The sequence below is a fragment of the Panthera pardus genome, unplaced genomic scaffold, assembly GCF_024362965.1.
Source record: "Panthera pardus isolate Hobbes unplaced genomic scaffold, ASM2436296v1 HiC_scaffold_17, whole genome shotgun sequence".
NCBI lineage: Eukaryota > Metazoa > Chordata > Mammalia > Carnivora > Felidae > Panthera > Panthera pardus.
In genome coordinates, this window is record NW_026526732.1 from 17,365,898 (window position 1) to 17,489,307 (window position 123,410).

At 38.1% G+C, this 123,410-nt stretch overlaps 1 protein-coding gene, 1 long non-coding RNA gene and 1 pseudogene across 4 annotated transcripts; 2 read left to right on the forward strand and 1 right to left on the reverse strand.

Moving 5' to 3' along the window:
- Positions 1-1,895: 1,895 nt before the first annotated feature.
- Positions 1,896-92,758, reverse strand: TAB2 (TGF-beta activated kinase 1 (MAP3K7) binding protein 2). 3 transcript variants are annotated; one of them, XM_019425018.2, is made up of 8 exons: positions 92,376-92,758; positions 64,496-64,644; positions 48,888-49,078; positions 37,360-38,860; positions 16,352-16,512; positions 16,042-16,135; positions 14,642-14,722; positions 1,896-3,860 (listed from the first exon to the last, which is right to left on the reverse strand). In XM_019425018.2, exons 3-8 carry the CDS (start codon positions 48,987-48,989, stop codon positions 3,718-3,720), a joined length of 2,082 nt encoding a protein of 693 aa, XP_019280563.1. In that variant the 5' UTR covers positions 48,990-49,078; positions 64,496-64,644; positions 92,376-92,758; the 3' UTR covers positions 1,896-3,717. The 3 variants fall into 3 exon arrangements, with proteins under 3 accessions (XP_019280563.1, XP_019280565.1, XP_053760371.1); XM_019425020.2 differs by lacking the exon at positions 64,496-64,644; XM_053904396.1 differs by lacking the exons at positions 48,888-49,078; positions 64,496-64,644.
- LOC128777763 (60S ribosomal protein L30-like) lies at positions 53,272-53,649 on the forward strand (annotated as a pseudogene).
- On the forward strand, positions 64,618-65,013 carry LOC109252495 (uncharacterized). The gene is made up of 2 exons (XR_008422852.1): positions 64,618-64,705; positions 64,870-65,013. It is a non-coding gene; the product is annotated as an uncharacterized LOC109252495 (long non-coding RNA).
- Positions 92,759-123,410: the final 30,652 nt, after the last annotated feature.

Here is a 123,410-nt window from a genome sequence, read left to right on the forward strand (position 1 = left end):
TATTACAGCAAGCATTTCTGTATGATTAACTACATTCTCTTAAACAAAACAAAAAAACAAACCCAGTCTATTGCACACTGAGGGTTGGAAAATCCTCCTTTAACAAATATAAAGCTACAAAATTGTGTTTTCTTTAGAAGTCTTTTCTCTCAGTTGCTTTACTTCAGATGGAAGCAATAAAAACTAAAATGCAGCCTCAAACCATTTCATCTTCAAGTAATATGGATATAATAATTGTAGCTTCTAAGAACTGGAGTCAAAAATATGTTTGTCACAGAGAAATAGAAGTATTTTGTAATATCATAAGGGAAGTTATGCTAACACCCAGCATGAAGGTATTACATCTGGAACGGCCTTCAGTGCCACTACAGATTTAACATCATTTTCTAAGGCAATACAGCCAACTTCAATCACTCAGGGACTGAATATGATAGCTTACACCATTCACTTCTTAAACCCATCACTGCTCACTGGACTGTCCCGTCAACATTTAACTGGGATAGAGGTATGATGAAATGTCAGGGAAGTCTGCGGTTTAAAAATGCTTTAAAATACGTTTAAAGTTAATAACTAACATAGTTTTGACTACCTATGGATATGATTCTCTGCACAATTTCAATTCTCCAATATAAAGTCAATATTAGACTGCAGATTCATCTAGATTGGTCACTTAAAAAAGTAAACGGGGGGGTGCCTGGGTGGCTCAGTCGGTTGAGCGTCTGACTTCAGCTCAGGTCACGATCTCACGGTTCGTGGGTTTGAGCCCCGCGTCGGGCTCTGTGCTGACAGCTCGGAGCCTGGAGCCTGCTTCTGATTCTGTGTCTCCTTCTCTCTCTCTGCCCCTCCCCTGCTTGCGCTGTCTCTCTGTCTCTCAAAAATAAATAAATGTAAAAAAAAAAAAAAATTTTTTTTAAAGTAAATGTAAATTTTAAAAGAAAAATTAATGTTCATACTTTTCACAAAAACCTGCAATATGACATGCATCTTTGCATAATGTATTAGTTATAAGAGCATATACTGGCCACTATTCTGTTAATATAAGCTTTTCTGAGAAATCCAGGCTCCCCGAACTAATTGCCCACCTCACCTTTAAATAAGAGAACGTCAACACCCAAGGATAACAGTGATGAGAAACAGAAGTCCATCTTTCCATCTGAGGTTCTTAGTGTCCGTAATTCTATTTTAGTGCAGTAATTCTTGAAGGTGGTTTCCAGACCACCAGCAAGTCCAGGCCTCATATTCCTTGGCAAAGGGTATTTCTGTCTCACTAGGTTTAAAACACCAATCGAGGCAAGGCAGGGCTTTCTACGGTTACGACATAAAGAGGTCAGCAGACGCTACTTTCTTTTTTTCATACTCAGAAAAACCAAGTTATATTTTTCGGAAAGTCTTAATATAGAGATTCTCTTCAAGAGAAGCACCACTGGGATCCCCAGCACCTACACATTATGGGATAAAGTAGATACTAAGTGACTCCTCCAGCCTAATGGCCCAAGATATCACGCTTCCAATGAGGTAAACGGTAAAAACCCAAAAAGAAATGAAAGGAAAAGCAGTAACTACGAAAAAGAAGCAGTATTACATTGTTTTTGGCTCAGTTGAAACAGGGTCGCTTTCTTTCATTAGTTAAGAAGCCTGAGGAAATGGCGAAAAATCATCCAAGAAATGCAGTTGAATGCCATCTGTCACGAGAAGACTCTAGGGAATGAGTTCTCTCTGATGTCAATTAACTATCAAATGTTCGGCTGGGGTAGAAACTGTCTTCTGTCCCACAAACTTTAAAAACAAGTCACAAAAATCCACATTAGAATATAAGTTTTTTAATTTTTATAAATAACTTATCTGTTACAAAGATAGTTTACCCAGCTAAATCACAAAACCATCAACTCAAGATATCCAAATTACGTTTTATTAATAAAACAAGTAAAAACTGATTTATCAATCTTCACATAGAACTGCAGATGAAGCTGAAAAACAAGGCCTAGTTTTAAAACAAAACGTATCAAATGTAAGGGCTTTGGGTCTATGGGCTAATTAACTAGGATTGTCCTATTTCTTCCCATATACAAGATGCAAAGCCCGGAAGTCGAGGCTCTGACATTCATACAGATCACCTGTAATAATCCTGCCTATTTAAAAAATATCCATTTGCAGACATTTACAATGGGTGACAGTCAACATTATCTCCTACCTTTTTGCTACATTTCAGCACTTCCCTTAGCCCCGTTCTAAGCACTGATAGATAATTTCATAATTCTGCTCTTAAATGCATACTGTTATTTCTTTTTCTTGATTTCATTTAGTTATATACATTCCCGATCATCTGAATATTTATTTTCCTTATAAAAATAGATCATCAAAATAAAGAGATGCTTGAGGTTGCTTCAGTGTTCAAGTTTGCTTGTTTTTCTTTTTTCCAGCTTTCCTTCAGTTGTCCTAAATATGACTAGCCTCGTTTTATAAATACGCATGATACTGCCACCAAGTCAGGTTTAGAAACGGACTGCCCCAACAGTAAAGCATTGAAACTTCTCCCCACACCAGGGCTGTAGGTACGGCCGCTGTTGCTGGTTTTGCAAACTGTACTTTCCCGATCGTAATCTCCCGTGAGAGTTCTGTGGGACACCAGGCAGGTGGAGCAAGCTCAACCTTGTTGCTCTGTCAGTGGGTTAAAAATACCTTTTGTTTTAAGCTTCCCTGTGGGAGATCAAACACCGTTGTGCCGCCCACTGCCGAAGTCAGTACAGATAGTGTGACTTATCGACGTAAGTCTTGGAATATTTCCTGCAATTCACTGGGCAGCATCTGAATGTCTTCACAGAACATCGGCACTCATGAGGGCAAAGTACAGAGTGAGTAGAGGAAGGTTATTTTGTGCACAGCTTCATTTCGTTAATGCTTTTTTTTTTATTTTAAGGCATTGCTTCTCTCAGGTAAGGCTTAAAAAGGGACATGATCGTGCTTAATCACTAAAAGGAAAAAAGAAAATTAGTTAACAAAAGACTATTACACTATACATATAGAAATATAAGAAAATAATAAAGAAGAAAAGAAATCACTTAAAGCAGACTCGAGAGATCTGTACAGTAGGAAAAGCTTTGGGATATTTCACTGCATGTTTGTACAGACAATGCATGCTGCTTTCCTTTTCATCTTTAGAGCCCAGATGCTGGCTTCACAGAGTGGAGACGTTTTCAGGGAAGACAAAGACAAGGCCAAGAGTACCACAGATTCATGAAGTTCTTCCCCCATCCATTGGCACCATGCGGCAGCAAACAGTTTTTAAATAGTTAAACCTTGTTCCTTTTCTTCATGTTTGTAGTGTTTCACCGAAAGCTTTAAAAAAAAAAGCCATCGTTCTATTCCTTCCTCCTGTCAAAATTCAGTAGTGACATGAGGGGGAAAAGGTACTGGGAACACCTAGGCATTAATAGATTGAGAATTATCCATAACGGGCTACTGGTAACACTGTACATGGTTAGGCAGCGGGCAACCAAGTCTTTCAGCAGATTACCTTTCATGTGATGAATTTCAACTGCCCATGACATTAGACTGAGGTATTATTAGCTCTGTGGGCTGACATTTACCATTAGCACAACACCATCCTGTCACACCTTCAATTTGACAAAATCCTATGTAGCAGTGAAACTTTTCCCCTGATGACAGACTAGTTTCTTGAACTTCAGATGTGGTTTTAGAGATATAGGGCCTTTTGGCTCAGAAATGCCTTGGCATCTCACACTGTTCACAGCGGATTAAGGCTGGATGGTTCAAAAAAGTACAGGCAGTACAATTCCACTGAGCCCCCTCATCATCTTCTGTGTCTTGAGTCTTTGGTGTTTTGATGGTGGACCTTTGATCTATAAGGAAGCAAAAGAATGATTTTAGAAGCAAAAAGCACGAAGTCATCAATTACGGGCAACTTTAGACACCTGTGACTGCACAGCAGGAAAGCAGCCTGTCAAGCAAATGAAGCCTCGACCTGAAACTGACACAAAGCTCCGTTCTCTCCAACCTCTAGGGAGCCGGGTGCTCTGTGCCGGGGAGCCAACATGGACATGACGGGGTCACCCCGCTATGTCCTTCAGGGGAAAAGAGCATCTTTTCTCCAATTTATAGCAGGAGAAAACCGCAATCAACTCACAGGGGACCCAACAGCAAATTCCCATGTCACCTTAAGACTGGGAAAAGGTATCCATCGTACTGCAATACTGACAAAGTTTATATCTCATTAATGCTAGAGTTTCATTCCCCACTGAAGTGGTATTTTTATTTCTGTTTTCTTCCAGGAATGGACGTTTTTGGTAAACGTCCTCTATCTGCTAAGAATGTAAGCCTTGACCAACACAAATAAAAATAAAAAGATGAGCTAATTTCTCAAATCCTCACTATGGATCAACAATAGACTTGGAGAAGCAAATTGAGTATGAACATTTTACCATCCTTTATCTCTCAGTTCATTTTAAAATCCTACTTATTATGGAACAGTAGAAAGAACATGAGGTGAAGTTCTGTTCCTGGGTCTGCTACTCATTCATGACTTTGTTCTGTGATCTCAGATAAACCACATACCCTCCAGGTCTGATCTTTCTCATAAACTAAAGCCACTGCAGCTCTAAGAGGCCGATGTTCTAGACTGTTTGAAAGGATTAAGGTATCTTAAATATCAAGAATAATTATATTCCTCCAAGGCTGTATCTAAGATGAAATTACAGTTATGAAACTACTCTTGTGGGAATCCCATTAGAAATGTTAGGAGAGAGTTCCTGCAAATTATTCAGGGAGATTTAAGGTAAAAGGAGCGCGTGTTGCTTGCTGGGACTCTCCTGCTGAGGTTTACAATGTAAAGATTCAAACTATGTTAAAATGCTGTCTATTAATTTGCAAATTCCACCTACTCTACTGAGTTGGTAACTAAATGATAGCTTTTCAGATAACCTAAAATCCACACTGCGGTATCTAGTAGATAAAATATAGGAAGTCAAGTTTTTATAACAAACTTAAAATAATTAAGTGACGTTTGGTATTCTGTCCCCCTTTGGCAGCATCTTTTTTACTGATTAGTCTGAAAGAATACTTACTTTATTGCAAAACTGTCGACTTTCAGGCATTGGTAGCAATTTTTAGGCATCATGACAATTTTTGCCATATGCATGAGCAACCTGAAAGTGTTATTTATACAGTAATTTTCTTTAAGTTAAAAATATCTAATTAAGGGTTTTGTAAATGAAAATATTTGAAAAATCAAGGGTCTGAAAATACTAGTTAATGTTTCCTACCCACATTAAAATAAATAGTTAAGATTTATTTTGACATTTTACCATTTAAAATGATTTCACATTTCATACTTGGGAAACACTTTTATTGAATAATTGTTTTAATCTCGGGCTCCATCCTACTTATTAGAATTTTGGTCTCACTTAGGTGTTAGAAAACATTCCTACCTGGCACATTTAAAAAACTTTGTCTATCCTTTTTGTTTAACTACAAAAGTTTTTAGGAAGGGGTACTATTTGTATTAACATTTCAATCTATTATTAAACACCAGCATTATCTTCATTATTTAGATATCTAAGGCAATCAATAGGGGACCTACAAATTAAAAAAAATTTTTTTTAAGCTTTATTTATTTATCTTGAGAGAGACAGAGACAGTAAGGGGTGCGAGTGGGAAAGGGGCAGAGAGAGAGAATCCCAAGCAGGCTCTGCACTGCCTGCTCAGAGCCTGATGGGGGCTCGAACTCACAAAACTGTGAGATCATGACTTGGGCTGAAACCAAAAGTTGAATGCCTAGCCGACTGTGCTACCCAGGCGCCCCTAGGGACCCACATTTTTTTTTTTTTTTAATGAAAAATCTCCAATGGTTTCCTTATATCTGCATAATCTCATTTGGTACTTAAACTTACCAATCTTTTTATTAGAGGTATTTGGAAACCAGAATTTAAAAGGAGGAAGTTGGATTGCAAAGGATGGCTTGTGATTTCCATACTAATTTTAGCCGTTAAAAAAAAAACAAAGATGCAGTGTAAAGCAGAACTATAAAATCATTTCTAACTAAATAAACCTCTATAAATGAAACTAATAAATAATTCTCTATTTTAGCCCTAAGGGAAGAATGTCTGATTCTGTATTTCCCCAAAATAGCATGCAAATTTTTATCTTTTGTGAACAAGCTAGTAAGGTTTTTTCTTCTTTCTTTTTTTGGAAATAATAATATGCCATATTTCATCATTTGACATGTTATGAATGTTTTAAATTGAAATGTTGGCATACAGTGTTCTAGTAGTTTCAGGTATACAACAATTCTATACATTACACAATGCTCATCATGACGTAGTTACCATCTGTCACCGCACAAAGTTACTACAATATTGTTGACTATTCCCTATGCTGTACTTTTCGTCTGTGACTTACTTATTTTATAACTGGAAGTTTGTGCCACTTAATCTCCTTTACCTATTTTGCCCATCTCCCTCCACCCCAGAGGCCATTAGTTTGTTCTCTGTATTTATTAGTCTGCATCTGTTTTGTTGTTGTTGTTGTTGTTGTTTTGGACTCCACATATAAATGAAATCATATGGTATTTGTCTTTCTCTGATTTATTCACTTAGCATAATACTCTCTAGGTCCATCATGTTGCCATGAATAAGATTTCATTCTTCTTTATGGCTGAATAATACTCCATTGTGCACATGTGCACACGCACACACACACCCCACATCTTCTTTATCCATTCATCTATCAATGGACACTTAGGCTACTTCCATATTTTGCTTATTGTAAATAATGCTGCAATAAACATAGGGATGCATGTATCTTTTCAAGTTCATGTTTTCATTTTCTTTGGGTAAATACCCAGCAGTGGAATTACTGGACTATATGGTATTTCTAGTTTTTGAGGAACTTCCATACTGTTTTCCATGGTAGCTGTACCAATTTAAATTCCCACCAACAGTACACAAGGGTTCCCTTTTTTCCCACATCCCCATCAATACTTGTTATTTCTGGTCTTTTTCAAATTGAGTTTTTAATTTTTACTTCTTGTCTTTTTGATTATTAGCCACTCTGAATGGTGTTATTTCATTATAGTTTTGATTTGCATTTCCCTGACGATTAGTGATTTGTAGCATTTGGAAAAAGTCTACTCAGGTCCTCTGCCCGTTTTAAAATTGGATTATGTGTGGGGTTTTTTTGGTGTCCAGTTGTATGGTTCTTAATATTTTGGATATTATACAACCCAGTTGTATACAACCCAGTTGTATGGTTCTTAATATTTTGGATATTAAGCCCTTATCAGATATACTGCTTGCGAATATCTTCTCCCATTCAGTAGGTTACCTATTTATTTTGTTGGTGATTTCCTTGCTGTGCAAAAGCTTTTTAGTTTGATGTAGTCCCAATATTGCTTTTGTTTCCCTTGCCTGAGGAGTCACATCTAGAAAAATGTTGCTAAGGCCAATGTCCAAAAGATTATTGCCTGTGTTTTCTTTAAGGGATTTTATGGTTTCAGGTCTTACATTTAGGTCTATAATCCATTTAGGGTTTATTTTTAAGTGGTCCAGTTTCCTTTTTTTTTTTTTTTTTTTTTTTTTTCAGTTTCTTTCTTTAGACACATGTAGGTGTCTAATACTCTCAATACCATCTATTGAAGAGATTATTTTTTCTCCATTTATATTCTTGCCTCCTTTGTTGTAGATTAGTTGATGATATATGGGTGGGTATTTCTGGGCTTTCTATTCTGTTTCATTGATCTATGTGTCTATTTTTGTGCTGGTACCGTATCTTAAAATCTGGGATTCTGATACTTCCAGGTTTGGCCTTAAGATTTGTTTGGCTCTTTGGGATCTTTCAGGTTCCACACAAATTTTAGGATTATTTGTTCTAGTTTTATGAAAAATACTACTGGTATTTTGATAGGGACTGCACCGAATCTCAATGTAGACTGCTTTGGTAGTACAGACATTTTAACAATATTAAGTCTTCCAATTCACGAACATGATACATCTTTCCATTTGTTTCTGTTGTCTTCAATTTCTTTCATCAATGCCTTATAGTTTTCAGAGCATAGGTATTTTTTCCTTCTTGGTTAAATTTATTCCAAAGTATTTTACTTTTCTTTGATACAACTATAAATGGGATGGTTTTCTTAATTTCTCTTCTGCTACATTGTTGCTAGTATATAGAACTGCAATAGATTTCTGCATATTAATTTTGTATCCTACAACTTTACTGAATTCATTTATTAGTTCTAACAGTTTTGTTGGTGGCATCTTCAGGGTTTTCTATATATAGCATTATGTCATCTGCAAATAGAGACAGTTTTACTCCTTCCGTATCAATTTGGATGCCTTTTCTTTTTCTTTTCTGAATCTGCAGCTAGGATTTCCAGTACTATGCTGAATAAAAATGGCCAAAGTGGACATCTTTGTCTTGTTCCTGATCTTAGAGGAAAAGCTTTTAGCTTTTCACCAATGATTATAATGTTAGCTGCGGGTTTGTCATATGTGGCCTTTATTATGTTGAGGTATATTCCTTCCAAACCCACTTTTGTTTAAAGTTTTTTTTTTGATGTTTATTTATTTTAAGAGAGAGAGGAAAAGAGAATCTCAAGAAGGGTCTGTGCTCTCAGAGCAAAGCCTGACACAGGGCTCGATCTCATGAACCATGAGATCATGACCTGAGTTGAAATCAAGAGTCAAACGTTCAACTGACTGAGCCACCCAGGCACCCCTTGTTCAAAGGTTTTATCATGAACAGATACTGAATTCTGTCAAATGCCTTTTCGGCATTTATTATGGTGATTATATGGTTTTTATGCTTCACTTTGTTAATGTGGTATATCATGTTGATTGATTTGTAGATTTTAAACCATCCTTGCATCCCTGTAATAAATCTCACTTGATTGTGTTGATTGTGGTGAATGATCCTTTTAGTGTATTGTTGAAATTGAGTTTGCTAATATTTTGTTGAAGATTTTTGTATCTATGTTCATCTGGGATACTGGCCTGTAATTTTCTTTCTTTCTTTCTTTCTTTCTTTCTTTCTTTCTTTCTTTCTTTCTTTCTTTCTTCCTTCCTTCCTTCCTTCCTTCCTTCCTTCCTTCCTTCCTTCCCTCCCTCCCTCCCTCCCTTCCTTTCTCTCTTTCCTTTCTTTTTTTGTAGTGTTTTTAAAAGGTCTGGTTTTGTATCAGGATATAATGCTGGGCTTGTAGAATAAACTTGGAAGTTTTCCTTCCTCTTTTATTTTTTGGAATAGTTTGAGGAGGATAGGTACTACCTCTTCTTCAAACGTTTGGCAGAATTCACCTGTGAAGCCATTTGGTCCTGGACTTTTGTTTGTTGAGAGTTTTTTGATTCCGGATTCAATTTCGTTACTAAGTTATTGAAATGTTCAGATTTTCTGTTTCTTCCTGATTCAGTCCTGGAATAATGTTTGTTTCTAGGAATTTATCCATTTCTTCTAGGCTGTCGAAATGTTGGCATATAATTTCTCATAGTAATCTCTTATAATCTTTTGTATATCTGTGGGTGTTGGCTATTACTTTTCCTTTTTCATTTCTGATTTTGAGTCCTCTTTTTCCTGATGTGTCTGGTTAAAGATTTATCAATTTTGCTTATGTTTTCAAAAAACTAGATTTGGTTTCATTGATCTTTTCTATTGTTTTTCTTAGACTCTATTGTATTTCTACTCTTATCTTTATTATTTCCTTCTTTCTACTAATTTTGGTTTTGTTGTGTTTCTTCTAGTTCCTTTAGGTGTAAGGTTAGATAATCTGAGACTTTTCTTGTTTCTTGAGGTTATATTGCTATATTGCTATAAACTTCCCTCATAGAACTGCTTTTGCTGCATCTCAGAGATTTTGAAACTGTGTTGCCATTTTTATTTGTCTGCAAGTATTTTTTTACTTCCTCTGTGATTTCTTCATTGATGCATTGGTTGTTTAATATGTTGTTCAGCCTCCACATATTTGTTGTTTCCCCAATTTTTTCCCTGTAAATGACTTCTAGTTTTATAACATTGTGGTTGGAAACATGTTTCACATTTCAGTTTTGAGTTTACTGAGACTTGTTTTAAGGCATAATATGTGATCTATCCTGGAGAATGTCCCATGTGTACTTGAAAATATGTACTCTGCTACTTTTGGATGAAATTTTCTGTTAAGTCCATGTCATCTAATGGGTTGTTCATAAGCCAATGTTTCCTTATTTTCTGTCTGGAAGATCTATCCATTGATGTAAGTGGGGTTGTAAAGTTCCCTACTCTTATTGTATTACTATCAATTTCTCTTTATGTCTCTTAATATTTGTTTCATATATTTAGGTGCTCTATTGGTGGGTGCATAGTATTTATAATTGTAATATCCTTCTGTTGATCTTTTTATCATTACATAATACCCTTTTTTGTCTCATTAGAGTCTTCATTTTAAAGTTTACTTTGGGGCACCTGGGTGGCTCAGTCAGTTAAGCATCTGACTTTGGCTCAGGTCATTATCTTGTGGTCCGTGAATTCGAGCCCCGTGTTGGGCTCTGTGCTGACAGCTCAGAGCCTGGAGCCTGTTTCGGATTCTGTGTCTCCCTCTCTCTCTGCCACTCCCCAACTCACATTCTGTCTCTGTCTCTCTCTCTCTCTCAAAAATAAATAAACATTAAAAAAAATGTTTAAAAAAAGTCTACTTTGTGTGATATAAGTATTGTTACCCCAGTTTGTTTGTTTGCTTCTATTTGCAGAGTATCTTTTTCCATCCCTTTCAGTGTCTTTAGGTCTGAAGTGAGTCTCTTGTAGGGAGCATATACATGGGCCTTGTTATTTTATCCATCTAGTCACCCTATTTCTTTTGATTGGAGGATTTTGACCATTTACATTTAAAGTAATTACTGATAGGTATGTACTTATTGCCATTTTGTTGTTCTCTGGTTGTTTTTGTAGTTCTTCTCTGTTTCTTCTCTTGCTTTCTTCCCATGTGTTGATTACTTTCTTTAGTGTTGTGTTTGGATTCCTGTCTCTTTACTTTTTGTGTATTTATTATTGGTTTGTGGTTTGTGGTTAACATTAAGTTCATATGTAACATCCTAAGTATTTAGCAGTCTATATTAAGTCAATGATTGCTTAAGTTGAACATACTCTAAATGCACTACATTTTTACTCCCTCCTCTATGTTTTAAGTAGATATTATATTTTATCTTTTTATTTTGTGAATCCCTTAACTAATTTTCTTTAGATATAATTGATTTTATTTTTGTCTTTTAGCCTGCATACTAAGTTCTATAAGTGATTGATCAACTATCTTTGCCATAAGTTTGCTTTAACCTGGGAAATTTTTTCATTTCATTATTTTCTTATTTCTAGTTACAGTCTTTTCTTTTTTGCTTAAAGAAGTCCCTTTAACATTTCTTATGAGGTTGGATTAGTGGTGGTGAACTCTTAAGTTTTGTCTGGGAAACTCTACCTCTCTAATTCTAAATGATAATCTTGCTAAGTAGTATTCTTGGTTGTAGGTTTTTTCGTTTCAGCCCTTTGAATATATCATGCCACTCCCTTGTGGCTGCAAAGTTTCTGCTGAAAAATCAGCCGAGTCTTATGGAGTTTTTCCCCTATATACAATTAATTCCTGTTCTCTTACTGCTTTTAAGATTATCTATCTTTAATCTTTGACATTTTAATTGTGTGCCTTGGTGTGGACCTCTTTGGGTTTATTTTATTTGGGACTCCCTGTGCTTCCTGAATTGGAATGTCTGTTTCCATCCCCAGGTTAGGAAAGTTTTCAACTATTATTTCTTCAAATAAGTTTTCTGCTCCTTTCTCTCTCTCTTCTCCTTTTGGGATGCCCATAATATGAATGTTACTATTTTTTTAAATTATTTTTTTAATGTTTATTTTTGAGAGAGACAGAGAGAGAGAGAGAGAGAGAGAGACAAAGAGAGAACAAGAATGAGTAGGGGAGGGGCAGAGAGAGAGGGAGACACAGAGTCTGAAGCAGCTCCAGGCTATCAGCATAGTGCCTGATACAGGGCTTGAACTCACAAACCGTGAAATCGTGACCTGAGCTGAAGCTGGATGCTTAACTGAATGAACCACCCAGGTGCCCCTGAATGTTACTATTCTTGATGTCCCAGAAGTCTCTTAACCTATCCTCTTTTTTTAAAACATTCTTTTTTTTCTTTTGCTGTTTAGTTTGGGTGCTCTCCATTACCCTGACTCCAGATGGTCTATCCATTCTTCTGCATCCTCTAATCTGCTCATTCCTTCCAGTGTATTTTTCATTTCAGCAATTGCATTCTTTAACTCTGATTCTTTTTATATTTTATATCTCTTTGTCCAAGTTTTCGCTGAACTCATCCATTCTAATCTCAAGTTCAGTGAGCATCTTTATGGCTATTACTTTGAATTCTTTATCAAGTAGATTGTTTATTTCTGTTTCATTTAGTTCCTCTTCTGTAGTTCTGTCTTTGTTTGTTTGGAGCACATTCCTCCGTCTCATTTTGTTTGATTTTCTGTGTTTATTTCTATGAATTAGGCAAAAGAAAAAAAAGACCTTTTTCAGTCTTGAAGGAGTGGCCCTGTGTAGGAATGTCCCCACAAAGATGTGTGTGCCCGGCAGCTTTGGCTGGCCGGCTGGAGCCTGTAGCAGGTGTGAGCGGAGACCCAGGGTACTCCGTGCAGAGGTGCCCTGGTAGGACGGCTGGAACTGCAGTGGGTGCAGGCTGGGTGTCTACCAGTGCGCACTGCATCGGGGCCCTTTGGTGGGATGGCTGGAGCTCAGGTAGGCATAGGCGCATGAGGCCATTTTGGAAGGATGGCCAGAACTGGTGTGGGAAGAGGCCCGAGTCTTGCTGAGAGGGCAGGTTGGCTAGACTTTGCTCCCATTTGTGCTATCATAGTGGTGGGAGAAGGTAAACATGGTACTTGCTGGCACTTCTGACCCCAGAGAGTTGCAGCAGTTCCCTCACCGTTTGGTGGACACTCTAGGTTTGGTAAATGGGTTTTCCTCACTTATATTCCCGTTGCCCTTTAAACCACGTCTTTGTTTTATTTTTTGTTTTTCCTCTGGGGCCAGGTGGGCAAATCTGTGCGCGGGCTCCTCAGTGCTATCTCCCCCTACTGCAGTTTGTAGTGTAGGGAGTGGGGTTCCCATGGTTCCTGTGTCTCTATCTCTCTTTCCAATCTCTATGTGGTCCTTCTACCCTCTGTCGTGCAGAGCTGTTCAGTGAGCCCCCCAGTTCTTCTTCAGGTGGAACTGCTCCATACATATGTAGGTGTAGATTTGGTGTGTTTGTGGAAGAGGTAAGTTCAGAGTCTTCCTAGGACACCATCTCGGACCCCTTCCCTTGACATGTTGTAAATTTAAGGAAAGGCTTCCCATCCTTTGCTTTCACCGTTCCACGTTTCCTTACTTCTTATCACAAAAAACTTCAAGCATATCCAGTAGTGGAGAGAACGGTAAACTAAGCCCTCGTGTACTTATCCTGCTTCAACAACTGTCATGACTGATTCCATTTCACCTCCTTTCCAACTACCTTCCATCTACACTCCCTCCTACCCTCAATACATAAGTACTGGATTAAGTAGAAGTAAAACAGGAATCTTTTTATAAGAACAATTCTACTTTTTGAAAGAGAGTGAAAAGATTATATTAAAGCAACTTATTCAGAGTCTGAAATACCCACTTTGTTTATTTTAAGAAGCTAGGCTATGCCACTGTTTTCTTTACTCTATTTAATTAACATCCAAATAGCATGTAGTATTTTAACCACTGCTTACTGTGACAAATGCCCTAATCTCACTTTTGCTCCTCTGGAATAATAGTTCATTGCATTCCAGCTAACTATGTTTAGAAACGTTTAAATTAAAAAAAAAAAAATGATGGTACAGCTAGGCCCAATACAATTATATTTAAACAAAAATGACGGAGTGAACTCCACTGAGTGCTAATGTGAAAAGTCTTCTAACAAACCAAAGAGCTAGTAACATACCGATTCATTCTTGTTATCATCTCTCTTTTAATTCGTAGAGTAAAAAAATCCACACACCTACTTTGACATCTTAGTTTGGTGTGCATATGGTCTGATTATCAATGATGTAAAATGATAGTAGGTAAAAAAATTTTTTTTCACACCCAGCGTGGAGCCCAATGCAGGGCTTGAACTCACAACCCTGAGATCAAGACTGAGCTGAGATCAAGAGTCAGATGCTTAACCGACTCAGCGCCTAGGTGCCCCTTAGTTTTTAAAAATGATTCATTTGGAATTTAGAGTATTTTGATTATGCAGAATTATGCATCAACAGAATACTCATGAAAAGTAAACTTCCCTAAGGTGTCTTCCTCTTCATTTATCTAAAATTTTAAAGAGTTCAAATTTTTGCACCTGATGATTTCTTTTGCCAAGACTTGCTCTTTTAGAGGGGTATATAATGAATCCTAAGGACCTGCATATTACTTTTAAAGAGCTAAGTACATAACACTTTTGCATCCTTTCCCATCCCCAGCATATAAGTGAAAATAAGCAACTATCTTCCTGATGAATTCATCCATGAATGCCAATGTTTGAAGCACTTCTAGAGTGGAAGGTTGCTAAAAAACAAATTTTTCTAAAATCTTGTTTTTCAAGATGTAATGGTTTTCACACTTAATGGAGACACTAACCTTTGGGTTTTGGTGGCACAGGACCTACAAATCCAATATTGTCATAAAAGTTATGAATAGCGCTGGGATTAAAATGTGGTCCTGAAATATATAAAAAGTAAATATATCAATGTTTATAGCTCAAAAATATTTAATTTTATTTTTTCAAAAGCAAACATATTCTTTCTAAAAAAGATCACAGTATAAATAGAAGAAATGTCTTTCATTTATTTTGCACTTCTAATCTCAAATTACCTGTAAGGATGTCAAAAGAGCTGAGGAAGGTATAATACAGTACTCACAACAGAGGTCTGAGTGGTAAATGAGGGAAGAAGCCAAATTAAACCGTAAGACAGTGACAGATGTAGAACTAGACCACTATTCCATGTGACAAGTTAAAATAACTTAAAATGTAACAATTTAAAATATAATTTCAAACAATCAAACATGGTCTTAAGCAACTAAATAAATAGCTTGATCCCAAATAAGTATTAAAACCTTACACTAATGTAATATAATGGTTCAGATGTTAAATAAAAGGAACAGGTTCAAAAACTATAGTTGCTAGACCGGCACTAAATTCCTTTTTCTCTCTTTAAAGTTAAATATGGCATTTTCTATGAATGTCAAACATGACTTATTAACATTTTAAAAGGAAACACAACCACCATCTTTCAGTTTGATGGATTTTTGGCACACACTCAAGAGTAATTAAGGACTTCTTTTTTGTTGGCTTCCTTCCTTTTTTCTATCTTTTCCATTTCATACATTCTATTATTTCCCTAACTTCAGAATTAGGTTTAAGTTATAAAATTTCCTTTTAGCTGTCTATGGAACTGAATTACACTGTCAAGATTTTTTTTTACTACAATAAGCAATTATGGCTTATCACTAATAGCTCAAGCTTCATAATAAGTTGTTCTAAAAAAGTACAGGCCATACTTTTACTCTCTTTTATTAATTAAGACAGTGCCATTAGGGTGGGGATGCCTTTTAATTACGTTTTTTAAAAAAAGCATGATTCTTGAGAGGTAAAAGGAAAAACAGCAATAGGAAAGAGACATAGGCATACCTCTATTTTAATCTTAATAAATATTACAATAAATATTATAGATTCTACTAATACATAACAGTAATACTTTTGATAGCACAGCCAGACATACTAATTACTGTCTTCCCTTAACACAAGACTAAAGCGGGTTTGAATAATACAAATTTTATCAAATTACTCCTAAACCAAATACATAATTTCTTTTGGAGTCGGGGTGGGGAAGAAAAACACAATAGTTCTTTAGTACTATCTGGCTCCAAAGTCAAATCTGAGACAATAAGCCTACAACTGAGAAGTTTGTTTTCAGCCACAGGAAAAGAGTTGATAAATTAATACAATGAATTTCAGTTGAGTATGCACTGAACTTTACCTCGGGCTTGAAAAAGATCAATTTCTTTGGTTAAGCAGTCAATGTCAATCTGGAGTTGTCTATTACAACTTCTCAATTGCTGCATTTCTTCGAGCTGAAAAATAATTCCGTGTGAGAAGGATCTACATTGGATTCTCTTATCATTAGGTAAGAAAGCGTGGAGTTTGGCAAGGGAAGGTAAGGGCAAAGAAACAAGTATGAGTTAATAGGAGCATTTCTAGAAAACTAGACCAACTCTTTATACTTCTGACAGATTGCCTATTCTCATGTTCCCAAGCACAGAGGTCACAAGAATTACAGAAAGACTTACTGAAGGTATTTGGGATATGGAATTTGATCTTTTCAGGCGCCTTCGAGTTAGATTATTTTCCATTTCATTGACCTCAGATTTTAGTTTATCCAGCTTTTTCTTTTGAATCTCAAGTTCTCTTTGAAGTCGTTCCATTCTGGCCTTCTGGTGTACCAACAGAGCTGCAACACATATTAGCAAACATGAGGACCCACTCACTTCCGTCAATTAACCTTTAAGCAGCTTTGGGAAAACAAATAGTGTTTCTGCGACAATCAAGAGTATGCCAAGAATCCCAAAGATACACTAAAACAAAATATTTTGAGTTTGAACACTTAAAATTTAAAAAATTGTAACTTGAATATTATTTTAATTATTTAAGCAGACAAATGTTGCTACTCATTTAAAAATTAAAAAAAACCAGTTTGGCTAAACCCACTTTGTGGCTAAGGACAGCATTTATAGCCTACTACTTCTATAAAGGCTCTGGTCTAGTTAATTAACCTACTCACTGTTATTTAATTCGCGTCTGACCCTCTAAAAGATGAGATCTACTCCAAGAAGCCTGACATGTTTGGACTATGCATAAGGTATTCTAATGTGAACACTTTATGGACATTTTAGAAGAGAATGTGGGTTAAGCCAAATCCATTTTGATGAATGCCAACAAATAAGACAGACTGATTTCAATCCACATGAATATTAACATTAAAGTGTTAAATGCTAACATTAAATTGTTCAAATCACGAAGTAAAAATGATACCATTTAAAGAAATCACTTCTATTTTGTGAAAATATTTTCCTAAGGTTTTTAAAGAAAGAAAGTATGCAATCAATCTTGTAGCATGAATGATAAGCTGCTTGGGAAACCTTATTAAGCCAAAAAATTAGTGTGTGTTCTTGTGATCAATCCTTGGGCAATGTGGGCCTTGTTTTTTAGGATACTGGGCTAGAAGTGAAGACACCTTTATCTACTTCTATAAAAAGGCAATGTGGGATGATTCTACCACGAGAAAATGGGCAGATTTAGAAAAGTACAATTAACAATCTTTAAAAATGAAAAATAGTTATTAAAATGAAGAAGTCAAGTAGATTAAACAGGTTGGATTAATGCTAAACAGTCATCTTAAACTAAACTCAGATTTCTTTATTTTACTTAATTTTTTAAACCTCATTTTCTAAGAATCAAAAAAATAAGGAAAAGGCTATGGCACATTAAGACATATTCAGGCCAATCGAGTACTGTATTCTAGAACCAGAATTAGGGTGTGGAGTCTGGGAGGCTGTTAGGATCAAGGACTTCAAAATTAACTTTAAACAGTAGATCATTTTTCCCAACAAAATCTGACACTGTTATAATCCACAAATGCTTCCCTCTATAATTTTCCTTTCTTATTAATTGGAAGAAACAAATACTAGGGCATTATGTTTCAAGTTTTAAAAAGCATGGCTGATTCTGATAAACATGAAAACCCTGTTAACCTTTCTCCCATTTTAATATATATTCTGTAAATGCAGGGAGGTGTTCTTGGAGGTACACGTGTTCCTGGTTGAAAACCCGCTGTGTCTTTAGTACATCCCTACCTATCAAGCTTGTTCTGTCAGGCTTTTATCAATTTGACTTATTTATTTGAACTGCAGTTTTACCTCTCTATTTCCAAAAATATAAGAATTCTACGGTAGGGTTTATTTTCTTAAGAGGAGATGAGGATGTGGGCTGTTATTGAGGGAGACAGGAAGAGAAGAAAAGACGGAGGCAGGACTGCAGTACGAATGAAGGACAGAGCAAAGGAAAATGGGGAATAACATACTTTCTAAACTCTAACCACCTGCCAACAACATGTCTCACGGGGCATTAATTAGAAATTTGCTCAAATTAGTGATTATTTTACTTAAAAGTAGCATTTCTTAAATTTAATGATGGTTTCCTCCCTAATGACTAAATCCTTTAATATCCTCTGATGACCAAATGATGGTTGATATTTATGCTGAAATTCTAAAACAAGATACATATCTGCGATATTCTTCAGTATTCTTTATGAAGCAGGGATGAGTAGAGATTTCCTGAGAAATTGAAGCCCAAGTTAAAACACATCTGAGCGGTCAAAATTTATATCTTAAGGGCAGAGAGAGAGAACCTCAGGGTGAGAAATACTGACGACAAAGAGCCCCAGGCTGGTGATTTGCTGGGAGGGGCGGGCAGAGGCAAGTGCCAGCTGCCGTGACAAGCCACTTCCACCGCCAGGAAGCTAGTACCATGGGATCCGTGGAGGAAACATCCTTTCGATAAAGGGAAGCTTTCAAAAGACAAGTCTGACCAAACAAGAAAATGATCTCCCATGAGGATCCATGGCCTAGAAGGAGCCCCCCAAACTTAGAGATTATGTAATAGTCTGAAAGAAGCTATATAAAAGCCTAAGATGACTACAGTGATAACAGAGTACATAAAAATACAGCAAAAGATACTATGAATAAAAGAGACAGATTTGCAAAAGTACCATCAACAACCTCTGGAAATAAAAAGTAGCCACTGAAATGAAAAAGTCAAACAGATTAAACAGACTGTATACAGTCAAAGACACAGCTAGTGATCTGGAAGATAAGCCTAAGATCACTACCCAGAACACAGAGATAAAGTGACAGAAAACATGAAAGAGGGGTGAAAAAATCTCACATAAATCAAAAAAGGAGTTCCTGAAGGAGACAACGGATAGGAAGGGGCAAACTCTGAGGAGATGCTTGCTGAAAAAACTTCTAAAACTAAAGAAGAGAAATAACAGATGCTCAAAGATAATAGCATAACTTGATCATCTAGTTAAATTATCGGAGCATGGATGCATAAACATTTTCAGGTAAAGTTTGGGGGAATTCACCAACCACCGGCTGCTGCTGAAAGAACTACTAATAATGTGTTTTTTGATAAGAAGGAGATTAATACAAAAGGAAAGAATAGGTGAACAAATCTAAAGTTCTAACTCTAAAAAAAGGGGAAAGACCATGGCAGTGGGCAGGGTGGCATAAACTGCTTAAAACAAAGTAAAACTAAAACATTAAGAAATAACAAGAAATTGGAAATATGAAGCCCAGAGAAGCATTCTAAGGTCTTGAAAGTATTTAGGAAGAATACTCTAAAATGTTGACAAACCAAACCTACATGTCAGGGGCACCTGGCTGGCTCAGTCGGTAAAGCATGTGACTCTTGAACTCGGGGTTGTGAGCTCAAGCGCCAGGTTGGGCGTGGAGCCTACTTAAACACACACACACACACACACACACACACACACACACATTAAATGTGTAGGGATCACTATTAGAGAAAGCTAAATAGAACGTAGCTTCTAAATAAAAAGACTGAACAAAAGGAGAATGAAAATTTGATTAAACTTAGATGGCAGGAAAGGAGGAAAAAAGAGAAAGAAGTAGAAAAAAAAATATGACAAGAATAATCCCAGATATATCAGTAATCACAACTGCAATTTAATTAAATGTATTTGTTTAGATACAAGAGATCAGCACACTAAATTTTTAAAATTCAGCTATATACTGTTCATAAGAAGCACACAATATAATTCACTCACCCATTCTTTTATTGAGAGCCTACTTGTCAAATCAAAGAACAGGCAAAAATCCCTGCCCTTGCAGAGCTTACATTACAGAGGTAGGAGAGACTGGGGGGTGATGGTGGTGGTGGGGAGGGTGGTGATGGTGTGCAAGAACAAGGCTCTCAACGAGTGGCCAACAAACTACGGTCATTGGACAAGTATGGCTCACTGCCGGTTCTGTGAAAAAAGTTTTACTGGAATACAGCTATGCTCACTTGTTTACTTATTGTCTATGGCTGTTATTGTGTTACGACAGCAGAGCTAAATAGTGTGACAAACTGCATGGCTTGCAAAATCAGACATAGTTTACTATTTGGCCCTTTATCAGATCATGTGGAGACTTGCTGATCATATTATGAAGTCTGAGTACGTGGGGACCCATCATAGCACAGAAAGGTCGGAAGTAAAAGGACTAAAGTAAAATAAATATTTTGCACTTCGGGTACCACTCTAAGAGATGCAAAGTAAGAGCAGTCAATTGCTGGAGATATTTGAAGGCAGTGGGACACTAAAGATTAACAACAAAACCCAAACCCAGCTCCGGGCCTGACTGAATTCACTAAAGTCCTCACACTAATGACCTGAAAAAAAAAAAAAAAAAAAAAGAGCTGTTCTCATTTCCGGGTGCAAATACTACTTATCTCAGTCTCTTCTGTGTTTTTTTTTTTTTTTCCATACAATACTGGCATTCAACAAAAAATTATGAGACACACAGAAAGCAAGAGAAAAATCCAACTTCTCACCAAGAGATAAAGCAATCAATAGAACCATGCTAACAGATGATCAAGATGCTAGAACCACCTGACAGGGAATTTTAAAATAACTATGATTAATATGTTAAAAAAAAAATCTAGTTAAAAAGATGGATACCAAACAGGCAGGACCCAACAGATAATCTGACAAATGGAAATTACACACAAAAAAAAGAGTCAAATGCTGGCAATTAAATATGGTATCAGAGATAAAGAATTCCTTCAACAGACTTACCAGCATACTGGATACAGAAGAATCAGTTAACTTGGAAGACAGAAATTGCCCACACGAGAGGAAAAAAGTGGAAAAAAGAACAAATATCAAATAGTCTAATATACATGTAATCAGTTAAAGAGAAGAGAAAAACAAGGCAGAAGAAATATTTAAAGAGACAATGGGCGAATATCTTCCAAAATTAATGAAAGACAATCAATCATAGATCAAAGGAACCCAGAGATCTCCAAGCAGTAGTTAAACAAAAACCAAACACATCATAGTCAAACTGCTGAAAACCAGACACCATCTTGAAGGCCACTTGGAAGTTTTGAAGGTGACATAGCAGGCAAATATGTAAAACTGAAATAAAGCGAGTGTAGTAATATTCATTTCAGAAAAAGATGACTTTAGGGCAAAATATGAGACATAAAGAGGGTTCTTTACTTAGTGATAAAAGTGTGGAGGGGGAAGGTACCAACCGTCCAACTTTATTTCTGTTTCAATTTTATTTTCCAACCAATCCATCTCAGAACATACATTCTAGGACGGGGGCTAAGCACTCTTCCCAGTAATTCTCTGTATTAGTAATCCTTTCTACCAAAATAGGAAAGTATACCACAGAGCTGAGAAGGCCAATATTGGTAGCAGAGATCCTTTAACAAGGCAGAAATCTGGTTAAAAAAAATTGAGGACAAACAGAGGAGCCACAGTCACTGAAGCAGCCTCAGCTGCTGAAGGCTGTGGGCATATTTTGAAGTTAAGGAGTAAATTGTTCAGAATGTTTCTGCAATAGAAAAACGTTATTTACATCCCTGGGGATTCACAAAGAATGGAGTTTCTGCAATGGCTGAAGCTGGCTCGCCTCTGGGGAAAAATGGCAAGATACATTTATGATTACACCGAACCCCTAAAGTAAAATACTGTGAATCCATGACCTCAAATTCTGTTTGAGGGATTTCTTTCCAGTGAAGACAAAATCTTAGAACAGAGTTATAATTATATCATATTATATTACTTAGGAATGAAAAATGTAGTTTATAGACTCTTCAGGATCTCTTAAGTATGTCTGTTAATTATAAACAAGATAAAAAGTGCTCTGAAGATAGTAGGAAAGAGATATGACCCTCTACTTCTTAGCAATTACTTCTTCTAAGTGCCTGGATTTTTATGTGCCCAGCTCACTTTTCATTTGTGGCTTGGGAGTTTTAGATAGAAATCTCAGGAAGATGAATGACAAAATAGGGGTGTCAAGATGAATCGCTATGAAAATTCAGCTAAAGGTAATAAACTTTTTCTCTCGTTGTGGTCTGTCTGCAGTTTTAACCTTCACCATATAAACCATTACACAGTACATATCATTAAGAACCCTTATTAGACTCATAATGAAGAAAAGTCATTATAGTGTTTGTTTATAGACACTTTTGCTCTGATCAGGCTCCACGAAATGAAAAAAGGGTGAGTGTTAACTACAGAGCAAGAAACATGACAATTATACTTCTGGCGTCCAAAAGAAGGGAATTAGCTTAGAAAGAGAGTCAGGCAGGCTTACAAAATTGGGCTGCAGTCGTGGGTGAGGCTAGAAAATTTCACCTCTGTTACAAGAAATGGCTTTGAAAAGGGATTTGAGAAATCCCTGAGACTGGTTTTTGGGTTTTGTTTCTTTGTTTTGACATGTTAAGAAAGTGTTACAAACACAATCACATCAACCACACATAAGGATAATTTGGGCTCATGTGCTATCTAGTAATATGTATTTATACGGGAGGAAGGGTGATTTGTTACACAGACTTCCATGGGTAAGCTAAAGGAAAAATTCTCTCTCCATTCTTGTCATTCATTTAGATATAGACAAATATGGACTTAAAAAGCCAGGCTATGAAGAATCGACTGTTAGCCAGGACTTCCATTTAAAGATGACTAAACATTGTATTTATATAATTTTCCACCTCCTGAAACCCCAAGACAATGACAGAGGAATAAAACCATCAATCCAACAACAACAAACAAGGGGGAAAAGGCAATTAATGGACAAGAGATTTCAACAAATTTCTGGAAGGCTGAAAGTAGATGGAACAGCAGGCTAATGAAGGAGGGTGGGAAAAGCCACAATCTCGGACAAAGAAGCAGCTCATCTGCACTGCAGAGACCTACTGAGGCTCCAGACTGAAGACTGCAGGTGACAACAGGAGGCCGAAGTTAAGGAAATAAGGTTTTAATTGGATATCTGTTCATGCAACAGTCGGCCTTACCCTATCCTGTGGGACAGACAGTTGCATGTCTATTCTCAAGGCCACCCGACACGGATTTCTCAAGCTGGTCCCCATATACAAACAACGTTAGGCCGTGATGGTAGTGTTCTCTCCTAGTAGCTGGCTCCTCACTCATCACATAGCAAAGTCTCCCAAGTGACAAGTCCCTCGTTCTCACGTAGGTTTCCACTTAGTTTTCTCAGTCTTTCATTCTCAGATATAAATTGGGGTGCCTGGGTGGCTCAGTCAGTTAAGCGTCCGACTTTGGCTCAGGTCATGATCTCGCGGTCCATGAGGTCAAACCCTGTGTCCGGCTTTGTGCTGACAGCCAGAGCCTGGAGCCTATTTCAGATTCTGCGTCTCCCTCTGTCTCTGCCCCTCCCCTACTGGCGCTCTGTCTCTCTCTCTCTAAGAATAAATAAACATTAAGAAAAAAAATTTTAAATATGAACCAACAGCCATGGATCACCATACATTTCAGAAACGTCTGACATGTCAAAGATCTATATAAACAAAGAGAAAGACTAAACCCAGATTAAGCAGAGAGGATTTAGGAGCTAGACGAAAACTTAAATTCTAGTTAGCATCATTAAGAGATCTGAGACATTCATGCACCCATGCAACAATAGTCTGCTATGAAAAAGGAATTAGAGAAATAGCTCTTAGACATTAAGAACATCACTGCTGAAATGAAAACTTCATACGTGGGTTGGAACAAAAATTAAGGAAATCTCCTGAATTACATAATGGGAAAGATAAGGAGGTAGAATATCTGAGGACAGGGCTATGAGAAGTAGAAGGTTGGTATAGGATGTTGAATAGCTGAGTAAGAGAAGCTCTAGAAAGAGACAATGGAAAAACTGGGACTCAGGAGGGGATTTCCAGAACTGAAAGGAGAAATAAGCCTTTCAACAGGAGTTCACTGAATATGAAACAAGGATGATTAAAAAAAAAAACACCACACCTAGACATAACTGTGTCTATATACAGAATATGTATATTTACACATACAGAATATACAGGATATACAGAATATAATGTAACATATATAAATGTATAAAATTAAAATATATCCAATCATGTATGAGTAAAGACTGTGCTGTAGTTTCTTTAGCAGTATTTGCATCGTAACAGTATTTTGTTTAGCCAAAAACAGATTAATTAAATTTTTAGTATTCTGAAATCCAAGGTAATTTTAGTAGTAAAGGAGCTTAAGTATATATTTCTATACTACCTGTTCAAAGGGCATTAAATAAATTAATACCCTGAAGTGTGAAGTATGAAGAAGTGTGAAGGAAGGAACAAAGTTAAAGGAACTATTTCAAGAGCGTATATACTATTACTTTGTATTTATAAATCGGTATCCCATTAGAGAAGCAACTTTTTTTGTTAGATGAGCCCATTTCATTTCACACTAGGAAAAATTCAGCATTTTAGATTTTTCATTATCAAGTACGTCTCTCAACTAAACCTCAAGGTCCTTGAGGGTAAACACTGATTTTGTACCACCTGGTATCTAGTACTAAATGTTGACAATTGTAGGCACTTGATAAATATCTATTACATGTAAAATAGTGACAACAGTTGACTTTTAATGAATGGTGGAGTAAAATACTAATTTTACGCCCAAGAGACGGAAATACTGATAAAACAAAAACATGAAATTTATTTTAGAGTTCTCCCTGAATGTTTAGTTTTAGTATTTGTCACTTAACACAGCTGAATACATTTTGAAATCTGGCAAGACTTTTAAGTTGCTCACAATGCAGAAAGGTGGCGTTGTTTTATATGCTAGTTCTGCCTAGGAAATAACCTAAGTGATGTATTTAACACCTCAATTACACACTGACTTTGGTTTCGAAACCTACCTATCTACTTTTAGATATACACACAAAAAAGAGAAGGAATAACAGGTAGTGGAAAAAACATTCAGTACCTTTTAAATCCTCTTTCAGGCAAAATTACATTTTAACATAAAAAGGTAATTTAAGCATACAACTCCCTCTTGTGGTTGTTAAAGTAAGTATTAGTGAATTCAAATACTGGGGCCCTTAAACCAGTCCTACGGGCATTTTTTTAAAGCAGCAGTTTCAGAAAGCTTAGTCTTTACCCAGCTTTTTTCAACTTCCAGGAACGATGGACACAATTTCTTACTCAGCTTTATTGGTAATTAGAAAAACACACTTCAAGTTTCAGATGGTGTTAGCTTTACTAATTTTAGGTATTTTTTTAAATTTTTTTTTAACGTTTTATTTATTTTTGAGACAGGGAGCAGCAGAGCATGAACAGGGGAGGGTCAGAGAGAAGGAGACACAGAATCTAAAACAGGCTCCAGGCTCTGAGCTGTCATCACAGAGCCTGACGCGGGGCTCAAACTCACAGACCGAGAGATCATGACCTGAGCCAAAGTCGGCCGCTTAACTGACTGAGCCACCCAGGCACCCCATAATTTTAGGTATTTTTATAGTGTAAATAACATGTAATTTCTCCAAAAGTTAAAAAAAAAAAAAGAGATACTGTCTACCTACCATGTTTCAGGCACTGTACAAGCATTACAGAGAGAAAGGAGCAAGTTAGAAGAGATCCCATCCTTTGTGGCACTGACATTCAAAGCACGGCCAGATTTTTTTCTTCTTATGAAATGTGGGTATGAATTAGTAACGGAAGAAAGAACAGTAAAAATGGTTAACCATAAAACGAACCAAAAATTAATTTTGATTTGTTCTCCTCCCAAATGGGGGGTAAGAGAAAAAAGAAAATGCCTGACTTAAGCTTTTAAAATAACAGCATGGAACACAGCATACATTCTGAAAACTGCATTTCCATTGTGGGGGGGGGGGGGTGGGGTGGGAAGTAAGAGAAAATGAGGAAGAGAACAGATGCACTTGAGACCTAAGGTGAAGAGATACGGAATCAACACTGTTGTCCGGGAATGGTGATGACAGGGTTGACATTCAAGAAGGAAAAATTGTAATTCTAATTAAGGTATTCACAGTTTTTTTTTTTTTTTTTCAACTACCTCTCTTAAGCCCCACGTAGGTCTCGCATCTGCATAACTATTTTACAAATGGTAAAGCACTAGACAAATGTGCAGCTTTTGTATTATTAACAAATATCAAGTCTTTATAATTCTTACAGAAAATTCCTTTATCCTACAGTTTTTAAGGGTTTACCCATCTCCCCCCAAAAGTAGTTTAATTCTTCAGTCATCATTCTTACATCCTATTTCTTTAGACAAAAAGTTTGACTTGAAGTTGTGGGGAAATTATGCGATTTCTCAGGTGCCTACTCTTTTTAATTGGTGTCAATAAAAAAACTTGCTAAAAAAAAAAGAGGATGCAAAGTACATATTAAAAGAATACCTTTGCCACTGGAAAATGTACCAGGTATTTATGGATATAAAGATCTTTGGCTTATTAGAGAGAGAGAGAGAGAGAGAGAGAGAGAGAGGGAAATTTGCAACTGGAAATCTGATAGGTACTTACTTCTAATATCTTTTATATTTTTGTCTGTCATGACAATTTCACATGCCAAAGTCAGTTATGTGCCTAAGTCACTGTACCTAACAAAGTACAATGTCAGCTTCTAAAATAAATCAAAACTGTTCTAGACTGTAACTGTTGACAGCAGAGGTATTTGTTTTATATGCCAATGTATAATTACTGTCACTTATTTAGTGACGGAGTCACAAAAGATTGAGAGATGGCAATTACTCATTAAAATTAAGTTTCCTGATGTTTTCATCTACTTTTGCCATTTTAAAAAAAAAAAATTTTAACGTTTATTCATTTTTGAGAGACAGAGAGACACAGAGCATGAGCGGGGAAGGGGCAGAGAGAGAGGGAGACACAGAATTGGAAGCAGGCTCCAGGCTCCGAGCTGTCAGCACAGAGCCTGATGCGGGGCTCGAACTCACAGACCATGAGATCATGACCTGAGCCGAAGTCAGATGCTCAACCAACGGAGCCACCCAGGCGCCCCTACTTTTGCCATTTTTAAAGACAGTTTGAAATCAGATCTTTCAACAGTGCTGAAACTGGGCCTCTAATGTGGGCCACAGATGTAACAAAACTATAAGGAATGATGCCTAACTCCTATGATTAGGCTTCTGCTAGATAAACACTTTGTTGGCCTTTATTTGTGTGTACAAGTAAGATTCTACATATAATTTTACAGCATTAAGATAGAGACACTGTCTAAAACTTCTGTTATAGAGAAAAAGAAAACCAGGGCCTAGAGATACCAAAAGAGCCTCAAAGAAATACAACTGGATGAACCATTAAAGGAACTGGGGCATGTTTATAGCTTAGAAAAGTTTTGAAGGGTTGCCACAGGAAAGAGAAATGAGTCCAGTTCAATAGGGTTCCAAAGAATATCACTATAAAGAGAAGATATGTGCAAGATTTCTGGTCTTTTTTCAAAATCTTGGAATGGTGAAAGGCTTTCTAAATAAGACCTAAAACCCAGAAGCCAGAAAGAAAAAAAAAAAAAGATTGTTAGGTTTGAACATATAAAAGTAAGAAACTTTATAAAATAAAAAAATTTATTGACCAAGTTAAAACAACGTATTAGAAAAAAACAGTAGGTATCTTATAAAAACAGACAAGTTCACAAAATACAAACAGCTTAAAAAATTAACACACGAAAAGGTGCTCAACCTCACTCATATTCAAAGATGCAAATTTTAAAAAACCCGAGCAATAAATTTTTACCTACCAAACTGACAAAGATGTATTTTTTTTTTCAATCACCTATATCGTGATGATACTCATCACGAGGGAGGGAAGGAGAAAAAGAACATTCTTACAAATGTTGTCAAAAGTGTTCCCCGTTCACAAATATGAGATTATAAACTGGTAGCTAGACAGATTCTCAAAACTGGCAATATTTTCTGTGACAGTCATCGGTGTCCTTCACCAAATATTTCTGGCTCTCTGCCTTCCAGGTATATACAGTAGAATTATGCCTCCCCATTCTCCAGGAATTAGATGTGGTTACGGGTGGCTGTGAAACTTCCTTTAGCTAAAGAGTAACATGTGTCAGGGCAGAAGCTTAAGGAATCAGTGCTGATTTGCTGATTTTCCTTTGTTTTATCTGAACAATCATGGAAACGTGGAATGGCGCTTCCCTCCACCTGGGTCCTTAAGTGAGGATGATATAGAACAGAGCCCACCAGCTAATCTACTGTGGCAAGTGAGCTAGAAATAAACTTTGGTTGTTAAAGACACGGTTTGTTACTGACGTATAACCAACCCTAAATGATACATCTATCAAAATTAAAAATACACATATCCTTTGACACATCAGTTCCACTCCTGGTAATCTCTTCTGCCAACATACTTGGACATGGGCATAAATATGTATGCAGAGGATTTTTACTGCAGTGGTTTGTAAAAATAAGACCTTAATGTCTGTCTATCAAGAAAGGACTGGTTATGGATTATGGTACAAACTACTGTGCAGCCATTTTTTAACAAAGAGATCTATCTCCACCTGCTGTCATGGAATGCTCTCAAAGTGATAACGAAAAAAAATGACAAACACAAAACACGAGATACTATATTTCATTTGTATAAAAATATATCTATATACCTATATACCTTGATTTGCTACATTTCAGTTTCTAGAAGAATGCAAAATGAAATATTTGTGAATAGCTATCAGTTGCCTCTGGCGAGATGAACTTTTCACTACAAACCCTTTTGTTCTGATTGCATTTAAACAAAACAAAGCAAAACAAAACATCAAGTATATGTAGGAAAATACTCCAGTGCAATTTCTATTAGAATCCCAGCTGACTTCTTTGTAGAAATCGACAAGTTTATTCTAAAATTTATATAGAACAGCAAGAGACTGCAAATAGCCAAAATAATCTTGAAAAAGAACCAAGTAGAATTTACAGGTCTCAATTTCAAAACTTACTACAAAGTAACAATGATCAAGACAGTGTAGTACTGGCCTAAAGACAGACATATAGATCAATGAAAAAGAACTGAGAGTCCAGAAATAAACCATGTGTTTATGGTCAACTGATTTTCTATGAGGGTGCCAAGACCATTCAGCGAGGAAAGAAAAGCCTTTCCAACAAATGGTGCTGGGGCATCTGGATAAGCCCCAGGTGAAAGAATGAAATTGGACCCTTGCCTCATACTATTATACAGAAATTAAGTCAAAATACATCAAAGACCAAAATACAAGCACTAAAACTACAAAACTCTTAAAAGAAAACATAGGAGTAAATTCTCATGACCTTTGATTTGGCAACTGATTCTTAGATATGACACTAAAAGCAGGAGCAATGAACGGAGAAACAGATAAATTAGATTGCAGCTAAATTAAAAACTTTTGTGCTTCAAACAACACTGTCAAGAAAATGAAAAGATAGGGGGCCTGGCTGGCTCAGTTGGTAGAGCATGCAACTCTTGACTGTGGGAATCATGAGTTCAAGCCCCACATTGGGCATAGAGCTTACTTGAAATAAAAACTCACACAATGGGAAAACATAACTGCAAATCATCAGAGACTTATATTCAGAATACACAAAGAATTCATACAACTCAATAATAAAAAGGCAACCCAATTTAAAAAAGGCAAAGGCTATAAATAGGCATTTCTCCAAAGAAAATACACAAATGGCCAATAAACACATGTCGTAATCCTCAACATCATTAGCCGTCAGAGAAATGCAAATCAAAACCACAAAGAAATACAACTTCATAGCTACTAGGATAGCAAGATTCAAAGTCAAATGATGGCAACTATTGATGATGTGGAAAAATCAAAATACTCACATACAGTTGGTGGGAATGCAAAATGGTACAGCCACTTTGGAAAACAGCCTGGCAGTTCCCCAATCGTTAGCCACAGAATTAGTATAGGAATCAGGAATTCTACTCCCAGTATATATTCAAGACAAATAAAACCAAATGTCCATCAAAAAGGTGTACATGAATGTTTACAGCGGCATCATTCATAATAGTTAAAAGATGGAAACAACCTAAATGTCCATCAACTGATGAATGAACAAGCAAAAATGTGGTCTCCATCTATACAAAAGCACGTTGTTCAGCTGAAAAAAAAGAATGGAAGTAGTAACATATGCTGCAACATGGATGGATTCTACAACAGTATGCTAGGTGAAAAGAGCCAGTCATGAAAGACTCCATATTAGGTAATTCCATTTATTGTAAGAGTCCAGAATACATAAATTTAGAGCCAGAAAGTAGATTAGCGGTTGCTTAAGGCTGAGGGTAGGGGTGATGGGGCAGGCAGCTGATAGCTAAAGGGTGTGGAGTTTCTGAGGTGACAAAAATGTTTAGTATTGGTTATGGCTATGGTTGTACATATGACTCTGCCCAAAATCATTGGTTTGTACACCGTAAGTAAGTGAATTTCATGGGTGTAAACTCTATCTCAATAAAGCTACTAAAATGAATAAAAATGTTTAAAAAGTATATTAAAAGAATGAAAGAGATTTGTACAGGCTGAAATGCAATGATCTTAAGCAAAAACTGTGAAGCGTACCTCTCCAATGTTTATGTCCTACATACGGTAGGTTATGTATGTATTATAAAATCCCACATGTGTGTATTTATGTATGCCATATGTGTATAGTGCGTTCCCGTTACAAAAAGTGTGTGTGTGTACGTGTATGATTACAGAGAGAAGGGGGATCAAGACTGTTAGTGGAGGTTACCTCTGATAGTCAAGTGGTGGGAGGGCCGGGGGGGAGACACAGGCAGGTGTTGAAAGGAGACAGATTGTAATCCTATCTTCCTTTTTTGGGGGGGGGGGTTGAAATTTCTTTTATCATGTGCATATGTTACTGCATAATACTTTTTAAAGAGACCAGTTTAATACAAGAAATAACTTGCCAAAAGGCAGAACTGTGCAAAGTGGGATTTGCTACCTCGGGAGGCAGCTTCTCTCTCCTCAGGGATTGAAGTACGTACACAATGGGTTTACAATGACTAGGGATCGTGAGGACTAAGTGTTAACTGGGCAAGTGGGCTGGATGACCTCTGTACAATTGTACACAGTTGTACAATTCTAAATGACTTTTGAAGTCTCTTCCAATCCTGAGATTTCAAATTAAGAAAGGTAGTAAGTCTTGAGACTGGGAAGAACCTATGAGAAGTAGGGCAGATTAAAAACTAATTTAAATTTTATCTCCTCTTGAAAAGAATATTTAGCCCTCTCAATTTTTGTCATGATTAGCATATTTATTGAATATTGTTAAAAGAAAGTGTGATTTGGAGGGAAGCACTGGTTAAAAAAAAAGGACAAGGAATGAGACATACAAAGTCCAAGGAGCTAAATTTCATCTCGTAATTTTCCTTATTTGTTTTTGTATTTCAGGTTCAAAGTCAAGGCTACTGCTTAACAGTATGATAGGACCATAAATATAATTGGGAAAAAAGTAGTAGGGAATCATTAAAAATGTTTATAACCTTATATATGTAAATTTAAAAAAATGTTTACTTATTTTTGAGAGAGAGAGAGACAGACAGACAGAGAGTGAGTGGGGGAGGGGCAGAGAGAGGGGATCTGAAGCAGGCTCCAGGCTCTGAGCTGTGAGCACAGAGCCTGATGCAAGGCTCTTCAGAAATAAAAGAGAAGAAGACATCATTTTTGGCACCAGTGGTAATCTGGTAAGAGCCTCTGCCTGCTATAACAAAACATAGAAAGCAGGCCTTTCCTCCCATCCCCCACAATGTAAATTAGCTTGAATCAAAAAAATGTTTGTTCTTCACACCTAAAGAAGTTGCCAGTATTACTAAAAGCGTACATCTATGAATGCGAGAGGGCACCAGAAAGTCCCAGAATACAGCGAATGATAAAATATTTACTGGCACTTTTCAGAAGTTAGGTACAGTCAGGCAGTATGACTCAAGGGGGAAAACGTAGCTTGTGGCCACACAGTATCCTTACTACTGGCAAGCAATTTTTACTTTAACATTTGTTCTTAGCAGATAGAATAGGAGTCTTCTTTATATCCACAGACTTCAAAAGGGCATTTCTCTCTAGCCTGAATTTGTCTTTTCTATTGGGCATTCATTTGTGTCTCTGGTTCCTGTAGTACTTTGATAAGGACTCAAGTGTAATTTAATTCCTTTAGCAGTGGTGTTGGTAGACTTGGGTGATGAAATGAGCAGGACCTGGGAAAGTTTCATTAATTTATCCCTTTTTCTTCTCATTCGATAGCAGAGGGCTTATCAATCAATGTATCTTTTATAAACATAAATTCTCATTTTTGACATGTTTTATTGTAGTATTTTTAGATTTTAAATGTTAGATGAAATACAAATGAAAAAGAATGCATTTAGTGTACCAAATTTATTTATGTATGTTCCGTCCTCAACTTGAGAAAAATATTTTCCTACAACTCTGGTACTTGGCTCAACTTCTCTTTCTATTCTGAAATAGTCTGTTCCAGGAGCTTTAGAGAGATCAATTTCACTGCAGGAGGCAGAGACACTTCTTTTCTCTTTATTACCCATGCCACATAAATCAGAATTCAGGTCTTTTCTTAAAGATCACTATTATTCGGGTCACCGCATTAAGTACCATAGTGAGTGCTGTATAAACTGTAGAGCATCAAACACGTATAAGTTAACCTCACAAAAGATACATTTTCAGGAAAGAATAATCTTTTTTTTTTTTAACGTTTATTTTTGAGACAGAGAGAGACAGAGCATGAACGGGGGAGGGTCAGAGAGAGAGAGGGAGACACAGAATCTGAAACAGGCTCCAGGCTCTGAGCTGTCAGCACAGAGCCCGATGCGGGGCTCGAACTCACGGACCGCGAGATCATGACCTGAGCCGAAGTCGGCCGCTTAACCGACTGAGCCACCCAGGCGTCCCGAATAATCTTTTGATTTGAATAGAACCAAGTCAAAGAAACACGAGATCAAGAATTTTGTCACTGGATGATGCATAAATCTAGGTCAACAGCAGTTCCACACTAAACAGAAAGAAACAAGATGAAAGGGCTGCAGAACGGTACTCCCACCAGTCCGGTGTGCACGCACCAGGTAATACAAGGATACGCAGCCACACGAATGTTATGAAATTCCACGTGTATGTACATATGTGCAAAGCAAGCGAGTGCTGTTGTTTCAGCTGTCTGAAGGCTGTTAAGGTAGAGAAGTAATTTGAGCGGCGAATTCCGTGGAACCCTGCTATTTGTTATTTGGGTAGGCTCTGGGCTCTCAAACCAGGGCCTTCACTCATCAGCATTTTTTTTTTTTTCTTTAATGTTTAGGTGCCTTTAGAAGTCTAGTGCTCCCTATACTTCTTTCTCCAGGGGACTGCTTTATTTTTTCAAGTCGTTTTTCTAATTATATCTGTATATTGTGATTTCTTTCCCTATAGCTGCCTGTTTTTGTTTTACTTATTTTTATTGAGTGATCTTTTAGCTTCACGCTTCTTAAATTGGGGCACATGTCGCCCCCACTGGTGAACCAGGGGTTATGTGAAGCTACAAGACAAACTTGAAGCATCTCTCCAGAGGGTTTATTTTTAAAATGTGGAAAGAGGTTACAGTGCTGTGGTTTAAGAGTGTGGGCTCCACTGTCAATTTCCTAGGTTAGAATCTTGTCATTTGTCCTTTGGCAAGGTATTTACCCTGTCTGTTTCTAAGTATGTTAATCTGAAAACAGGAATAATACTAGTGTCTGCTTTATAGTTGGTTGTGGGAAATAAATGGGCATTCAGAAAAGTGCCTAGCACATAGTAAGCTTTCAGTAGGTATTTATTAGTTATTATGTACCTTACTGTTAGATTATTCATTTTCCCCTCTCTGAGCAAAAATAAGCAAGGATGGAAAGATGGGAAATGCTGGCATGGAGATTTAGACAGGGAGACCAGGGATAATTTCACTGAAAAGGTGACATCTGAGTAAAGATCCAAAGGGAATTAACTGGATTCTGGGAGAAGAGAATTTCAGACAGAGAACAGCAAGTACAAAGATCCTAAGGCATCCCTTCCATTGTTTAAGGAAGGCCATTGGCAAGAAGGCCAGTAGGGCTGGAAGTGGTAAGCAGAAGGAAAAGAGATGAGCGATGGGCAGTGGATCACATAAGGCTTCATAGCTTTTACTCTGAATGAAATAGCCATCATATGCAGAAGAGTGATATAATCTGACTTACGTTTTTTAACAGCATCTGTCTGGCTGCTGAGCTGAAAGAAGACCATAAGGAAGCAAGAGTGAAAGCAGGTCGGCTACTGCAATAATCCACTTGAGATGATGGTGGCTCAGACCAGAGTGATAATAATGGGGTGGTAAGAAGAGAGAATTCTTGATACGCCTTGAAGGTTAGAGTTGATAGATTTTCAGATTAGATGTGAAATATGAAAAAAAGAAGGTGTCAAGGGTGTTTCTGAAGTTTCTGGCCTAATTAAAAAAAAAAAAATTAAATTGCCATGAACTGAGATGGGAAAAGTGATTACAGGGAGAGTAAGCTGCAGGGAATATCAGAAGGTATTTCAGACACGGAAAACTTGAGACGGCCAGTAAACATTCAAATGGAGATGTTAAATAAGTAGTTAAATAAACTGGCTTGAAATTCGGGATTAAGTCTAGGTTATGAATTAGGCAATCATCAGCACATAGTATTTATAGAGTCATAAGGCTGAATGAATCACCTAAGGAATGGTACAGACAGAAAAGAGAAGGGGCCCAAGGATTAAGCTTTGAGGCATTGATCCCACTTCTTTGAGAAGTGGAAGGATGAAGAGATGAGAGATGAGGGAAGGAGGACGAGCAAAGAATAAAAAGGAAGGTGGAAATTTTATAGTATCCTAGAAGTCAAATGAATAAAATGTTTCACTGTGAAGAGGGTGTTTCACTGGTAAATGCGGCTGTACACACATCAAGGAAGATGAGGGCTGAAAGGAGACAGATAGGTTTTGTAACAATGCTGTCACTCATGACCTTAACAAGAGCTGACTATAGTGGAAAAAATCCTGACTAGAGTAGATTCCAAAGACAATGAGAAAAACTGGGAGATAGCAAGTTTAAGCAACACTTTATATTCACAATCCAGTTAAATGTGATCATCATGTCTATTTCAATTGAAAATTCCCTTTACCAAATCATCTTCATACAACAATTTATTCTCCATTTAAGAAATAGCAAACTATATGAATACAGGAAATCTGCTATTTTGATGGAAGGAGAGAAGGAGAAGGGAGGACTTTGGGAGAAGAGTAAGAATTAAATATCAGTGGAATAAATAGTGGTATATTAAAATTCATATACCACTGAAACCAAACAAAAATGGTTCCAGTTTGGGGCACCTGGGTGGCTCAGTCAGTTAAGCATCTGACTTTGGTTCAGGTCATGATCTCATGGTTCCTGAGTTCAAGTCCTGCATCGGGCTCTGTGCTGGCAGCTCAGAGCCTGGAGCCTGCTTTGGATTCTGTGTCTCCCTCTCTCTTTCTGCCCCTCCTCTGTCTCTCTCTGTCTCTCAAAAAGTAAACAATAAAAATAAATAAATAAATAAATAAATAAACTGGGTCCAATTTAGTCACAGATATATGGAAAACAAACAGAAGTTTTAGCACAATTTTTAGTGCAATTGGAATCACCCACAGACCTTTTAAAACACACATGTACACTAGGCTTCACCATTCAGAGATTCTAACTGAGCAAGTTTGGGTTAAGACCTGGGCATCTTAATTTGAAAGCTGCACAGGTGTTTATGGAATCTGAAAATACCACAGTCCAGCTTGAGTTGAAAATCGCAAGAATCTAATTGCTTGAAACATAAAATAAGCCAAAACAATCAGATCTTCTGAGAAACTCAGCAGTGAAATCATTATTTTTAGAAAATTTTTTAAGTTTATTTATTGAGAGAGAGAGAGAGAGAGAGAGAGACAGAGGGAGAGTATCCCAAACAGGCTCTGCACTGACAGTGCAGAGTCTGATTAGTGGTTTGAATTCACAAAACATGAGATCATGACCTGAGCTGAAATCAAGAGTCGCAAGCTTAACCAACTGAGCCACCCAGGTGCCCCTATTTTTAGGAATTTTTAAAAGGACAAGTGGTACTAGGGGTAGTAGGTGGCTGCGTGGGAGTGATGATATATATAGTACTTTCCTGCCTACAGTACTTGGAACAATTCACTGGGGACACAAAGATGGGTACGACATGTTGTTACTCTAAAGGACTCGCAGCCAATCTACAAATTTACATCAATAGTCAAGAAGACACTTACCCTCCACTTTCTTATCTGAATGAATTTAACAGTTTCCTACTGAAGATTACGTAACTTAAGGCACCAAATAAAATATGTATGACAGAAATTATCTCTACTTGAACTAATACAGATATCATTTAGTATTATGTCAATATCAACTAGTCTATTTCAGAAAAGGATAATCAAGAGAGACAGATTGAAAACTAATGTTTTTATTCACAATTCCAAATAAAAAGAAAGGATGGATGATTCATGGATGATTAAGGGTGACCGAAAGAGACAAATATCTAGAATAGAAATCAAATCTCTGAGTGAAATTATTCTAGGACTTGAAGAAGTTAGCTTTTGACATAAAATAAGACGAACAACGTCATATTAGAAAAATGAAAATGCCTTAAGAGTAAGTAGAGAATTCGCCTGGTTGAAGAAGGCAGATTTACTGTATGAATTCACTCATCTCTTACTAAGATGTGTGTTTGCAGAAATTTTAAAGGGCAGGTAAGCATTACCATGGAGAAGAGAATTACCTGAAAAGCAAACATTAAGAAAGTAAACAGACCAGGAGCGCCTGGGTGGCTCAATCAGTTAAGGATCCAACTCTTGATTTAGGTTCAGGTCATGATCTGGTGGTTTGTCAGTTCGAGTCCCGCGTCGGGCTCTACACTGACAGCGTGGAGCTTGCTCGGAATTCTCTCTCTGCCCTTCCCCCGTATGCACTCTCTCTCTCTCAAGTAAGAAAATAAGCATTAAAAAAAAAAAAAAAGTAAACAAAGAAGAGTGGATTGTTCTGAAGTTGTGATAACCCTATCAGTTAAACTGTAACTTACACAATGATAAAACTGAAATTCAAAGCTCATATGAATACTCTCAAAGGTTTTAAAAACAGTATGAGTTGGGGCAACACTTAAAAGATGCAGTAATAATGCTGACAGCCATGTCTACAGTGAAATCCAATATACACCAATAAGCCCACCATGGAAAGTGACCCCACCTTCCGTATTATTACCTTGAGTGTAGGCAGCATCATCAGATCCCATACTCAACTTCCGTGCTTCACTTATTCTATCCACATGTGCTAAAGTAGGGTCCGTGAGGTGCTGAATATTCTCTGTTTCTACATAATGATCAGGATGGTTTAGAAGGTTTGTAAGTTCAAAGGTAGGGGACACCACCCCTGGTGAAACTGCAGGGGGTTTATTAGGAGAAACTGTAATTTTGAAAGTATACTTTGTATTGGGTTGAGTGACCACCACTCGAGGAGAAGTTGCCGAGTTATTGCCTATTGCTCGGCTTTTGGGAGGGTGGTGGTGAATAAAGGCAGGACCCATGCTCACTTGCCCAGACATGTTCCTGGAGGCGGCAGATGCTCCGGAGTTTGTGGATATGAAGAGGGTGGGCTGATTCCTCATGATCTGTTCATCTCCTGGGGCGGCATTGGCCGAAATGTAGACCTTAGGTTGACTACGGGACATCATCTCGTCAGTATTTGGGGGACTGGCAGCTATGTAAACAGTGGGCTGATTTCTATTTAAGGTCTGGCTGTTGACCGAAGAGGAACTGCTGGAGGTTCGAGGTCCAGAGGAACGCAATTTTGAAGAGCTGTTTCTTTGTGGGGGTTCAAGTTTGATTTCGATCTGGTTTTTTCGAGGTCCTGTCGAAATGTTCTGAATGTTGTATTGGCTATGGGCAGAAGACTGGGAGCTCCCAGATGAATGAATGGTCGGTGGCTGTGGAGTAGTAGGTGAACTGATGGGCATGTAGACGTGAGAGGTCTGGTGGCCTTGCTGGTTTGGCTGCTGGGCTGAGGTATGTGACATAGGATTAGACGCAGGATAAGGAGTCCAGGGGCCAGGCTGTGAAGGCTGATAGACTTGTTGAGGGTTCATAGGATTAAACTGAGATACCCAGCCAGAATGCTGTTGTGTCTGTCGAGCTGTACCACCAGGAGTCGTAATATAAGGCCTAATATAGATAGAATTTCCCTGTGGACTGTTCAGTACAGGGGGAGGTACACCATGTATGTGCAAAGATGTAGGAGTGTTACGACCAGTCTGGATGTTTGGGGCTAACGTCACCATAATGGGATTAAATCTGGGAGTTTGCTGAGAAAGGCTAGATGTTCCTTTGCTGCCTAAGTGAAATCCAAGATGCGGTGCTGAATTTGAAGCACCCGATGCACTAGACATTCCAAAAACGTTAAAGCCTTGAGGAGCTTGAGCTGGTGCTGTCTGTGGCTCCTGCTGAAATAGCTCGTTATTGGCCGGACCACCTGGAAGTTGTCCATCACTAATGCTGTGCGTCAGAGTCCTGCTTCCGTTCACTCGATGTCCTTCTCTCCCATGGTGGTAAACATTCTGCGACTGCAAGTCCAAGTTGAGAGAAGTCATGTGATTGCGTAGGCCAGAAACTCCAGAGTCATCCGAGAAGTTCAAGTCTCCCTCACCATAAAGATACCTTGTACTCTCCTGAGAGAGAACTGCACAGCAGGCATCCAGGTTGTTATTATTCTATAAAACAAAAATAAAAACAGCTTGATGTTAACAACCAGAAGCTCATGCTCACATGCTCAACACTACTAAAATATTACGTGATTAACTAGCGACTAGTTAATACAATTCTAACAGATCTGTTGGAATCTTTAATTTGAGAAGAACTATTTTTGGTGCAAATGACGGAATTATAAAAATCCTCACTGCTAACATAATGGAAAAGCTCTGTAGCAATAGCTGACAGCAAACCAGGTCACGGTTCTGTTTTAGGAGCTGTTTTGTAAGTAAAATGGATTCATGCAAATACAGTAAAAGTATAACCTAATTAAAAACACGATTTGAATGTTGAACAAAACATTACCACTCGAGTATTATATATTAATTAGATGTCCTGCATTCAAATGCTGTATCAATTGTTTTAAACTAATGACCTTTTAAAAAAATCACGTATGGAGTGTTTAAATATAAAAAGTCCTAAAACTCACAACAAAGTCATCTCAATTCCTTACATGCTTCCTCTTAACCTGTGTAAAAAAAACCCCACACATATATAGGAAATGGAAGTTCCAGGGAGGCCCTAGAGTAATGGAGTTCGTATCTCTGCCTTTAGACAGTACCATACAAATCTACTCCATAGAAATGAAAACAAAAACAAAAAAGCAACCAGATTATTTCCAAAGAATCCTCAAGAGACTGACCAATCGTTACTCATAAATCATCCATAAAAATATTTACTGAACACCCAAATATGCACAGTAGTCTGAGCCTGTGGAAAAACTCAATGACCTATAAAACCAAACTTTCCCTAGAAGAGTTCTGGAACTCGATTAGGGAGACAAACCATGGATTTATGAAAAGGTAACATTATTAAAACAGGAGTATGTGCCAAGTGGTTTTGAAGTTCGACAGAGTTAGTACTGTAGGCTACTGTACAAAGAACTGTTATTAAGGGACATGTAGTCTGATGGGTTTCATATACAGTAGGATATGCGTTTATACACGACTTGGATAGGAACAAAGAATTCCAGGTGAAGGGAATGGCAGGAGTAAAGACAGATGTAAGTGTGATCAATAAAAGCATATTTTAAACAAGGTAATTTCAACAGACTTAGTTGGAGCTAAAGGTTTTATTGGAGATTTTAAGATTTTAAGAAAAAAAAGAGATTGAGATTAAATTAGGCATACCTCGTTTTACTGTGCTTCTGTGCTTTGCGGATACTGTTGTTCTTTTACAAATTCAAAGTCTGTGGCAAGCCTGCACTGAGCAAATGTATTGGCACTGTTTTTCCAACAGCATTTGGTCACTTAATGTCTCTGTGTCACATTTTGGTAACTGTTGCGATATTTCACACCTTTCCATACTATTATGTTTGTTATGGCAATCCGTGATCCAGTGATCTTTGATGTTACTATTATAATAGATTTGGGGTGCCACGAATTCTATGGATGTGCCACGACCCACATCCATAGAAGATGATGAACTTAACCGATAAATTTGTATGTTCCGACTACTCTCTCTCCCTATCCTTGGGCTTCCCTATTCCCTGTGACACAACGATACTGAAATTATGCTAATTAATAATCCTACGATGGCTTCTAAGTGTTCAAGTGAAAGGAAGAGCCACCCACATCTCTCACTTTAAATCAAAAGCTAGAACTGATTAAGCTTAGTGAGGAAGGCATGTTGAAAGCCGAGACAGGCCTCTTGTGCCAGAGAGCTAGGTTGTAAGTGCAAAGGAAAAGTTCTTGAAGGAAATTAAAAGTGCTAGCCCAGCGAACATACTAATGATAAGAAAACGAAATAGCCCTATTGCTGATATGAGAAGGCTGTAGTGGTCTGGATAGAAGATGGAACCAGCTTCACCATTCCTTTGAGCCAAAGCCGAATCCAGAGCAAGGCCCTAACCTCTCTTCAATTCTGTGAAGGCTGAGAGAGGTGAGGAAGATGAAGAAAAATCTAAAGCTGGAAGGGGTTGGTTTATGAAGTTTAAGAAAAAAGTCATCTCCATAACATCAAGTGCAAGGTGAAGCAGCAAGGGTTGATACAGAAGCTGCTGCAAGTTATACAGAAGATCTAGCTAAGACAATTAACAAAGGTGGATACATTAAACAGATTTTCAGTGTAGATGAAGCAGCCTTCTATTGGAAGGAGATGCCATCTAGGCCTTTCATAGCTATAGAGGAGAAGCCAATGCCCAGCTTCAAAGCTTCAAAAACCAGGCTGACTCTCTTGTTAGGAGGCTAACGCCTCCTAGTGACTTGAAGTTGAAGCCAATGCTCATATACTATTCCCCAAATCCTAGGGCCCTTAACAATTATGCTAAATCTGTTCTGTTTTTGCTCTAAAAAGGGAACAAAGCCTTGATGACAGCACATCTGGTTACAAAATGGTTTACTGAATATCTGGAGCCCATTGTTGAGACCTACAGCTCAGAAAAAGATTCCTTTCGAAATATTACTGCTGACAATGCACTTGGTCACCCAAGAGCTCTGACGGAGATGTACAATGAGATTTATGTTGTTTTCACGCCTGCTAACATAATACCCACTCTACAGCCCATGGCTTATGGAATCATTTTGAGCTTCAAGTCTCATTATTTAAGAAATATGTTTTGTAAGGCTATAGCTGCCACAGACAGTGATTCCTCTGATAGATCCGGGCAAAGTAAATTGAAAACTTTCTGGACACGATTCACCATTCTAGATGCCATTAAACACATTTGTAATTCATGGGGAGAGGTCAAAATACCAACATTAAGAGAAGTGAGGAAGAAGTGGATTCCAGCCCTCACTGACAACTTTGAGGTGGTTCAAGACTTCAGTGGACGAAGTCACTGCAGATGTAGTGGGGACAGCAAAAGAACTACAATAAGAAGCAGAGCCTGAAGAAGTGACTGAAATGGGTCATCTCATGCTAAAACTAACAGATGAGGAAAAAAAGTGGTCTTTTTGAGATGGCATTTACTGCTGCTGAAGATGCTGTGAAGATTGCTCAAATGACAATAAATGATGTGGAATATTATATAAACTTAGTTGAGAAACCAGTGGCAGGATGTGACGGACTCAATTTTGAAAGAAGTTCTACTGTGGGTAAAATGCTATCAAACAGCCTTGCGTGCGACAAAGCAATCGTTTGTGAAAGAGTCAGCTGATGTAGCAAACTTCATTGTTTTAAGAAACTGCCACAACCTTTAGCAACCACCTCCCCGATCAGTCAGCAGCCATCCACATCAAGGCAAGATCTTCCACCAGCGCAGAGACTGTGACTCACAGAAAGCTCAGATGATGGCTAGCCATTTTGGCAACAAAGTGTTTTTTAATTAAGGTATGCTCATTCTCTTTTTAGACATCATGCTACTGCATTAATAGACTACAGTATAAACATAATTTTTATATGGCACTGGGAACCCTCAAAATTCGCTTGACTGGCTCGGTTATGATATTTGCTTTATTGTGGTGGTCTGGAACTACACCCTTAATATTTCCAAGGTATGCCTATAATTGAGGGTTTTGAAAAATGAGTCACACTAAAGTTAGGACTGGATATAGGCAGTGGGGAGAGCCACTGGACGTGAATGAACAGAGAAGTGCAGACGCAGGGTATTTTGGGAGGGTGGTCTGTTGATACTTCGTATGAAAAGGAAACGGGCAACTTCCTGATAAGACCACCATTGGAAGACATGAAATAAGGACTGTTTGACAGTAGACACAAATTATGAAGGATTACAAATAAACAGTCAACACAATTTGTCTACAAGAGAGAAAGAGACTTCAGAGGGGTTGGAAGATTAGGAACCTGACAGAAAGAGGTCAGTTTTAGACACAAAAAAGGTAAGAAACCAAGTTAAAATGTTTACAGGTGGTTTGATAGGAGATAATACCTTATTAGAGAAAACTGAACCACAAAAGGCATCTTGAAGTCTTGTTAAGAAATGATAGTCCACAGTTTGAACAGGTAATGCAAAATACAGTGGGCAAGGCTTGACTTATTTCCTCCCTGAAAGCTCAAATCTCTTATGCTGTAAAAATTCTTTTACCCTACTCATAACTCTGAATTGATATACATCAGTTTTTCAACTAAAATTTAAAAAGACACCACAATCTTTATCAACCAATTACTCACTATAGTTAGACCTTACCTTTTGCCAAACCTAAATGGTGCTTTTTGCTTCAAGTTACCTTTATTGCTGTTCCTAGCAAATTCTCCCTACTAAACCAAAGCTCACAAAGACCCCATCTTCTCATCTCTTCTCTGCCAACATCCCCAAATCCAATCCCCACACTTCCTTTTTTAAAAGAGATACTCCTATTTACAAAGTCTTTTTCCTTAATTCTCTTGAGCTCTCAAAAATCCCTTCAATCCTTTATAAAATCTGATTATTTAATATGTTCTAATCCCAGCTATGTCATAACTCACATGCACTTAGGTTATTTACCCTCTACAGACATCACTTTCTTATCAGAAAAACACTGACAAGTAGTATACTTTGGGATTTTTATAAGGCCATAACAGGATAAAAGGAAATGTACCTTTTATCAAATGTATTAAAAATTAAAACATTAAAAACTAAAGAGTAAATACGATAAAGTCATCTATATCATCATCCATCTTTAACAGTATCAAAATTTTTTCACCCAATGTATATGCCCCAGCTACTCCCCTCACGACGCTAGATCAAGTCTCAGACATTATTTCGCTTTCATCTGTAAATACTTCAATACGTATCTTTTAAAAATAGGGACTTGGCCGCCTGGGTGGCTCACTTGTTTGAGTGTCTCTTGATTTAGACTCATGTCATGATCGCAGGGTCCTGGGATGCAGCCCTAATGCTTGGGATTCTCGCGCTCTTTCCCTCTGCCCCTCCCCCACATGTGCAGGCACACACACACTCAAATAAAATAAAATAAAATAAAATAAAATAAAATAAAATAAAATAAAATAAAATAAGATAGGGGCTTAACCATAATCACAAGGTCACTATCACACCTTAAAGTAATCAATACTTGATATCACTTAATATCTAAATAGTGTTGAAATCCTGCGTCATAAATGTCTTTTTAGTTAGCCTGAAGGAGGATCTAAGGAAGGTCCACATATTTAATTTGGCTGATATGCTTCTTAAATTTCTAATAATAATTAATCCTCCCCTCTTTAAAAAATTCTCTAGCCATTTGTTTGTTGAAAAACAATCATTTGTCCAGTAGAATTTGCCATCTATACTGGATGGGTGCACTCTGTGATGTCAATATCCCCTGTATTTCATCGTGAATGTAACTCTAAGTATAAGCAGGTTCATATACAAATTTTTGGCAAGACTCTATAGCGTCTGTTACTGCATCACAAAGGGGGCATAATAATGTCCGCTTGTCCCTTTATGACCTTCAAGCTGATTGGTAGATTCTGATATTATCAGCCTGATACAGGTAATGATTTCTAGCAGTTACTGATGATTGCTATTTAGAATCTTTATTTCATTAGGGGTTGCAAAATGCTGATATTTGGGATATCTCAACTGTAAGATTCCTTTTTTAAAAATTTTTAAAAAATATTTAGTTTTGAGAGAGAGAGAGAGAGAGAGAGAGAGAGAGGGCACAAGCAGGAGAGAGGCAGAGAGAGGCGGAGACAGAACGTGAAGCAGGCTGCACGCTCTGAGCTGTCAGTACAGAGTCCGACGGGAGGCTTGAACTCAAGAGATCATGACCTGAGCCAAAGTCAGATGCTTAACTGACTGAGCCACCCAGGTGCTCCTAAGATTCCTTCTTCATGTATTAGCTGCAATGCTTCCTCAAAGAACTTGCTGTCTTTGACTATTTGGCACTCTTTGCACAGAAGAAACAGAGTAAATGATTTCTTTCTCTCTACTGGTTTTTAGAATAATGAATTGATGTTCTAGCAACCTCTAAAAGTTACTAAGATTTATTTTCAGTATCATCACAAACTCCAGCATCTTTAATGTTTTGATGTTTATCGATTGTGGTCATTCTTATTTGATCTTTAGGCTGGTGGAAAGGACTTCAAGTTGGTCCATGTGTATACACGACATGAACCCAGTAGCCTTTCATAGCTTGTTTTGTCATATGACAAGATGTCCAAGATCATCTTGTACACTTCCTACCCTAGAGGAATCACCTATTTTCTCAAAGGCACCCTAGTTACTTTTAGTGGGACTCCATTTAAGTGTAACAAGAGGTGTGGGGTAAGATTCTAAAAGGTTGAAAACCATTGCTTTTTTGTATATATGCAAATCTGCATTCTCTTCAAAGCTACAAAAAGGTCTGACTCATTATTTCCAGTTCCTCTTTCATTTTTCCTCAAGCTTCTTACATAGACACAGAGATTACAGATAGTGTCAAAATATCCTCTGTGATCATCCTTCTCTAACTGATTCATTCACTCCTTCAACCAATTTACTGAACTTCCCTTAGGCAAACAGAAAGAAATACAATTACTGCTAAGGATCTCCTGGTCTGGTAGAGGAAATTAATGTGTTCACAAACCGAATACAGAATGATAGGTGTAGGGATAAGGACTATGGGCAGAGGTCACCTGAGAAGACTTCACCTAAGGATATGTATGGTACTTAATATTAAGTCTTACAAACACTAAATAAACACTACTTAATGCATTACTGTTAGAATAGCAAATTTTAAACTTATAGATTCAATTGTCATTTTAAGAGAACTGAAAAACTCAGTTAAAAAAAGGAAGTCAGGGTGTTAACGATGCAGTATTTTTACACCATTCTAATATTTAATTAACAAATATAAATTTTAAAGATATGAATTATACCTGCTGATAATATTGTCATCTTAGAGAATCCACAGCACAAGGAAATGATACAGGTAGTTCCAAACAGAGGAATCTGAACAGTCAATAAAGTCAAGAAAAGAACAGTAGATATTTCTGTCCTTAAGAAGCAAGATGTTTGGGGTGCCTGGGTGGTTCAGTCAGTTGAGTGTCTGACTTTGGCTCAGGTCATGATCTCGTGGTTCGTGGGTTCGAGCCCCGCATCGGTCTCTGTGCTGACAGCACAGAGCCTGGAGCCTGCCTCGGATTCTGTGTCTCCCTCTCTCTGTCCCTTCCCCACTTGTGCTCTGTCTCTCTCTCAAAAATAAGTATAAAAAAAAAAAAAGAAGAAGCAAGATGTTTAAGAGCATGTAAACATAGTGGCAGCATGGCATGATCCTTTGACGACTAATTTCTTCTATTTTCTTTACCGTGTTTTTTTCTATCGAGGAAAGTTCTGAACCAGTGTATTTATTACAGGGAGGTTCCCTCCAGAGGAAGGACAGAAGCCTACCCAATTGGGAAAGGGACAGCAGCTCCCAAAAGAAGAGGCTGTTATCAAATAAGAGGTGTTTAGAAGTACATTTAGAGGTAGCTAAATTTACTTTTACAGTTTAAAAATATCTCCCCAAATTTGGGAAGATGTGCACCCTAGCTGTGCTTTCAGAGGAGCTCTCCCCATCCCTTTCTTTTAACATTTCTTGTTCTAGCACATACAAATTACATTATTTGGATGCCCGGAATGATCATCAACTCAATTTAGAAGAATGTGATCTGTCACATGGGTAATTTGCAAGCAAAACCGATTTCATTTCAGTTATCATTAGGTGTTAGGAAGCTTGCCTTCGGGCAGTTTGCTTTGTGAAACCAGATTAACATGGTAAAAGTGTTACTACTGGGCCCCTAAAAGGAATTCAAAATCATTTATTTTCTATTTTTTGGTAAAGTTGAATACATGCTTACTGGCTACATTTTTAAAAAATTGGCAGTTCTTTCATATCAAGTCTTGTAACATTTTATTGAAGAAATTGTATTATTTTTCTATTTTTCAATGACTTATTGAACTCTTTCAGCATAGGGTTATTTTATTATCTCAGTATAGGGTTATTTTATTACAAAAATCCATTTGAAAAGTTAGAAAGAGGTACCTGGATTCTAGGGGGAAACACACCCCACTATCTCTGCTCCTCCCCATACTTTCTTTAACTTCTGACTCTACTCTTGGTACTTTTTTTTCCTTTTCCTTTTTTTCTTTTACGTATTATATCAATGAATGCGGACTACTGATTCATTCACCAAATATTTATTATAGGTCTTCTACTATTATTATTGTTATTAGTAATGGCTGCCAAAATTTATTAAGCACTTCCTATGATTCAGCTATCCTACCAGTGGTTTTACTTTCTTTATCATATTTTTTTTTTAATTTTTTTTTTTTTTAACGTTTATTTTTGAGACAGAGAGAGACAGAGCATGAACAGGGGAGGGGCAGAGAGAGAGGGAGACACAGAATCTGAAACAGGCTCCAGGCTCTGAGCTGTCAGCACAGAGCCTGACGCGGGGCTTGAACTCACGGACCGTGAGATCATGACCTGAGCCGAAGTCAGACGCTTAACCGACCGAGCCACCCAGGCTCCCTCTTTATCATATTTAATTCACTGTGAAGTTTTTTATTCCCATTGTACAGTTAGGAAAATGAGGGCCAGAGAGGTTAATTAAATTACTGTTAGTAACTGTCAAAACTTGAACTCAAATCTGTTTATCACCCCAAACATATGTTATTTTTTTATTATTTATTTAAAAAATCTATTATTTATTTACTTATTTATTTTCCCCCAATTTTACTAAGGTATGATTGATAAATGAAAACTGTATATATTAAGGTTGTACAATGTGATTTTTAAAAAGGTGTACAATGTTATGATTTAATATAGTTATACGTTGTGAAATGATTACCACAATCAAGTTAATCAACACATTCACCACTTCACATTGTCTCTGTCTCTGTGCATTTTTTTAGTGGTGGTGAGAACACTTGAGATCCACTCTTTTTGCAGATTTCAAGTATACAATACAGTATTATTAACTCAAAACATATGCTCTTAAACACTATATTATAGAAAGAGCGAGGCATGTTCAGAGAATTCCAATCAGCTGAGGACGTCTGCAGCATAGGGTGTGAGGAGGAAGGACTGGGCAAGAGACCAGGCTGCAGAAGAAGGCAGGATTCCAGATCACAGGCCTGGTATGCCCTCTTCGCAATATATGAACTTTATTCTGAAGGGTATGAAAAAACAATCATGAGGTTTTTAAGCAGGTAAAAACATGACAAAATCTGCACTTAGAAAGACACATTGGCAGAAGTAATAAGGAGGACTGGAGAGGCCAAAACTGGATTAGGCTACAGGCAGGTAGAGCAATTAAATGTACAGATAAAAGGTGACAGAGGAGTATGAACAAAATGTAGTCACTTTATCAAGCAGATATCGAGCCTGTAAAAATTTCATACAATTTCAAACTTTTAAATTAATTTATCGAGAAAGTATGTCTGAGCCCAAATTACTTTTTTATATCTCTATTTTTAACAAGCTTGGAAAAGCAGTTTTTGATGGAGAGATTTCCAGTTTAATCAAATGAGAAGGCACACCTATCACCAAATATTTAGAATTATGGATTTCTAAGATTGTACACGCAAGAATAATGCAAACATTTATTAGATGGTTAGTGACAACTGGAAAACCTACAGATTAAATTAAAAAATATTAAAAACAAACTTTTGTCTTTAAAATTGGAACCTGAGGCATTGTTGAAGTCAAATTCCTTCATTTTACAGACAAGCAAACTAAAGTATAAAGAAGGCATATTACTTGCCAAATACGCTTGGGGGGCTCATTTAGGATCAGAACCCAAGTTTCCTGACTCCTTATTTAATGATTTCCTGACTCTCATATGAAGATCTGGAATTTTTAAAAAGTGCAGGGGAAAAGTGAAGCGAGCTCAGAGTAAGTATGGACCACGTATCAGGGCTTTATACTGGGCTCTCATTTCGTCCTCACATCTACTTCACAAGGTAGGTACTACCTGTATTCCAAAGAGCCTAAACACCTTGTTAAAGGCCACACGGCTATCAGACACCAAAGTTCATTTCTTTTCATCAGAGCACACGAGTGCCAACAGGAAGATAAGAGTTTTCTTCTAATTAAAAAAAACAACAACCCAGGTTTGTATGAATGAATGCAGAAATCATTGCACACTGACCTGTAACATGCACCTGGATACAACAACTTCAGGTACTTCAGGGAATTTTTGTCGCAGGTCATGTAAAACCTGAAAATCAATTTGGTGGCTTCCTTGGGCCATTCGTATATTGCCTGATCAGGACTATTTGTACAGTAGGCAATTCTAGGCCTTAGTGGAAATAGTACTCATCTCTTCTGTCCAAGCATTTTCTGTGAAAGAAAGAAAAAAATTTTAATGAGAACTGATTAGAGAATGAATATTGTTGTGGATTTAAAATTTCAATACACAGGGCACGTGCTTTAGTTCCTAACATTTAATATAAGTTATCAAAATAGTATTTAGTCCTACAATGTTTTCCATGTAGTTATACTATCTTTTCAATTTATGACTCCTGATGTCAAACTTTTAGATTGTTTAATCCCTATTTGTATGCCTTATAATGGCTGTGCCAAAAGGCATTTAAGAAATTACTGTCAAGGATGTCTTCCCTCATTCTTCTAAACGGGGAAAATGAGTAACATTACTGACATTTTTCTTAATAATCAGAAGAGAATCTGAGGTGAGTTATCTTATTTACTCAAAATTTTTAAAGTTTGGAACCTGATAAAGTTTGGTTCTAAACCAAACTTTAAAAATGACTTTGCATGCTTTGTCTAATAATGAGCTATATAACCCAATACATTTTCTTAATTTCCAGATATACTTAATCCTTAAATGTGTAATGAATTCATTCTCAGGGGATCAGTGGCATTTTACTCCCTCTGTTTTAATAAAATCAGTATTTTGAAATATACTATTACTTGAGGCTCACCCCCAAAGGTCTGGATTTAATTGGTTGGGGAGTGGCCTGGGCATATGGACTTCTAACACTTCCCCAAGTAATTCTAAGGTGTGGCCAAAGTTGAGAACTACCTACCTTGTTTTTTTATTCTTAATGGAAACCACGTTTAATTCTGAAAGCCCTTTTGGCATATAAATAGTACGTAAGTATATTAAACCTAAATAACATGAAAATATTTAGATATAATGCTATTTGTGTGATCATGTCATTTTATGATAAATTTAACAATAAGACAATCTCTTTGAAACGGGTTTCTTATCTGTTGTATTTCTCATTTAACCTTGCTAACTAACATAAGCTTAAAAAATACAAACCTATAAACTCCATCAATATAGGAATTAGGTCTCTTTTGTTCCCTTCATGTAGCTAGCACCGTGTAAGCACTGTTCAGCATAACAGTAGATATTAAAATATTTTTTATTAAATTTAGTTATGGTAGAACTTCTGAGTCTTCCACAGAATATATAGACATCATGCATAGTAAAGCCTTTTAGCTTTTTATTATCATTTAATTAAATTCCTTAATTGTTTCGTCTCTGTGATTTCAGCTTAGTTATGTCACACAGGTAAAAATTACAATGGGTTATAGGAGAAAAGAGGAGTACTGAAAATTAGTAAATGGTATTTTAAAATAGCTTAAGGGGTGATAAATGAGCTACAACACTGCTCAACTTGAGCTAGCCTCCCTTGACCTCACTCCAGCCATCAGCTCATTTCTCTGCCCCTTCCCTCTTCTGGGCTAAAACTCCTGGAAAGGAAGGGTTGTTTGTACCTAAGTGTCTTCCCTTTCTCCCTCCTAATCTCTTTTAGCCTACACAATCAGGCTTTCGCAGTTTTTCTCCACTGAAACTATACTTCTCAAAGCTGCCGCAGGCCTTCAGGCTGTCAGACCTCTTGAGCAGTCCCCAGTCCTCAGCTAACCACAGCCGAGGACCCAGTCAACCAATCTCCTCCTTTGAACAAGTTCCTCACTTGGCTTCTGAGGTTTCTACTCTTCTGGTTTTTCTCCTACCTGCTGGCAGCTCCTTCTCAGTTTTGTCAGATCCTCTTCCTTTCCTGCACATCTAGATGTTGGTGGACAATGGAGTTCGATCTAGGGTTTCTTTTCAACTAAACCTACACTCCTCCGCAGTGTAATTTCATCCAAATTTACCGCTTTAAACAGAGGCATTTGTATCTCCAATGTCAAGGGAGCGCTCTCCCTTGAGTTCCACACTAATCTAGCCAATTACCTGCCTGACATCTCCTTCTGGACATCTAAAACTCACTTCAAACTTACTATGTCCAAAAGGAAACTCTTAATTTCCCCCCTTTCAAGCCAATCCTTTCGCAGTCTTTTTCATCTCAGTAAATGGTGCCATCATTCATCCAGTTGATCCTTCTTTCAGATCCCAGATCTAATCCATCATCAAGTCTTGTTGGCTGGATCTGTAAAATAATATTCTGAATCTGACCACTTTCTCCCACCTCTGTTACTGCTCTTGTCCAAGCCACCACTGTAATTCACACAGACTGCCACTGCAAAGGTCTCTTACTGTTTCGTCCCTTGCCTTCATTTTCTGTTCCCCCTCTGCCCCTCATTCTATCGAGGGATCTTTATGAAAAGAAAACCAGAGCAAAATCCCCTGCTCAGTCCTACAACACGAGGCCTGTGGCTAACTACCACCCCTCAGACTTCACCTTCTACCATTCTAGCCCCCTCGGTTCTGGTTAGTTCTCAAAAAAGCCACTCTTTCCTCCCTTATGGTTTTTGCACCACTGCTCCTTCTGCCTGGAACATTTTACCCTCAGATACTTGCATGGCCCCCTTTCTTAATTCATTAACATCTCTGCTGGAATGTCACTTCCTCAGAGACAGTAGCTTCCTTGCCCAATCTCTCAAGAATAAAGCCACAAGTCTCCTCCTCACATCCTCACACCCTACTTTTCTTCATAGCGTGTCAATACCTGATATGTATTTATTTATTTATTTTCCATCTATCTGCAAAATGGTAACTCCACAGGATCAAGAACTTTGAAATTCACTGCTATACCCACCTCAGGACCTAGGTCAAACATGCAACATTTGCTGCATGAAATGAAAGTTTTACTGTATGGTTTCTTCACATTACTTTGCTTCTAAAACACTTTTCAAATGATCTAGATTTGGAAATTTTTGCACAATTTGAGGGAGAGGCAAATAAATGAATTTTCAGTCTAATTCAGGACCACCTTTATTAGAAGAGGATGAATCATGAAAATAAATTTCAACTTATCCCATTATTAAAACATAAAGTTCCCAAATTCTTTGAAAAAATCTTATCACACTTGCTTTTCTAATAAAGACCATCAAGTACACAAACAACAAAATTTTTCATATGTACAACTGTATTTCAGGGATTTCATTTCCTGTAATGGCTGAATGGCTCCTACTAGATCATTTCTCTCATAAACACTATAAACACTAGACAGAGTATAAAAACAACTACATGAAAGCAGTAATAGAGATGGTGGGGAGGAGAAGGAGTCAGTACTTAGAAGGTTAACAGCATGGGGTGATTTTCCATTTTTTTTAGTGGCGTTTAGCCAGAGAGCAGGCCTCGGCTGGTTCGGGTGGCTAAAACCTAGACAGAAAACCTACAGCCGTACCAGCTTAATGAACCAAAGGGTAGACTCTGGCATACCCACAACAGCTGAAAACCTAGTAAGTAAATCACAGCAAGGAGAGAAGCACCAAATCCTATGTATAAATTCTGCACACATCTCTGATCCCCAAACTACACACATGTGAGATTCCAAGCAGCCCAGCCAAAGCTAAAATAACTGAGATTTCAGAGTTTGAAGCTGGGAGTTCAGCCAAGTTAACTGCCTCCTAAAGCAAGCAAGCAAGGAAGGAAACCAACCAAACATCAATACTCACTACTGAAGGCACACAATAGAATCCAGAGTCTCTACATGCCATTCATAAGAAACAGGAAAAACTGACCCATACTCAAGAGAAAGGGCAACCAAGGGAGACCAAGCCCAAGATGACCCAGGTGCTAGAAGTAGCACATAAGGATTTTAAAGCAGCTATTTTAACGATGCTTAAAGATGTAAGGACACACATGCTTGGATTTCAGCAAAAAACCACTCCCCTGAAACCCCAAAAAACCAAAAAGCCAGAAACTATATTCTTTTAAAAAAGAGAACCAAACATAACTTCAAAAAGTGAAAAATAAATGTCTGAGATAAATTCACTGGGTGGATTCCCCATATATCGGAAACGACAGAATAGTCGGTAAACTCGAAGACAAAGCAATAGAAATTATTCACACCCAAGGGATGGAGAATAAAAAAATGACTGAGGGTGGGGTGGGGTCAGGTAGGTGAGGGTAGGAAGAGAACCTAAGGGTAAATATCAAAAAGTCTAAGGTACTTGTAACTGGAGATCCAGAAGGATAAAGGAGAGAGAATGGGGTAGAAAAAACTATTTGAAGAGTAGTGGCTAAAGATTTCCCCAAGTTAGTTAAGACTTTGGTCACCTTCTCAGACATGTGTGGCTGCTATTGGTCAGGGGTCATCCCACACAGCAGGCAGAAGATGGTGGCTGCAACACCATCCAGAACATGATGGCCGGAGTCCATCAACTCTAGGCTCCAACTCCTCATGAAAAGTGGGAAGTCCTTGCTGGGGTTGGAGAAGACTCTAAAAATGACCAGACAAGGCAAGGCAAAACTAGCCAATTGGCCAACAGCTGCCCAGCCTTGAAGAAATCTGAAACAGTACTATGTCACATTGGCCAAAACTCGTGTCCGTCTCTGCAGTGGCAATACTACTGAATTGGGCACAGCATGTGGAAAATTCTGCACAGGATGCCCTGACCCAGGTGATTCTGATATCACTAGAAGCCTGTTAGAACAGACTGGTGAAAAGTATGCAGAAGTTGTCTTTAATAAAACTGGCCAGAGCTTGTTTTAAACAACAACAACAGCAGCAGCAGCAGCAGCAGCAGCAAAAAAGATCTTACTTAAGAATATCCAAGCCTAAACAGGTTAGGCTCAAAGCTTAAACAGGAAAAGCCAAGGAAGACCACGCACAGGTATAAGTGTCAAACTGCTAAAAATCAAAGACAAAGAAAATGTTGAAAGCAGCAAAAGAAATGACACAAAGGGGAACAATTCTAATAATGCTGACTTGTCATCAGAAACTGTGGACGCCAGAAAATAGTCAAATGACATAATTGAAGTGTTGAAAGAAAAAACGTCAACCCACTTTCTATATCCAGCAAAAGTAAACCTTAAGAACAAAGCAAGATAACTATTTTTAACGTAGCCTTTGGTGGTGAGTAAATAAATTTTACAACTAAGCACATTATTGAAACAAACCAATGTTAGATTCTGTATGAACTATAACGCAGCTAACTATGGGTATTTATGAGGCAACTGGATACACAGAATATTGAAAAACAGACAATCATTTAGTCTAATTAGCCACGACCCACACACTTAAGGAGTGCCTAGAACGTGCAGATACAAGTACTAGTTAATGCCCTTGCTCTCCAGGTCACAGAAATTCTTGGATTAGAGGCACATCAACACAGTTTGTAATTTAGGTAGCTATTCGAACTTGTGCACTATTTTACCTTCTGTCTGCTTCCTGCTGCCACCTCAGCCTAGCCTGTTGCTATCACATTGGTTTCGTCTCTTTCGCATTCAAAAAAGGATCAGGAAGGAGCACTGTGCATAAGGAAAAGTTGTAGAGAGCAGAGAGCAAGAAGAAGGTAGGCTCCAAGTCATGATGTGTCTTGCAGGTCATTAAAATTTGGGAGTTTTATCTTCTGAGTAATGGGAAGTCACTGAAGATTTAAGCTCAGAGGCAGGGAAGGGGACATGATGAAAAAATCATGTATGTATGAAGAATAGCTACAGAATGGAGAAAAGGGCAAAATATATGAGAAACTCAGTTTGAAAACTACTGTTGTAGTCTAGCTGGCAAATGTTAATAGCTTGTAACTACAGAAACAGCAATGGAGGCCGAGTAAAAGGAAAAACTGAAAGGATATTTAGGAAGGAAAAATGAATAGAACTTGTTGATGGATTAAATATTGGGGTGAAGAAGTAGGTGTCCACACTGCTTTCTGATCTGCTCAACTGGATGGTGGTCCCATCTACAAATGATAGAACAGGCCCAAGAAAACAAAGGGGTAGATTACGGGTTTGGTTTTGAACATGCTGAGTCTGGGGCACCTTTAAAACATCAAAATAGATGTATCACAGAGGGAGTAAGGCTATATGGGTCTAGGCTGTACACGAGTGCTACCTAAGTGGTATTAACTGTGCTGTATGTGTTTAAAGGGCTCTCTGGGCTGAGGGAGAGACTGGGAGGCCATAGAATCATGGCTACTTTCGAAGTTTAAGAACATAAAAAGGAATGAAATCTTGCCATTTGCAACAACATGGATGGTCTAGAGGGACAATACTAAGTGAAATAAGTCAGTTAGGGAAAGACAAACACCAAATGATTTCACTCATATGTTTCAATTAAGAAACAAAACGGGCAAAGAAAAAAGAAAGAAACCAAAAACCAGACTCTTAATTATAGAGACCAAACTGATGGTTGCCGGAGGGAAGGTGGGCGGAGGGACGAGTGAAATACGCTTATTGTGAGGAGGCCTAAGTAACGCGCAGAACTGCTGAGCCACTATATTGTACACCTGAAACTAATGTACCTGCATGTCAACGAAACTGGAATTAACATTTTTAAAAAAGAAGGTTAAAAAAGTATGAAGCAAAACAACCAAATCTGAGGCAGATTCTGGAGACAGTCAGTCATCTGTCTGGCTAGAAGAAAGGAGGGACAGTAGGATTAGGAAGAAGGAGTTTGGGGTGGGGGGTAGTTACAGGAGATGAGAAAGGCCTTGAGATATAAGAACACTAAAGTTTTAATATTATTATGTAAACTATCATTTATCTTTGCCCTATTCTTGCATGGTTGAATTTTACTGAAACACATTTAATTATAGTTCATGTTGAGTACCAGAAAGAAATGGAATGAAATACATAAAACTAAAATTTACTTCTCAATTGCATTAGGATTCTCTTTTAGCTTATAAGACAAGAAGGTAAGGAGGTCTTCCCATTCTAACATATATACCATCCTAAAATTTAGTTCTGGTTAATAACCTTAAGAGATGATAACTTTTTCTGTAAACAATGTAATCTTGAGTGGGAGAGGACCCCATGAAATTATCTGGCGAAAGTATACAATTTCAGAGGTTAGAGAAAAGCCTGTTGTCCAATAGACTCCTTGCTAGACTTCTCCTTTCACCTGTGTAATTTTACTTCTTAAAACTGACCCTTGACAACAAAATTCTTTACAAAAGTACTGTTATTCTCAAAGTGGAAAGACTACCTTGTTCACTGTTGTGTCCTAAATACTTAGAAAGTGTGTGCTAAGTAGTAGATGCTCAGTAAATATTTGCTGCAATAAATCTCTACATATCAGAAAATGCCTAGATTTATTTTTTTAAATAATTTTATTTATTAAGTAGGCTCCATGCCCAACGTGGGGCTTGAACTCACGACCCAAGATCAAGAGTTGCAGGCTCTACGGACTGAGCTAGCGTGCCAGAAAATGCTTGGATTTTGAAGACTAGTATAAAAAGTGGTCTCTATCTATCCAAACAAGCGTTTCCCTTACCCTCAGCTTTAAGTCGGTGCTGCTTAGTACTTATTTTGAAACTGCAAATTTGTTCCAATGCAATTGAAATAATAGGGAACAATTTGAGCGTTAGTTACCAGCTAGAAATACTAGTTGGATGCGGAAAACCACGCTCAAATGAAACAAGCTGCATGTGAATACACAAAACGTAACACACCTCAAACATCCGCCAGCCGCCTCAGCTGGCCGTATCAGCATGCGGCCCCACCTAGCCATATCTTGTGTTACAACTTTCCTTCTGATTTCAGAAAACCCTTCTTTGACCACTTCAGGATAACAAATTGCCACATCTATGCTCACTTCCATAAGCCAACTGCAGATCTTTTTCAAAGTACCATATTTGTTTGTACGTTATAGGAGTACACATTTCTTAGTCATTTAACATGGGTAAAACTATACTGTCATTTTTTTAAGGATCCTATCTTTTTTAAAATGTTCTCTGATAAAGTTTTTGAGTGTTGTATCTGGAACTCCACTTTTTCCATAAACCCTGTGGCTTTTCTTTTTCATGATTTGCATAGCATGGTGATTTTTAGAAACACAGATGTTAAATTTTAACAGAACTGTCTGAACTGCAAAGCCCCCCTGACCTTAACAACTGTGAACAGTAACTTCCCCAGGATGACTACTGGGAAGGCAGAATGTTTTAACTTATCTATTTGGTTGTCAAAATGATGTTAATAGTTTCTTATAACTGATTATAATTTGTGTCTTTTCTGTGGATTGGCTGACATTACCAGACTGTGCAGTGAGTTATTCTTAAAGAGTATCATAGAACGAAGCATTGATATACAGTTAGAATAGCTGGATGGTGCTACAATTTTTAAAATTAAAGTTAAAGCAAATTTTGAAACCTTTAGTCCCAATAAGATTTCAGAATTAAACCTTAAAAATAAAGAAATCTATTCCATGCCTAATCATACACACACTATTCTAAATACCTTTTACTTTACTCATGCATTATCTAAGTATCTCATCAAATGCCAGTTAGGTAACAGTTGATGCACTTCACATTTGATTAACCTCAAAAGAATTTACAAATGTCATTAATTAAACATAAAAACTTTCAAAAAAATTTTAACAGCAAATTATTGGAGTTATATTTCTTGGAGCATGATATGACAACTTTACTAAGGCAAAGCAAACTCCTTCCCCCTCCCCCACCCCCCCCCACCCCCCACCAATCTATAATATCAAGTTATTTTCCTAAGAGTTAAAAAATGCAAGAATTGTAGCCATGTAATCAAAATCTAAAATTCAAATACTATCACTGTTTAAGACTAAAAATAAGAATCATAATCCCTCTTTAGCATAAATTTTAGCATGAAAGAATTGTAATACTGAAACACTTTACATAGATAGCTAGTTATTTGCAAAAGTAACAGTAAACATACCAAATCAGTCATCTAAATGCTACATAAAGTTAGCTATCATGTTCAGCTTTTATGTTATTTAAAAGCTTGAAAGGAGCAAGGGACTGGTAGCAGAAAATGGATTTCTCAACTTCATAACGCTGCAATAATTTACTTTGTAAAAGAAAAAGTTAACACTAATGGCTGAAGTACATAATGATCTATACTTCCTTCTCTAAGCAAGAAAACTTCCCGACTTTTTCATTTACTACATTGCCTCAAGTCCATGAATGTTGGCCATTCCTTATGGATAAAAGTCTTACCAGTTTTAAGTTCTTCTAAAGGAATGTGCAAGTCAGCCACACTTGGCAATTTATGTACTGTGGTTTTGTGGTGAGTGCTACCATTTTCTAAGGATCAAGAAAAGTGCAATAAATCTAAGACAGAATGGTTATAATTCATCAAAACATATTATATAACTAACTACCTTGTGTGTATTTTCCAATTCATATCTCACTATTTTTTTCCAATACATTAGGGCTTTAAGATGGAGACAAAGTTATTTTTCAGTGCTCCCTTTTCCCTGTAATTTTTGGATAATCCATCCTGTGCATAAATATCTTGGAAAGAAAACATGATATAAATAAATGATATGACAAGAAGCTCCTATTATGGGTAAAAGGGAAAAAGAGAGGATAAAAGAAAATGAAAGCACTTGGAAGTACCAGTTTGCATCTTGTATCAACCATCAACATTTAGAACGAACCAATGAACTCAGTGGCATGTGAAAATTATAATAATCTGGTTAAAATATTAATCTAAAATGGCATCTTTATATGCAGATTAAGAGAAAGTTATGAGAAGTTTTATCAACTGATCCCTGTGCAGTTCTAATCACTTACTTGGCCCCACGCTTTCTTTTTGTTCATCTCATATAATTTTGCCCATCTTCCTTCTAATGTCATGGCCCTCAGCTGACTTCTCCCCAAAGTGGACTTCTGGCTGCCTGGTAGATGTATGCATGTGTGTGTGTTATAGCACAGGGCACAGGTCGATTATGTTCATGAGTTAGACACAGTGTAAATGGACAATTAGTCTTTTCTTCAATTTTAATTTTTTGCATGTTTATTTAATTTTGGGGGTAGAGAGAGAGAAGGAGAGAGAGAATGAGCAGGGGAGGGACAGAGAGAGAGGGAGACATAATCTGAAGCAGGCTCCAGGCTCTGAGCTGTCAGCACAGAGCCTGACATGGGGCTCGAACCCACCAACTGTGAGATCATGACCTGAGCCGAAGTCAGGGGGCTGAACCGACTGAGCCACCCAGGCTCCCCATTAGTGCTTTCGTAATAACTACTAAAATGTTTTACTATCTAACGAAAAGTTAAATTGGCAATTTGAAAATTATACACATACACTTGATTGGTAATACAACCGTGGTTAATAGAGACTGCTAAGCCTGCTAATGGAGAAAATATATACAAATCTATATGTAAAGACCAACATTTAAATAAAATATTTCATTACTAGATTATTCAGAACCTTAAAAGGAAATCACAGAGAATTCAAAAGAGCAAAGTTAAAATTGGAAAGGCAATATTAAATGAATCGTTTCTAAAATACAACACCATGCTGTAATTTTGTTTAGTATGTGCCAGTGTTTCAATCTAACACTGTGAAACTGTTGTATATAGTTGGCTATTTGTCTTGTTATAGTTATGGTGAATGGATTTTTTATTAGATGGTCAAGAATAATCTCAGAACTATACAGAAACTTTTATCAGCAAATTTATTATATACAAATCTATTTCACAAATCTCTAAATTAGACACCCTTAGAGAATATTCAATTTAATATTTTTAGTTGTATAACATAATCAAATAAAGAAACAGAAATCACATCCTACAAACACCTATTCATAAATCTGCAGCAAAGTCTTTCCTAACTAAGTAGGAAATCTGAACTGTAAAAATATATTAAAGTGATCTTCTACTTAACATTTTTATTTATGACATAACCCATTTTCTAATTTATCATTTTTATATTTTTTCATATGTACATTTTTCATATGTAGTTTTTCATATATCTCAAACTTTGTTGAGTGCCTGCTACTTACTCTACACCATAGTGGGTGCTGAAAGTATTAAAATTAATAAAAGCACAGTTGCTTATGTTCCAGAAATTTACATTTTAGGGGTGCCTAGGTGGCTCAGTCGGTTAAGCCTCTGACTTTGGCTCAGATCATGATCTCATGGTCCGTGCGTTTGAACCCTGCATCAGGCTCTGTGCTGACAGCTCAGAGCCTGGAGCCTGCTTCAGACCCTCTGTCCCCCCTTTTCTGCCCCTCCCCTGCTCGTACTCTGTCAATCTCCCTCTCTCAAAAATAAATAAACATTAAAAAATTTTTTTTAATTTACATTTTAGTAGGGGAAAACAAACATTCGACAAATAAATGTAATAATGGATACAGATATAATATGCAGTAAACAGCAGAAATGAAGGAGGGACCAGCCAATTCTAGGAGAAGGGGAGGATTTAAGGAAAGGATTCATTAAACAAGGGGACACCTACGCTGGGTCTTGGAAGATAAAATGTGTTCTCTTGGACAGGTGAGAGGGAAAGAGTAACTCAGGCATAGGTAGTTGCCTAGGGAAAGACCAACGGGGTGAAGCAGCATGGCAAGTTCAGGAAACCGTAAGGAGCTGGCTAATGCTGACCTGCGGGGGGTGAGACTCACAAGGAGACAGCGTGACAAAAGACGAGGCTGAAGAAGTGGGGTAAGGAGGGGCACGTCACAGAAGATTTTCATTGCTCTCTGCATCATGCATGCTGCCTCCCACAAGTCAGCAAAAACATGCCTCTCACTTTCTCCGTTCAGGTCATTTATCTCTGAAGCTCCAGGCCCTGCCACAAGACCTACCACTATGCCCCAGCACACAGCAACAAGTACTCTGTGCCATTTACAGGTGTACAAGCTGCAGTGAAGGTCAAGGGAAGAAGTGCCTAAAACTGAGGAACTGAAGAAAGGCAGGAAAAATGTCACAAAGAATGTCGTGCTTGAGCTTAGGAATTACAGAGGAATAATAAAGGTCTCGCAGGAAGGATATCCCTGACAACTGTTTGTGTTGAGGGAAAGGCCACGAAAGAACACGATAAATTAGAAGAATTACAGCTGAGTAGAGTAGAAAAATGAGTGAAGTTTGAAAAGGTGGGAAAGTTTCAGTGAAAAATGTACAGATTCCAGATAATGTAGAAAATAGATCTGCGAAAATTCTACGGGCCTAACGACTTTTTGGCTCACCTTCATTTCTAGGATCCACTCTATAAACGTTGCGACTACAAGCCAGGCAATGTGCTTTAAATATGCAAAGATAAGTAAAATATAGTTCCTGCTTTTGAGAAGATTATAATCTAGCAGAATTCAGATTTATATTGGGACTTCCTACCAGCACATGTCTATTATCTCACCTTATCCTCCCCACATGTGAGGCACAGAGGACAGCTGTTATATTCCTTTTAACTGAGGAGCATCATGGAGAGAGACACTGAGACATCTATACACACACTTCCCACCAAGTTAGTCTGCAAGGCCAGCTGTGCACAACTGTGGTGTCACCCCCCACTGCGACTGCAGTCGGCTGTGAGGCAGGCTGAATGAAGTCTGTTGCAGATAATAAAGAACCAGAGGTCTCTTTACATAAATTAGAGCATCTCATCTAGAGACAAACACATGTGTTTCAAGAGGAGCAGAAAGTCACCTCCTTAGTGTGTATTACTAAAAACAACTGCTACTGGCAAGTGAATAAGTAAATTACTGTATAGCAACACTAATGAATACCAAGTAGCTGTGTGTGTGTTTGTGTGTGTGTTTGTGTGTGTGTGTTTTGGTGGAATAAGATATCGAAATAATTAAATGGAAAGAGAAGATTTTAATGAATGAAAAAAGTAAGAGGCAGAATCTGTGTATTTAAAAAAGGGATACAAAGATGTATTTTAAAAAGATATTTTGTATGTATCTACAGGAAAGACTCTGAAAGAATATACACTTATTTTGGAGAGGGAGCGAGGCCAGGTAAAAGGTTACATGGATGGAATATGGTCCATCAGTATTTGTATTCTGATACCTGAGCAGGAGAGTAAGAGTAGAATAATTTGAAAATACCTATACTTAGCCAACTATATGTACTCTAAGATAACTTAAAGCCTATGTTATCTATGCTGAGACTGTTACTGTTCTAGTTAACAGCTACAACAATTAACAATCTTCCAGATGTTTGACAAGATGAGATCTACAGTTACATTTTGATTTAAACGTTACATACAGGCTGTATGTTTAGGTGTACGACTAGCCCTATGCTCAGTCCCGTTAAAACAAAAAAGCCAGGTCCCTTTGATTTTCAACCAAAGGCTAACTCAACGTGAACTAATACTGAGTTACTCTCAAACGGAGTAAGAAATACTCATCCACCAATGAGATGGTTTAATTGTTTAAAAGAGGTAGGGGGTTGTAGAAAAAGAGGTTTAATGTTACTATCTTAAGCCTGAGTCCCTCAATAAACACAATACTTTTATAGAAAGTTATAACACATAAAGGTGGACAAGAACACTTTTCTCTAAGTTTACAGTGTAAACGCTATGGTTCAGCATTACTGGTTCACCATTATTATGGGCCAGGTCCTATGCTAAATGCCTAACGTGTGTCATTTCAGTTACTTCGCACATTCCTGTAGTAAGGATTAAATGAGAAACTGCAGGAAAAACTCTTCACACGTTTGGCACATATAACAATAAATGTCCTTAATGAGGTACCACTACTGCTAAAATCTAACTTCATCAAGACAATTACTCTAATACAGTTAGCTTTTCAAAAGACTCACGGACTTAAGTGCACCAAGGCTAAGAAATCTTCAGTGGATACCCATTCCCTGCTACTGAATTAAGTCCAAAATCTTTCACCTGACATTCAAAAGTATGACACAGCTCCATCTTCTATCACATCCTGTACTCCACTGTTCTCTAGGCACACTGGGCTGCTCACAATTTCTAGAACATGTTATACACTTAAAAAAAATTTTTTTTTTTTTACTTCTTAAAGAAGTAAATAACATTTAAAATGTTTACTTATTTTTGAGAGAGTGCAAGTGGGGGAAAGGCAGAGAGAGGGGGACAGAGGATCTGAAGAGGGCTTTGTGCTGATGGCAGCAAGCCTGATGTGGGGCTCGAACTCACCAACTGTGAGATCATGACCTGAGCCGAAGTCGGAAGCTTAACCGACTGAGCCACTCAGGTGCCCCTATCTACTTCCATTTCCATAACTTAGATTTCTAAGATTTCTAGATTCTTGCCATTCTCTCCAAAGACTTTTATCTATCCCTCAAGGCTTAGTAGAAATGTTACCTTCCCCACAAAGTTGATTCTATCTGGTCCTTTCCCGTATACTGTTAGCACTCCTATTATAGTACTTCCTTTGGTATCACTTGTCTGTGAGCTCACCGAAAGCAAAGTTTATTCATTTGCACATCCCTTTGGGCCTAGTACAGTGTTTTACACAAAACTTGCATTCAGCAATGTAGAAAAATTTCACCATTACTAACAGCCTCCCAGTGATAACAAACAAGACTTGAAATTCAAATGCAATTCTCTCTTCAATTTCTCCCCCAATTCACCCATCGGCAGTAAAGATCCTGTAATAACTCTGATAGTAGCTCTCTTTCCGGTCCTAATACAACACTCAGTGAGAGTCAATCCTTTCAATACCAAACAAATCATGTGGGACATAATCAGGGACCCAATGCTGACTAGACTGGCTGACATATTCATTATACAATAACAGTGGAGGAGAGAATTTCTGAAGCAGAAGCTAGGATATTAGAATCATCCTTTAAAATCACAGTTGGGACATAAAATTTCTCGATCAATTCTTCTGAACTGAACTTTAAAAACAAAAGATAAGTATGGTTATCTGCCCATTCAGTAAATAAAATCACCTTTCATGGATTAATCCAGTTTCTAAATCTATACAAATTGGTAAAAGCAATAAATGCCCCTAAAAGCTAACTGACCTCAGCCCTCGAATCCTTCATAAGTAGTTTTCACTCCATTAAAATCTTAAGCACCAGGAAACGTGTTTTTGTTTTTGTTGTTATATTCCAGGACAATTTAATCTACTTATGACTTTCTTATTGGATTTATTTTGAATAATCAAGTATCATTACAGCAAATATTAGTTACACACTTACATTTAAAATTAAACTCTTTATGTAGAAGTACTATATAATACATTATTTGGTTCTGCTTCCAACTGCTGAAGAAAACACCGACTCTATGCGAAGGCACGCATTGCGTGGAATGGTTGAGAGAACTAGTTTCCCTTATTTAACTCCACGTACTACTCAGACTCTGTGTGAACCTCTTAAAGGAAGACAGTTTTGCTGTCGATAATGGTTACTTTTCATTGAAGACCAGAGTAGTTTTTGCACATTTACAGGGTCTAACTCAATAGTATTTCCAATTTATTTTTCCTAAGTTGTCTTTGCATTAGTTTGCTACTACTAGCAAACAAGTTAAATCAGAAATATTCAGGCAAAGTAAGTTAAAGTCAAGAGTAGCTGCATGTTACCTAGATGTTAGGAATGTTACTATACTTGAAAGCAAGAAGACCACAGATTTTGAAAGTAAAGTTTTGGTTATTATAGATGTCACAGTAAGGCAGTTACACAGGCTAAGCTTGACTGGTGCCGTGGACTTTAGCATACCTGGAAATAGAAAAATTCAAATTGTAGCTGTTCTTGGTTGGCCCATTGCCATTTTTGCAGCTTACAAATTTTTAATTAAGTAACTGCAGTGAGCTCATCTCTACCGGATACTTCTTTTCCAGGGCAGGTCCAGGAACTGGGTCTGGAGCCTTGAAAGCAGAAGAGAAACTAGAGTAAACTAGAGGCAGGCGGAACGAGAAACGTGACCAGGTAACACTATGAGATCTAATGGCAGTGATGAAGTCCCCAGTGCGTCTCACAGAAGATATTCGGAGGTGGAAGAAGGATCTCTTAAGTTGTAAGTTCCCAGAAGATGCCATTTACATGAGTTAAGTCACTGTCTTTCTTTACCCAACTCTACTCTAGACTTCCAGTTCCAGCTACTGAAACAGTGGCCTTCGTGAGACCTGTGATCGCTTTGAGCAGCAGACTGTCCAACGTGGGACCACACACAATAGCCAAAAGAGAAAAACAGCAAATCCACTTTCACTGGTCAAATTAAAATTGTAAAGTCCTCATTTTCAGGTCATTTTGCTCTTCTTGCACTATCTTATTTCCAATTGTCTTCTAACTGCTCCCCTGATTTCCTACAATCAAGTCTCAGAGGTTTCTTCAGAAATACATCCAAGCAATGAACTGAATTTCAAGTTCCAATTTTTAAAAATACTTGGTAATTCTTAAAGTGGGAGGCAAAAAAACAGCTCATAAGATGTGGTTCTTAACCACACTGGAAATTCTCTTTTTCCATTACCAAAATAGGTTCAATCTTTTTGGTATAAATTTGTGGGGTCCATATTAACACACACACACACACACACACACACACACACACACACACACACACAACTACAGAGGTTACAGAAATGGTAGGATATTAAAAATGGTAGACTGTTGTATGAGAGCCTGGCAAGGATGTCCTTACACTTGGTGAGCTGGCACCCGAGGTAGCTTCTCTAAGAAACAAATGCCACAGCACTCAAAATGAATTGAATTCTCTGCTACTGTCAAATGATGGCAGATTGTGGGAACTGCTAACAAGACAAAATAATAATAATAATAATAATAATCATAATAATAAAGACAAGGATTCAAAGAACTAACTCCCTGCATTTCTAGTGACTAGCAACACAGCAAAGCAAAACAGAATCAAAATAGTTTTTAAGAAAAATGTAAATTTTCCATCTTTCACGATGGCATATTGTCAGTGAAAAAATTCTGGCAGAGACAGATCTAGGTTCAAATCTTGTGTCAGCATGGCCTTAGACTAAAACTCTCTGCAGAAGTTTCTTTTCTATCAAGTTGGATACCACACCTCGCTTTACTAGACTGTCAAGAGAATTAGCTAAAGTACACAAGTGGCTAACAACCTAGCACACAGTAGATAATCAATTTTTCTGCATTACTACAGAGTGAAACACATTTTTTTATTCTAAACATACAGATCTACCTAAGTTTTCATTTTCATATATACTAAAACAACAGTGTGTAACAAGCTTTAGGTTTAAATAACTCAACTATATCACATCCTAAGAGACACAACTGATTTATCAACATTGATTTCAGAACTACAAAGGAAATGTGTCAGAGAGCTCAATTCTGAGAGCTGATAATGAATACAAATATAACAATTTACATTTAGAACATAAAGGGAATCAGTGGTAAGCAAGATAAACAATGTAATTCTTCTCCCTCCAAATAAAATAGAAAGTACCTTTGTCAACACATCTCTTGTTAAAAAGTTACAGATCTGGAGTAGTGTACTTTAAAAAGCAAAAAGAATCCACGCATGATATAACTTGGTTTTTAAGTCAGGAAATGCTTTAAGGGCAAAGAAAAGCCTTACATTTGGGCAATAATTTTCCTCTTACTGATAGAACAGCGGGTTCCATACAAAATTACTATTTACCAAATATGGTTCAAAGATCAGATTACACCTTTCCTAGCATTACCAAGTAATACAGCAAGTATCAAAAGTAACAAAGAATTAAAAAAAAAAACAAAAACCCTTAGTCATTCTATTCACTGCTACAACTTTATTTCAAAATATTTTTTAAAAGTTAACATGGAAAGTGTCTATTCAAAACCCACTTCAATTTACTTAGAGATGATAAAATTAAATTGCCTGTGTATTCCCTAGAAGGAAAATAAACAAACAAACAAACAAAAAAAGCAAAGAAAGTATTTAGGGGTGCCTGGGTGGCTCAGTAGGTTAAGTGTGGGACTTTTCTGCTCAGGTCATGATCTCAGTTTGTGAGTTCGAGACCTGTGTCGGGCTCTGTGCTGACAGCGCAGGGCCTGGAGCCTGCTTCAGATTCTGTGTCTCCCTCTCTCTCTGCCCCTCCCCCACTTGTGCTCTATCTCTCTCAAAAATAAATAAACATTAAAAAAAAATAATTAAAAAAAGTATTTAAGAATGAGGATTCCTGGGGTACCTGGGTGGCTCAGTTGGTTAAGCATCTGACTCTGGATTTCGGCTTAGGCCATGACCTCAGTTTGTGACCTGGAGCCTAGCATCAGGCTTCTCACTGACAGTGTGGAGCCTGCTTGGGATTCTCACTCTCTCCCTCTCTCTGCCCCTCCCCAACTCACACGCACGCTCTCTCTCTCACTCTCTCTCTTGAACGCTCTCTACGTAAACTTTAGGAAAAAAAAAAGAATGAGGATTCCCATTCATTAACCCATACAGATGGGCTTTCAGTTTAAAGTCCACCAAGAAAAATATGTATTTTTTAATGTTTATTTTTTTTAAGGAGAGAGAGACAGAGCATGAGCGGGGGAGGAGCAGAGAGAGAGGGAGACACAGAATCTGAAGCAGGCTCCAGGCTCTGAGCCATCAGCACAGAGCCCGACGCGGGGCTCCAACTCACACACTGTGAGATCATGACCTGAGCCCAAGTCGGACGCTTAATCGACTGAGCCACCCAGGCGCCCCTGGAAAAATACTTAAACAGTTAGTTTTCATGTTTGGTATTTTATTACTAGCTATTATAATGAAACCTCATGATTCATAGTAATGTGTAGGTTGATTCTTTTTTTGTCTTTTCCAGATATACAAGATCATCTACAAATAATAAATCTGTCTCCTCCCTTTCAACAATTATTTTGTATTTTGGTCTAATTTTTGCATTGTATTCCAAAGACAATGTTATAGAATAGTAACACTGGCCAGATCTTCCTTGCTTCATGACTTTAAAAAAGGAATTTAGTATTTCACTAAACACTAAAATAGAAATTCTAGTATTTCATGTCTAATAACAAAATGCAGTCTTGTGGTTGGAGGTATGTAAAATTTTAAATATATTCATTTATCCTGGTTTCACTAAGGATTATTAGAAATAAATGTTGATTTCCCCCTTTTTGGAATCCTTCAAGATACTCATAATCCCCTCTCACCCACTAAACGTGAATGAATTTATCATTACATTTCTAGAGTGAATTCTACTTGGTTACGCTTTATTCTGTTAATGTAATGGTAGTTTCCATTTGGTAGTTTTATTAAGCATTTTTTGCACCAACTTTTGGGAGATTGGTGTGTATTCTTCTTTTATGTTCATATTTTATTATCATGTTATGCTGGCTCTGTACAAAGGACTGGGAAGCTTACTTTTTTTTCTCTACGCTCTGAAATGGTTATCTGGGGCTTAGCGTTCTTCCTTCAACCTATGAACATGTTTGAGTCTTAACCATCTTAAACATACATCCATGTATAAACTCGTGGATGTATTTCCTTACCTTAATTGGTATATATAATATACTGGTATATACAATATACCGGAAATACACAAAGTATTTCCTTACCAGTTAAGCCCTGTAACAAGTATGTCTTCACAAAGCTATTAATATGCTACTGTATTCAAGGCACTGAGGAAAGAGAATGAGCTACAGTTTCTGCCCCTTACATCCTCCTAAACAAGTGAGAAACACAAGCATACATACCAAAATCTGCATTAGCAATGTAAGGACTGAACACACTATGCTAGGCCCCCTGTGTCTTACCATTCATGCCTTTTGCCAAACTCCTCTACAGAGTAGTTATACTATGGCTTCAACTTTCTTTTAAACTGCCTCCAAGTTTCCTCCCTTGATAATAGTTTTATTCAAATCATCAAATACAATACCCTTTTCAGGATCGTCATCCACCATTTTGCAATAACTTAATTCCATAGTATATTTAAGTTTTCTTGAGTACTTTCTAATTCATCGTATCATTTGATCCTCATGAAAAACCAGTGAGGAAGCCTAGGTAGCTATTATTCTCATTTTGCAAGGTTTAGAAAATTGAGTAATTTACTAATCAAAACCTCAATTAGTGGCAGATTTAGGGCCAGAAATGTATCCGTGGCTTTCTAACTCCAGGCACAGGGTTCCTGCCTCTATGTTTTTGTTTTTTGTTTTTTAATTTGAGAGAGGGAGGGAGGGGGAGGGAGAGGGAGAGGGAGAGGGAGAGGGAGAGGGAGAGAGAGAGAGAGAGAGAGAAAGAGAGAATGGGGGAGAAGGGCAGAGGGAGAGAAAGAATCTTAAGCAGCCTCCACACTCAGCATGGAGGCTGACGTGGGGCTTGATCCCATGATACTGGGATCATGACCAGAGCCGAAATCAAGGGTCAGACACTCAACCCACTGAGCCACCCAGAGACCCCCTTTCCTCTATATTCTATTAAGTTGACTGACTGATTACTAATTTGAATGATTACTAATCACTCTTTTCTTGAAAATTTTTCTGCTCAATAGCGTACACATTCTTCATTTTTCTAGGATCGTTATTTCTGTGCTTCTGGTTTGTCAAAACCATGTGGTGCAGAGTTTTGACACTCGTCCTTGCACGTCTTCCTCAGGCACCTTTTCTGCACTGTTTCCAGCATAATCGAAGGAGAATCTCCTTTAAGGTGTAGTTCAGTCCTTCTCTTCTACTGGATGAAATCTAAACATTCACAGCCGTAGAGTCTGATACTGAAAGGACGCTTATATATACTCTAGTCTGATGTCCTTACTCAATTAAAAATGTCAAGTTTGTATTATACAAGTCAGTGGGAGAATCTGAATAAAGGTTTAAGACAAAATTTGCCTTCTTAAACTATACGTAAAGTAAATGCATATATGCATGTACAGTAGATACAGCTAAGTAATTAAATTTTAAGAGTAATTATTGGACCTTATTTCATTTTTGCTAAAGACTTGTCTGTCCTTATTTCTATTTCTATTAAAGACTTGTCTGCTCCTATTTCTAAGAGATGTTATTTATGTGACAATATTAATAGGAGTTCATTTATCAAAGTAGATTAAAAAAAATCACAGAATAGCAATAAAGTTGAAACCTACTCAATTCTACATATTCATGAATTATCCATACTCTGGATTTTTATGTTTAAAATTTGTCTAAATGTACAGAATTTGAAGTTGGTCAGTTTTTTTTTTTTTATAATATTTATTTACTTAACGAGAGAGCGAGAGCGCGCGCGAGCGTGAGTGGGGGAGGGAGGGAGAGAATCCCGCGCAGAGCCCAGCGCGGGGCTCGATCTCACGAATCGTGAGATGATGACCTGAACCGAAATCCAGAGTGGGACACTTAGCCAACTGAGCCACCCAGGCGCCCCTCACTCCAGATTTTTAAGGTGAACTGGGAATCAAAATCATACCGCTAGCTGTGCTAACGCTTCCCACCCACATGCAGTCAGGACCTGGACTACAAGGCAGAGAGGCAGGAGACTGCTTGCTGTAAAGCATTTAGAACAGTGCCGGCCTGCGGTAAGCATTCAAAGTGCGTCAGCCACCACGCTGCAGCTGCAACTGCCATTTCCGTACGCGTTCACATCATTACAAACATGGCCACGTTAATGGCTCAGCCACACAAAGAATCCCGTCATGGTAGAAGTACCTTACTCTACTCCTTTTCGGTCTGTTTTCCAGGTTTTGTCCCAGTTGAGCAGGGCCACAATTTTAATGCTCCAGGAACAACACCTTTCAACCACTCTCAAACCCGAAGTACTTTAATGTCTCAACATCAGAGACTGTGAGTTCTGAAAATTAAGAGCTTATTTTATTTGATTTTTAATTTTTTTAAATATAATTTATTGTCAAGTTAGCTAATACAATGTATACAGTGTGTTAAGAGCTTATTTTAAAAGGAAACTGTACATTCCACTTGTAAACTTTCAAGCTCATTCTACCAATATGGAACACTTGAAAAATAAAAGGGAAGTAAGCTTAAATTTAAAATCCTGCCCAAACTTGCTTCCCTCCTCAGCTTCCCATTTTTATCACAAGTAGTAATTCTCTTTTTAGCCTGAAAACTGAAGTCACCTAAACGCTTCTCTTGCCTTTCTTTACCTCTCTTTCAAATTTCATCCATTTCATAATCAATATTCCTCAAAACACAACTCCTAAGACTCTCTTCACTGGATGTTATAATCAATACAGTTTACAATTACTTCCATAGTTCTGAAATCTAAAAGTACTTAAAAGACATTTTCCCATGACTCTTCATGTCGAAACTCCTCTGCACAGGGTGCCTGACTGGCTCAGTCGGGAGAGCATGTGACTCTTGATGTCGGGGTTGTAAGTTCAAGCCCCACATTGGGTGTAGAGATTACATAAAAATAAATCTTAAGAAAAAAAAACCTCATCTGGTAGTGGCAAAAATTTGCTTTGAACTGACTTACTGACTTAAGGCTATTTATAGGCTTAGTTAGCCTACTGTGACTATTTCCATGCTTCACTGCAGAAATAATTAGGGTTTAATAACTGGGTGATGCCTCAGACCTTGTTGGGGGCATTACATAATATACAATATAAATGTCACGTTTCCTTTCTAAAATTCAAAGAATTTTGAATTCTAAAACACAAAGCTGGCCTCGGGTTACAGATAAAGCACTGTGAACCTGTAGAGTATTATTCCAGGAATCCTAATTTAGGCACTCTCTTCTTAACTTTCTGGTACTTTCCCCTACACCACTGCATGCATTTCGGCCACCATGATTACCACCAACCCCTTTAAAGTTCTTTCTTAATACCTCCTGGCAATGCCAATTCTAGCCCACCCCTACCTACCGCTACCCATACTATCCCAATCATCCAGCATCTAACTGACCAGACCCACAGCTTACCTCCCTGACACCAAAGTCTTCCCGCTTGACCCAGTGTAGTACAGCAGATTAAGAAATGCTCCTACCTAACCACTTTAAATATTTCATTCCTTTGCACAAAAACTTAAACTGGAACAGATACACGGTAAGAGGGTAAGGATAAAGAGTGTGGGATTATACAAGTTTTGGTTGCCTTGTAAACTTACGTTTATCTATAGTTGTAAAATAAAGAACTCCCTCTTTTTAAAACTTAATGAAAATTAAAAATTCTTCTAAGTTAACTTGTATTTATTCTGTAATTAAAAACAAAAGAAAAATTCATTAGGTTCCTCCTCTACTATTCACTTCAACTAAAACTCTTTGGTGGGGTTCTCAAGGCATTTTCTTGTTTGGTTTCACTAGATCTGGTGCCGTTGACCCCTTTGGCAGTCTGAAGAAAGCTACAAATATCCTCTCAGCATAGTTTGAAATGCATAAAATACAATACATAGGATTACAAAGAAAGCCAATTTCACTAAAGTGTAATTATTTTTTAAAATATGGATGGTTTTAAATGCATAAGTGATTACAAAGAAAACCAATTATATTGAAAGTTACCAAGTATTTTTTTAAAACCTGTATTGGTGATGCATATATATACAGATATAGATACATATAGATATAGATATATATGCTTCTTTATTAACACTCAACAAAATAAAATCTAGAAGTCTAATAACCATAATTTTTTATTAACCTATGTAAATTATATTCAGAGATATCAACAACTGTAAAGTAATATGAAAATCCTTGTGCTTTTACTATTAGTAATAAAGTCATAGGCACTGCTTTACTGCTTAGAATCACAGTACAGATCTTCCTTGAGTTATGATGGGGTTACGTGCCAACAAACCCACTATAAATTGAAAATACCGTTAGTCAAAAATGCACTGAATACACCTAACCCACCAACCATCACAGGTTAGTCCAGACTACCATGAATGTGCTCAGAACACTTACACCTCATTTGGGCAAAATCATCTAACACAAAGACTACTACATAATAAAGTGCTGACTAGCTCATGTAATCTATTGACTACTGTACTGAAAGTGACAAACAGAATGGCCGTGCGGGTGCAGAATGGTTGTAAGTATACCGGTCACTCACCCTCGTGATTGTGTGGCTGACTGGGGCAGCGGCTCCCTGACACTGCCCAGCATAGAGAGTCCAGCACTGGGAATCGCTAGCCAAGGAAAAGATCTAAATTCAAACTCTGAAGTGAGATTTCTATTCAATGTGTGTGTATCTCTTTTTCAGAAAGTTGAAAAATCATTAAGTTGAACCACTGTAAATACGGGACTGTCAGAAGAAACTGCTAAATTGCAGGTACAGGTTTCTGTTAGTGAAAACATAAAGATGTGGAGTTTTTTTCTCATCTAAGTGCAGGGATCCCTCTAAATTCTATCCTCAGACCTCTTCGGTTTCACGGAACCTAGAGTAAAACTCTACTAAATCCACCTACCTTTATTTCCCACTCGTCCTCACACCCGTAGGAATCCAGTCGGGCTTGTCTGAACATGTTTAACCCAGTTTTCCTTCCTGATTACGCTACTGCCTTGGCTTAGAATGTCATTTCTCCATCTCGATGCTTATCAAACTCTGACTTACTCTCCAAAACCAATTCGTTTCATCTCCTTCTTGAATTCTTTTGCTACTGCTTCAACCCACATGGATCTCTCTATTCTGAGAACTCCCACTGTACCTGTAGGTCAGTGCTTCATGATCTAACAATTAATCAGTCTTCTAGTTTCATTTGTGTGTCTCTTCATCTAGGTTATAAGATCCCTGGGGACATGGGCTATATCCTTGTAAATAAGACACTGCTTACATATAATATAGACAAACAGAATGTAATCGGTAAGGAAACTTCTCATTAAATGAAGTATTAGAAAATCATTTGACAACTTTAAGTATATAAGAAGATACATCATGAAGGCGAAAAATTCCACGAAGCAACTAAAAGACAATATAAATTAAATAGTTCGCCTCAGTCAGAACCTAGATACTCCTATTATATTAAAAACTTAGAAGCTTATTTACTAGGTAGTACTGAATCCCAAGTAATAAATCAGGAAAGCAGTGCTAATGTAGACATAAAACAATGATTTATTCCATGAATATTTGCTAATAAGCACCTACTGCATGCCAGACACTATTCCAGATCCCATGGATTCAATGGTAAAAAAACAAAATATCTCACACAGGAATTTACTGTTAGAGCTTGGACTAGAACCTAGGGTTTCTGACTCTTCATTCCGAAGCTCTGGGAACAAGAAGCCATTTCTATCTTCCAGAACAGGTTAAGTGTGGAGCAAGGGGAATGTTCCCTATTTCAGAAGGGAGTACATCATATAAAAACATTATAAAGAAACATACTTGTAGCTACTAAATACATGTATACATACACACACACACACACACAAGTAAAACCTACATAGTGTATATATATTGTAAAAATCTCTATACACAAAATCTATAAAAAAAACATTTTGGGATAAATTTCAATTATCTTATGTAGCATATTTATAACCAATGAAACTAGATGAAGTGTTACACTACTCATTGATTAATGTTTTAATCACAAACACCTTACATAAAGTTTTGTTTTTTCTTCAAAGAGCTCTACCAAGTTGCCTCATTTATTTCAAGAAATATAAAAACTTATGTATCAATATCCCAGAGATGGGGTGGGGTGAGGTGGTAGGAGCGATGGTGGTAAATATTATTCTAAGTAATCTTTCTCATTGGAAGAAGAGGAGGATAATGGGAATGTGGGTAGGAAACAAAGATGGTTTCCATACAACACAATTTCTACTGCTGATTATAACCAAATAGAAATGACTTTTCCTAAAGGGAAGTTCTTAGACCAACAGCACTGGAATTCAGAGTGAATGAGGGGGAAGACTGGGGGGTGGCGGGGCAGGGAAACTGGAACAAGTAAAACTAAATAGCCTGACGATGCTATGCTAGGAACCCAAGTTCTCTGTCTAAAACTTATCTGTCTCCCACGCAGTAATTGCCTCTCCAAGACAGGCAATAGGTTTTCTAGAATTACACAGTACTGAGTTTTAGGAGAAGGTAGTGACAATGACCCAGGGAATTACAGAAAAGGTGCTAAGCAGGAAAAGAGGAGACTTAAAGACCAAGAATTTACAACAAAAGAGTCAAAGTTAGATACAACTCAGAAAAGAGTGGGGTCAAGAAAGCCAAATGAAAAGAAGCATAACGATAATTATTATAAAGTTTTAAGTTTATTATTTTGGTAATAATTTTATAGCTATGTTATAATTGAAAAAGTTTTCTATAAACCTCTAACACTTATTAAGCATTTATCACATCAACAATTTCAGAGAAAGATTCTTCCTATAAACTTTATTAATTTGTTATGGACTAATGGGACATATATGTACATGTAGATACATACATACGTACATATATATATACACATACATGTACAAACACACTATGGATTTAGAGATAAAATACCATGGTTGCAAAAATAACTGTTCTCAGGGCGCTTAAATCTGCATTGGAACAGTAAAGGCTCAGGGTATATTTGTCTTGTAAAGCTCAAAGGAACAAGAGTATATGAAAATGCTTTTAAAAGTATAATTATTACTGAAGAGAAACGTGGCCTATAATTGTACCATCTACTTGGAAATGGGGAGAAGGACTAGGTAATAAGCGTGCACATGAAAATCCTATGAGGCATGTAACTAACTGTGGGCTAAACTCTAAGCTCAGCTTCCTATCTGTAAAGCGTATGCCATTCAATACAAGTCTGGGCCAAAGTTGAGATGATTTTGCATAAATCCATTACCACTAGGACAAAAAGAACAGATAACAAAAGGCAAAATGTGTGTCTCACTGACTTTGGGTTAGTAATGTTGCTATGCGCATTCTGTCGGAGTATAATGTTCATTGAAAGCATCAACTGAAAATGTAGTACTCGGAAGAGACATATGACCATAACCCACACTCTGGAATCTCAAAAACTCATTTGCTTTCAAAAGCAAGGTTATTAGCTTTAAACTTTAGTAGTAGGTGTTCATGCATTCATTCACAAATACGTACAGAGAGCTTAAGTGCCAAGGCATTGTACTAATGCTGTAAAACCTGACATTTAGTGGGAGAAACTGAAAAGTAAACAGAATATTGTAACACAATTTGGTAAATTGCACAACAGAGGAACTAAAAGTGCTAGAGACACATAAATTTCTTTATCAGTACGAAAATATTATATTAGAGGGGCGCCTGGGTGGCTCAGTAGGTTGAGTGACCAACTTTGGCTCAGGTCATGATGTTGCTGTTCGTGAGTTTGAGCCCCGCCATCGGGCTCTGTGCTGACACCTTGGAGCCTGGAGCCTGCTTCAGATTTTGTGTCTCCCTCTCTCTCTCTCTGCCCCTCCCCTGCTAGCACTCTGTCTCTCTCTCCCTCTAAAGTAAATAAATATTTAAAAAACATTTTTAAGTATAAAAAAAGAAAATATTATTAGAGTTAATCAGTTATAACAAAAAAGATTGTGGCATTTAAAAAATATTTTCTGAAACACTTTTATATGAAGTAAACATATCTGAATGGAACTCAGATCTGTCTTTTCACCAATTCTGTAAATTGAGGCTCACCCTCTCCCTTTACCGATTTAATTTTGGACCTAAGTCAGAAATCGAAGTCTTTTCCTTGCTAGCTATTTTGCACTTCTGTTTTTAATTTTTGTTTTTGATTTGTCTCCCTGGCTGTCCTGTTTTACCTACAAAAGAAATCCTGCCACAGAAAGCCTATCAGGAATCTAAGTAGTGTCAAACCCTGTTCACAATACACACAGAAATACTTCCTTTTATAAAGGTTTAGGACAAACCTCTGAAAATAAGTAAGACACACTACTATTACAGTCATCTGCCTATCAAAAAGCATGGCTAAATACAGTATTATAGGGAATATATATCCCCCCCCCCCCCATCACATAATTTCTGGTGCACGTCACGTAATGTCAGATACACAGCAGTCTGGTGATAAACAGAACAATCCAAATTTAAACAAAGTTCTTCACGTGGTAAGAGAATACGGCATTTTGCTAACAGATAGATAAACTTAGATAACAGTCCAGTAAAAAGGTGGTAGGTATAGTTTTTAATAAATATTACTATAATTTCTCATATGTCAACTCCATTGATAATTCTCAAATTTCTAGTCTGAATCTCTTGCTAGAATTCTATTTTGTATACCCAATCACCTACTTGTTATCTCCAGTTACAAGTCTAATAGGCCTTTCAAAGTTAACATGTACAAAACAAACTCTTGATTGCCTAGCGCAAACTGGCTAGACATCACTGTCTTCTCCCACTCAGTAAACAGCAACTCCATACTTCCAATTGCTTGGGCCAAAAATCTTAGGAGTCACCCCTGACTTCTCTTTTATGCCTCAGATCCAATTCATCAGCAATTCCTGCCCACACAAGGTTTGAAACATGTCCAAAATCTGACCTCTTCTCACCCTTCCTAGTCCAAGTTACTATCCTCTTTCATTCGGATTACTGCAAAAATTTCCAATATGGTTTCCCTGCTTATATCTTGGCCCCGCTCCCATAGTTTATTCCACACAGCAGCCACAGTAAATCTTTAAAAAGGAAAGTTACCATTAGTTAACAGTTTAATGAAGAAAAACCATGACCTACTAATTGATGTAGAAAAAGCACTTGATAAAATTCAATACCTGGTCATAATAAAAATTCTTAAACTAGAAACAGAAAGGGGCTTTTTCTCAATCTGATAAACAGCATCTACACAAACTTTCAGCTAACATATACCAAATGGTGAAAGACTGAATGCATTACCCTTAAGATCAGGAGCAAGACAACCTTGTCTGATCTCACCACTCCTACTAAACATAATACTGGAAATACTAGCCAGAGCATCAAGGCAAGAAAAGCAAATAAAAGGCATACAGATTGGAAAGGAAGAAATAAAACTGTCTATATTCACAGACACATTAGAAAACCCAATGGAATCTGCAAAAAAAAAAAAAAAAAAAGACACCTAGAATATTTAGCTTACTGAGGTCAAAGGATACGGGGTCAACTAACAGAAATCAATCATACTGCTAAAAACTAACAATGAACAACTAGAAACCAAAATTAAAAACATAATGTTATTTATAATTGCTCCAAAAAATGTACCTAGGTAGAAGTCTAACAAAACATGGACAAGGTTTGAGTACTGGAAACTACATAATGCTGATGAAAGAAATCAAAGACTACCTAAATGTATGGAGAGAAATGCTGTGTTCATAGATTGAAAGACTCAAAATAAAAATGCAAATTTTCCTCAAATTAATCTACACATTTAATGGAGTTCCTAGCAAAATCCAGGATTTTTGCAGGATTTTTGTAAAATTTTATGAATTTTACATGGAAAGGAACTGGAACACCTACAAAAAATTCTGAAAAAAGGAGAATTAAACTGGAGGAACTTCGATACCTGATTTTAAGACATACTGTATATAGCTGCAGTAATCAAGATAGTTACTTGTGGAGAAACAGACACAAAGATCAATGGAACAGAATAGGGAATCCAGAAATAGACCCTCACAAGTACAACCAACTGATTTTTGACAAAGGTACAAAAGCAATTCAATGGAGGAAGGATAATTTTCAACAAAGGGTGTTGGAACAGACTGGTGAATATCCATAGACAAAAATGAATCTAAATCTAAACTTCATATCTTAAATAAAAATTAAGTCAAAATGGATCATAGATCTATATATTCAAGATGTAAAACTTCTAGAAAACTTTTAGAAGAAAATTTGGGATCTAAAGTTAAGCAATGAGTTCTTAGACTTGACAACAAAGGCACAATCCACAAAAGGAAAAAAAAAATGGATAAATTAGACTTCATTGAAATTATTTTTTTCTTGCTCTGCAAAGGCCCATTAAGAAGATAAAAAGATAAGCCACAGACCAGGAGAAAATATTTACAAATCACATACTTGACAAAGCATTTGTATCCAGAATATTTGAAGAACTCACTAGGGTAAAAAAGAAGAGAACAAAAAAATCCCATTGAAATATGAGCAAAAGACTTGAACAGATACTTTACCACAGAGGATATACAGAGAGCAAAGCACATGAAAATATGTTCAACATAATTAACCATTAAAGAGATGCAAATGGACGCTTTAATGAGATGTTACTCTAAACCTATTAGAATTTCTGAAATAAAAAAATACAGTACCAAATGCTGGTAAGGGTGTGGAGAAACTGATGTCTCATACATTGCTGGTAGGAATGTAAAATAGGGCAGCCACTCTGGAGAAGTGGCACCTTCTTAAAAAGGTAAACATAGGGGCGCCTGGGTGGCGCAGTCGGTTAAGCGTCCGACTTCAGCCAGGTCACGATCTCGCGGTCCGTGAGTTCGAGCCCTGCGTCAGGCTCTGGGCTGATGGCTCGGAGCCTGGAGCCTGTTTCCGACTCTGTGTCTCCCTCTCTCTCTGCCCCTCCCCCGTTCATGCTCTGTCTCTCTCTGTCCCAAAAATAAATAAAAAACGTTGGGAAAAAAAAAAAATTAAAAAAAAAAAATTAAAAAAAAAAAAAAGGTAAACATATATTTATCACACAACCCACCAAAAGCACTCCCGAGGACTGACCCCAGAGAAATAACAATGTATTTTCACACACATACAAACTGTACAGTTTTATTTTTATAAACTAGAAACTCATAAGTCTATCAGTCCATGGTTGAACAACTTGTGGTACATCCATACAATGGTACAGTTCTTTGGTGTTAAAATAGAATCAACTTAGATGGATCAAGGGCATAATGCTGAGTAAAAAAAAAAACCAAAAAAAAAACCAGTCTCAAAAGATAACATAATGGATGATTCCATTTACATAACCCTCTTGAAGCACTAAATTATAGCGATAAAGAACACGTGGTTGCCAGGGGTTAAGGTCGGGGGAAAGGTGTGACTATATAAGGGTAACACAAAGAGGTTTTTTTGTGGTGACAGAAGAGTCCCAGTTCTGTGTCCTGACTGTGATGGTTACACGAATCTTACATATGATAAATGATAGAGTCATATATATACAGCTGCAAACAAATAGACATGTTCTAAGAAGGGAGAAAAAAAGCACATAGATCATGCGTAAAAACTCTTTAGGGCTTCCTATCACATCCTGAATAAAATCTAAAGTCCTTCCTACAATCTAAAGACGCTATGAGGAATACATACTTGAATCTCATCTACCCTTCCCCTCGCTCTCAGCTCCAACTAGTGTGGCCTTCCTGCTCTTGGAATATGGCAAGCACTCCCCTCCCACCCCCCAAACGCCTCTGCACTTGCTATTGCCTCTGTTTGGACAGCTCTTTCCCTTTATCACTTCATCAGGTACCTACTCAAATGTCATTTAATTAGAGAATTCTTCTCTGCCTCCCCGCAATAAAGCAATGTCTTGCTTCTCTTTTCTCTCCATAGGAACCTTGAAAACAACAAAAAGAACTCAGATATATTCCTCACTTGTTACTGCCCTGGTATGTCTTACATTGGTAAATGGCAGGCACTACACTATATACCCAGGTACTCAAACCAGGCCATGTGTGATCATTATGACATTGTTTTACTTCACACTCAGTATTCGCTTCTCAAATTCATTTCCTACTCTGCTCTTTAATCCCTGACTTAATTCATTAATTCAGTTCCTTATCCAAATACATGGTTATAAGGCCTGCCCCTGCCTTCCAAGCCTAGCTCTTTTCTATTTTTTTAAATTGATTTTTGAGAGAGAGATCACTAGTGGGGGAGGTACACAAAGAGGGGGACAGAAGAGCCGAAGCGGGCTATGCACTGAGAGCAGCAAGCCCGATGCAGGGCTCGAACTCACGAACCTAGAGATCATGACCTGAGCCAAAGTTGGACGCTCAGCCAACTGAGCCACCCAGGTACCACGTCCTCCACCTTCCCAAGCCTGGCTCTTTTCTAAATATTCTCTACACTGCAGCCAGAAATACCTTTTTAAGGATGTTAATTTAAGCACTTGCCTTCCATCATTTATAGAATGAAGGCAAATCTACTTTACAGAGCAGGCAGTATCTTCATGTCCTGTCTTCTAATTTTCCACCTCACTTCCAGTAACCCCTCACTAGTGCCTACACACAGTGAAACTACTCATAGTTACTGAATATGTATGGACTTTCCTGTTTTCACCCTTTACACATGTTGTTTTCTCTGAAATAGCCTCTCTCCTCCCAGCTTGTACTCCTTGTCTGACATACGCTTAGATTAAGCTTCACCTTTCCTATGACGATTTCCCTCTCCTATTCCTTTCTCACTCACTGAGTCAGATGCTCACTCCTAGAGACTCCTAATCTATAACTCTCTCATTGCACGTGTTACAGAATAGCATACTAGTTTGTATACATGTCTCTCGAAGGCAAGAACTGTATCTTAGTCCTCTTTCCGTCCCCCTCACCTAGGAAAGTACCTAGCACATGGCAGAAACTCAAAACTACTCCAAAACTATTGGATAAGTGAATTAGATTAACTAATCAAGAATGCAGAGATGAAGCATAATGGAAGAATCAGGCAAGATTCCTTGGGTTTTACACGGGTGTGCAAAGGCTGTGGAGTTTCTTTCTAGTCTTCCTATCACGTGACAGCCTAGAAAAGTTGAAGTACTAGTCCTGTAGTTTGGTTCAGGTGAAGATCACCCGTTCAATCTTCCCATGAACCAGCACTCCCGAAAGAGCACTCCCTGTTCCACTTGCACACATACAGGAACGGCTCTGAACAGTAATCCTGTCAATTTACGCCGTTGTTCGTGAGGGGAAGATGTGAAAAGACTGAGGATGTCTCACTCGGGCCAGCCAATCACTTCGCCTAGAAAAATCCTGAAAAAGAAAAAGAGAAGAGAAGAAAAAAGAAAAGGCAAGCTGGCAAGCCCAACCAACATGTCCACACATTTTCCTATGTAAAAAAGCGTAATCGTCCATGTGGAAATGAAAGGGTTTTTTTGAAACTCCAATTTCCACGTTTATTTTTCCATTTCCTTAGAAAATCATCATAAAGTGGACATCAGTACTTAGTCAAGTACCATTCGGGTACATGCTAGCTACAAGGTAAACTGCAAGTTACTCTCAATGCAAATATACGGTACCTGTATTTCCACCAACTTTTGTTTGACGATGGTTATCTTAGGTATCTCCTAAGTACTTGTTCTCTTCAATCCTAGCAACTACTTGACTTCAATGCCTACACACATCTGCTTCAGTTCCAAAGAGTAAATGTCCGTGTTTATCAGGTCACTAATTGCCTTTTAAAAACTAGCCAAGCAACTATACATACAAAGTGCTCAATGAATTAAAGTGGAACATACACAGTGTTCTGAATTCCTGTCAAAAAAACAAGTTTTTGTTTTTGTTTTTCTTTTGCCTATATTGCTATCTTCTCCACAATTATTTTCTAGGGATGACTCAGTACCAATAAAAACCTATGATCAGGAAATGCTGGTATAAAAGACAGGATAGTTCAGATAGTCAAGAATATGGAAGCCAGTATCTATCTTTATCTTATTTTATACCATAGATTTGAATGTTATAAATTTTTTAATGTTTATTTACTGGAGAGTGTGTGTGTGAGAGAGAGAGAGAGAGAGAGAGAGAAATGGGGAGGGGCAGAGAGAGAGGGAGACACAGAATCCAGAGCAGGCTCCAGGCTCTGAACTGTCAGCACACGCTCTCTCTCTCAAAAATGAATAAACATTGGGGCGCCTGGGTGGCTCAGTCGGTTAAGCCGCCGACTTCAGCTCAGGTCATGATCTCGAGGTCCGTGAGTTCAAGCCCTGCGTCAGGCTCTGTACTGACAGCTCAGAGCCTGGAGCCTGTTTCAGATTCTGTGTCTCCCTCTCTCTGACCCTCCCCCATTCATGCTCTGTCTCTCTCTGTCTCAAAAATAAATAAACGTTAAAAAAAAAAATTAAAAAAAAAATGAATAAACATTAAATAAATAAATAAATAAATAAATAAACAAAGGGAGGCTTCTTCAATTTAAATTCTTATGCAACTGATTATTGATTTGCTACATGTAAGATGAACTCTGTTGCAAAGGGCAAAAAAGCAAAATTTGTTGGCCTAATTATTACTAGCATTAAGTGACCCATCTAAACAATTTTGAAAACATAATTTTCAAAATAATAGTATTTGAGGAAAATAAAAATGGAACCTTTGTGTCTATAAATAATCCTATGCACTACACATGACTTTGCTAAAAGAAAAACTATTTAGCTATAGAAAGGACACTGGAAAGACCAACACAGATCTCATAATCCTCTCTGCAACAATGTTATTTATTCGATGATAAATGGTTAGATCTCCACTATCCTTTGTGCTTCTAGGTTCACACCACAGACCTCACAAAAACTGCACGTTTAGACAAAGAGTATTTATTACCTCTAGAGCTACTACCAAATGTTCTAAACATACTTATTAAAGTGCAGGCAATTATTGATGGATTGATTGATTGATTGGTACATACTGCTTAACAGTAACCATAGCAATTGGACTTACAGTTCAGTAACAGGTTATTTGTATTGCTGCAATACCAGGAAAAGTTCTGAGGTTTACTGGATGATCAATAAACAAATGGTATTGTTGGGGCACCTGGGTGGCTCAGTCGGTTAAGCGTCTGACTTCGGCTCAGGTCATGATCTCACTGTCTGTGAGTTCGAGCCCCACGTCAGGCTCTGTGCTGACTGCTCAGAGCCTGGAGCCTGTTTCAGATTCTGTGTCTCCCTCTCTCTCTGACCCTCCCCCGTTCATGCTCTGTCTCTCTCTGTCTCAAAAATAAATAAACGTTAAAAAAAAAATAAAAAAAAAACAAAAAACAAATGGTATTGTTAATATGTTAAAATATTACTTATGCAAATAGAACTGAATACTAATTAGTAGAGCAAAATATTCTACAACAATCACATCAGTTCTTTCAGTAGATTAAAATAAAAAACTTTTAGGAAAAAAAAAATCAAAGCATCCAGTAATAAACGTTGGGAAACTCAGCACTATATCCGTTTAGAATGTGAAATACAGACACAGAAGAGTATTATCGAAATAACTAAAAAAAACATTGACTAGGAATTTAAAACAGAAAAGGTACAAAGATCATTCTATATAAAGTAACACAAGATTTTTTTTAGGTAGCACAAGTTTCATAGTATTATATTTAACCTCATATTTAAGGTGTTTTCAAATATGACCCATGTCAATTTTCTAATGCTTTTCATTAAAAAGAACTTAATTATGAGTCTGGACTACTTTCAAATGAAAAATGTAGGCTTTTTCATAGGAATGGGTAAGGAAAATACAAAGAAGTTACACATTTATTTTGTAATGAAAAAATAACAGTGATGTTTGTTTATATCATCCTTGGTCTAAAGAGGAACAGTAAATTAAACTGTATAGAAATTACTCCCTTTTCATACTATTTATTGAAAACAATAAAGGGAGTAAGTACCCTGAAGGAAAACACTAACAAAGCAAAATTCCAAAAGTAAAATTATTATTTCTAATTATAAGCTAGATGTCTAATGTAAGTACAAGAATTTGCCTTGTTCTATTTTAAAGATTAATACCTCAAAAAATTAAACTGACTAAATAGAAATTGCTCAATATGAAGCTAACAAAGTTAGAGGGAAGAAAAGCTGTCTTGAAAAGCACAGGATATCATAGGATATATTTTACATTTTGACTATTTATCGATGTCTACTAGGTTCCATGTCTGTATATAAGTAATATAAGAAATACAGATAATGTGATTAAAACTCCCATGCAAGTTAAGTATTAGTGTACATACTTATTTTTCTAAAAAAAAGTCCTAGGCTCAAAAAGTCTGAGCAATTAATCTAAGGCCACATACTAATAGCAATACAACTTGGGAGCTGAACTAGGGCTCATGTGACCTTAAAGCCCAGGTCTCTTACTAAACCTCGCTGAACCTCACCATGGTAAAAGCTAAGATAATTAGCTAAAGGGGGTGGAGGTTGACAAGCTGACCAGTTAAGAGAGATCAACTCAAGTCAAAAGTAATAGTTTCTTCAGTTGCAGACAGAATCAAAACTAAGTAAACTCCCTTCGGCTCCTATCTCCCCAGTTGATATCAGAATTAGTTTTTGTTGATTTATCTGACTAAGCACTTGCCTAGTGTGAGAACCAGGTTCTGTAAGGTCAAGTTGCTGATTTCAAGTTTTAGTCTGTCTTGGCAAGTATTTTCTCTCATTGATAGGGAATGGAAAACCATTGCACTGAACTGCCATTGGCTCTGTAGGGTTGACGCAGGCGGTCATCTCTGGCCTGCCCAGCTGGCAGGCTGACAAGAAGCAACCTGTGACATGCTCAGTTTTGCTAACACTGAAAAGGTGACCATTAAGGTAGGCCAAAAGAAATTTTCCTAAATATAAATGTTAAGAGTAAACCTGTAAGGTAACACTCAAAATAACTGAATATTATGTAACAATTCAGATAGAGGTACAGTTAATAAACCAGGGAGAATTTACTAATTTACTAATTAAAATTTACTAATCAAAATTTACTAATTTAGAATTTACTAATCAAAAAGGACTCTGTCACATAGTTTTTTGGGGAGGGGGCAATAATTCGCTCATTCTCCCAGAACGTGTCTTCTGCACCAAGTAAGCAGGCAAGTTAAACGGTCAGAGTTACCTCCAGAAATGTTTAAGACTTTGGTGGTAGCACTAACCCCCGTAATATATCTAGGAATGTGACACTGCTTTGAATTGTTTTCGTAGGACTGGCTGAGGGTACTGGTTGCAGGGGTCACTCGCTTTAATGGATTAATTCTTTTGAATAATTTATTAATAACTACCAGTATTCATGTATTTCCACCAAAATCCTTGTTAAATTCTACATTACTCTTGCTTCTCTCCTGTCTTTCTCTGCAGGACCTTCCCAACCTCTATTTTTTGGCTTCTGTGACTTATACTAGGACTGTTTTTGTTTTTAAGTGAAACAAGAATGTCATTTTCTTTAACAACGCAATTAAAATACTACAAATTCTTACAATGCCCTCGTCTATGTTCTACCTGTTTGTGGATAAATCAGACTTTCTCTCTGAAGCCACTCACACTGACACACTGTAGAAGTATCCCTTTTCAGTGGCAGGTTATTACAGTTCAAAACAAGCCAACAAACAAAAACCACAAGAATATCAAAATACTCAATTGTATGTATTTCTATCTCATTTCTAAAACAGTACTGTAACATACCAAATTTGAATATAAAGCAATGAGGAGCAGTTTTTAAAAAGCCAAGAAACAGTTTGTGTAAATGACTAAATGTCTTAGAAGTTGAAAAACTCTTTAAGTTTTAAGAAAGGTAAAATTACTATTCATTAGGCAGAGGACAACTTGCCACAGAACAGGAAAAAGCTGGCTGATGGTAAGATTTAAGCATATGAAAAATGGTTACTGTTAAAAGTAGGGTGGGGTGGGTTGTTTTCTCTTTTCTGTGAAAACACCAATATTCCCCACATCGTAAGAGTGTAAGAACGTGACTGAGCCATTTAACTCATAAAGCCAGTATAAATCGACAGTTTCATCAAAAGTGCCCTAAAGAGAGAAGCTTAACTTGTCTTTTAACAGGTAAGAGCATGTAATTATGCATGAACTATATTTTCTGCTCTACTTGTAAACATTGCTATTCACTTTTTCACTTTAATGTCAACAACTTCATAGGACTAGGTTAACAAATGCCAATCTAGCTGCAAATAACTGATTTCTTCCTCTCAATTTCTAGGATATTTTTCAAATTTTTGGCTAGATTCAAAAACATGGCATTCAGAAGACCTTGCCTGACATCTTGCCTGACATTAAACTACAGATTCAAAGATTTAAGTCCAGTACTGTCACTTTTCAAACTCAGAAGTGGCTTACTACCAAAATGAGTTGTGATACAAAGAAAAACTAAGAACTATTCAACATCGAACACACATTTGTTGAGCTCTTAAGTAGAAGCCAGCCACTAAAGATATGGTGAAATTAAGACTGAAATGAAAATAAGCCGTGGTCCAGGGGTGCTGAAGTGGCTCGGTCAGTTAAGCTTCCGACTCTTGGTTTCGGCTCAGGTCATGATCTTCTGGTTCTGGGAGTTCAAGCCCTGCATCAGGCTCTGTGCAGGCAGCGTGGAGCCTGCTTGGGATTCTCCCCCCCTCTCTCTGCCCCTTCCCTGCTCCTGGTGTCTCTGTCTCTCTCAAATAAATAAATAAACTTTAAAAAAAAAGAAAAGAAGCCATAGTCTGTCCTTGAGAAGCTCGGTTAGTGATCTCCCAGAATAAAAATGAAAAATACTGCAATTTGGCTATCCCACTCTTCCCTCAAAAAAACTCATCAACAACTTGCATTCTTTTATCCTTGTAAAAGTTTTCCTTAATACTTTCTGAACTCTTTGATTACACCCTTCACACAATAAGGAGTAATGAATGAAAAAAGCAAACGTTTATTGAATACTTACAATATGCTACGCTGTACTAAATGTTTCACAAGTATTTGCATAAACGGGAATCTTACCCAATATTTGTATTTGTCAAAATGCTGTGATCCAGCTTGTCACCCTAAATGACAAGCTATGTCACAATGTTCCTTCACCAGAAAAACACTGTAGGTTTACTCCCAATATCACATTGACTAGACAACTGTACAAGTGTCCCGGATAGTACTAGTGACTATAGGTTACAGGTATATATTAATTATCCTTATGCTATCAGACAAGAATGCTTTCGCTGTTCAAATGAAATATATATTAAACAATGCCCCACAGAGTGCGAGCAGAGCTTCTTGGAAGGGTCACCAACTTCAGGTATATTTGTTTGACAGAACTTTCCCATAAGCAGTAAACAAAAAACGTTACAATTTACTGAACCCCTCCTATGTATCAGATAATTGACACAAAATGTGTAATTTATAATCACAACCACCTTACTGATATCACAGGCATTTTAGAGAGAAGAAAACAAGTTCAGAGAGGCCACCAAATTGTAATCTGCTCCAAAGCACAAAGCTAATCATTGGCAAAACCAGGATAGCAGATTCCAGATTTTCTATTGAGCCACAAAGCAGTTTTCTGAAGTACTAACAATAGAAAATTGCTATTGGGGTGCGTGGGTTGCTCAGTCCCTTAAGCCTCTGACTTCCGCTCACGTCATGATCTCACCATTCGTGGGTTTGAGCCCGGGATCAAGCTCTGTGCTGCCAGTTCAGAGCCTGGAGCCTGCTTTGGAGTGTGTGTGTGTGTGTGTGTGTGTGTGTGTGTGTGTGTGTGTGTGCGCGCGCGCGCGCGCTGCGCGCGCGCCTGTCTGCCCCTCCACCGCTCGCACTCTCTCTCAAAAATAAACATTAAAAAATTTTTGAAAATTGCTATCAACTGAACTCTAAATTTTTTTTAACGTTTATTTATTATTGAGAGACAGAGAGACATGGAGCCTGAGCAGGGGAGGGGCAGAGAGAGGGGAGACACAGAATCCGAAGCGGCTCCAGGCTCTGAGCTCTCAGCAGAGCGCGACGCGGGGCTGGAACCCACAAACTGCAAGACCATGACCTCAGCCGAAGTCGGTCGTCCAACCAACTGGGCCACCCAGGCACCCCTGAACTATAACTCCAAAGTACAAACATAAATATGTTCACAAGTTATGAAGTATATTTTTAAAGAAAAAATTTATGTAGTGGATAGTTTTTGCTTTTGAAATCAAGGATAATGTTCATTTCACGGTTGTGAAAACAGCAAATAAACGATGTCCATTCTCCAACCCCCTTTTATTTTTCTCCACAGTACTTTTTTCTCCTAGACAATTCATTTTACTCATCTGTCTTCTACTACTAAAATGTAAACTATACGAGGTCAGCTATTTTGTCTATGTCATTCACTGCTGCCATCACCTGCATCTCAAAGGTCCCTAGCACGCAGTAAGTGCTCAATAAATATTTGTGAACGAAAGCTTGGCATTCAGTAGCCATTTAGTAAATATTAGTTTCTTTTTCTTTCCTTTACTATGAAAGAAACACTAACAAGACTAACATAAAGCTATTAAAGGTCAAAAAAAAATTCATCACTCCCTTGATACCAAATTTTGAACTGGAACAGATGATTAGAAATGCAGGAAGAATTTATTAAAATTTTACATTTAAAATGTTGAGCAAATCAAAAGATATTCAGCAATTTATCAGGCATCAAGAGATAAGGAAGGGGTCTATATAAATTATATTTTGAACAAATGCACTTTTTAGTGCCTAAACTTTAATCCAATTTCAGTTATATTTCATTGATATTAATATCTATGATTTTAGTTTGTGGCAATTGTGACCTGGATCTTCTTCTGAAATATCAAGGTGTCAGTTGACACTTTTTACTGTGCTTTTAACAGTAGCTCATTCCTTTTCTGAGGACTAAGAAATTAGAAACGAAGCATATTCTGTAAAATGAGTCAATAAAACTCAGAGTGAAAAGTCTAAGTGAAATGCTTAACTTTAATGCTAGAAGGCTAGTAGTTATACTTAGTACTAAACATTGTTTTGAGGGATGGAATAGTTAGAAAACAAAGAAAAAGAAAGCCATTCTTAATCTATGACTCTATCAAGATCATAGTCAAGTTTAGTGGTCAACAAAAGAGAATGCTAAAAATACAATACTGGCTACCCCTAAGATACTTCCTCTGGTTTTTAAGCTTTCTGATTAAGCAAGTGTCCTTGATTTCCTAGGACCAGAATCATAAGAAATGAAATGTTAAACTACTGTGTTTTGGAAATATGAGCCAGAGGTAAATAATATGAACAAATATACACTTAAATTTCATACAATTTCAATGTCTCCAAATCCTTACCATTTCTATAAAATAAGATGACATACATATGGCCAAAGTCTCTCAAAAGATTCAGAGCAAATCTCTTCAGTACAGTTCAGCATGATCATTTTCCTATGCTTGGTAGCCACCACTACCCACATCTACGTATTTCCAGCTGCCTAAAACTCTTCAGCTAATAATCCCTTATCTCCTCATTATTATTTTGCCCCAATCTTCACACTGGCCTCTGTTATTGCCTCATAATCCTTTTATTACAGACAGTCCCAGTCTCAGATGGACCAAACAGAGATGACAGAAGTGAAACAATGAAAAGTGCTACCACTATTCTCCTCTGGGTGATGGGAACCTGGCCAGGTAGAGATATACTGCAATCGAAGCCTTTCTGAATCAGTTTAATTTACAAACGTTACATATTGGCAAGATTACCAGGTACTTTTTCTCCAAAACATGTACAAAAGACAAAATTTCCGTTGATGATTGTTTGATTGTTAAAAATAAACTTTTAAGTCTTGATCAGTTTATGTCTCTTAAAAATGTTTTAGAAAATTCTGACATTCCTCAAGGAATTTTTGGCATGAAACATAGTTTCGTGTAAATGGTCTACATTACACCTATTTTTCAAAATGCGGCATGTTTACAGATAGATGTGTATATTTCATCCTAAAAAATAATTTTCCTTACAGAGAAAATGACAGAAATAGAATACTTTTATTTCTGTCAAGACACAGACTAATCACATTAAGACAATTTACCCATATTACTAATACTAATGAAGGAATACTCAAGGACATTAACTGGGGATCTGGGTAGTGCTTGCTTAACGCCGCAGAGTTTAAAAACTTCATTTCATTAGATGCAGTAATTAAACAATCCTTAGTTGAAGGCAGGTGCTTCTTTCCATTAAAGAGAGGACCAAATATAGATGTTATTGCAATCAAACAGGATTGATTTAAGTTAAAACATATTTTTCAGGAAATCTGTATCCGAGGAGACTCCCATCATTACCCACTTCTTAATGAGTTACAAAAGCACAGTCTCTACCATTTGACAGTTCACTGAAGAGAAGCTGAAGGGCTGCATTTCATCATTGTCCTTTGAGAATACTTTCAAACTTAGAAAAAGTTATTCCATGCACCCAAGAGAAAAATGAAATAATGGAGTCTGTTCGGGGGATGACTTATTCATCTAATTAACACATTCAACTTTCAGTTGATCCTTCAAAGATTTAAATCATAAGCACCCTATATTAGAAACTGATTAGATTTAAAGGAGAAAAAACCCCAACAGAAGTTCTGAATCACTGGAATTTTTGCTCTATTTCCTGTTAACACACTGATGGTACCATCACTCAATACATTTGTTCCATACACGTTTTTAAATGCTTCAGGATCCCTTTTAAACTAACTTGGCCCTAATTTAATTTGTAGCTCATTTATCTGACAATTCCTTCCATTGTTTCTAATTTAAGTGTTCAGCCAAAACATACAATAAGATGAAAAGCATGTCTTCCTTTATTAGAAAATGCAATGGTTTCAAAACTAAAGTTTCAAACTGCAGGTTTATTAAAACCAATCACGATTTCACGGTTACAAAAAAAAAAAAAAGGTGTCAATACTCTGCTACTGTATAAAGAAAAGTGTGGCAACCAGTTAATAGTGTAAAAACTGAAAGCAAAAATTCTACTCCATGCCCACCAAAATTCTCAGCCAAGTCTGAAATTGCATAATAAGCAACATACTCTTTTAAGTGAGCTAAAGCACAGCCCCAATTCCTTTTATAAAATGTGAATCAACCTGACCCTAAAATTCGAACCTTTACAAACTTACCTAAAACAGACAAAATGGATGCAAAATCATACTGCCTTACCGTTGCCTCAAATACGACCTTAGTGTTCAAGAACTTTCCAATGAATAAAAGGCTCTTAAAAACAGCCTCGCATGGGGGACCTGAATTTCACGAGCTACTGAGAAACCCCTGTGAAGCTGCAAACTCCCTCCGCTCTCCTGGAAACTCCTCTTATCAGAAACATTTGAAGAATTTCTCCACAACAATTAAGCGGACTTGAAGAATGGAAACCTAACATCTCAAATATACTATATATGGAATGAAACGTGGCCAAACACATAAATACAAACTCACACGGTCCCCGAAACTTTGGTTTACAGCTCTGCCTGAGCAATCCGACAGCATCAGCAACAGAAAGATACACCTGTCACCTGTTCAGCACTATCCAGACCCTTTCAACCTCCCTGCTACAACCACAATCTTAGGGGTTGGAGATAGATCGGACGGAACACTAGAACTCTCCAGTGAAATCGAGGGGGCCGCATATTCAGAGCGGGGCTTGCTCCCCATTTCAAGAAGGCTGCAGAAAACCAACACTGCAAAGGGAACGAAGTTCTCCCCCCCACCGTCGCCACACAACTCTTTCAGTCTCTAACCCCAACACCCTGGCTAAATCATCTTGACCGGACTCCGGCTCCCCAAAAAGGAGTTTTCCTTCCCCCACCCCCATCTCACACATGCCTGAGGGGCGGGCCGGGGGCACGGGTGCAGGCAGGGGCCCTCCCCACCCCCTGGCACCCTCCCCTACCCGGGGCTCTCCCCGGCTCCCGACTGCAATGAATGCCCCCCTCCCCCTACACACAAACTCCCCGGAGCCCAGGCCCGGCCCGACACTCCCCACCCCCACCCGGTCGGGAGGACTTGGGGGGCCTCCCACTCTTCCTCGCCACTGGGGGAGGAAGGAGGCGGAGGGAGGAAGAGTGAGAGGAAGAAGCGGACGCCCCGCAAGGGCCCTGCGAGTCAGCGGAGCCCCTTCTAGACGAAAGGGGGGTGCGGGAAGCTGAGGGGAGAGCCGGGACCGGGGATCCCGCCGAGGCCCGGCAGCGCTGTCCGTTTACCCTTCGCCGCCGCCGCTTCCCCCTCCTCCTCCTCGGCCGCCGCCGCCGCCTCTCCCACTAGGGCAGCCGTCTCCACCGTCGCCGCTGCCGCCTCCACCACCACGGCCGCCGCCAGCGCCGCCGCCGCCTCCGATTCCACCCGGCAGGGGGGACACCTCAGCCCTCCCTCCCTCCCCGCTCAGCCCCTCCGATCGGCCGCCGCCGCCAACTCCCTCCGGCCGCCGCCGCCGCCGCTCGTGGCTGAGGGGGAGGGGAGGGGAGGGGGTCGGGCTGGGTCGCCCCGCCGGCGGCTGCTGCAGATCAAAAACGCTGGCTGGGTGGCGTCGCCGCTCCCCGCTCCTCGGCTCCGGCTCGCTCGGCCTCCCTACCTCCCTCTGCCCCCACCCCCCTCGCGCTCGCCTGCCCTCCCCCCACCCCCCCAGCTCTCGCTCGCTCTCGCCGCGGCTCCGCCAGCCCAGTGCAAATCAAAATACTGTCACACAATATGGCGGCGCAGCCGCCGGCAAACACCGCGAGATCTGCGGCCGCTGCTGAGGCGGCGGCTGTGACGAGGCCTCCCCCAGCCGGCCGGCGGCGGCCGCCGCCGCAGCGGCGGCGCGGGGATGCTCTTTCTCCGCCCTGCACCCCTCCCCCGACACTCGCAGACTCCACGCCCGCCTTGTGAAGGCCGGAGGGAGAACACAGATCAGCGACGCGGACTGGCGCGGGCCGCCGCCGGGGCAGTGCAAGAGGGGGCGCCGGCGCAAAGAGCTCGGGGAGGGCCCGGGATCCTACGTTTTTAAATCCCGATCTCTCATACTTTGGAGGGCTCTGTATGTCGGTGCGTGCGTGTGTGTGTGCGTGTAGAAAGTGCAAGCTCCCCCACCCCACGGGGCCGGTAGCAGTTTGCGCTGGAAGGCGAAAGGAACCCCGGCTCCGTCGGCACGGCCCGTCCGGAAGCGGGCGGCGGGACCTGTCCCCGATCGGCGGCGCCCGCGGGCTAGGGGCCCCGCACTCCGGGCTGGGGGTGGCCCCGGCGCACCGGTAGCTCAGCGCCTCCCGCGCGCCCGGGGCCCGAGGGGGCAGCAGGTGGGCCCCACGGCGGAGGCGGTGTCCGGCCGCCCCGGGGGCCGGGACACACCCCCTTGGAGCCTGGCTGCGCGGAGGCCGTGGGCTGACCGGGGTGACCCGAGCGGGAGCCCGGAGTCCGGAGTCCCAAGAGAGTGTGGGAGAAGTCCTGGAAGCGTCGGCACTCCCACCTTTGAGACTTGAAAAAAGAGTCGGACTCGGAGTTTTCTAGAGCGCTTGGGGGAAAAAAAAATCGAAATGCTGCAAGGGTTTTGTTTCGATTTTATTTTAATTGCACGTTCCTAGAAGTCCTAGAAGCAGAGCCAAAGACACTTTAACTTGGGGGGGGGGGGGGGGAGAAGGGGAGACTTGTTTCTATCTTCTTAAAGAAATATTTGTTTAATTTCCCCTATTAAAAAAAAAAAAGTGTTTAACACTCAGACATTTCTCACAATGTAAAATATTTATTTAAAGATTCTAGTGCTTTCATGGTGTCCAAAACACTACGGCATTTTTCTGTCCCTGTCCAAAATGTCCATATCCCTGCCAGTTTCTTCCTTAAAACAATTCTTACTTATTCCCCAGAAAAATTCTGAAGGGCCGTTATTTTTGTTTGCAGATGAGTGCTATAGCTATCATGACTATTTTTTTTTGGTAAAGTATCTTTTAAGCAGTACAGGTTTCTACACAGTTGAAGGGCTTTTCTCAGTTCCTTTTTCCTCAGTCATCATTTAAAATTACCTGTAATCTTGGAATAAAGAACCAACTCAAAACCTTTACCACTTCAAAAGCCAAAGTACTTGTTATTTACAATATCAGAATTGAAGTATTTTCTCTCCTGTTGATATCATAAGAGATGTAAAAATAAAGATTCAAAAAATGGAAATGCTGTAGTTTTATTCACTGGTGGGTAACAAGAAATCACCAAACTTTGATACATTCAGTAGTCCTGTCTGAAGAATTGTTTCCATACTCCATGTTAAAATAATTGAATAAATGAGTTTAGAGAAATTGGATCTATTATTAAGTAAATTTTCACTTGTCTTTGAAACCACTAAAAAGCACAGAGCCAACAACTGTTTTTGAAATGGTAGAACTGTGTATTTTATATTTTTAGGAAAACTTATTTAATGAAATAAGTGTATATTTTAAGAGAAACAGAGTGCTTTATAAACTTATGAGTATGATAGGTGTGAACATACACTGAAGAGCTTTAACCTGGACCTGATTGTGAGGAAGCATCAGACAAATGCAAAAAGGAGAAAATTTTGTAAAACGACTGGCCTGTATTCTTAAAATACTATCAATGTCATAAGACAAAGCAAAGCAAAACAAAGCTGCAGATTAAATGAAACTGAAGAGACATGACCACTAAACGCAAAATGTACATTTTGAACTGGATCTTTTACCGGAGGAGAAAATTGCTAGAAAGGACATTATTGGGATAATTGATGCAATTGGAATATGGACTGCAGAGTAGATAAAACTACTGTATCGATGTTAAATTTCCCCGAATATGATATGTCCGAGAATATCCTTATTCATAAGAAAACATATGGAAATATTAAAGGATAAGTGGACATTATGGGATTTTTTTTCCCAAATGGTTCAGAAAGAATAAATCACACACACACACACATACACACACACACACATGCACATGCATGCACACACATCTCTCATGTCTCCCATACACATGTACAGTGATGGATAAAATTAAAAATTGGTGAATCTAGGTTATTATTAGTTTTATTAAAGAATCAATTGTATTTCTGTTGAGGTTGGAATATGATGAAAAAGGGCTTCCCTTATAAAATATGGAATTTTAAATGAGCCATAAGGAAGGACTTCTAAAAAGTGAGGTTTTGAAAATACAGGAACAGATTGATTTCTGGAAGAATAATTCACAGGATAAAAGAAAAGATATTTTCCTTTTTGGAGCCTATAACAAAATTATAACTTATTTTTCCAAGATGGTTTAACTGTTCTCATGTTAAACCACACACACACACACACACACACACACACACAACTCACCATCTTAACCATTTTTAAGTGTGCAGTTCACTAGAGTTAAGTATATTCACATTATTGTACAACAGAGCTCTAAAACTTTTTCATCTTGCAACATTAGAAACTCTAAACCCAACTAAAAACTAATCCTCCCTCCCCTCCCCCAGCCCTGGCAACTACAGGATGATTTTTAAATTCTAAGAAATGTTTAAATATTTTAAAGCCTTGGTGAATATGGGAATTTCTGTACTATTCCTACAATGTCTCACTAAGTTTGAAATCATTGCAAAGTGAAAAGTTTTAAAAACCAAGGAGCCTTAAACAGCAGAGTTCCTCTACTTGACTAAGAGGAATAAAGTTGTAAGGTGGACAGAGCGATAGAAATAGATTCTTTTGGGGCACCTGGGTGGCCCAGTCGGTTAAGCGTCCGACCTCAGCTCAGGTCACGATCTTGCGGTCCGCGAGTCCGAGCCCCGCATTGGGCTCTGGGCTGATGGCTCAGAGCCTGGAGCTTGCTTCCGATTCTGTGTCTCCCTCTCTCTCTGCCCCTCCCCCGTTCATGCTGTGTCTCTCTCTGTCTCAAAAATAAATAAACGTTAAAAAAAAAAAATTAAAAAGAAATAGATTCTTTTACGGTGGGCTAGCCATTGTTTCTCAGTAACAGGTGCAAGTTTTGTCCATTCTTCTATTTAATCTACTTGAATTTGGAACAAAAATAGCTAGAAACACTTGTTTTGGTAAATGTGATTTCCATATTTAATGACCTAATAAATATTCAGTGTCTATTAGCCACAAGTCTCTGGAGAAAATAAGAGAGAATAAAACACACGGTGCCTTTCCAGGGCCCTCTGTATTGATTACAGAGATAAAATAAGATAAAATCCCTGTGCTGTATTCAAGAGCCTTTTAGTCTAGGACTGTGCTGTCTGATAGAATGGCTACTACCTGCCTGTAGCTATTTGCATTCAAATTAACTAACTGAAACAAAATGAAAAATTCAGGCCCTCGATTGCACTGACCATATTTCAAGTGCTCATTAACTTTCTTCACAGAAAATTCTATGGAACAGCACTGGCAGTAGAAGAGATTATGCTATAGAAATAATACCAATTCAAGGTAGACAGTAAAAAAGACCACAGAAGTTTAGGGGAAGGAGAGATTACTTTGCAGGGGGTGGAAGAAGGGAAGGGACAGCTTCAAGAAGAAAGTTGCATATAGACAGGAGGAGGTAGAACAAGAGTATTCCAGGGAGAGAAAACATGAAACGAGCAGGAAAGGAAGAGGCATATTTGAGGGATAGCACTTAATTCTGTGTATCTGTAACATGAGATATGTAAAGCAGGGTAAAACTGTATAAAACCACAAATGCTGAGCAGCTAAGTCTGAACTACCCTCTAGGCAATAGGAAGTTACTAAAGGTCTTTGGATAAGAAAAAAGACATGGTCAAATAGTTCATTAGGAAGGAGAATCTAGCAGCAGGTGTATGAAATAGGTTAGGTTTGAAGGCATAAAGACCACATAGCCTTGCAATAGCCCAAATGAGAGATAATGAAGAATTGATAGTAAGGATGTTCTCACTGGCATGTAACAAATCTCAATTTTAAATGGATTAAGTAATAAGGAAATTTAGATCTCATAAATTTGGGTATTATAAACTAGAGTAGATTTCAGGTTTGAAAGATCCGGAAGCTTAATAATATCATCAAGAACCAAGTTCTTTCCATCCCTGCCCCAATGTCATGAGTGTTAGCATCATTGTCTGGCTAATGGCAAGATGGCAATGGAAGTTCCAATGATCACATCTTGAAGTCATAATGTCCAGAGGAGGAAGAAAGATCTTCTTAAGAGAGAGAAAATATTACCCAGAATGACTTGCCATCCCTCCCTCCTAGGCCTTAACTGAATCACAATGCCCACTCGTGAAACAGTTCCTGGTTTATATGAGGGAACAATTGTCGAGGAGTCAAAGACAGAGAAGTGAGAGTCAAAGGTGACTCAAGCGTTTAAGGCTAAAAGACTAGGGTACATAGGAAGAGGAGAAGTTGTGGGAGGAAAGATGATGATCTTTGTGATAGTCCTCCTAATTTGAGATGCTAAAGAGGTATCTAGATGGAAATGATCAGCACGTGAAAACATGGGACTGGAGTTCAGAAAGAAGATCACAGTTGGGGATATACACTGGATGTCATTTGTGGAGAGAAAATAAATTAAGCCATGAGATTGCCAAATGAGAAGAAGAGTGGGGAGGATACATAACCCAACCCTGGAGGATGAGGTACAAGCAGGGAAAGCAAGAGAAGCAGGCAAAGTTAGGCTATATATCATACAGAAATCAAGGAGAAAGGATGGAATTTCAAGAAGGCCAGCAGTATTAAGTGCTATGAAGAGAATCAGGATGATGCAGGCTTGGAAACATTGGGTTGCTGAATAGAAGGTGATTGTGACCTTTAAGAGAGTTGTTTGATAGCAATGTAGGAGCAGGTAGATTTCAGGAGTTAAGGGATGAGCAGACAGGTCAAAGTATGGAATGCAGACTATTCTTTCAAAAGGTTTGATAGTCATGAAAGGGAGAGCTACATGAATGAGGATGTTTATACCAATATTTACTTAGAAGACTAAATATTGAAGCAACAGAAATTTCTGAATATACTATTATTTAACATAATATACTATTGTTTTAAAATTAGGATTTTGGTAATCAGTTGTGTGTGATGCAGTCATTTAAAGTAATTATTAAGATTATGGAACAGTATGGAGATATATTTATAATATTAAGTGAAGGAAGAAGATAGAAAATTTTAAAAAACACATATGGATCACAACACCAAAAAGTATACATGCATGTGCATATAAAGATGCTATGAAATAATCCTAATTGTCTTGCGGTGGTTGAACAATGGTTTTTCAGATTTCGTGTCGTGAGATAGCAATTTTATAATTAAAATGTATATGCATATATTTAAAAATATTAAATGGCAAAGACAGAGGATCGTGATGTGAAGGTTGAAAAACATTTGTTTTTGTTTGTTTTGCTTTAGTAGGAAATAAGAAACATTTAGCTGTGTTTATCTGCTGAGGGGAAAAACTCAAAGGAGAGTAAAAAATTGAAGGTGCAAGTATGAGGTGATGACTCTTGAGCATGTAAGAGAAGCCTATGGGATTAACACTGCAGACACAAAAGGAGAGTTTTAATTTTTTAGGAGAAGAGACATTTTCCGAGACAAAAAGAAATAAGAAAGGAAGAAAATTCCCCAAAGTGTGTTTGGATGTGTGCATGTATGCAAATTGAAAATTGATTCTAATATTTATTTAAATTTAAGAACCTAGAATAACCAAGATAAATTTTAAAGGAGAACAAAGTTAAAAGACTTACACTACCAAATGTAAAGACATCATAAGACTCAGTAATTAAGACACTGTGGTATTGGCACAAGGATGCATGAATACACCAAAGGAACATAATAGAGAATCCAAAAATAGAACTTGATTTATGACAAAGGCACTGCTGCAATTCAGTGAGGAAAGGATAATATTTTCAACAAATGGTGCTGAAGCAATTGGCTACTTGTATGGAAAGAAAAGATACTTGATTCCTACCTCACACCGTATATAAAAATGAATTCAAGATGGATCATAGATCTAAAACAAAAAAGATGGATCATGGACCTAAATTAAATGGGAAATTAAAAAACAAAAAAGTTGGGGCACCTGGGTGGCTCAGTCGGTTAAGCGGCCGACTTCAGCTCAGGTCACGATTTCACGGTCCGTGAGTTTGAGACCCGCGTCGGGCTCTGGGCTGATGGCTCAGAGCCTGGAGCCTGCTTCCAATTCTGTGTCTCCCTGTCTCTCTGCCCCTCCCCCGTTCATGCTCTGTCTCTCTCTGTCTCAAAAATAAATAAAAACGTTAAAACAACAACAACAACAACAACAACAAAATAGCTTCTACTAATCAAAAGACACTATCAAGAGAGTGTCTTGATAATGACACCCTTCAGAGAGAATATACTTGAGTATATATATTGACAATAGACTCATATTCAGAATATGTAAAAAAATACTTTTATAAATCACTATGAAAAACTGAACAATGCAATTTTTTAAATGGGGAAAAACTCCTGAAGCAATATTCTACAAAAATGACTTCCAAATGGCCAATAGGTTCATGGAAAAGTGTTTCAAATAATTTCTTACTAGGAAAATGTAAATTGCAAGCACCATGACATATCACTACCTACCTATCAGAATGGCTAAAATTTAAAAGACTGACAGTACCTAGTGTTGACAAAGAAAGGTAGACAGCCACCTGAACTCTCATGCGCTACAGACGGGAGTGTAAATTGGTTTACCCATGTTGGAAAACGCTTTGGCAGTATCTACTAAAGTTAAACATATGCCTACTCTATGACCCAAGTGTGTTAGTTCATTTTATGCTTCAACTTGGCTGGGCCAAGTATCATTCTGTGTGTTTCGGTGAGGGTGTTTTTGTATGAGATTTCCTTTCAGATTGATGGACTCTGAGTAAAGCAGATTGCCCTCCATAACGTGCATGTGTCTCATCTAATCATCGAGCACTTAAGTAGAATAAAAGACCAACTCTCCCTCAAATAGAAGAATTCCCTCAGCAGATGGCTTTCTGACTTGAACTGGAACATCAGTTCTTCCTGGTTCTCCAGACTAATGGCTTTTGAACAGAAACTGCAGCATTGGCTTTTCCTGGGTCTCCTGCCTGCCAGCTCATCCCGTAGATTTCGAACTTGACAGCCACCGTCACCACTGTTATTTCTTTTGTCACTTATGAAAAATAGATAAATTTAACTTCATCAAAATTAAAAACTTAAGTGTATATCCAAGAGAATTGAGAACATATGTCCACAGAAAAAAACATGTACATAAATATTTATAGCAGCATTGTACATAATAGCAAAAAAATAGAAACAACCCAAATGCCCATAAATGGATAAACAAAATGTAGTATTTCCATCAATGGAATAGTATTTGGCAATAAAAAGGAATGGAGTACTGATACATGCTACTACATAGGTGAATCTTGAATACATTATGCTACCTGAAAGAACTCACTCAATAAAAACTGCATATTGTATGATTCCATTTATAGGCAAATCTATAGATGGAAAGTAGATTAATGGTTTCCAATGGCTGGAGGAAGGGGAGGAATTTGGAGTGACTTAACCAGTATAAAGTTTCTTTGGGGATGTTAAAAATGTTCTAAAATTGCATATTGTGATGGTTTCACAACTCTGAATATACCAAAACCCACTGAATTTTGTACTTTGAAAGGGTGAATTTTATGGTATACGAATTATACTTAATAAAGTTGTTACGTATGTAACGAGAATGAATTACTGATTAACACAATAGATGAATATCATAGATACTCTGGGAAGAGAAAACAGCTGGACACATAAGTGTGTGCACATTGTATGATTCCATACATGTGAAGTTCAAGAACAGGCCAAACTAACTGATGGTGATACAAGTCAGAATGGCACTTACCTCTAGGGGGTTCTGGGTGAGGCATTTGATTATGAGGAGCCACAAGGAAGCCCACTGAGGTACTAGAAATGTTCCACATCTTGATCTAGGTGGTGGTTGTTTGGATTCAAACATATGCAAAACTCTCTCGAGCTGTATACTGAAATTCAGTGTGAGTTTGGCACTTTGCTGGCTGTATTTTGTATTTCAATAATAACATTCACAAAAATGGAGAAAGATGGGTGATAATATAGAGAGAAACTTAAGCTTGGAAAGAAAGAGACAGTAGAAATGTCATGGGGGCCTCCGACCTTTCGGATATGCCAAAAGCAAGGCCTATTTCTCAGAGTAAGAGTGTTGGGTGAGGGATTCTAAATTCGTGGAAAGGAGATAGTTATATGAAGGAAGAGAGTCATTCTTTTTTTGTCTTATTTCTTTTAGGATAGGTAAGGTGGTTTATGTGCACATGTTCCTATGTGTATGAAATATGGGATGCATGCGTTGTGTGATGCCACTGTGGGGAGAAGCACCAGATGTTGTTATTATGAATGATTTAAAAAACTTATTTCCGGAGAATAATCCCAGTGAAGTTCATGGGAAATCAACAATCTTCTTCATTTACTCAGACATCCTTTGCCTCAGGACTAGACCTGAAAACAGGAATTAGAATGGCTCACCTTCTGATCTTTATCTCTCCCTGTCACCGTATATCATAGATTCTTTAATAGAAATATGTTTCATTCAGAAAGGTTTCTGTCAGCATGATTAGCAATTGTTTACAATCCGTAACAATGTCACCTATCTTTATTATTTTTTTTTAATTTTTTTTTCAACGTTTTTTATTTATTTTTGGGACAGAGAGAGACAGAGCATGAACGGGGGAGGGGCAGAGAGAGAGGGAGACACAGAATCAGAAACAGGCTCCAGGCTCCAGGCTCCGAGCCATCAGCCCAGAGCCATCAGCCCAGAGCCTGACGCGGGGCTCGAACTCACGGACCGCGAGATCGTGACCTGGCTGAAGTCGGACGCTTAACCGACTGCGCCACCCAGGCGCCCCAACAATGTCACCTATCTTTAAAGGGGCCATTGGTGTTCGCTACTTTTAAGGTTCCTCTTCACGTTTAAACAGCTACAAAACCATTGTAATCACTGTTTAAAATGTCTTTTTCTCAACCAACTAATAACAATTTCCATTTTTTTTTTTTTAGGATTTATTTATTTATTTGAGAGAAAGAATGAGCAGGAGAAGGGCAGAGAGAGATGGGAGGACAGAGGATCCCAAGTGGGCTCGGTGCTGACAGCAGAGAACCCAACGTGGGGTTCAAACCCATGAACAGTGAGCTCATGACCTGAGCCAAAGTCGGACACTTAAGCGACTGAGCCACCCAGGTGCCCCAACAATTTCCATTTTTGAGACTAGATCATGATGCTAAATCTCATTAGAAATTATTGCAACTGTCTTATGTGGAATACAGTACCTTGATTGACGTTGGCGTGGTGAACAAATGGGAAGAAAATCAAGGCACACTAAATTTATCAATTCTAAGCCAATATTTATTATACAGTGCTTTAAAATTTACAGTTTTTTTTCACATACATTATCTTCTTTGTTCTTCACAGCTTCTTTTGTTATACACATTATTGCTCCCACCACCAATTCACAAACTAAAGATCTTAGGGCAAGAGGTTAAATGACTTACCCAATCTAAACCAATTAGTAAGTGAACAATGGGGCTTTCAACAGATCCTCTGACCACATATCCCAGGATTTTTTTGCATTATACCATCATGTAAGACACATTCTCTTTGCTTAAACAATTTATAGTGGCGATAATAATAGGGTGAGTAGTTTAAGAGAAACAAAGTTACACTGGGACTTCAGAAGAGTTGGAGATCACAAGACAGGCTTCTTGGAGATGATATTTCAGACGAGGCTTGAGGAAGTGATGGGGTTGCAAAAAAAAAAAAAAAAAAAAAAAAAGGACATTCCAGGTGCATTTGATAGCAGAAGAGAAAGTATATCAGGAAATCATAGAGAATATTTTGGGAACCTTAAGTAGTTTGGTTTTGCTGAACTATAGGAAAAAAGTAGGATCGTGTTGGAAGACAGATTTAGGAAGCAGTGGTATACCATTCAAGTTTTATGAACAATGGGATATGCTTGGATATGTATTTCATGTATTCTCTGTTCAGATGCAGAAGGAAGAGAGGGGAGGTGGGGAGACCAGAAAGCCAATTATCTCTGGGCAAAGGGATAGAGGACTTTGCCAAACCTGTGGCCATGAAAAGGAAGAGTCAGAAGCAAGAGAAATTTCAGTAGTAGATTTTAAAAAATCACTTTAGGCAAATGAGATAAAGTAGGAGGTGAAGGGGGAAAGAGTTATCAAAGAAGGCTATGTGATTCTGAGCCTGAATCATGGAGGACTGTTAATCTTGTTAACAGAAACAGAGAAGTAAGGTGGAGATATTGCTTTTGTGAGAATGATGAATTAGATTTTTAATGTGTTGAACAATTATTTTAGTTGTCCTGGGGACCCTCTCAAGCCTTCACTGCCATTCAGATGCGTAAGGATGAGAAGCTCAACTTGCAGAGACTATAAGTGAACAATAAATGTATGAAAGTGTTTTACTTCATTGGTAATAACATAAATGCAAGTTAAAAAAAAAAAACAAAGGAGACATTTTTTTCCAGCCTATCAGGTAGAGAAAGATTGAAAAGACTGTTCAGAAATAAACTTAAGAAATATATAAACTTCTTCTAGTAAGAAGAAAACTGGAAACTACTGAAGGACACAAAAGTAAGTCAGAAAAAAACAGAAATAATACATGCTTTAAAATTTTTTTTAAATTTTTATTTATTTTGGGGAGGGAGAGAGAGACAGACAGACAGACTGTGAGCCGGGGAAGGACAGAGAGAGGGAGACACAGAATCCGAAGCAGGCTCTGGGCTCTGAGCTGACAGCAGAGAGCCTGACATGGGGTTTGAACCCACAAAGCATGAGATCATGACCTGAACTGAAGTTGGACACTTAACCAACTGAGCCACCTAGGCGCCACAGAAATAATATATTCTTGAGTGGAAGACAATATTTTATTTATTTTTTAAATGTTGAGAGAGAGAGAGAGAGAGAGAGAGAGAAAGCATGAGCAGGGAAGGGGCAGAGAGAGAGGGAGACAGAATCCCAAGCAGCCTCCAAACTGTCAGCACAGAACCCATGTAGGGCTTGATCTCACCAACCATGAGGTCATGACCTGAGCTGAAATCAAGAGCCGCTTCCTTAATCAACTGAACCACCCAGACACCCTGGGAAGACAATATTTTAAAGATGAAAGTTGTCCCCAAGTTTATAAATTTAACTCAACTACAATCAAAAGTTGACAAAGTGATTTTAAAGAGCATTTGGATATTTTATTAAGTGAATCAAATAACCAGGATGCAGAATACTGTGTACATCATGCTACAATTTGTGTAAAGAAAAGGGGAAATCACACACAGGCACTGGGGAAGAAAATGAGGGTAGCTGTGATGAAGGGGAGAGAGAAAGGGATCTCTTTTACCCCTCTGCTTCTTCTGATTTAGAAAACATGACCCAGCAGTAGCACTCCTAGGAATTTACCCAAGAGATACAGGAGTGCTGATGCATAGGGGCACATGTACCCCAATGTTTATAGCAGCACTTTCAACAATAGCTAAATTATGGAAAGAGCCCAAATGTCCATCAACTGATGAATGGATAAAGAATTTGTGGTTTATATATACAATAGAATACTACTTGACAATGAGAAGGAATGAAATCATGCCATTTGCAAGTAACGTGGATGGAGCTGAAAGGTATTATGCTGAGTGAAATAAGTCAGTCAGGGAAGGAGAGATATCATATGTTTTCACTTATATATGGATCTTGAGAAACTTAACAGAAGACCTTGGGGGAAGGGAAGGGGGAAAAATAGTTACGAACAGAGAAGGAGGGAGGCAAACCATAAGAGACTCTTAAATACAGAGAACAAACTGAAGGTGGATGGGGATTGGGGTGGGGGAGAGGGAAAATGGGTGATGGGCATTGAGGAGGGCACTTGTTGGGATGAGCACTGGGTGTTGTATGGAAGCCAATCTGTCAATAGGTTATAAAAAGAAAAAAGAAAAAGAAAACGTGAAAGGCTTACCTATTAAAATTAGTGAGATCAATTGAGAAGAGAGCTAGAATAGTTTTTAAAAGGAGTAATTAGGTAGGCACGGGGTTGGGACATACTCTACTAGGCAAAAGGCTTGTTACAAGGATTAAGTGAATGAGCATATGCAAAGTGTTTGCAACGTGTGTACATAAATGTTTGTTGTTATTTTCATAATCTTGATATGGGAAGTATACGACTCAAATGTTCATCTATCATAAGGGAATATATTGATAGATTTTTTTACTACTTGAAGCTTACAGACTTCTGGATAGGAAAAAAATTTTAAGAAAATACTAAGAGAAACATATACTAGGAGAACTTACTTATAACCTCTAGAGTTAGTTGGGTCTGCCCTGGGTCACGCATCATACTAAGGGCCGGCTCTGCGGTACTGAAGATGATCTTAGCTCTCAGAGAGCTTATAGTCTCTATAGACTAACGTTACTCTCCCTGATATACAAAAGGTTATTAAAAATCATAAGGTTAAAAATCCACAGGCCAACAGGAAATGAACAAAGGTCATAAACCAATTACTTTTAGAAGCGTTGCTAATGGTCAATAAATATAAGAAAATAAGTTCATTCTCAATAGTCAATCTCACTCAAAAACAATGCGATTTATTTATTTATTTTTGTTTATTAATGCCAAGGTTTTAAAAAAAGAGAGACCCCAACGTGGGCACAGTGGAGACGGAGGCATCCTTATATCCTACAAGTGGGCATAGAATTAAGTATAAGCATCCCGCAAGGCTGTTTAACAACACGTATTGGAGTGTTAAATATGCAAGCTGTGTGATCTAGCAATTCCACTCCTACGAAGAAATAATTGGACATATATCTGGAGGTGTATGTTCAAGGATATTTACTTCAACCTTCCTTATAATAGTAAAAAAAGAGTAGAAAATAACCCGAGTATATGTTAATAAGTAATGAGCTAAATTATGGTGCCTCGATACAATAGAATACAATACAATAATTAAAAAGTGTAGGTCTATGTACATTGGCATGAAAAATGCCACAATATTATATACAGTGAAAATGGGAGATGGATTGCATGACAGATTATGAAAAATACTCTGATCACATTTAAAACCGGGGGTGTATGCCTGAATGTGGGTATGTGTAGAAAAAAGTCTGGAAAGACAGATTCCAAAATATAACATTGGACAATGACATTAGAGATAATCTTTCTTTTCTTCCTTACACTTTTTTGGTGGCATTTTTTCTGAAATTTTAACAATGAATCTGTTACTTATACATATACAAACAAAATAAAACTCTTCAATAAAAACAAACTAATTAAACTATGTTTCTTAAACATTTTCCTTCAAAAGCCCTTCAGGAATAATCTTTGTTTAACTAAGGCCATGACACTTGAAATTTTTATCATTGAGACTTTGTCAGGGTTTGCACATGCATATTTTTTCCTGTCCTAAGTCAGTAGGGAAATCTTTTGTAAATAATAAAATATTTCAAGAATTTGGAACGAAATGACAATCACAGAGTACTGACCTCATTCCACGATGGTTAAAAGAATTGAAGAAAAAGGAACCTTGACAGGGCCGCAGACAAAAAATCTGAGCAACAGTGGCCTTACGCTTGCATCAGGTTTTTGGACAGGGCTGGGGGTACAGTGGCATGGAAGAGAGGTGGGGAGTTTGCCTCTTCCTTGGTTTTGTATCCTGCCTTAATCTTGCCCAAAGTGCGTAAATTTCCACATAAATAAGGCTTCAGGGTGCAACAGAACGCCTCCCCTTGCCCCTGTCACTCTTGTCCCATCCTTGTTGAACCCGATCTTCCTTGCACTGGTATCTGGACATTAAGTCCTCTTGGCTCGGCAGCCATTATTGCGCTAAGGTTGCTAAAAATCCTCAATTCAACCCACTCTTCTGTGAGACTCGGGGGCCTAATGCTTATCGTATTTGCAACAGAATCGCTCTGTGACTCACAATGATTTTCATCAATGAACAGAAAAGAACTGTGTCTCAGCCTCAGCTCTTGGGGGAGGAGGAGGGGCCTCTGGGGACAGGGGGTTGTTGTTAAGAGTCAGTGATTTCATCTAGGTCTCCAGCATGGTCTGAAAACTAAATAGACAAAAGTACAATTGCTGTCATGTAGAGAGCCACGTTTTCAGACACTCAGATGAAAAAGGAGTTCTTATTCTCAGAAAGTTTACAAATTACCAAATGAAGATAATGAACTTTGTATGGTGTTTCAAAGCTTCCTATCTCTGTATCTGCCGTGCCCACACTCCCACTCTGCTTCCTTGCCCTGGTGAGCCCAGCAGAAACATGATGCCAGCACACGGTTTTCAGTAAGACTATTTGGTACAGATTTTACAGACCTATAGAATACTACCCCCTCATCTTTCCCTTCCTCTTCTCATAGAGCCAGATTCCTATATAAATTTAAAAAAAGAAAGAAAGAAGAAAGAAAGAAAGAAAGAAAGAAAGACAGAAAGAAAGAAAGAAAGAAAGAAAGAAAGAAAGAAAGAAAGACAGAAAGAAAGAAAGAAAGAAAACCAACTTGGACTTTTCAGAGGGGAGGGCTGGAGGCACTGGATAATCTACATGTTCCTAGACCTAATGATTGGTTTACTTACTAGAAAAATTCACGACATTTTCTAAGCATTTTTTCCAAAATAAATGCTGAAATGCTTGCTATTATAAAATGGAAAACCTTATGAATTCTGAAGAACTTTATCATAATAAGTCTATGTATCTGAATTGCAGGAAAAAATGACATGTTAAGGAAATACTTGTAGACTCCAGCTTCAGCTACTATAGAAGTTCTTTAAATAAAACCTAAGAGAATGTTACCTCAGATCTATGAATAACTGCTTTGTCTATGTTATACTCAAAGTCAGCATTTCACTGAAGAACTTTGTGTTCTATTGTTTTTTCTTCGAACTACTTTCCTTTCCATGTGATAACGTCAAGATTCTTAGTTTCTGACAGCACATCTGTTAACAACAAAGAATGGGCAGGACTTTTGAGATAAGGAAGTGATGGGGGTGGGGGGCTGCTTTTACACGTTTAATGGTTCCGAGTCTGAACAGTCTTGTGAGATTTGGATAGAACTCTTAGAGAAAGGAAATACTTTCAAGGCGACAAGCTATTGCAGTATGTGAATTTTAAGCTTGTGGTGAACCAAGGAACATTATAGGCTCATGTAGCAGAACTTGACCTTAGATGATGTTAATAATGCACATTTCTGCCCCAACTCCACCCCACTTACACTAATCATCAATGTTTCAGAACTGTAGTTGAACAGAAAGATGTTCTGTTCATGACAAAATAATTTTCAACATTTTTCATGGGATGTTTCCAAATCCGGAAAGAGTATGGTACTAAGCTACTCTTAAACAAACGAGTCTAGTCTTTTAGGTGAAATGATGAAAAATCTTGTGAGCTCCTGATCATGGTAAAGCTCTGCTGTTTTCCATACAGAGCTCATGTTATTACTTTGTAAAGTTGACTGTTTCATGAACTGATGGTAGAGTGTTGGGACCGAGTCTTTGCTGTTGTACCTGCCATTCCCTGCCACCCCCCCATCTTTACTTAACAAAATGTGACATGTTTTATAACATCTGCCCCTGATGTGCCAGGACATGCCCAACTTTTGAAACTCCAAAAAGAGAGTTGGTCCAAATGAAGTAGACATTTGAAGATCAGATGCCCAGACTTCTGTTACTGAAGGAATAGGAGAAACCAGCAGGAAACTAGACTGTTGGTAAAGACCACTGTGCCCATTGGTACAAATAGCGATGTGATCACTATCAAAAGTAAAAGCACCTTTAGAATTAATGAGATCTTCTTTAAGCCAAGAAAAGAATTCGAAGAAACCACACTAGCTGGCCAGAAACACCTAGAGTACAGTAACCTTATTATGACTCCTTGATTCAGGTATGGGACTGGGCTGGCAAGAAGACCCCTCCTTGGGACAAAATTGGTGGATGGGAAGATGAGGGTGGAAAGTGCCATGAACAATGCACCAGGACAAAGGAGAGAGTATAAAAAACCTAGTCTCAAACTTTGAAGCACTCCTAAACCATGCTCCAAACGTCAAGGCTGTTTAATGAAACTCCAAAGTAGAAGAAGAAATGTTACTTGTTCCTTCAGGGTCTAGTTGAAATTCTACCTCTACATAAACTTTTCCTGGGCCTCCAGACAGGTATCCTTTTCCATCTTTTGGACCTTCATAGCATTTACTTTGTGCCTCTCTCAGGGCACTTCCCATGGTCCACTCATCTTCTTTAAGATGCCTGCTTCCTTGACTTCATGGATTCATCTTTACCTTTGTACCTTCCGTGGACTCTGGCACAGGGCTCACACATAACAGGCATAGCAAACGTGTCTGCGAAGAAATGAATGAATGAATATATTCTTTAACCAATGTGGTAAATTGTAAAATTGGATATAAATGACTCTGTCACAGATTCAACTAAATTAATAACGTGTAAAAGTTTACTTACGCTCCCCCTTTTTCTGTAAATTAAAAAAATATATATATATCCAAGTTAGTTAACATTATAGTGCAATGATGATTTCAGGAGTAGGATCCAGTGATTCATCCCCTACATATAACACCCAGTGCTCATCCCAACAAATGTCTTCCTAATGCCCCTTGCCCGTTTAGCCCATCCCCCCACCCACAACCCTCCAGCAACCCTCAGTTTGTTCTCTATTTTTAAGAGTCTCTTCTGTTTTGTCCCCCTCCCTCTTTTTCTATGATTTTTGCTTCCCTTCCCTTATGTTCATCTGTTTTGTATCTTCAATTCCACATGAGTGAAGTCACATGATATTTGTGATTCTCTGACTAATTTCACTTAGCATAATACCCTCTAGTTCCATCCGTGTTGTCGCAAGTGGCAAGATTTCATTCTTTTTGATTGCCGAGAAATACTCCATTGTGTGTGTGCATATATATACGTATATATATATATATATATATATATATATACGTATATATATATATACGTATATATATACCACATATTCTTTATCCATTCATCCTTCGATGGACATTTGGGCTCTTTCCATATTTTGGCTCTTGTTGATAGTGCTGCTATAAACATGGGGGTGCATATGTCCCTTCAAAACAGTGCACCTGTATCCTTTGGATAAATACCTAGTAGTGCAATTGCTGGGTGGTAAGGTAGTTCTATTTTTAATTTTTTGAGTAATCTCCATACTGTTTTCCAGAGTGACTGCACCAGTTTGCATTCCCACCAGCAGTGCAAAAGGGTTCCTCAAGGTTTACTTTTTCGTATCACACCATACATACTTAATGTAGAAAATCACCTCTACTTTTTCTATCCTGAGAGAGCCACTTTCCCTGCTTTTTTTCTATTTGTAAATACACAGATATATGTGTATATATATAATGTATGTACACGTGCACACACAAGCATGCATACACAAATGTATATTTTTTCCTCCAACCAATATAATAATGTGATATACTGCTTTGTAGCCTGTGTTATTTCAGGTTCTACTAGAAGTAGACACCAAGAGAAGATTAAATGTACATGAATTTCATTGGAAAACACCTGTGAGGGGAAAAGTGAAGGGAGCTGGGAGAGGCTGGGCAAGGCCTCAGACCATGATCTTTGTCTGATCCCAGTGAAGGAGAGAGGGACGGGAGGTGGGGTGGTGGCATCCTGTACTGTCATGTGGTCTGGGGAAAGTTCAGCAAGTGTCTGGGGGAGTCCTGAGAAAAAATTGGCCATCAGGGGAGTCCCATGACACCCAGGAGGAGGCCTGTCTTTGTCACCCTATCAGGTTGTCATTGGTTGGGAGCAGGCGTGGGGAGAGTGGCCTTGGCGCAAATGTTAGGGTACTTCAGAGCGACCAAGGCCCTTCCTCAACTTTATCTCCTGAAGCTGAAAGTCTGCCGTCAAAATAGCCACCCTTTATTATGAACATGTTTCCAAACCATAAGATGTTCACCTATAGTGTTTTAAGAAACATTTCTATTTCACAAGTAATACATGGCCATTTTGGAAAACTAGGACTGAAAAATAAACTGAAGAAACACAAAAATTGACTAAATAATTCTAAACCTAGAATTATCCCCTGTTAACCTTTTGACATATGCCTTTCCAGATTAAAAAATGTGTATACATGTTTATATATATAAAATACATATGTTTATACGTTTGTGTGTATAATATGTACATATATATGTACATACACATAAAATATGCACATATATGTATGCTCATGATTTTCCAGTATTTGTGAAAATGATGGTACCTGATCCTGAGCTGGTTTTGGGCAGATCTTTGAGTGATTGTATGAAACAGGATAGGGACACTGATTGAGAGGTTTTCACATACGTGACTTTGACGTTATGTGTACCAGAATGATTTCCTTCTTGGATTTGAAAATAAGTTTACTTTTATACGTCTCAGTCAAAACTGTTTTGCAAATGGCACTTAGAGTTTTGTATTAAATAATATACAAACATAATGGGAAAATAAACCTTAATCCTTATAAGTTTCCTTCTGTCGTCCAAAATAGTGGCTCAGTGACTATGTTACATAATAGCTTCCTAAAAGTGGTTTATTTTGAAATCATAAAAATAAGGTTTTAAGGGATGTTAATATGTTCAGTGTAGCATTTGCTGACAAGTATTCCTTGAATACATAATACTCTTTTTAGTAACAATGTACATAACTGAAGATGGAATATTATATGGAAACATTCAAATAAAGATACAGTTTTTAGGACACAAAACAACATTCATGTGATAAAACAAATAAATAAAAGGAGATTTGAAAATGTGGACTGGCATTCATTGAGTTAGGATTTAAATGTTTTTTTTAATGTTTATTTATTTTTGAGAGACAGAGAGAGACAGAGTGTGAGCAGGCGAGGGGCAGAGAGAGAGAAAGACACAGAATCTGAAGAGGCTCCAGGCTCTGAGCTGTCAGCACAGAGCCTGACACGGGGCTCGAACTCACAGACTGTGAGATCATGACCTGAGGCGAAGTCTGACGCTTGACCAACTGAGCCACCCAGGCGCCCCTGAGTTAGGATTTATAAACATGGGTTTTTATTTCTCCTGACCATGTTTCCTTGAGGAATGTTTAAGGGTAACTTGCAGAAATGAACATTTCATCCTCTTATTAATCCCTGCTGCCCGTCATTTTGAGAAATTTCAAAGGCTGAAAACATAATGTATATACAGCAGCCTTCAGCAAGCTCAGTGTATAAATAAGATTACAATGACCTTAATATTCTAAATTATAATGGTCCCAAGAATCCATAACTTGATTAGCAGGCTTCCTCCATTCCCCAGGATTATTGTAGTTTCCCTGTTACTGTCCACTAGAGGGGAGAGAGAGAGAGAGAGAGAGAGAGAGAGAGAGAGAGGGAGAAAAAAAACTCAAATGTCCCTTGGGACTAAACTGTAACGGTTGGCTTCTTGACATGCCCTCTGGTTTTGTTCTCTCAAGTGCCAGAGATTTTCCACTGGTGTCACTGGTGATTTTCTACGGTTGCTCCTCTCTCTTGCAGAGATGTGGCTATGGCCAACCCCACTGTGGACCTTTGCCAATTAGACATGTTCATGACGAATTTGGGGGTGAGGGCGTGGGTGGTCTCTTGTCCTCACTCAGTCTGTACCCTGGTTATCTCATAGCAAAACTCCCCAAGCATGGGTTCATTTTTGCCAAGGTGCATCCAATGCACTTGGGTAACTAAGTCAGGATCTTACCTTTCCACATGGCAAAATGCAAAGTCTGAACATTCCACCCCAATGTCTTAGGCTGCAAAGCTAAGGATCCTGAGTCTTGACTCTTCCTACCCTCTTTCAACCTTCCACCTATTTGTGCCTGTGATTGTCTCCTTAATTCCCTGCTGGAGCCCCTGGTCTAACATCGGGTCTGTCTTTTAACCACAGCAGATTGTGTGTGCATGGGGTAGGGTGGGGTGAATGTGGTAGTCGGGGGAGAGATAGCTGATGTACAGAACTTCAGAATTTTATAACTGGAAGGGATTTTAAAGACCATTTCATGCAACTTCCTCATTTTACCTGTGCAGAAACTAAGCGATTTGCTCAAGGTCAGAGCAAATTATTAGTAGAACCAGCTCCACAATCAAGATTATCTGACTGTATTCAATCTTGTGCCCATGATTCAACCAGCATGGCTCGCCGATCAAAGCCATGCTGTCTGATTTTTCCTAATATGTGGGGAAATAGGACATTTTCGTTTTCGTGAGTCAAGTATACAATTAAGGGCTTAAAATTTAATCAGAGTAACTATTAACACATAAACATTTTAGAATGGATTCCTCTTCCTCAGTTCACTCACAGATTGTCAGGATTACAGTAAACTATCCTCAGTTTAGTCCTTTCCTGTACAAGATACTGTTCCTATAAGGTTAATACTTAGAGACTGAAGTTTTTCAACAGTAAGAAAAAAATCCTGTCTTTCTCCAGAAGCTTCATCTTTATCTAGCAAAGACATTAGCTAGTTGGCCCAGCCTTCTTTTTCATCTTGCAAAAACCTGGGTGTAGGAGAAATAAGTTTTGCCTAATTTGCACTGTACTACCACGCTTATTAATTTTCTGATGTGAATTATAATAGCAGCTGACAGGGGCGCCTGGGTGGCTCAGTCGGTTAAGCGTCCGACTTCAGCTCAGGTCACGATCTCGTGGTCCGCAAGTTCGAGCCCCGCGTCGGGCTCTGGGCTGATGGCTCAGAGCCTGGAGCCTGCTTCTGATTCTGTGTCTCCCTCTCTCTCTGCCCCTCCTCCGTTCATGCTCTGTCTCTCTCTGTCTCAAACATAAATAAACGTTAAAAAAAAAAATTAATAGCAGCTGACAATAGACACTAGTGTAATTACTATAGTTTCGTGGCCAGAATTAAATATTTCAAATTAATGCTATATTCATAGATGAAAATTTCTACTAAAATCAGATAGTCTTAACATAGTTTTTCCCTTCCACTGTAATACTTTAAATTTTATTTTGCATGAAATACATAAAGATGTTCATGGTTTGCTGTCCAGTCAAGGAAAAAGAAATAAATTTCCACACTCATTTAGCATGAAAAAGATTCTTTAAGCAAATCCCCAAGGGAAAGTTATGATTGATAGTAATAATGGAACTAAGCCTATTTTTTAATTCAAAAGCAACATAAGTAGAAGGAATGTACTTAGCCGGTTATGGAATTAATCCCCCTAGTCGAGATTATCTTAAAAATTCTCAAACAGGTTCTGTCTGGTGGGAGAATATAGTATTATATGGGATTTGCTCCTAAAATGAGAAAAATTAATGTTTTCCTGTGTGTTCGTGTGTGTCTTAGACTTTGTAAAATGTCTTCCACATTTGAATTCTTCCCTAGAATAACCTTGAAGAGTAGATACTATAATCTCCAACTGATAAATAAGAAAAATGAAGTTCAAAGAGCGTCAATGACTGTTTCAAGGTTGCACGTGTAGTAAGTGGCAGAGTCTCGATTTAAAACAAAGTCTTCTGATTTTAAGGCTACATGTCTTACCCCTAAAGAAAATGCATTTCCAAGAAATAACATGCATGTTCTCAGAGATATCTAGAACAGTAGCTATTGTAAGGTACAAAATATTAGAGTAGCTATGGACATAATCCCCTAACCCCCCCTTGAAATTATTTAATTTTGTCTTTCAGATAAATTGTGATTTAGTACCAATGGCTTCTTTGGGAGTTTTAAATTGGTAGCCTAATTTTTAGGAAAAAATAAAGTAAATTGATAATCTTATTGTGAAAGATAAAATACTTGTTTTCAGAATTTCCATAACCCAATGTGTTGTTACATGAAGCCACATATTTTTAACTAAACAGGGAATATGCAGTATAGTAAGAAAAACTATTAAGCAGCAACATCATGAATTTCATGACCATCATAAATTATTTAAAAGTGTATTCCTTCATTAAAAAATATCTTGGTTTAAATATTATGTAAGTTGTACGTGCTCATTGAAAAAATTAAAACAGTGCGGCAGAATATGAACTGAAAAGTTTACTTTCTTATTCGTACTTCAAATCATTATTTGAGTGTCTGTCTGATCTGTTCAGATCTTTTGCTAATCACTCATTCTTAAAATAAAAAGGAATAGACATGACAACCAAATATAATGCATGGTGCTTGATTGGATTCTAGATAAGAGAAAAGGATATAAAATTATTAAAAAAGCTATAAAGGATATTATTAGGATGCCTGGGAATTTAAAATTGATTCTATATTTGATAACGGCATTATATCAATATTAACTTTCTTCAGGATGATAGTTGTATTGGATGTAGAAGAAAGTCCTTGTTTTTTTGAAGCATTAGAGGTGATAGAGGAGAACTGTCAAGATGTCTACACCCAACCCCCTAGCTTCAAACAACTGAAGGACTGGATACAACAATTAAAAAATCTACTTGAAACATTGATGAGATGACAGGACAGTGAGAAATGGTCAAGTCAAACGTGGAAGGCAATGCAAAGAAAGCAGGAAAAAAGATAGTTTTGCTTGAGGTCATTTTGTGATCCTGGAATATTAGTACAGACTCATTTTAACAGACTTGAGCACCCAAAGGACAAATATCACAGTCCAGAGCTTGCTCAGGGTGGGGAGACAGGCCAGTGATGGTCACCACAATAAGCTGGGACCTCAAACTCAGAGCAAACCCCAAGTGAGACAACCAACTCTGTTGAAATCTTCTGGTCGCCTTGAATTCCTTTTGCTCTTTAGGAATGTCAAACCTTGAATTTGGTGCGAGCTGGTCTTGGGGTGGTAGCATGTCACTCTTGGTAGAAGCAAGCACAATCCTCCCTGAAGAAAATGGCCTTCACTGTGAGCCTCAAATTATTCCTATAAATACTTCTACAGATACAGTGCGTGGTCAAAGACCACCAGGCACAAAGATAACAGAAGAGAAATCATGGCAGATTTGAAAGTATCAAATATAACTACCAGAAGTAGAAGAATTATATAAGGGAAAAATTTTAATTTAGTGGATGGTTTTACCACTAGATCAAAAGCAGCTGACAATAGAATTGGTAAACTATGTAATAGTTCAAAAGAAATGATCCCAAGAACAACATGGAGAAAAAAGAAGAAAGAGAACTAGGAACACAGAGGATACCAAGGGAAGATCTAAAATATATATTAAGATTTTATGTTTTTGAGTAATCTCTAAACCCAACATGGGGCTCACACCTACAACCCTGAGATCAAGAGTTGAATACTCCTCTGACTGAGCCAACAAGAAGCCTCGATCTAATTTATATGTATATATATATGTTTTTTAAATTTTTTTTAACATTTATTCATCTTTGAGAGACAGAGAAAGACAGGGCGTCAGTGGGGGAGGACCAGAGAGAGGGAGAGACACAGAATCCGAAGCAGGCTCCAGGCCCTGAGCTGTCAGCACAGAGCCCCATGTGGGGCTCGAACTCACTGACTGCGAGATCATGAACTGAGCCGAAGTCGGATGCTCAACCGACTGAGCCACCCAGGTGCCCCTCAATTTAATTTATATTTAATTGGAGTTCCAGAAGAAGAGGAGAAAAACAACAGGAAAAGAATAATATTTAAAGAAATAATGGTCGAGAATTTCCCAGAGCTGATGAAAGATACAATCCACAGGTTATAGATTCCCTAGCCAGATAAACAAAACAAAACAAAACAAAACAAAACAAAACAAAACAAAACCCCCACTTAAACTCATTATAGTGAAATAGCAGAAACCAGTGACAATAAACAAAGTCTTAAAGGCAAGCACAGAAAAAAAAAAAAGACATTATCTTCAAAGGAGAGATAGTTGGGCTAACTAAAATCTTATGCGGCTTGACTGGCAGCTTTACTAAACATTTGTGAAAGAAATAAATCAGATCTTCACAAATCCTCTAGAGAATCTTGCTTCTATTTTTAGAGTCCGCCACGACACCCACTCATGATGAAAATCCTATTCAACATTGTACTGGAGGTTTCACCAGCATGATAAGGCAAGAAGGAAAAATAAAAGTATAATGACTAGAAAGGAAGAAACTAAACTGAAGTTTAGATGGTATGATTATGTACTCTTCTGTATCTATGTTATGGTTCACTTGAAAAAGGTTAAAAGTATCTGATACAGTATTTGAATAGCACTTTATGACTTTCAGTGCTGTCTTACCTTAATGATCGTATTTGGTCGTTACAATTCTGTGAGGAAACTAAGGCTTAGAGAGGTCGGGTTACAAAGCTAGTCAGTAATAGAACCTGTACTAAAACTCAAGTCTGGCGACTCTTCAAGAGCCTTTCCAGTTTGTAGGCATTTAGACTATGGCATACATTTTATTAACAATTGTCTATAAAGCAATCCATGTATTCAAGAACATAATTTATATTATGTGGGGTGTTATTGGTTATAAACTAATACCAAACTATACATGACCTTGGAATTAGATGGGAGGAAGAGGCCATAATTTAGAAGAATTTTTTAAATGTTTATTTATTTATCATTTAAAAAAATTTTTTTTAATGTTTATTTTTGAGACAGAGAGAGAGAGACAGAGCATGAATGGGGGAGGGTCAGAGAGAGGGAGACACAGAATCCGAAACAGGTTCCAGGCTCTGAGCTGTCAGCACAGAGCCCGATGCAGGACTCGAACCCACAAACTGTGAGATCATGACTTGAGCCAAAGTCAGAAGCCTAACCCGACTGAGCCACCCAGGTGCCCCAAGGCTATAATTTAGCAAATGCATTACTTGAGCGTCTTTGCTTGTCAAGATAGCAGGTGGTAAAAATATGTTGGAAAACATGGATAATACTAAAGTCACAGGTTGAATTGTGACCCCTGCCTCCAATTTATATGTTGAAGTGCAAACTCCTAGTACTCTAGAATGTGACTGTATTTGGAGATAAGATCTTTAAAGAGGCAAAGTTAAAATGAGGTCATTAGGGTGGGCCCTAATCTAGTGTGACGGATGTCTTCATAAGAAAATTTGGATGCAGATGGGTATAGAAGAAAGACCATGTGGAGCTATAAGGAGGAGATGACCATCTACAAGCTGAGAAGAAAGGCCAGATCCTGCTCTCATGGCCCTTAGAAGGAGCCAACCCTACCAACAGACTCTAGAATGATTTGGAAATAACATTCTATTGTTTAAGCTACTCCAGTTTGTGGTACTTTATTACTATAGCTCTAGCAAACTAATATAGCTAGTGACAAAGAAAGAAAGAAAGAAAGGAAGGAAGGAAGGAAGGAAGGAAGGAAGGAAGGAAGGAAGGAAGAGAGGGAGGTGAGAGGGGGAGAGAGAGGGAAGGAAGGAAGGAAGCAAGCAAAACTCTTGAGCAAAGACCAGATATAATCAGATGCTGGATTGAAACAGTGATGTCTCGGTTGTACAGTCATTCTCTTACAGTTTTAAAAACTTTCTAGTAATTAAGATTTTTTTTTCAGGGAAAGTAACTTTGTTACTGAATATTTGATACTCTCTAGGCTCTTTCTGCCTTTTTACCATTGCAACAATTGTTTTTATAACACCGTATTGGATTACTTGAAGTTTTGTAGCAATTAAATTATTATATTACAGTACAACAAACACTTTTATGAATATTTTTATTTTTTTTTAATTTAAAGAGAGAAAGAGAGCAATGCAAGTGGGGGGAAGGGGCAGAGGGAGAGAGATTCTTAAGGAGGTGCCATGCCCAGTGCAGAGCCTGACAGAGAGCTTGATCCTATGACCCTGGGATCATGACCAAAGCCAAAATCAAGAGTCAGGCACTCAACTGAGCCACCCAGGAGCCCCGGTGATGACTCTATATCATCACATGGTATACATGAAGTCATATTATCTGTGAAGCGGTTTGATAGCATTTTGGAAGGTATCACAAATTTCTCCTTAACAGAACATGTTGCGCTTACATTTCGAGGATGATAATTTTGAAGAGCAGACATAAATACTAATTTATTAACTATCTGAAAAGGCATTGGGGCCCTGCTGTATATGCCCTTCTTGACTCGGGCTGAATGTACCTGGAACATCTGGTCTTTCATTCATTGAATTCAACATTCCAGTGCAAAATGCTATTGGAATGTGCAAAGATTCAAACAACAAGCCAGGACAGCTGCATCTGAGACAAGTTTTATTTTGAAACCAGAAAACCCATGCAAATAAACAACAGCAACACACATGAGAAGTGAATTAATGACAACTTACTGGAGATGACTCCAAAAGAAAAAAATTCAATTGCATTTTCCAGACTTCTTTTAGGATTAAAAGAGGTGGGTTACTAAGCATCCTGAATGAGGTGGTAGCATTTATACAAAACAAATTTACACTACATTGCACATAAGAAAATATTTCAAAACATTGTGTTTTATACTCAATGATTTTTCTAAATCAAACAGTTTCATTTACTTTTCACCACAAATTTCTCCTTCCCCCACCCACATCCTCTCTGTCCCCAACGCTACATTAAGAGAAAGAAGGACAATTCAAAAGTTTTTTTTAATGCTCTATTGTCATTAGTAAGCTCCCTAACCAGAGGCCTGCCATCAGGAAGCCTAGCCTGAGAAGTTTCTGGACTTTACATGGTTGTTTTCATTGGGAAGTACAACTCGGTTGGAAACTCCCAACTTGCCAACCTTTCAATCAGGGAAACTAATAAAGATATGTGCCTGGAAAAATTAATTTATTCATCTGCTCAAAAAATTATAATTTAATTCTCATATATTGAGTAACAACGAAAACTTTTGTAATTAGCTTGAATTATATGATATTTTTATTAAAGAAAAACAAAGGAATTTAATTAAGGTTAAGAATGTTAAGGAAATAGGTCATATGATTAGCTCTGAAATAACTTTAACTTTTGAATAAGCTCATTGTTGCTTAATTATGGTATATTGATTTGTAGAAACGTCGGAGGTGTTCTCGTTCCAAATCAGAAATATGCTGGATTTCTTACTGTGTAACTTTTGTGCTTCTTAATTTACCTGTTGGAACACTGTCAATAACATAGTTTAGTGTTCTTTCAAAAATAAATCTAATAATTGCTTCTTCCTCTAAAAGAATCTGTTTGGTTTATTTTATACTTTTTCTTAAAGTAAGCAAAAATTCTAGAAATGCCACTGGGCATAGTCTCATTGTTTAAACTTCTACTTTATAGACAAATCCTTAATAAGTTTGATTGCATCAGTCACTCATTCTAAAAGTTTGCCCTTTATCTCGACTTGCCCGGTTCTCACGGACTCCCGATTAAGAACAAGTTTTCTGACGCTAACGCTGATCGAGTTTAATCTGTGGTCCGGGGCACTAGGAAATGAGTTTCATTAGTCCATGCTGCCAAAAACTTACTAAAACTCTCCCTCTTTATAGAGCTCTGTTCTAATCAGAAGCACCATGCTTCTGTCTAGTGAATCAATCTGTTTGCCATCTCTATTCTGAAATTCTGCAAAATACAGTTGAAGTTCTGCAACCACTTCCTCTTGGAAGGCTGCTGAGATTATCTTCTTGTATGTAATTTTAATGAACATTCATCGGTCTGTTGCCTCATCACATGTTTTCTAATGATTTAGCTCTTGTGATCCATCTTCATAGTTAGACTGGAAACCCTTGATGGCACACAGTCTTCTATTGCTCATGGGACCAGCAACATCGCTGAGATTAGCACTCATTCACCTAGAAGCCTCGAATAATATTCCTAATGACGACATCCAGTTACACTAAAATTCTGCAGCGGTCTCTGGATAATCAAAGAAAGTTTAAACTGATCTCCACACCGTGCTCTGAGTTTTGGAAACTTGACGGTCCCTGCATATTAATGTATGCAGCCACGTTTAGTCCACAGAACATGCTGCCCCCAATCATTCTGAATAAATGGGAGTTTACTCTGTGGGGTTCTGCATAGAGCAGGAACTTAGGGACTCTGTTTGACTTTAACAGGATGGAACGAAACCTCCCAAAGAAGAAAATCTTTTAAATTTCATTCTCATTGTTTTAGATTTTGTGACAAACTGTCAAACAAGGCCCAGGCTGAAGCATATCTTCATTTTTGCTATGGAATATGGGGTTTATCTAGTAAGTTATTTGCATCAAGGAGATTTTTTAGCACCCACCCTGTACCATATACACCCTGTACCATAAGACTATGCCCAGTGGCATTTCTTGGGATATATAAGAAAGCAAAATAGACAAATATTCCTGCCCCTATGGAATTTACATTCTAGGGGAGAGGAGTATAGCAGAAACACAATAAAAAATTAGTAAACATATTGGATAATGCCAATTGCTATACAAGAAAATAAAGCCAGAAGGGAGGATAGAAAAGATGAGTGGGAAGGAGACAGAGGGTGGTTAGGTAAGTGCACCCTGCAAAGGGCATGTCGAACAAAGACCCGCAGGAGTGACGGTGGAGCCATCGTGTGAGATGGAAATGACACAGGCACCAGTTTGTTCGAGTCCACATCACGGTGGAGCCATGGGTGATCCTGCGCGAAGGGTGCACCCGCCAGGCACAGGAAGCGGCAAGCAGCCCAGCGGCCTGCAGCGGGTTGGGTGAGGAGGTGAGCCGTGCGAAACGAAGTCAGATTCTGCAGGACTGTGGTTCTCCACGCTGGCTACACAAACGAATCACAGAGTTGGGGCACAGATATGAATCAGGACGTGAAGGACTCAGGCTAGAGCCCCGACCCAGAGACTCTGGTTTTCACAGGCTCCCCCGGTGATCCACTGAAGACCATGGTGAGGACTTTGGCTTTGATTTTCATTTTTAGAATTTTCCCAGTTTTATTGCGATACTATTGACACGCAATGCCGCCTAGGTTTAAGATGTACAACAAAATGATGCGATACATGTATATTTTGTGACGTGATCACAGAAGGTTTACCTAAAATCCATTACCTCATATAATTCTACTTTTTTTTCTTGTGACGGCCACTTTGAAGATCGACTGTCCTGGCAACTTTCAACTATCCATTACGGCATTGTTAACTGTAGTCACTGTGCTGTGCATTACACCCCAGATCCTATGTTACAGCTGGAAATTTGTGCCTTGGGACCAGCTTCACCCATTTCCCTTACACCCAACGTCTGCCTCTGGGCAATACCAGTCTGTTCTGTTCCTGTGAGTTTGGTTTTTAAAAGTTTCACATATAAGTAAGATCATACGGTATTTGTCTTCCTCTGACTTATTTCACTTAGCGTATTGCTCTCAAGGTCCATGTTGTCACAGATGACAGGGTTTCCTTCTTTCTTGTGGCTGAATAATATTTCTATACGTCACACACACCAGATTTTCCTTAGCCATTCATCCTGAGAGGGAAACTTGTTTCCATCTTTGGCTTTTCTTAATCTCTCTTTTAAACGTTTATGTATTCATTTTGAGGGAGAGAGAGAGAGAGAGAGGAGCATGAGTGGGGGAGAGGCAGAGAGAGAGGGAGAGAGGAAGAGAATCTCCACGCTGAGCATGGAGCCTGATGAGGGGCTCGATCTCACAATTGTGAGATCATGACCTGAGCAGAAATCAAGAGTTGGGTGCTTAACCGACTGAGCCACCTGGGCGCCCCCACGTGATCCATCTTTTAAAAAGAATTGTTTGGGTTCCTGTGTTGAGCGGCGAGGGCAGAAGCAGGGAAACAATGAAAGAAAAGCTATTGTGTGCAGTCTTACAAAAAACTGCAGTGAGTTCAAGATACTCTCTCAGAACATTATCAGGCATTGTTTTAGTTCCACTATCCAGGATTGCTTAGTACTAATACGTAAAGTATATGGCAAGTTCCTTCATGCAAAATACGATTGCATCTTTCTAGAAGTGTGCTGGAGGGGCGCCTGGGTGGCGCAGTCGGTTAAGCGTCCGACTTCAGCCAGGTCACGATCTCGCGGTCCGTGAGTTCGAGCCCCGCGTCAGGCTCTGGGCTGATGGCTCAGAGCCTGGAGCCTGTTTCCGATTCTGTGTCTCCCTCTCTCTCTGCCCCTCCCCCGTTCATGCTCTGTCTCTCTCTGTCCCAAAAATAAATAAAAACCGTTGAAAAAAAATTAAAAAAAAAAAAAAAAAAAAGAAGTGTGCTGGAAATCATATTTGATTAGCTTTTTCGGCAATGGTTTGGGTTAGAGAGGTTTTTCTGGGCACAGAGGTTTTGTTTCTCCAGAGGAGAAGGCCCTTTTCTTTCTCTGGTTACAGGGTGACATCCGTCTCCCTCATCACTCACGTCTCAGGGGCTCTGGGGATAAGCAGGACGAGAGGAAAGGAGCTGGGGTGTGATACAGCCAGGCAGGTGGCTCGTGTTTGTTTGCGGGCTTAGTCTTGAGATGCCCAGAGCCTGGGCTCTGGTGGGGGAGCCTGTA

Excerpts from the sequence above, each read along its gene's own strand:
- TAB2 (XM_019425020.2), bottom strand. The coding sequence starts at position 48,989 with ATGGCCCAAGGAAGCCACCAAATTGATTTTCAGGTTTTACATGACCTG. Across the intron at positions 38,861-48,887 it reads TATCCAGGTGCATGTTACAG|AATAATAACAACCTGGATGC; the intron begins GTCAGTGTGCAA and ends TTTGTTTTATAG. Across the intron at positions 3,861-14,641 it reads TGTGCCACCAAAACCCAAAG|ATCAAAGGTCCACCATCAAA; the intron begins GTTAGTGTCTCC and ends GCTTCCTTATAG.